The sequence below is a fragment of the Euleptes europaea genome, chromosome 6 (assembly GCF_029931775.1).
Source record: "Euleptes europaea isolate rEulEur1 chromosome 6, rEulEur1.hap1, whole genome shotgun sequence".
Classification (NCBI taxonomy): Eukaryota; Metazoa; Chordata; class Lepidosauria; order Squamata; family Sphaerodactylidae; genus Euleptes; species Euleptes europaea.
In genome coordinates, this window is record NC_079317.1 from 11,549,912 (window position 1) to 11,653,847 (window position 103,936).

The 103,936-nt window shown below is 47.1% G+C and overlaps 1 protein-coding gene across 1 annotated transcript; it reads right to left on the reverse strand.

Moving 5' to 3' along the window:
• Positions 1–10,039: 10,039 nt before the first annotated feature.
• Positions 10,040–70,019, reverse strand: RHOJ (ras homolog family member J). The gene is made up of 5 exons (XM_056850877.1): positions 69,806–70,019; positions 15,578–15,636; positions 13,740–13,904; positions 11,052–11,147; positions 10,040–10,187 (listed from the first exon to the last, which is right to left on the reverse strand). The coding sequence occupies exons 1-5, from the start codon at positions 70,017–70,019 to the stop codon at positions 10,041–10,043; spliced, it is 681 nt and encodes a 226-aa protein (XP_056706855.1). The 3' UTR covers position 10,040.
• Positions 70,020–103,936: the final 33,917 nt, after the last annotated feature.

Consider the following 103,936-nt stretch of genomic DNA (forward strand, 5'->3'; position numbering starts at 1 on the left):
ATGGACTGAGCAATGCCAAGCCGCCTTTCTGGCCCTCAAACGCCTCTTCACTTCGGAGCCGGTGCTACAGCACCCAGACCCAAATCAAATGTTCATTGTGCAAGTCGATGCTTCCGATGTAGCCATGGGAGGGGCTCTCCTCCAGCAAGGACCAGATGGTCTTCTTCACCCTTGCGCTTACTTTTCAAAAAAATTTGCGCACGCTCAATTAAACTGGCCCATCTGGGAGAAAGAGGCCTCAGCAGTTCATCATGCACTGACTCTATGGCGACAATTCTTGGAAGGGTCTAAAGTCCCCTTTGAGGTTTGGACCGATCACAAAAATCTAGCTGCCCTCACGGGGTCCCATAAGCTATCGGCGAAACAACAACGGTGGGCGGAGTTCTTCGCTCAGTTCCGTTTCACCCTGAAGCACGTCCCTGGGAAGCAGAACGTTCTCGCGGATGCCCTCTCCCGTTTACCACAATATCCGGTAAAACTCGAAAGACCCACCAACTCTCTGTTCACCCCTATGCAACGTGGGGCCCTACCTATGCTGGCTGTGCAAACTCGATCCCAGCAGCAGCACACCTTACCCAACTTACAAGCTCCGCCAGCCCAACCGGCTGCCCAGCCGCCACCGCAACAAACCGGAGTTCCCGCCCTTCCTACCCCTCCGACCGCCCAGCCGCCTGCAGTCTGCGCACCGCCGCACGTAAGTACTAGCCCCATAACTGTTTCTAAGATCTCCATGGCCGACGGGGGGCCCCCCTCCAAAATCCCCATCTCCGAGTCCTTTTTAACTGTCCTTCGGGACCAGTGCCTTTTAGAACGTTCCGCTCATACCCTACCTCCTGGTGTTTTGGAACAAGGAGGGTCCTGGTACAAGGACTCGAAATTGTATGTACCCAAAGCTCTCCGGAAGGACGTTTTACATTTAGCTCATGGAGCCAAAACAGCTGGGCACTTTGGGTTTCTGAAAACCCTTCACTTATTGCGCAGACAGTTCTGGTGGGGGGGAATGCGTTCCGACATTGACTCCTTCATCCGCAGCTGTCCCGTTTGTGCCGCTGCGAAACGATCGCAGGGCAAACCCCCGGGACTGCTACAACCTCTTGAAACGCCCAGCAAACCTTGGGAAGTGATTGCTATGGACTTCATGACTGATCTCCCTCTCAGTGGGGGTAAAACTGTGTTGTGGGTTGTTACTGATTTGTTTTCTAAGCAAATACATTTGATTCCATGCGCAGGGATCCCCTCTGCTCAGAAACTGGCCCGCCTCTTCGTGACGCATATCTTTCGTTTACATTCGTTTCCGCGTAAGATAATTTGTGACCGCGGAAGTGGTTTCGTTTCTAAGTTTTGGAAAGCTTTCCTCAAGTTGGTGGGAGTGGAACAAGGGTTGTCTAGTGCATACCATCCTCAAACTGATGGTCAAACTGAACGTGTCAATGCTGTACTTGAATGTTATTTACGCTGTTATGTTAACTACCACCAGGATAACTGGGTGGAACTATTACCTTTAGCAGAATATGCCTACAATAATGCCATGCATCAATCCACAGGTTTTAGCCCATTTTTTGCTGTGTATGGACAAGATTTCAGTCCCATCGCTCCTGCAGATGATGTAGAGGGGGAGGGGAACCCCGACATTGCCTCCTGGGCACACGCCCTCCGTACCACTTGGCCCTGGCTCGTTAGCAACCTCGACCGGGCCAAACGTAAATACAAAGCGCAAGCTGACAAACATCGCTCCCCCGGGGGTGATCTGCAAGTGGGTGCTTTGGTTTACCTTTCCACCAAAAATCTCCGTTCCACCCAACCGTGCCATAAGCTCAGTGCTAAATTCATTGGCCCTTTCCCCATCACCCGGGTCATAAACCCTGTCACGGTGGAACTGGCTCTCCCCAAATCCTTGAGGCGTGTGCATCCTGTTTTCCACATTAGCCTCCTCAAACCCCATGTTGCTTCTCCACAGTGGCATCCGGACCCACCTCCTGCGCAACCCATCATGGTGGGGGGGGAGGAACACTTCGAAGTCTCCAAGATCCTTGACTCCCGTGTTCACCATGGCAACCTGCAATATTTAGTCCGTTGGAAACATTTCCCCCCTGCCTATGACGAATGGGTGCGCGCTCGGGATGTCTCCGCCCCCGACCTCGTCGACGCCTTTCACATTACTTACCCGGATAGGCCAGCCCCCTTGCGAACTGGGAGGGGGCCTTGAGGGGAGCAGAATGTCAGGCTGCTATCTCGGTTTCGTTATTGCCTCTGTCTCTGCGCTGTATTGTCTGCCCCCCAAGGTCGCATACCTAGGCCTGGGAACTCAGCTCCTGGGAAACTGTATTCAGCCTATGCGTGTAATCTCCCGCCTTTCCTGCCTTATAATATCTCCCAGCTAGTGAGTCTCTCATAGCTGTCATTTTATTCGTTTGCACTGTATGCCTATTTGACCAGTAAAAGCCATCTGTTTGGACTCTATATGACTTTGTGGTGATTTCTGGTTCTGTGGGCCAAGGGCTGACACCTTGGAGACTTCTAAGCAGAGGCTAGATGGCCATCTGTCAGCAATGCTGATTCTGTGAGTTTAGGCAGATGATGAAAGGGAGAGCAGGAAAAGTTGCGTCAGCGTTTGATTCTCGTGGCCCTTTCATGCATGCCGAGGGTAGTACCGATCACCTCTTTGGGGTCAGGAAGCAATTTCCCTCCAGGCCAGATTGGCCAGAGATCCTGGAGGTTTTTTTTGGGGGGGGGCATCTTCTGGGCATGGAGTAGGGGGTCACTGGGTGGGTGTGGGGGGAAGGCAGTTATGAATTTCCTGCATTGTGCAGGGGGTTGGACTAGATGTAACCTGGTGGTCCCTTCGAACTCTATGATTCTATGATGTATAATTTTGAGACTGTCCCTGTTAGGGAACTGGTAATTTGGAGACTTCTCCTCAGATCACATGACCGTAGTTTGTTCTAGAACAAGGTTTAGAAGACCACAGTGCGAGATGTTTTAGTTGCTGTTCATGTTAACGTTGTTTTGTTTATTCAGTTCATTTATACTTCGCCTTTCTCCCCAATAGATACTCAAGGTGGCATATATCGTTCTCCTCTCCTCAGGAGTGCAAACTACAGGTTTAGAAATTTCTAGATATTTGGGGTTGAAAATTTGTGGAGGCAGAGTTTGGGGTAGGGTTGCCAGGTCTCTCTTCACCCCTTGCGGGAGACTTTTGGGGTGGAGCCTGAGGAGGGCGGGGTTTGGGGAGGGGAAGGACTTCAATGCCATACAGTCCAATGGCCAAAGTGGTCATTTTCTCCAGGTGAACTGATCTCTATTGGCTGGAGATCAGTTGTAATAGCAGGAGATCCCCAGCTAGTACCTGGAGGTTGGCAACCCTAGTTTGGAGAGGGGAGGGACCCCAGTGGATATGTCATTGAATCCACCCTCCAAAGCAGCCATTTTCTCCAGGGGAACGGTCCTCTGTCCTCTGCAGATTAGGTGTAATTCTGGGAGAAATTCAGTGCCCGCCTGGAGGATGGTAAGCCTACCTCTCCTCCAAAATATTGTCGAAGGCTTTCACGGTCAGAGTTAATTGGTTCTCGTAGGTTATACAAGACCACGTAGGTTATCCTCGTAGGTTATCCAAGACCTCGTAGGTTATCCAAGACCACGGTTACACAGCCCGGATAACCTACGAGAACCAACTACCTCTCCTCCGTTTTATCCTCATAACAAGCCTGCAAGGTAGGCTAGGTTGAGAGTGTATGATTGACCTGAGGTCAACCATCAAATGTTTGTGGGAGGGTGGGAATTCGAACCTGAGTCTCCCAGATCATCGGATACTCTTTCTAATTACTGTGCTATCCTGGCTAATGGTTTTAAGCCATTCCTCATTCTGTTGGTCTCTTTGTGGACACCAAATATCACATAGAGCTCAGTCCACCTGGAGAAAATGGCCGCTTTGGCAATTGGAATCTATGGCATTGAAGTCCCTCCCCTCCCCAAACCCCACCCTCTTCAGGCTTTGCCCCAAAAAACTCCCGTCGGTGGTGAAGAGGGACCTCACAACCCTTAGGTGGGGCCTGGAGATCTCCCAGATTTACAATGAATCTCCATACTATAAAGATCAGTTATCCATCCTCCACGTGGGCTGAGAGTTCGGAGAGAACTGTGAGTAGGCCAAGGTCACCCAGCAGGCTTCATGTGGAGGAGTGAGGAATCGAACCCGGTTCTCCAGGTTAGAGTCCGCCACTCTTAACCACTACATCACGCTGAATCTCATGCTGAGTAACTCCAGTCCAAATCGATCGACTTCAACACACTCTGAGTAACTCTGCCTCGGATTGCCCTGTTAATTCATCAAAACCTTTTAAATCCATTAGTCCAACCAATTTGTCAACTAATTGTTGCAGACCCAGTCACGGTAGGTGCGCAAGCACCAAGATCTGCTGTCTATGAGCAAAATATACACACAGGAGTGTTTCTGGCCAAGTCCCACGGTGTGCCAAGGTCTATTTTAGCTGAAACAGCAAGGCGAGTCAGGTCCTTTGCCAGATGCTACTGCAGCTTTCCTGAGCAAAGAGAAAAAATAAGACTTGTGACTGACTCTTACTGGGAGTGACATCAGTGAGTACATCGGAGAAATGCAAGGCAGCAGTCCTATCATACCCTTGACAGAACCCGTGACTGATGGGTGATGGAAAATACCAGTACGTCTTTCTGATTTTGTAAAAGCATCCTTGAAATCAGGGTCCTCCGCAAAGGTCTTGGGGGTCAGGTGGGATGGAAGAATCCACTACCAAGCCAAAGGCCACTGTGAGCACACTCATAGAATCAAAAAGTTGGAAGGGACCACCAGGGTCATCTACTCCTACCCCCTGCACAATGCAGGAAATTCACAGCTACCTTTCCACCACACACCCCCAGTGACCCCTACTCCATGCCCAGAAGGTGGCCAAGATGCCCTCCCTCTCATCATTTGCCTAAGGTCATAGAATCAGCCTTGCTGTCAGATGGCCATCTAACCTCTGCTTAAAACCCCCAGGAAAGGAGAGCTCACCACTTCCCAAGGAAGCCTGTTCCACTGAGGAACCGCTTTGACTGTTCGAAATTTCTTCCTAATGTCTAGAGGGAAACTATTTTGATTTACTTTCAACCCATGGGTTCTGTTCTTGCTGATATCCCCACACTTACAGTACATCTTTTCATAGTCTGTTTTAACATCCACATACTTCACTCACCCTTTGTGCAGGGGGGGAGATCTTTATAGTGGGCTGTAAGCGCTCATCAGACGAGATGATGACCATACCCTTTGATCGGTCCATGAAATATAAATGGTAGGCTCCAGCAGCCTCAGTTTGCCTTGGGTCTATGCAGCAAAAGGGAGAGGGCTAACCCTTCAAGCTTCACACGGGGCACTTTCACACATCCTGAATAAATGCACTTTCAGTCCCCTTTGAATGCACTTTAACAATAGTTTGCAAGTGGAGTTTCCTGTTTCACAGTAAAATCCAGCTGCAAAGGGGATTGAAAGTGCATTATTCAAGATGTGTGAAAGCGCCCTCAGTCTCAGTATTTGAAACTCGATTCCCTGCTTGTTATTGTCATTGTAAATGGGAAAATGCCTTTCTAAAGGACATCTATTTTATTTTGTATTTGTATCCCATCCTCAATCTCCAGCCAAAGGGTATTTTTCTCCTTTAAAATGCAAATCCCTCTGGAAGCCTGGTTCCCTGAAGGTATTAACCCCCCTCTCCCCTGCACACTCCCGAGGCATTTTGAGGCTGCATAAGCCCGTCATTTGCCTTTTATGGATGGAATGACACGTGACCATCTTGTCTGGGCAGCAGTTGGGGTTGAATAAGGAATTCGATTTTTCTCACAAATAAACAGACGAAGATAAAAATAAACGATATTCAGCTTCCTAGTCTTCACCGCTTTGTTATCTTCCCTTCCTTGCACCCTTCCTCTTAGTTGGAAAAACATTCACTGTGCTTGTGGGAGGCATTGCATAAGTTACTTGCACGTTGGAGGGGGAAGGAAGGTTAGAATAAGCCCTGAAGCTTTTCGTGGAGAATTTCCAGACTAGTAACCTTCAGTTTTAGCAAAAGGAAGCCTCAGTGATTTAAAAATAAAGTAACCCATTCAAATGGCTGCTCTTTTTTTATTATTTTTTATGACAGAGTGGGTAGAAAACACTTGTCAATAAGGCACCTGCAGTAGTATAAAGCGATCGGGTTGGAGTACAAAGCTAGTGGATCCTTCCTCGTCGGGTCGAGAACTGGAATGAAAGGCAGCAGTTTCCGTCTGTAACAGTGAGGACCATGTTGCATGTCATGCCTCAACATCTGGCTGGCCTCGATGGACGAAGGACGTACTTCATCCCATGGCCCTTTGCAAGGTGGTTTTGTGTGCCTTCGCTAAAACGTCGTCGCTGACTTCCCTAAGGCTAACCAGTGAGTTCCAGACAAGTAGCCTTCGGTTTAGTAAAAGAAAGCCCACAGTTGTTTAAAAATAAAGTAAGCCATTCTTCCCTAAGGCTAACCAGTGAGTTTCTGGCATATGAGTGACAAACCAGGAGACCACCTGAGCCATCCTTTTAGCCCTTCGGCTACCTGAGGTGAGCTTGCAAAAGCCCTCTGCACATAGGGGGTTACCGCATTATGTATTCCCAGCGATGTATTAAGAGTTTGAAAATGTTAAAAAAAACATCGCTTTAAAAGGGTTTTTGGATACCACGGCTAAACAATGGTTGGAAGACGTCTTCACAGCTAAAGGGGCCAAACAAAGTGCGAACGGTATTTTTTATAACATTTTCAAACTCTTAATACATCTTAATCACTCCGGTGGCCTGGCCAGGTGGAGAGTTCCAGCCGTTCGTTACCTGTCAGCACGAGCTGTCCCTACACAAGGGGTGCCTACACAAGGGGGTCCTGAAGGCCCTGCACGCCTGCCACCCGGGGATCGTGCGAATGAGGCGCTAGCCAGGAGCTACGTCTGGTGGCCAGGCATCGATCCTGCAGTTGAGGAGTGGGTCAGCCAGTGCCGACCCTGCCAGGAGCCCTGACCGGAAATGCCACAGGCCCTGACTCAACGCTGGGAATCAACCCGCACCCCCTGGTCCCGCATACATATTGATTTCGCGGGCCCCTTTCAGGGTAAGACTTTCTTGGTCGTGGTCGACTCCTACTCCAAATGGTTGGAGGTAGTCACCGTCCCATCCATGACGGCGCGCGGGGTCGTTCGGGAGCTGTGCCGCCTTTTCCCAACCCACAGCCTGCCGGACACGGTGATCTCGGACAACTGGGCACAATTCACGTCAGCCGAATTCCAGGACTTTATGGCAAGGAACTTGATTCACCACGTAACCTTGGCGCCTTTCCACCCATTCACCAACTGCCAGGCTGAGCTGATGGTCCGGACAACAAAAGAAGCCCTGCGGCGACTAACCCACGGAGACTGGGACGCAGACCTGGTGGACTTCTTACTAGCCCAGCAAGTCACCCCAAGCTCCGTGACCGGGAAGAGCCCTGCCGAGCTCATGATGGGTCGCCGGCCTAAGACGCTGCTCGACCGCCTACACCCAGACCTCGCACCCGATAAAACTGGCCGAGAGGCACCTACAGCCACCCTGAAGGTCGTTGAGCAGGAATACCCCATCTATGCCCGGAACTACGGGGCAGGTCCGGCATGGATCCCGGCCATGGTCCAGGAAGCAACTGGCCCGGTATCATACCAGGTCACCACCCCGGAAGGCCGAGTTTTGAGGCGGCACATTGACCAACTGTGCCGCTGCCCGGCCGACCTCAACCCCGCCACGGTGACTCCAGAGCTCCCCAGCATCGCGGACCCGGAGATCGCCGGAGCGGCAGGACCTGAGCTGATAGGTGAGTCACCAACAGTCTCACGGATGGAATTCCCCGAAGCTCGGGCGGCGGAAGCACCCGCCACCTCGGGCACGAGCAGCGCCGTGATCCCGGATCTACGGATGCCCCAAGCTCCAGCAACTCCTGTTCCCGCTCCCCGCCGGTTGCAACGGGCCCGAACAAGACCGGCCTATCTTGAGGACTTTGTATGCTCGAGCATTGTCGGGACTTAGGGGGGAGGGGTGTTATGTATGTGTTAGAAGGTAAGCAGGGGGAAATCCTAGGAGCTTGAGACCTGGGCAAAGGCTCCTAGCCCTGCTCGCCCCATTGGCCAAAACCGGGCCGCGCTATTGGCCCTAAGCCAGCGTGCGCCATTGAGCATAGGGAGGTTGTTCCCCCCTATCACAGATCAGGGGGGGAGCGGCCACAGGCGGCCAGGGGGGCATATAAGCAGGACCATTCCCAATGTATCCCCAGTTCTGTTCTACCCTACAATAAACGTTGGTTGCATTGAACTCCGTCTCCGACCTCTTGAATCCTGCCCACGCAGACTTAACAGTCAGGATGAATCTCTTGATCAAGGCCTTGATACAAAAATAAGAGAATGTAAGGAGGAAGAAGAAGAATTTGGCTGTTTGAATAATTGGAAAAATTTCGGGTTTATTAAACCCAAACCTGAAAATACACGGATCACAGCTGAGTGCTGGGCGCCATGGAGCCCGGCGTTCAGTTCTACGCCGCTGGGGTGTAAAGATCCCCGCTGCTTGCCAACTCTCCGGCAGGCAGCACAAATCTGATCCCCTTGGGCCTCGGCGAAGTTTGTGGACTTTGCAGAGGCCAGGCGCTGGCGATCTGACTCAGCCAGCAGGTAAGTAAGGGGGGAAGGGAAGAGGGGAAGGATGGGGGGGGGAAATAATGGCGGGGAGGGAAGAGAGAAGGGGAGGGAGGGGAAAAATGGTAGCAGGGCCAAAGCAGCTCCAAATAATGCTGGAAAATTTGGCATTATTTGGGATCCACTTTTTTTGCTCCCTTTTATTGCCGCCATTTTTAAACCGGTAACCCAACCCTCCTGGAAAATAGCGAAAAGGTATTTTTTGGGATTTCCCCCGGTTCGGCTTTAGCCAAATGCATACCCTTATTGGCAACCCTAGTGTGCAGGCAGTGTGCGTGACTGTGACTCGAGGTGATAGGAACGCTTGTAAATGGGTAGAGAAAAGAAGCACAGCCAGGTGGGTTGGCAAGAAGAGTGGCCGAGTAGTGGGCAGAGGGGAGGCCATGGCCCCTCAAAACCTGGCACCAGCCCAGCATCCCAGATAATTTTACAGAACTGGTTTTGATAGCATTTGACTCAGGTGATGATTCCACACGTCCCAGCATCAATACAAATAACATTGCGTGGCTTCTGTTTGGATTTTGCTGACTACACAAAAAGAAGACGAGTTCTGATTCTGCTATTCTGATTCTGCTATTCTGATTCTGTGTTAAACAAATCATTTGAAAATGGAGATCCTCTGAAGTCAAACAATTCTCCTACGTTTCACCTGGATCTTAACATTGTCAGCTCCAAAAGGAACATGTGCTAGTTGCATTCACATTCAGGACTTATTGCATGCTTTTGCTGGTGCGGACGGGTTCCATTTTTCCCGAAGGCCGCAAATAAGAAACCCAGTGTCTCTTGGTTATGTCATAGGATCTTTGAATTGTTTTCCTTCCATTGTATCATGTCACAGGCTAGGGTTGCCAGGCCCCTCTTCGACACTGGTGGGAGGTTTTGGGGGTGCAGCCTGAGGAGGGCTGGGTTTGGGGAGGGGAGGGACTTCAATGCCCTAGAGTCCAATTGCCAAAGCGGCTATTTTCTCCAGGTGAACTGATCTCTATCAGCTGGAGATCAGTTGTAATAGCAGGAGATCTCCAGCTAGTACCTGGAGGTTGGCAAACCTATCTCAGGTGCATCTAGGTAAAAAAAGAAGAAGCTTTTTCTGTATCGGCTGCCTTGAGCAGGGGAAACTATGGTGTTAATGGGCTTGGCAGCCTTGTAAATACAGCTCTGCAGTGGTTAGAAAAGCAAATAGATGTGAGAAGACTGAAGAGGCTGCAGGACTGAGGAGTCGCAGACTGGGAGAGGCCTCCAGAGGTCAAGTCCCTCATGGCCCTGGGAATGCTTTGGTTGGATGCTAGCATGGGCGGGGCCTTCGTTTCCAGGCAGTATCATAGGACCCTACAGGAGCTGCAGCATTCGGCACAGTGTGGCTTCTTTTTCTTGGGGCTGAAGATCGTGAGGATCGCTTCATCAAAGACAGCCTTCAGGCCCTTCTGCGTCAAAGCTGAACACTCCAAGTAGCACTGGGCCCCGATCTTGAAAGAGAGGGAGAAAACCAGGCATTAATGGGGCTGAGCACTGTACAACATTTCTATGTTTAGTTCTCTGGGTTGGAAAATACCTGGGGACTTTGGAGGTGAAGCCTGGGGAGGGCGGGGTTTGGGCAGGGTATAATGCTATAGAGTTAGGGATGCCAGACTTCAGGTGGGATCTGGGTAGGGTTGCCAGCTCCAGGTTGGGAAATACCTGGAGATTTTGGGGGTGGATCTCAGAGTGCACCGTCATTCCACTCTGGGGGCTGTCATTTCAGTCCCAGAGCGCAGATTCTGTTCCCTGGAACCATTATTCCACTCTGGGGGCTGTCAATCCAGTGCCGGAGTAGTCTGTCCGGGCCAAATGACCTTAATGGAAAACCCATTCTGCATTTTCTTTGCAACTGTTTTTGTGCTGTAATGTATTTCAATAGAGCCCATGCAAGTGCAGCTAAGTTGGTTCCTGATTATGCAAACACTCTCTTCCTCCCCGCCCCGCACTTTGGCTGGATGAGGAGGGGGAAACCTGGATTGCCTTATGCACACAAGTAGCTGCAATTTGAACCAAGTTGATCTCAGAGCAGACTTTAAATCCGTGGCAAAACAGCATTGGGAAAACCCGAGAAAAGTGTGGAGTGGGCGTGAGGTCAACTACGAGAGATAGAAAACTCATGCATAACTCCAAGGAACAACCTAGTCAGTCCAGTGGTGAATGTGAGTCAAAGTACCCATGCATAAAGGACCTAGCTCAACATGCAAGAATACTTTGCATTTTCTGTTCTGATCCAGATAATGGCAGGTAAGCAGGTTTCTGTGTATGTAATGATGGTAATTAAAAAGGAAGAGATAGGAAGAAAACCACTATACCTCTTTTGCCAGTTTGATGCCATGTTCGTAAGTCAGGGGTTTCTCCTTCATGTAGAATAATCGGGTCAAGGTTTTGGGATCGTCTCGTAGGTCAATCTAAAAAGTTAACAGATATACAAATCTCTGGTCACAATATCTGAGCAGGAAACTTTGGGATTTATTTCAAACTTCTCATCCCTGCAGTTTCAACCCCATCAAATTTTTGTTCTCATTTCATTTCTCCTTCATGTGAATTATCCCACGGTTCCTTATTTCTGCACTATTCTTTTTCCTCGTGCTGAATTTTTCCTACAAAATTGATTTTTCAATGTGATTTGTGCATCCATATATTATGTAAAATAAGTCATGATGGGTAGCTGTGTTTGTCTGTAGAAGTAGAAAAGAGCAAGAGTCCAGTAGCACCTTAAAGACTAACAAAATTTCTGGCAGGGTATGAGCTTTCGTGAGTCACAGGTCACTTCTTCAGATAACTGGTATCTGAAGAAGTGAGTTGTGACTCACGAAAGCTCATACCCTGCCAGAAATTTTGTTAAGTCTTTAAGGTGCTATTGGACTCTTGCTCTTTCCTAGGTATTATGGGTCATGCATATAAATGATGCAGTTTATTCATATAAACACCATATAACTTGTGCATTAAAGCATTCCTCAATGCTCCACACTATGTTGACTCTCTTCCTGTTGTGGTGCTGTTAGTCAGAGAAGCACTCCCCCCCAGAAGTTGGCAACAATCCTAATTCGACACACTTGTGTTCACCCATGTTTCCAATATTTGTATTCTTTGTTTAAAGGATTACCATGGCTACCTTTATTTCATTATTATCAAGTCTGATTTCCCCACATCCCTTCGACCAATCTTTGTTTTGACATATTCCCCTCAAAAACATAGCTACAAATAAAAAAAAACAAAATGACAAATTGGATAAAAGTTCAGAGTGAATGTCAATTAAAAATAGATTGCACTGAGTCAGACCCTCAGTCCATCAAGGTTAGTCTTGTCTACACTGACTGGCAGCAGCTCGCCAGGGTCTCAGGGCGAGGTCTTTCACGTCATCTACTACCGGATCTTTTTAACGGGCGATGTCGGGGATTGAACCTGGGACCTTCTGCATGCCAAGCAGACGCTCCACCACCGAGCCACAGCCCTCAAACAGGCTCTTTGCAGCTCGTTCGTATGGTGGTATTAGAATCTGGCCATAAGATTATGTGTTAATTCCAACACCCCTATGAAGGAACCTATTGTCTGAACCAACTCTGCAGAGGGTTGGGGACCCCTTGTATACAAAAGGGAGGACAGGACCAGGGAGGGGAAGCAGCAGTGCGGAGTGGATCATGAGGGGAATCTCTTGCCTCGTCCCCAGGCAAAGAGTTGTCTTTCCAAAGAGGGAGAATAAGGTTGCCAGGTGTCCCCCCCACCCGGCCACTGGCGGAGGATGGGGGCCCATGGTGTTGCTAGCTCCAGGTTGGGAAACTCCTGGAGATTTGGGGGTGGAGTCTGGGGAGGAGAGGGACTTCAGAGCCAGCACGGCATAATCTTTAAGAACAGCAGACTCTAATCTGGAGAACCGGGTCCAATACAGACCTCTTGTGAGGCAGGCGGGGCTGAGAGAGTTCTGAGACAACTGTGATTAGTAGGGTCCCTCTTTGCCACCAGCGGGAGGTTTGTGGGGCTGAGGCTGAGGAGGGCAGGGTTCGGGGCGGGACTTCAGTGCCTTAGAGTCCAATTGCCAAAGTGGTCATTTTCTCCAGGTGAACTGATCTCTATTGGATGGAGATCAGTTGTAATAGCAGGAGATCTCCAGCTAGTACCTGGAGGTTAGCAACCCTAGTGACTAGCCCAAGGTCACCCAGCAGGCTTCGTGTGGAGAAGTGGGGAATCAAACACCAGATTAGAGTCCGCCGCTCTTAACCACTACACCATGCCGGCTCTCACGGGCAAATTTTGGCAGAAACTGCCTGCTTAAGATCTATCTGGGGTTCTTTCTACCTCCTGCACCTGGGAGCTGAGGCTGTCGGAGGAGCAGTATTGGTTATTGTCTTGAGCTTTTTCCAGATGGAGCATCTCACCTTGCCTGAAGCCGTATCTCGCACCTGACCTGTTTTCTGAGTGTGCTTTGGGGTCGTGGCCCGGAGCCTGTTGGAGAGCGTCTTTCGGACTGCGTTGGTGAGATATTTGTTCTGAGCTTCTGAATGGGGGTTGTCTGCTGCTGCTCCTTAAGCTGTTTTTCCTACCACTTCCTCTTCCTCTAAAACCTCTGCCTGTACAAGGGCCTGCTGAAAAACCCTAATCTTGGGCAAATGGACATTTTAGAGCAGGGGTGTCAAACATACGGCCCGCGGGCCGAATCCGGCCCCTTGAGAGCTCGTATCTGGCCTGCAAGCCAGCGGAGGCAGCCACCCCATGTCCCGATCAGGGCTGGAGAGTGCGCTGTGGGTTCGCCAGCTGAGGCAGCCACGCCTCCATCCCGATCTGGGCTGGCGAGGCATGGCCCGGCCTGACCAAGTGACATTTATGTCCTATCCGGTCCTCGTAACAAATGAGTTCAACACCCCTGTTTTAGAGTAAGAGCACTATCTAGCGTGCATGCATAGGAGCCAAGGCCCTGTTGTTAAAGGCAGACTAGGGGGCTGTGTTCTGCAAACTCCTGCGGTCCCCGGTGGCTTGTCTACTGCCCCCTTTCTGCCATTCACCTGCGTTCCTATCAGGACGTAAGGCACATGCGGCATGCAGACTTTCAGTTCCGGCACCCATTCTTCCTGGACGTTGTGGTACGAGGCGGAGTTTACAACAGAGAAGCAGATTAAGAACACGTCCGTGTTGGCGTAGGAGAGGGGTCGTAGCTGATTGTAGTCCTCCTGCCAAGTAAGGGAAAGAATACAAGTTAGGGCATCGCGACAGCAGTGAAATATGAAGAAAACTGAAGTCATTGATTTTCTCCGAAATAGGGAAGGGGGGCATTGATTCCTAAGGGTCTGATCCAGCATGGCTTTTCTTATGTAAGTTCCCTTTCTCTTTCCTCCTTTCCACGTCTCTTTATTGCCAAGGAGATCTCTTAGCACAACCACAAGATGGCAGCAGATATTTGGATTATTGGAACCCCTTTGGCAGTCCTCCCTCCCTCAAATATCCAAGACTTTCCTGGTCTGAAAGGTGAAGCTCAGGGCACTGTTAAGAATTTATATTTAGAAATATAAAGCAGTAATTAAGTACGATAAGGAATATAATACTTTTTATCTGTTTTGCTTCATAACTCGTTTTAAAACGCTGTTTAATATAAATATTGCGTTTATTAAGTACCAAACAAAGTATCTTCTGGTTTATGATAAAAATATTAGGATAGATCACGATGGGTAGCCGTGTTAGTCTGTCAATAGTAGTAGAAAAGAGCAAGAGTCCAGCAGCACCTTAAAGACTAACAAAATTTCTGGCAGGGTATCTGAAGAAGTGAGCTGTGGCTCACGAAAGCTCATACCCTGCCAGAAATTTTGTTAGACTTTAAGATGCTACTTGACTTTTGCTCTTTTCTACTAATATTAGGATAATTATTGTTTAATGGTTATTATTACTTTATTATATATTGCTTATAATTTCCATTGTCCTTTATTACATATTGCTCGTTATATCATCGTTATATTTTTTCTTTTTGCTTTGGTGTAATTAGTTTAATTGTAAATGCGGTCGTGATATGGCTTTGTTTCTTCTTTCTTTCACGTTTTGTTTATATTAAAAAAAATTAAAAATCTTAAAAAGAAAGAATGTCAGGACCAATGTGGAAATGTGGACTACGAAGTCAACATATTACTTTGAGGCAGCCCCTTGGATTTGTGTGATGCTTGTGTATGCTAGGGGTACACATCCTTGCGAAAACACACGTGAGCACAGTTGCCAGGTCCCTCTTCGCCACCGAGGGAGGTTTTGGGGGCAGATCCTGAGGAGGGCAGGGTTTGGGGAGGGGAGGGACTTCAACGCCATAGAGTCCAATTGCCAAAGCAGCCATTTTCTCCAGGGGAACTGATCTCTATTGGCTGGAGATCAGTTGTAATAGTGAGAGATCTCCAGCTACTACCTGGAGGTTGACAACCCTAGAGCACAAGAAACTGCCATAGTGAGAAAAGGTAAAGGTAAAGGTCCCCTGTGCAAGCACCGGGTCATTCCTGACCCATGGGGTGATGTCACATTCCTGACACATGGGCCGACATTTCCTAGGCAGACTTTGTTTATGGCCTTCCCCAGTCATCTTCCCTTTACCCCCAGCAAGCTGGGTCCTCATTTTACCGACCTCGGAAGGATGTCAGGCTGAGTCAACCTTGAGCCAGCTACCTGAAACTAACTTCCGTTGAGATCGAACTCAGGTCGTGAGCAGAGCTTGGACTGCAGTACTGCAGCTGACCACTCTGCTCCACGGGACTCCTAGTGAGAAAAGGAACGGGACTTAATTTTGAAGGCCAGAGACTAAACGGTGGTATGCAAAACGGTCCCAAGGGCCACCAAGCAAAGGTTAAATACGAATCAGTTGAAAATATATTACCTGCCCAGCAGTGTCGTACAGTCCCAGCAAGTGTTGCTTGCCTCCGACCGTCACAGTTACTGTAAAAAGAAAATCGGAAAAGGCGTAAGGAAGGGGAGGGGGAGAACAGAAGAATATATACAGTGACACCTTGGATGTCTCTCCCTTCTCCTCCCACTCCCACGCTGCCATTATTACTGCAAGAACTGGTGATGTTGGAGCCACAGGAGGACATGGAATCATAGAAACGTAGTTAGAAGGGATCCCCAGGGTCGTCTAGTCCAACCCCTGCACAATGCAGGAAATTCACAACTACCCCCCTCCCACACACAGACCCAGTTACTCCTGCTCCATGCCCCGGAGATGGCAAATAATGCTCCAAGATCCCTGGCCAATCTGGCCTGGAGGAGAATTGCTTCCTGACACTGAAGTGGCAATCGGTATGACCCTGCACATGTAAGAAAGGGTCACGAGAGCCAAGCACTGACGCAACCCTTCCTGCCCTCCCATTCATGATCTGCCTAAGTTCTCAGAACCAACAGTGCTGCCAGATGGCCCATCTAGTTTCAAAACCTCCGAAGAAGGAGAGCCCACCACCTCCCGAGGACATGTTTTGGACCAAATTTGACATCAGTTTTTGCCTTTGTAAACTGCTGCAAGACCAGTTATTGCCGTCTCTTGGCTGCACTGTGAGGTAGGTGAGGTTGAGAGAGACCGAGGAAGTGACTGGCCCAAGACCAGTCATTAGGATTCATGGCCAAGTGGAGGAACTGAACATACATCTCATCTAGGCTTACCAGGTCCTGTCGGTCGATCGGCGGGAGGTTTTCTGGGGCGCGCGGTGTGGGCGAGTGCCTGGCTCAATGTGCCCATGCGCCTACACGCCTACATCACTTCCGGTTTACTCGGAAGTGATGGGGATGCTCTCTCAATCTTGGCCGAAGCTCTATGGAAACCATAGAGTTTCGGCTGAATTTGCCGCTTCAGGGTAAAGCCTGAATTGATGTAGGCGCGTCACACGTGTGTGCATGCACGGGGTGCCCACCAGTGTTATTTGGGAATACCCCCAGACACTTTGACTGCTGGAATATACCCAGACAATTGAATTATTGAGGATTATTGGAATATATGTCCTTTGGGTGGCTGAAGAAGATTGGAAACAGGCAAAAGTAACGGGCATCCTGTTCTACCCTTAATCAACAAGGACATTCAAAGAGAAATTATCTCTACACCAAAGAAGACAACAAGGCAACTAATTAAGGACTTTGCTGTTGAAAAGTTATTCTTTATTTAAGTTATTGTATAAGAGAAGAACTTAGGCACTCTGTTGCATCTTAATTTTATTTTCCAAAAGGCATTACAACTATTACATTATGAATCAATAATGTAATATTAATGCTATATGAGTTATAATATATGAAGTAAATATATTCTTATCAACTATAACAAGCCTACAACTGTGTTATTTGAATACCACCTGGAGGCTGGCAACCCTATTACTGGGCCGGAGAACAGGCCCTGTAGTGTTTTAACAATATTACCCCATACATGTCCTTGGCTCTTTACAGGATTACATAAAAGCTCTCCCTGCCTAATTAGATATATCCTTAGAGAAAGTCTGACATTTAAAGATAGAGAGCAAAGGGTGGGGTGATGCAGGGGTCTACGTGGTTGGCTCCGGTGCTAATGAATTAAAGGGAGGGCAGTTACGTCTGCTTAGGGCTAGCTGTTGACTTTTTCATCCTTTCATGACAGTTCTCTTCCATGGAGAGGGCCACCCCCTCCCCATGCCCCAAACGGAGACAACCTCCAGTCCCCATAGCCGATCCTTTGTTATTCTGCAGATGCTGAGTTGAACTTCCCAGATGGCTGGTTGTGTCTGGGCGTCTGGAGATCTAAGGCAGCTCATCAGGCTCAGGAAGGGAACCCCAGAGGGCGCATCCTTGCCTTGAGACCCCCAGAAGCCGCTGCCCAGATCTTCCCTGCTGTGAGTGTTTGGGTTATGTCTGGCTTTCATACACCCTGCATTCATTCCCCCCTTCCTCCTTCTTTATTCCTTCCAAATGGCGGCTCTTTGTAAAGTCTCGGGTCTTGCGTCAGAAGCTGCTGTCTTGGCGAGATTCTGGAAATGCTGGAGGTTTACTTGGGATCAAGCAAGACGGCCGTCGGGTCTGTTTATGTCTTTTGTCTCTCATTCTTTAATTTTTTATTTGTTTTATTGAGTTGTGTCTTTTCTCCTAGGGCCCAGATAAAAGGAGTTTCAGGAAGTGCTGTCCAGTATTGGGCCTGCTTAATTTTATCAGTGGATACTTACACGGATTTATATTACCTTATTCCATTAACTCAGGGGTCCCCAACACGATGCCCTTAGGGACTATGGCCCCAGGCAACAGCTTACCTGGTGCTGGGGTTGCCAACTCTGGGTTGGGAAATTCCTGGAGATTTGGGGAGGACCTGGGGAGGGTGGGGTTTTAGGAGGGGATGGAGCTCAGCAGAGGCTGGAAGCTGGAACTGACCCCCGAGCTAATGAAAAACCCTTAATTAATTTATGACTCCAAGATAGGGTTGCCAACCTCCAGGTGGTGGCTGGAGATCTCCCGCTATTACAGCTGATCTCCAGGCAATAGAGGTTAGTTCACCTGGAGAAAATGGCTGCTTTGGAAGGTGGACTCTATGGCATTATATCCTATTGAAGTCCCTCTCCTCCTCATATTCTGCCCTCCTAAGGCTCCATCCCCCAAATCTCCAGGTATTTCCCAACCTGAAGCTGGCATCCTTAGTTGGGAGGGACCATACAGGTCATCTAGTCCATCCCCTGCTCAATGCAGGATCAGTTGTAATCCCAGGAGATCTCCAGCCTGGAGTAGGGTTGCCAGCTCCAGGTTGGGAAATACCTGGAGATTTTAGGGCAGAGCCTGAGGAGGGTGGGGTTTGGGAAGGGGAGGGACTTCAATGCCAGAGAGTCCAATTGCCAAAGCAGCCATTTTCTCCAGGTGAACCTACCTCTGTCGCCTGGAGATCAGTTGTAATAGCGGGAGATCTCCAGCCACCACCTGGACGTTGGCAACCCTAACCTGGAGGTTGGCAAACCCTACTCTGCATACCAGTTCCAGGGGCAACATCGGGTGAAAGCCTCGGCCTCGATGCCTTTTGTTGGCCCTTCGGAGTAACTGTTTGACTAGTGTGTGAGACAAGATGCTGGACTAGATGAACCACAGCTCTGCTCCAGCAGGGCTTTTCTTATTGTCTTATGTTCCGCACGCAGAGGCAGTAAGCCTCTGTGCTAGGAGGCAACATCAGGGGAAGGCTTTGGCCTCTAGGTCCTCTTGTTGGCCCTCCAGAGGAACTGGTTGCCCCCTGCGTGAGACAGGATGCTGGACTAGATGGACCACTGGTCTGACCCAGCAGGGCTCTTCTGATGTTCTAATGAAGGCCTTGGCCTCTGTGCCCTGTGGCGGGCCCTCCAGGGGAACTGGTTGGCCCCTGCGTGAGACGGGATGCTGGACTAGATGGGCCACTGGTCTGATCCAGTGGGGCTCTTCTTGTATGGGTGTCTCGCTCCATAATGCAGCCTCTGCATGGTTGGACAGAAATCAGGCTGCATAGCTTATTGGACTCAGAGTAAGGACTAGGGTTGCCAGCCTCCAGGTAGTAGCTGGAGATCTCCTGCTGTTTCAACTGATCTCCAGCCGATAGAGATCAGTTCCCCTGGAGAAAATGGCCGCTTTGGCAATTGGCCTCTATGGCATTGAAGTCCCTCCCCTCCCCAAAACCCTCCCCGAGCTCCGCCCCCAAAACCTCCTGCCAGTGGCGAAGAGGGACCTGGTAACCCTAGTAAGGACTGAAACCGCAGGTGTGGTGGAGAAGTAGAGGGAGAGGCAGCCTGCGAGCAGGCTGATGTAACAACAAGGCAACACAAGGAAGGGATTGATCGGCCCTGTCACCTCCTCAAAAATGGCTTCCTGGTAAATCTAGTTGCTGACAACGGATCTACACTATTTATTAAATCAATGGCCAATACCAGCCAGTCCCAATAAAGATACACAAAGCCCTGCGAGAGACAGCTAATGAACAACCCTGCCCGAGGGGAAAGATTCTGTCTAACTCTTATCGGCTGGAGGTTGACAGGCTGGTAATAGGAATTCAATGCACAACAAATCTGTTCTTTAAACAGGGAAGGAAAGCGTAGTCAGGAAGATAAATAGGACAACAGCCCTCTCACAGCCTCCTGAGCGAGGCAGGAGCCAAATCTCGATTTGTTAAATGCTCGGGATGTTGCTGCTGATTGACAAGAGTTAGATTTGGGTTCCCACGTCTGTCGCAGAATGCTGTCTTTGACTGGGTTTGAAGAGCCGTTTCATCACTTCGGCAGGCAGCTGCTTATGGAGTCCTCGCAGAAGAGGGAACTGTTTATCGGGATCTTTCAACTTCACTGCTTGCATCTGGGTGGGTTCCCTTCCCCTCCTCGAGCATCCCAGAATGAGAACATTGTGCTTTAAGGAGAAAGATGTGTGCGTGAGTGGAAAAGGCAGAGCAGCTGGGAGGAAGGGGAAGGGGGTCACGGGGTTTATTGTCATCAAAAATTACCTCCAGATGGAGAGAATAAGCGAATTTCGCTTGCCCAAATGAAATTTTCCCATCTAGTTCAAGCGCAAGGTTACCGGCACACACAGGATATGCTTACAGTACTGTTTAGGGTTGCTATCTCTGGGTGGGGAAATGCCTGGAAATTTTTTTGGGGGGTGGAGCCTGGGGAGGGCAGGGTTTGGGGAGGAGAGGGACCTGAGCCATACAGTCCCCCTCCAAAGCAGCATTTTCTCTAGGGGAACTAGGGTTGCCAGGTCTCTCTTCGCCACCAGCGGGGTTTTTCCCCTCTATCAGCTTATGGTTGCCAACCTCCAGGTAGTAGCTGGAGATCTGCTATTACAACTGGTCTCCAGATGACAGAGATCAGTTCCCCTAGAGAAAATGGCTGCTTTTGCAATTGGACTCTATGGCATTGAAGTCCCTCCCCTCTCCAAACCCAGCCCTCCTCAGGCTCCGCCCCCCCAATCCCCAGGTATTTCCCAACGTGGAGCTGGCAACCCTACTGTGGAATAATTATTATGGATCTGAAATGTTCCTATCAGAAATGTATAAAATGAATTAGGAGAGTTATTTTTAAGCTCACATGAGCTCCCCTTCTTATAACCACCACCACCTTTGAACAAACAAGTTCCTAAAGATATCCCTTAACTCTTTAAGCACCTTGCAGTATAATTGTTATTATGCATCTGAAATGTTCCCATCAGAAATGTATAAAATGAATTAGGAGTTATTTTTAAGCTCACACGAGTTCCCCTTCTTATAACTAACACCTTCTTTAAATAAACAATATCCTGAAGACATCCCTTAAATCTTTAAGCACCTTGCATTATTATTATACATCTGAAACGTTCCCATCAGAAATGTATAAAATTGGTTAAGGAGAGTTATTTTTAAGCTCACATGAGTTCTTCTTATAACTAACACCTTCTTTAAATAAACAAGTTTCCAAAGATATCCCTTAACTCTTTAAGCTCCTTGCAGTACTCAGACATGGTAATTAAAGTTAAATTAAACCCCTTGAGGCAGCGTCTGAACAAGCAGCATAAAAAAAAAAAAGTACAAAAACTAGTAATGTCTTGAGACCAAGAGTAAAGTCTTTCTACCTTAGCTGACACATTTTTATCATGCCTTTCCTTTAGGGAGCTCAGAGTACCATGCAAGATTCCCGTTTTAGTCTCACAACGACCCTGTGAGGCTGGTTAGGCTGCACAAGTGTGGCTGGGCCTAGGTTAGCTAGGGTTGCCAGGTCCCTCTTTGCCACCGGCGGGAGGTTTTGGGGATGGAGCTTGAGGGGGGCAGAGTTTGGGAAGGGGAGGGACTTCAATTACGGTTGCCAACTGCCAGGTAGTAGCAGGAGATCTCCTGCTAATACAACTGATCTCCAGCTGATAGAGATCAGATCACCTGGAGAAAAATGGCCGCTTTGGCAACTGGACTCTATGGCATTGAAGTCCCTCCCCTCCCCAAGCCCCGCCCTCCTCAGGCTTCGCCCTAAAAATCTCCCGCCGGTGGTGAAGAGGGACCTGGCAACCCTAACTTCAATGCCATAGTGTCCAATTGCCAAGGTGGCTATTTTCTCCAGGGGAACTGATGTATATCGGCTGGAGATCAGTTGTAAAAGCGGGAGATCTCCAGCTACTTCTGAAGTGCCCTGGTTGTCTTATAGAGTCCAATGAAGACAACTAGGAGGAGGATAAAAAGAGCAACAGTTCTCTATTTAGCTCAGTGGTTCCCAAACTTTTTTTGACCAGGGACCACTAGGACTTTTTTGTTCGGTGCAGGGGCCCCAAGGTTCAAAATAAAAATTCTGAGAATTTGAAAATAAACTTTAATCATAACTGTTAGTTAAACATTAAACTTAGAACAATATTTGAATATATATTTTTATAATAGATAACTTTTTAATTGAAAATATTAATTTATTATGGGTTTATAACTTTGTTTCGCGGACCTTAATTTAGTTCCCGGGGACCCCTGGGGGTCCACGGACCCCTGGTTGGGAACCAGTGATTTAGCTAAACACAGACCTGGGGGTAAAATGTAGTGCCTGTGATCATTATTATTATTTGAATGTATGCTTTTGTATTTAGTTTGCATAATTGCTCTTGTGGAAATGCCAGGCCTAAAGTATAAGAGCTGGTTTGGAATACTGTGTATTCATGCGCGCACCCATGGAAGCTTTGGGAGGTTGGCATCCGGGAGCCATGAACCAACAAATCATGGCCTCTGTGTCTGGCACCGCCTCGCACCAGCAGAGAGCTCTGAGTTACGTTCATCTTCAGGAATGTGGTCTCTGCTTACCAAGCTCACAAGATCAGGCACTGACTAAGTGACGCCTTCAGCCAATATCTATAGGTTGTGCTGGTTGGAGTGGGGTGGACACTTAATGTGCTTTTGTGTATCAATCTGCTTGTCAGATTGGGTCTGCCCCATGCGAATGCATAAATAATACTGACTTTCCTTTGTTTCTCTGGTGAGTAACTCTGCATCTTATTTGTGGGTTATTTCACCCCAGGGTCTTTACTTAGCTAAATAAAGAACTGGTCCGTTAACCTCCTCCTAGTTGTCTTCATTGGACTCTATGAGACCACTAGGCATTTCAGAAATAACCCACAAATAAAATGCAGAGTTACTCACCCGAGAAACAAAGGAAAGTCAGTATCATTTATGCATTCGCATGGGGCAGACCCATGGCTGCTGACAAGCAGATTGATACACAAAAGCACCAATGCACATTAAGTGTCTACTTCACTCTAATTGGCATAACCTATAGATCTTGGCCGAAGGCGTCACTTAGTGAGTGCCTGACCTTGTGAGTTCGGTAACCAGAAACCACATTCCTGAAGATGAACATAATTCAGAGCTCTCTACTGGTGAGAGGCCGTACCAGGCACAGAGAGCATGATTTGTTGGTTCATGGCTCCCGGATGCCAACTTCCCAAAGCTTCCATGTGTGTGCGTATGAATACATAGTGTTCTAAACCAGCCCTTATATCTGGGCATTACACTACCTGGACATTGGCAACCCTACGGTCAGCCAGCAAGCTCCATGGCAGAGCCAGGTTGGAAAATACCTGATTTTGGGGGTGGGGCCTGGGGAGGGCAGGTTTTGGGGAGGGGAGGGACTTCAGCGGGGTATAATCCCATACAGTCCACCCTCTAAAGCAGCCATTTTATCCAGGGGAACTGATCTGAGTCGTCTGTGGATATCAGTTGTAATATCGGGAAACTGGCAACCCTAGGTATGTGGCTGAGTACTGTGAAGAGTAGCTTTCATTCAGAATACGTTTTGTACACCCTGTGGAGATCACGAACATAAAACAAAATTCCCTTTTCAGAGAAAATCAGCGCCGGTGGAAATTTTATCCGCTCGATACACATTGGATCAGCCACCAGCTTCAGCTATCACATTTTTATCCCCTCTTCCATTCCTACGAGAAACTCTGAAGGCAAATGTGGCTTTCTCCTCCTCTGTTGTATCTTCATAACATGCCTTTGAGGTAGGTTAGATGGAGACGCCCAAGGTTACCAGTGAATTTCTTCACTGAATGAAGATTTGAACCTGGGCTGTAATTAAGGACTTCTTCTAGCCAGCGTGGTGTAGTGGTTAAGAGCGGTGGTTTGGAGCGGTGGACCAGGTTTGATTCCCCACCCCTCCACATGAGCGGCGGAGGCTAATCTGGTGAACCAGGTTGGCTTCCCCACTCTTCCACGTGAAGTCAGCTGGGCGACCTTGGGCTAGTCACACTCTCCCAGCCCCACCCACCTCACAGGGTGTCTGTTGTGGGGAGGGGAAGGGAAGGTGATTGTAAGCCGGTTTGAGTCTCCCTTAAGTGGTAGAGGAAGTCGGCATATAAAAACAAGCTCTTCTTCTAGAAAAAAGACGACAGAGGTCAAGGACTTCCTGGAGAGGAAATAGTCTGGGATCAGGGGCATCCATTATCTTTGATGGAGATGTTGTGCTCTGAAACCTCAAATGTGATTGATTCCCTTAAAATAAGAGATAATTTGCCATCCTACTTGAAAAGCCAGCCGGGACAGAAATTCTCATTTTAGCCCTTGTCATTCTTCTCTCATGTCCAAGAGAACTGAAATGACAGGTGATCAGCCCCAAACAAGATTCATAATTAATATGGGTATTAATATGGGTATGTTTAGCCTGGAGAGGAGACGACTAAGAGGGGATATGATAACCATCTTCAAGTACTTGAAGGGCTGTCATATGGAGGAGGGTGCCGAGTTGTTTTCTGTTGCCCCAGAAGGTCGGACCAGAACCAACGGGTTGAAATTAAATCCAAAGAGTTTCCATCTAGACATTAGAAGAATTTTCTATCAGTTAGAGTGGTTCCTCAGTGGAACAGGCTTCCTCAGGAGGTGGTAAGCTCTCCTTCCCTGAAGGTTTTAAAGCAGAGGCTAGATGGCCATCTGTCAGCAATGCTTTTTTGGGCAGATGATGAGAGGGAAGGCATCTTGGCCATCTTCTGGGCAATGGAGGTGTGTGGGGGGGAGATAGTTGTGGTTTTCCTGCATTGTGCAGGGGGTTGGACTCGATGACCCTGGTGGTCCCTTCCAACTCTATGATTCTATGATTGAATTCATTTCACAAAATTAATCTGAACTAGGGTTACCAGTCCCTGCCTGGCAACCAGGCAGGGAATGAGGGGGTGGGGACATGGGGGAGGATAGCACTTGGTGATGGCATGATGTTATGCCTCTCTAGGAATTGACAGAATCTCCATGGTAAAACCATAGAGTTTTCAGCAATTCCATCAGAGGACTGATGCTACTTCCAGGGAAAGCTGGTCATCCAAACTGGTCTTTGTGGTTTATTATGATTTTTAACTGTTTGAATAGGATGTGATTATACAGATTATGTTTATAGCGTAAGCCACTGATGAAGGCTGTTGGTTGAAACGCACGTGGCTCTTTGTTTTGTCTCATTGTTTGTGGATGTTTGCATTCTGTTCTTAAGTTACTATAGTAAATTATTTATGTAGTGCTTTGTACCCACAATTGTATTGGTCATTATTTGTATATTGCAATATACACTGATCTTTTATTTGCTTGACCTTTTGGTTTGCTGTAAGATAAAACCATAGAGTTTTCAGCAGTTCCAAGAGACGACTGATATAACTTCTGGGGAAAACCAGAAGTGACGCCAGCCTCCTCTAGGAATCGCCAGAAATGCTATGGTTTTACCATAGAGTTCCAAGTGATTCCTAGAGAGGACTGAGCTGGGGTCCCTTCTGGGTTTTTCTCCGAAGTGATGTCACAATGTTGGCCCAAAGGCCATTATTAAAAATTTTCTCCCATCACTGCTCAGAGTGTAATGTTCTGCTGTCTTATTGTATTAATATTCAATCACAATAAAACAGTTGGAAGCTGAAGAATCAAAGCAGGTTATTTTATTGGCCAATATAACAAAATGCTGGTGAAAATTGCTTAAAGCGCAGAGCAATTTCCACCCCCATCAAAGGATTGCAAGCATGGATATAGACTTTGATAATGGGTGGTTACAGAAACGTAATACACACGTAACGCTGAACTGTTCAATAAACTTTTTGGACGTATAAGCAATTATTTGCATATCCAATAGAAAATGCTCTTCAAGGCGTTGCCTAATGGTTAATGAGGAGGCACAGCTTTACATTCCAAGATGACATGTCTTGTCTTAAATCAAAGCTCCAGGCTTAATTAAGAAACTTGCCTGTACCAAGAGGGAATGACCTCACCTAGTCAGCTGCCTGCAAACTGCTTGCTGGGTCACTGTGACCCAGGCTTTTCAGCAATGAATGTAGCTTGACCAAAGTACATGTTACCCATAATGCAAAGTGATTCTAGACTTGTACATAAGAATCTATATATGTGTGTGTATTATGTTATGTGAATATGCATATATGTGACAGCATATATGTTTTCTCTATAAACTAAGTTAATTAGGGCACTACAAGAGCAGCAGTGGGAAAGAGGAGCTGGGGGCTGGCAACCCTAGTTTGAACTGTAAATTAGGCTTCTGACCTCAGCTAGCCCTTCTCAGCGGTGGACTCTGATCTGAAGAAACAGGTTCGATTCCCTGCTCCTCCACATGAGCAGCGGAGGCTAATCTGGTGAACCGGGTTGGTTTTCCCACTCCTCCACATGAAGCCAGCTGGGTGACCTTGAGCCAGTCACAGTTCTCTTTGAGCTCTCTCAGCCCCACCTACCTCACAGCCCCACCTATCTCCCCTGTGGGGAGGGGAGGGGAAGGTGATTGTAAGCTAGTTTGATTCTCCCTTCAGTGGTAGAGAAAGTTGGCATATAAAAACCAACTCTTCTTCTTCTTCTTCTTCTTCTTCTTCTTCAGTGGAAAGGAGCCTGTTCCACTTTCCCTTAGGTCTAGCCAGGTAGGGGAAGCAAAAATGAATGTCTTGCTTCCTTATTTCCAGAATCTGATTCTTCTGACCTTGTCTTAGCTGAGGGTCTGCAATAGCTATTGGTAGCTTCATCCACGTTTTCTTTTTCTTGGGCTTTAATTGACCTTTAAAAAGTACATAATTGTAAGGAAAATTATCTCTTGTCTCCTCAATTCCCCAAAAGACAATGGTATTGTAATAACATTTTTTCCTCTTTATAAAGATAAAAGGGCAGTGTTTATATATTCTTTCCTCAGCTCTATCAGAAAGATTAAGATAAGCAGGGAGGGAAAGTGATCTTTATATTTTCATAATGGGGAAATAATATTTAAGCGTGCCCTCGCTGCTAAAAAAAGGAGCCAAATTAGTGGCATTACCTAGTGAATAGAGGAGATGTGATTATTTTGGCATTTGTGTTTGGAAGCTGTGGAGATGGAAGAGAACTGGGTTTATCTAAAAATCTACAAAAATGTGACTGGCTTGTAATTATTTTCCTTTCACGCAGCTCAATTTCAGACTTGAGGGGCCAGGATTCATTAACTCTCTGAATGCTCACAAAAAATGTCGAGGTCTGACTAATCTTTCCGCATAGTAGGACTCTTTTTCCTTCTAACTGTATATGTAATATTCAACAGATGGTACATTATTTCCTGTATGCTGACTTTTCAGCATATGGTTTGACTGGGTACGCATACAAAAGCTTTTCTGGGTTTTTCCAAACTTGGGGTGGAGCTGCAGACAGAACCAGCTGTCGGCCAGGAGTTTGCCGTGAGAGCGCTTCTGGAGGGATTATGGGCTGATCTTGAGTCTCGTAGTCGGTTTTTTTAAAAAAATTGTCGGTGCAGAGAAACTCTTAGATAGAGAAACCTTTAGACAATGTTGTTGTGTGCTGTTGGGAAGTAGTTGAGATGGTTAAGGCTGCAAAATTATGCACACTTGTTGGATGGTAGTTCTATTTAAGTGATTTGTGTGTGCGTAAAGTGCCGTCAAGTCGCAGCCGACTTATGGCGACCCCTTTTTGGGGTTTTCATGGCAAGAGACTAACAGAGGTGGTTTGCCAGCGCCTTCCTCTGCATAACAACCCTAGTATTTCTCAGTGGTCTCCCATCCAAATACTAACCAGGGCTGACCCTGCTTAGCTTCTGAGATCTGACGAGATCAGGCTAGCCTGGGCCATCCAGGTCAGGGCATTTAAGTGATTTACTTCCGAGTAAATTAGAAACCCGGACCTGGCAACCCTAGTCATGGGTGTGATATCTATATATGCCATTAAAGGTTTTGAATTTGAATTTGATGTTGGGTGTGATATCACTTCCGAGAAAACCCAGAAGTGACAGCAGGTAGCTCTAGGAATCCCTGGAAACTCTATGGTAAGAGCTAACCCCCGTCAATTCTGGGTTTTCACCAGATGTGATGTCATCATGCCCGTGCTGCCACAGATTATTTCCTATTTCCCCTCCAACTGCCCCTTAGAGCAGCAGTAGGTAACAGGGGCAGGGGAGCCCCCTTCCTGACTAGGTGAATGGAATTCCTATTCTCATTCCTGAAATCTGCAATGGTTAGGGTTGCCAACCTCCAGGTACTAGCTGGAGATCGCCTGCTATTTCAACTGATCTCCAGCCAATAGAGATCTGTTCACTTGGAGAAAATGGCCGCTTTGGCAATTGGACTCTATGGCATTGAAGTCCCTTCCCTCCCCAAACCCCACCCTCCTCAGTCTCCACCCCAAAAATTTCCCATCAGAGGCGAAGAGGGACCTGGCAACCCTAGCAGTGGTACTACTGGAAAATTATTACAGTAGTTCATAATGAAATAAAATCTGAAACAACAAGTTCAAAAACGTGAACTGTGAATTGATCGCACCATTTAAATGAAATTTGGTAAATTTAACCCAAAATTATAATTAGCAGCAGCATGCAAAACCCATCACCAGGAGGGGGGCCTCTTAGCCCTTGATAAAAAAATTGACCTGACTCATTAACCTACAAGGAAGAGAAACAAAATGAATTATGCAGCATCCTTGCTATGAGCTCGGAATGCTTTGAGCAAGGTTCTGCCGCCTCTCTTTAGCGCCTCATTTCACACTTACCTGCACCAGCTAGGGTTGCCAATGGTGGGTTCCGAAATTCTTAGAGATTTGGGGGTGGAGTCTGGGGCTGTTTTTACACCTTTGCAGTGGTGGTGGTGGTGGTGGTGGTGGGGAAGTACTCAAGTTGCAGCCGACTTATGGAGATCCCTCAATGGGTTTTCAAGGCAAGAAACATTCAGAGGAGGTTGGCCATTGCCTGCCTCTGCGTAGCAACCCTGGACTTCCTTGGTGGTCTCCCATCCAAGGACTAAGCAGGGCTTAGCCTGCTTAGCTTCCGAGATCTAATGAGATCGAGGTAGCCTGGGCCATCCTGGTCAGGGCTATACTTGGGAAGTGTGGTGGTGGAAAATGCTGTCAAATCTCAAACGACTTATGGTGACCCCCCATAGGGTTGCCAGCCTCCAGGTGGTGGCTGGAGAACTCCTGCTGTTACAACTGATCTCCAGCCATTTGTACTATATGGCAGTGAAGTAGGGTTGCCAGGTCCCTCTTTGCCACCAGCGGGAGGTTTTTGGGGCAGAGCCTGAGGAGGGCGGGGTTTGGGGAGGGGAGGGACTCCAATGCCATAGAGTCCAATTGCCAAAGTGGCCATTTCCTCCAGGTGAACTGATCTCTATTGGCTGGAGATCAGTTGTAATAGCAGGAGATCTCCAGCTAGTACCTGGAGGTTGGCAACCCTACATTGAAGTCCCTCCCCTCCCCAAACCCCGCCCTCAGGGCACCTTTGCAGTAGGCAAAATCAGTTCTCCTCTAGAGTCTTGGATAGTTGGGTAAGGTAATTAAATTTTTTTTTCAGGTGTGGAAACTATGATTCTCTGACCTGCTGTCTGAAGTGGTACTTTTGAAATCCAGATTTACTATCTCATCTGTTTGCAATATACTGGGTCCAATATACTGGGTCCAACAGCTTTGGTGATAAAAGGTTAAACCAGACAGTGGACTTTTCCACATTCTCATTTTCCTTGCTTGTAAGTTTCTGTTTCTTCAGGATTTGTCCCCCTGTTCTGCATCTGTTTTGCTCCCTGTAGTGGTCGATTCGATATCACACAGGTTTATGTGTGGCATAAAAATCTGCAGTTTAAACCTGTGTGATATAAAATTGACAACTAGAGGGACAAAAACACGCATGGAACTGACACCCCCCCCCCCCCGAAGAAACAGGAATTTACAAGCTAGAGAAAATGAGAATGCGGAAAAGACCACTATCAGACTCTTAGTTCCTGAGCTAAATGTTGCATGTCACCTTTACATTTTAGCTTGAAACTGGAGGAAGAAGAAGAGTTGGTTTTTATATGTTGAATTTCTCTCCAACTTAAGGAAGAATCAAACCGGCTTACAATCACCTTCCCTTCCCCACAACAGACACCCTGTGAGGTAGGTGGGGCCGAAAGAGCTCGAAGACTAGCCCAAGGTCACCCAGCTGGCTTCATATGGCGGAGTGGGGAAACAAATCCAGTTCACCAGATTAGCCGCCGCTCATGTGGAGGAGGGGGGGAATCGAACCCGGTTCTCAAGATCAGAGTCCACCGCTCCAAACCACCACTCTTAACCACTACACCAAGCCGGCTCTCTCAATCATCCTGTTTTCGCAGTGCCACGAATGCATTGGGGGTTTTGAGTTTGACAAGCCTGGCGTAGAAAGACAGAGAGATAATCAGCTCTCCTTCTTATTTTCAGAGCTACAGAGGTGATCTGTCTGGCTGCCTTCTTACTACGGGCGAATCTCCAGACAGCTTTGTTAGTGAGAAAACCTGCTGAGATCACAATCTGTCCGCCTCCCTCTAGCTATATTGATAAAGCCTGAGAGGGAGATGGATGGGACCCAAGACGCAGTCCCTGTTACGCAGCCGTAATTGAGGTGGTGCGTATTCTGCACTGAAGGGGCACACGTTCTGGGCCAAGAAAAGCTGGCGCTTAGAAGTCACATAAATTAAGCAAAATTAAGCACATTTGTATGGAGGTCACACAGAGTTCTGACATTTTCTTTCCCTGACTACTGGAAACCATGCTGAGCCCACCTTTGGCTCTGGAAAAGTACTGCCCATTTCTTTTTAAACATCCTTTGTCAACAGTGAGGACTAGAGGCTTGTTTTTTTGGTTTTTGTTTAATTAATTTGTTTTGGGCTCCACAATTTAAGAAGGATGCTGACAAGTTGGAGCGTGTCCAGAGGAGGGCGACCAGAATGGTCAAAGGTCTGGAATCCATGCCCTATGAGGAGAGACTTAGGGAGTTGGGTTTGTTTAGTTTGGAGAAGAGAAGGTTGAGGGGAGACATGATAGCCATGTAGGACACAGAGTAATGGATTTAAACTAATAGAAAAGTGATTCCACCTAAACATTAGGAAGAACTTTCTGACAGTGAGGGCTGTTCGACGGTGGAATGTGCTGCCTGGGAGGGTGGTGGAGTCCCCGTCTTTGGAAGTCTTTAAGCAGAGGCTAGATGGCCATCTGTTGGGAGTGCTTTGATTGTGGGATCCTGCATGGCAGGGGGAGGGTTGGGGACACTGGGGATGTGGAGGGAGGTAGTTGTTAATTTCCTGCATTGTGAAGGGGGTTGGACTAGATGACCCTGGTGGTCCCTTCCAACTCTGTAATTCTATGATTCTATAAAACGAAAGATGCAAGAAGCAAGGATAAAGCAGTGCTATTTCCTCAAGAGAGAGCTCTGTTAGCCTGTTGCAACCCATACAGCAAAGACGCTTCTGGCCCCTCGAAGAATAGTCAAATCCTTGTGGCCCCATTTATGCCACAATAAATGTGTTAGTTTTTGAAGAGCCAGAGTGGTTGTAGTGGTTAAGAGCGGCGGACTCTAAACTGGAGAATCGGGTTCAATTCCCCACTCCTCCAAATGATGCCTGCTGGGTGACCTTGGGCCAGTCACGGTTCTCTCCGAACTCTCTCAGCCCATGCAGAGGCAGGCAATGTCAAAACCACCTCCGAACGTCTCTTGCCTGGAAAACCTTACGGGGTTGCCATAAGTCAGCTATGACTTGACAGTACACAAACACACACACACACACACACACACAATAATCGTTGTTGTTAGATAAAAATTGCACACTAAAGAAGAAGAAAAAGAGTTGGTTTTTATATGCTGACTTTCTCAACCATTTAAGGGAGACTCAAACGAGCTTACAATCACCTTCCCTTCCCCTCCCCACAACAGACACCCTGTGAGGTGGGTGGGGCTGAGAGTGTGTGACTAGCCCAAGGTCACCCAGCTGGCTTCACGTATAGGAGTGGGGAAACCAACCCAGTTCACCAGATTAGCCTCCGCCGCTCATGTGGAGGAGTGGGGAATCAAATATAGAGCATTATATAAACATAGATCTGAAATGTTATTTCTGCATCAGTTGCATATAGCATCTGAGAATTGGAAAGGGCCTTCTAGGACGACTACTACTACTACTTCTTCTTCTTCTTCTTCTAAATAGGAACACTTTCAGGTTTGTAGGGACATCAATGGACATCATCATTGTCACCAGTATCCCTTTTTTGTAGTTCATGCTTGATGGGAATGTATAAAAAAAATGCACATGTATGCTGGATTTCGGCCATGTACTCCTGAGAACCTTAAATTCCATTAGCTGGACAGCAAAGTGCAAATCAAAAGTCCACTACGGCAAGCCAAAATATTAGCATCGATTTCACAGTGCTATTGATAGATGTTGCAGTTTCACAAATAAACAACAAGTCCAGTCAGAAGATTCTTTTAAGCAGTAAAACCTTTACTTAAATTTGAAGCACATAGAGCAGATGAAGCATTCTGAAGCACGCAGAACAGTGCAAACCTTTCTCCTGGTGTGCAGCTAGGCTTGAAGGTACCCCGACTAAAAGCTGTATTTATCGTTGAGTTTTTGCCAATATGCCAGAGCGTCCCCACATCGCCAGCAACGTGATGATGTCACTTCGCCAGAAGTGATGTCAATGCGTCGACACTGGCGACAGAAGCCTAGGCCTCGGAAAGAGACAGCATAGTGTCGTGGCTAAGAGCGGCAGACTCTAATCTGGAGAACAGGGTTTAATTCTCTGCTTCTTCTTATGAAGCCTACTGGGTGACCTTGGGCTAGTCACAGATCTCTCAGAACTCTCTCAGCCTTACCTACCTCACAAGGTGCCTGTTGTTGTTGTTGGGGGGAGGCAATTGTATGCCCCTTTGAGTCTCCTTACGATAGAGAAAAGCAGGATATAAAAATCAACTCTTCTTCAGTTTTCTGCTGGTAAGTCCTCCTGCTGGCTGGCTGAGTGGTGCCGGGTGGGGGGAGGGCCCCCCAAAGTGGGGATCTCCCACCTAGAGTTGCCAGCTCTGTGTTGGGAATTACCTGGAGATTTGGGGGGGGGGTGGAGTCTGAGGAGGGTGGGGTTTGGAGAGGGGAGGGACTTCAATGCCATAGAGTCCAATTGCCAAAGCGGCCATTTTCTCCAGGGGAACTGATCTCTGTTGCCTGGAGATCAGTTGTAATAGCGAGAGATCTCCAGCCACCACCTGGAGGAGGTTGGCAACCTTACTCCCACCATGGGAGGGGTCTTGCAACCCTATGTGCAGCAGATCCAGCAAGCACCAAAAGGAAGGAAGAAGCAAAAAAGAAACTAGAAGAGTAGCTTCTGGGTCACCTTTAGTTACTAGGTGATATCAGCTCCGCCTCTATCTATTGAATAACTTAGTAGGTAAACTAATCCTCAAATTACCTCTCCATATCTGCAGAGTGTGATGCATTGCTATTGCTATCCCAACAGTTATAACCCAAAGGACTATAGCACTTTCTTGCTCTAGGCAATGAACCATAAATCTATATTGCAATGTGCTAAGGGGTTTTGCGGTTGCAGTGAGGTCTCTGGCAGGGGTTGCCCGAAGCTTCATAGAACACTTGCCGCTTCCCTGAATCTTAAAATGCTGTTGGGTGGGGCAATCCTGCCAAGATGAACTGGCTCATTTAATGCAGGAATAGGGTTGCCCTGCAGCATTTAAGCAATATCCCCAGAACGCTTTGGCAATCGGTTATGGCACTGAAGTCCCGCCCCTCCCCAAACCCCGCCCTCTTCAGACTCCACCCCAAAACCTCCCGCCAGTGGCGAAGAGGGATCTGGCAACCCAATGGAGATCTCCTGCTATTACAACGGATCTCCAGCTGATAGAGATCAGTTCACCTGGAGAAAATGGTCACTTTGGCAATTGGGCTGTATGGCATTGAAGTTCTTCCCCTCCCCTCCCCAAACCCCTCCTCCTCAGACTCCGTCCCAGAAATCTCCAGGTATTTTCCTACCCAGAGCTGGCAACCCTGCCTGTTTAGTTTGTGTAACAGTAAGTATTATTCACTTGCCAAGGACCCTGCTGGCTGCAGTTCACGAAGAGGTATTCCCAATCTATATGTACGGGTGAGAAAGATGGACATTGAAGAAGGCTGACTGGAAATTTTTGCTGTAGACCACCACGAAGACAAATCAGTGAGTTCTAGATCAAATCAAGCCTGAATTCTCGCTAGAAGTTCAAATGACTAAACTGAGGCTGTCGTGCTTTGTTCACATTATGAAGAAGAAGAAGGGTTGGTTTTTATATGCTGACTGTTTCGACCACTTAAGGAAGAACCAAACTGGCTTACAATCACCTTCCCTTCCCCTCCCCACAACAGACACCCTGTGAGGTAGGTGGGGCTGAGAGAGCTCTAAGAGAGCAGTGACTAGCCCAAGGTCACCCAGCTGGCTTCATGTGCAGGAGTGGGGAAACCAACCCAGTTCACCAGATTAGCGTCCACTGCTGATGTAGAGGAGTGGGGAATCAAATCAAAGAGTCACTGGAAAAGACAATCATGCTAGGAAAAGGTGAAGGCTGCAGGAAAAGAGGAAGACCCAACATGAGATAGACCGACTCAATAAAGAAAGCCACAGTCCTTAGTTTGCAAGACCTGAACCAGAAGAGCCACCCTACGTGGTGCAATGGCAAACACATGAACACATGGACACATGAAGCTGCCTTCTACTGAATCAGACCCTTGGTCCGTCAGTCAGTATTGTCTACTCAGACTGGCAACGCCTCTCCAGGGTCTCCAGTAGAGGCCTTTCACATCACCCACTTGCCTAGTCCCTTTAACTGGAGATGCCAGGGATTGAACCTGGGACCTTCTGCCTGCCAAGCAGATGCTCTACCACTGAGCCATGACCCCTCTCCAAACAGATGGCTGATCGAAGACTGTAGCTGATGCACAGGGGCATATGGAAGGCAACAGTCCTTTCCTGGCATTTTCACAAAAAATGTGGGCCTTCTTCTGCAAGATGGCTAATTCTGTTCCCATAACTTTCCTGTGATGTCTCCCATGGGGCATTAGTTAAGCTGTTTGATTATCAATGGGTGTGGAAGAGATGGAGTATTGTTATACGCTGGGGTGGGCGTTTATCTCCTTGAAATGTTTTGTCAGGAGGCTAAAATATTATCTTTTCAAAAAGGCTGCATATTTTCTCCTTTGAAGTACATTAACGAGCCAGGAAGATAAACATTTTTGAAGGTGAAGATAAGACACCCAGTGTAAGATGGATAGGTGTCACAGGAGGACCAGAATAGATGAGATATGTCCTGTATTTATATATGGATTTGTCCCAGCTGGTGAAAACAGGGTGGTAAGGCAGGGCCCATTCTAAAAGTAAGCGGGGTGCAGAGGTGAAGAGTGTAATATCCTCCCTCCTTCCTCTTGCTAACCTTCTGAGCAGAGCACATTACGAGCCGAGCACTGGCGTAGTGGTTAAGAGGGCCGACGGACTCTGATCTGGAGAACCCGGTTTGATTCCCCACTCCTCCGCAGGAAGCCTGCTGGGTGACCTTGGGTAGTCACAGTTCTCAGAACTGTCTCAGCCCCACCCACCTCACAAGGTGTCCGTTGTGGAGAAAGGAAGGTGATTGTAAGCCGCTTTGAGACTCCTTAAAGGTAGAGAAAAGTGGGGTACGAAAACCAACGCTTCTCTCTGTTGTCAGCCAGAGGGGAAACCTTTTGCGCTCCTTATCTCTTTTGATGTTAAAGACACAACTCCTTGCACTTTCTCCATGAATGAGGCCGATCTGTGCTTAAAAATACAGCTCTGCTGTTGTCATAATGACTTTGCCTTCCGGTCTGGTCTTTTTCGACAAATTCACTAACAGCATTGAGTGTGATGATAGGGTTGCCAGCTCTGGGTTAGGAAATACCTGGTGATTTTGGGTGTGTGTGTGGAGCCTGAGGAGGGTGGGTTTTGGGGAGAGGAGAGACTTCAATGGGGTATAATGCCATAGAGTCCACCTTCCAAAGCGGCCATTTTCTCCATATGAACTGATCTCTGTCGCCTGGAGATAGGGTTGCCAACTGCCAGGTAGTAGCAGGAGATCTCCGCCTAATTCAACAGATCTCCAGCCGATAGAGATCAGATCACCTGGAGAAAAATGGCAGCTTTGGCAATTGGACTCTATGGCATTGAAGTCCCTCCCCTCCCCAAACCCTGCCCTCCCCAGGCTCTGCCCCAAAAATCTCCCGCCGATGGCGAAGAGGGACCTGGCAACCCTACCTGGAGATCAGTTGTAATCCCAGGTGATCTCCAGCCACCACCTGGAGCTTTGCAACCCTATTCCATTTACCATCTTTCCCCGTAGGGTTGCCAACCTCCAGGAAGTAGCTGGAGATCTCCTGCTATTACATTGATCTCCAGGCAGCAGAGATCAGTTCACCTGGAGAAAATGGCTGCTTTGGCCATTGGCCTCTATGGCATTGAAGTCCCTCCCCTCCCCAAACCCCACCCTCCTCAGGCTCCGCCCCCAAACCTCCCACCGGTGGTGAAGAGGGACCTGGCAACCCTACTTGCAAGAGAAGTTACGGGAAAAGAGTGAGGTTCCTATCTTACTTTCCTCTTCCAGGGTTAATAATATACTCTGGATCCACTGGCAAAACTATTGGGGGCGGAGGCGGAGGGTTAAATGTCTTGATCCTTTTGGCTGTTAGCTGTCTTGAAGCAAATGCCACAGCATTTTTCCTATTAAGAACTGTCGAATGCTGAAGAGCACGCGTGTCAGCGATGTGATACTGAAACATTACAACATACTAACCATCCATTATTGTCAGATAAAAATAACTGGATGCATTAAATGCTAAAGCGTTTTGAATGTCAACTGTCAGATCCTACTGCATACATAAGCTGTCAAATACTGACATCCAACAACTATCACATCTACTGTAGCTAAATGGTTCAGGAAGGATTGTGAAGTAAAAGGTTAAGAACTATAGACTACACTTTATATAGTTCGTGCTATCGATTGCAGTAAGTAGGATCCTACCATGTGGTTTTTGCATCGTTTAATGTGTGGTGTTAATACTTTGCTTCCCCATTGTTTCTGATCTCTGGTTGGTTCCAGATTTCTACAAGTCAGATCCCACTACACTGTCTAATGCATGTCCCACTCTGTTGACCGTATTGACCAGCGAGAACGGTGGACCACAAAGAGCATAAATAAATGAATAAATAAATGATAAACTCCAGGCAGCAAATCTTTGGTGAACATTCGGCAAAGATTTGTTTATCCTGGGAACAGCTGGAGAATATTTGATGTCAGTGTTTGCAGTGGAGAGAATGGAGAATTTTAGAGAACATTCACCCCAATTCTAATCCTAATAACCTGTTATAACACTGCTGTTGAAAGTCTTAGCATGGAAGACAAGGGGATTTCTCTCCCAACAGGCCCACTGCCAGCTACGGTTGTCAATAGGGTTGCCAACCTCCAGGTAGTAGCTGGAGATCTCCTGCTATTACAACTGATCTCCAGCTGATAGAGATCAGTTCACCTGGAGAAAATGGCCGCTTTGGCAATTGGACTCTATGGCATTGAAGTCCCTCCCCTCCCCAAGCCCCCACTCTCCTCAGGCTCTGCCCCAAAAAGCTCCCGGTGGCAAAGAGGGACCTGGCAACCCTACTGCCAGCACTTGACAACTGAGCTACAGTCTGTCCCCAACAGCTCAGGGCCACCTTCTGAACAGTTTGCTTTGCCAAGTGCAGCAAGCCACACAGGATAATTCCCCCAAGGCCTGTGGAACTGCTGTATACAGTTGCATGGGGCTACGCCACCATGTTTGCTGGCCTAAGTGCACGGCGGCAAAAGGGGGCATTCCCAGGGCGAAAAGGCCCTGGGAATGCCCCCTTTGGCACCAGTGTGAGCCCCTGCGCCAGAGGAATGCCGCTGCCATGGCTGCGCTGGCGCCCATTCGTGGCACTGTTGCGCTGCGCCCTGTGCCAGCGTACGTGCCCATATGGACAGCAGCACAAGTGGCACTTACACTGGCATGGGTGTCACTCCACCTCCAAACCCCTTTCTGTCCCCCCTTAGGATTAGTTTGTTGCCCTCTTCCACCAGTGGGTAAAGACTTCTTTGTTTTGTCTGCCATTCTCTTAGTGATTCCTCCTTCTTGGTTTATTTTTAATTATTAATTTTTAATCATGTGAATTAAATTGTATTGTATGCGTATTTTAACTTGGTTTTAATTGTTTGAAAGATGCATTTTTGTTTGGTTTAAATTGTTTTCAGTGTGCTTTTATTATGTATGGTTTTAATCTGTTAGCCACTTTGGTGGCCCTGAAGAGAGCAGAAAAGAGGGGGTATACATTCTGTAAACAAACAAACAAACAAACAAACAAATGTCTCTGGAGTCTTTGAAATGTAGCTTTCCCCTTGATTCTGGCCTGGAAATCTCCCCAAAAGTTTAGGTCAGACCATGCGTTTTCACCCCATGACACCTGTCAACTATACCTGTTCATATTCCAGTTCTTCCTGATCTCATCAGATCTTGGAAACTAAGGTCAGTACTTGGAGACCTCCAAGGAAGACTTTGCAGAGGAAGGTGACCATGCGTTTTCACCCCATGACACCTGTCAACTATACCTGTTCATATTCCAGTTCTTCCTGATCTCATCAGATCTTGGAAAGTAAGGTCAGTACTTGGAGACCTCCAAGGAAGACTTTGCAGAGGAAGGTGACAGCAAACCACCTCTGCTTAATCGCCGGACTTGAAAACCCCACCAGGGGTTACTATACGTTGGCTGCGACTTGAGGGAACTTTATACACACGCACATTCCAGTTCGTAGGAAACCACTGGAGAAAGTGGCTGTGCATTCCCACTGCAAGTAGGATGGATTTCTTGCAAAACAGAGAAGGTTGTCATACCAGAGGATATTGCAGAGTTTGAGAAGGTGCAGAAAAGAGCAAGCACAATGACCAGGGGGTTACAGTAACTGCCTATGAGGAGCAGTTGAAATGCTTAGGGCTGTTTAGCTTGGAAAGAAGGCGGTTAAGGGGAGACATGATAGAAGTCGATAAAATTATGCATGGTATGGACAGAGTGGACAGGGAGACACTTTTCTCCCTCTCTCATAATACTAGAATGTGGGATCATCTACTGAAGCTGGAGGGTGAGAGATTCAAAACAGATAAAAGGGAAATATGTCTTCACACAACACATAGTTAAATTGTGGAACTCCCTGCCCCAGGATGTGGTGATGGCTGCCAACTTGGAAGGCTTTAAGAGGGGAGTGGACATGTTCATGAAGGAGGGGGTATTCATGGCTACTAGTTAAAATGGATACTAGTCATGATGCACACCTATTCTCTCCAGGATCACAGGAGCATGCCTATTATATTAGGTGCTGTGAAACACAGGCAGGATGGTGCTGCTGCACTCGTCTTGTTAGTGGCTTCCTAGAGGCACCTGGTTGGCCGCCGTGTGAACAGACTACTGGACTTGATGGACCTTGGTCTGATCCAGCATGGCTTTTCTTATGTTCCTAACAGCCCATTCCTGAGCTGAGATATATGGGGACGACGGGGAAAAGGCATAGCGGCACCTCTTCCTAAGCCTTTTCCCCAACGCCGACAAGCAAAAAAAAAAAAAAAACATTTCGCGGCTTTTTTTTGTTTAACTGGGGCTTTTCGCCCCATTGAAAACAGCGAGGCTGCGCCTGCTAAATAGCAGGCTCAGCAATGCTGTTCTTGTGGCCGAAAGGAGACAGGGAACCACCTAACTGGCGGCTCCTCCCCCTGGCCCGCCCCCGGAACGACGCCCTGCGCCGGCGTGGCCTCTCCACGCCGGCGCCACAGAGAGGCCGCGCCGGTGATTACACGCATTTACGCCTGCGGCCAGGTCACGCCGCCTCCAAAGAACTTTCAGACCCATTCTCAGGAATGGGCTGTATGTTCTTAAGGTAGCATGGGGATTTGAACCTTGGTCTCCCAGGTCCTAGTCCCACCCTGTAGCCGCTACACTAAGCTGGCGCTGACCAGAGGATACATGACCCAAGGGTGTGGCATTGTTAGATTCCCTGTATGGCAGTTTCATTTGTTCAGGAGTCAGCTGTTAAAACAAACTAGCATTCAGAGGAACTCATTGTTCTGTATTTTCCACATTCTTCCACCCTTAATCATAACTCTCTTTCATTATTATAGTATTGTGGAAAACTTAATTTCATTCCCCTCCCGTCCACTTCTTCCACACGGCTTTTCCTATCTGCCTCCACAGTCTGTTTCCTTTGTTGTCTCTCCTGGCAAGAGGAAAGTACCAAAATCTCACTTTTAGGAGGGCTCGGTGACAGCGGACAGCGCCGAATGACATCCTGGTTCAAAGTGACTGTTTATCTGAAGCATGAGCAAAAACAGACAATTCTGCAACCGCCCACAGGTCAGATCTCTTTGTTTTGCTCAAAGGTTAGCAAGGCGGTCAGTCAGGGCTGGCTCCAAATATCTGTAACTGTCTAGGTACGACGCCTCTCAACATAAGAAGAAAAGCCCTGCTGGATCAGACCAAGGCCCATCAAGTTCAGAGCAGTCTGTTCACACAGTGGCCAACTAGGTGCCTCTAGGAAGCCCACAAACAAGACAACCGCAGCAGCATTATCCTGCCGGTGTTCCACAGTAACTAATATAATGGGCATGCTCCTCTGATCCTGGAGATAATAGGTATGCATCATGACTAGTATCCATTTTGACAAGTAGCCATTAATAGCCCCATCCTCCATAAGAACATAAGGAAAGCCCTGCTGGATCAGACCAAGGTCCATCAAGTCCAGCAGTCTGTTCACCCAGTGGCCAACCAGGTGCCTCTAGGAAGCCCACAAATAAGACGACTGCAGCAGCACCATCCTGCCTGTGTTCCACAATACCTAATATAATAGGCATGCTCCTCTGATCCTAGAAAAATATACATGCATCATGACTGTTATCCAGATAGATGACTGGTATCCAGCTAGCCCTCTCCTCCATGAACATGTCCACTCATAAGAACATAAGCAAAATCATGCTGGATCAGACCAAGGCCCATCAAGTCCAGAGCAGTCTGTTCACACAGTGGCCAACCAGGTGCCTCTAGGAAGCCCACAGACTGTGTTGCACGGCACCTAATATAATAGGCATGCTCCTCTGATCCTGGAGAGAATAAGTTTGCATCATAATCTTGGGCGAATCACTTTCTCTTAACCTAACCTACCTCCCAGGGTTGTTGTGATCCTACTTGCCTTTTTTTTTTTTTGACTGTGAGAACAGGCCTCCTGACAACAAGCCTGCACATCCCTTTTTGAACTCTCAAGCACAGAAACAATTTATGGCCACTCTGTACAAGGTGTTCACTCCAATTTCCCTTTCTCGCCATAGGAAGAATATTTGGTGTGGAATCCAACAGACACGTAAGCCATTCTCCCCCGAATCTGCAGGAGGTTTATGACCCAAGACAGAACTTTGGACAGCAAAGCGGGCCTCGTTTTGAAAGGGTTCCAGTACCCTGTTGGGTCATTGCTAGAGCCCGGAAAGTATAAACAGCATCTTCAAAACAGGAATGGCTGCAAAAATCATGGGAGCTAATTCTTCGTGTCAAATTAACATTTTGCAGAAGATGAATGGCTAGATTTAGAGTAATAATCTGGAGTGTTTATGCTCGATATTCTATGTTTAGAAATACTAAGCGTAATGATGTTTTCTCTCTGTAAATTGGTTGTTCCAACTACTTTGTCATGAGTGCAACCATACATATATATAAACCATCCATATAAATAACTTCATAAAAAACAAGCTAGTCTGAAACTTCTGCCTCGACACAGATTGTACTGCCTTCTATGATTGAATAGAATTTTTTCCAATCCAATTTTCTTTCAATCCATTTGAAGAAGAAGAAGAGTTGGTTTTTATATCCCGATTTTCTCTACCTTTAAGGAGTCTCAATGTGGCTTAGAATTGCCTTCACTTCTCCCTCCCACAACAGGCACCCTGTGAGGTAGGTGGGGCTGAGAGAGTTTGGAGAGAACTGTGACTAGCTCAAGGTCACCCAGCAGACTTCATGTGGAGGAGTGGGGAAACCAGATTTGAGTCCGCTGCTCATGTGGAGGAGTGGGGAATCAAACCCGGTTCTCCAGATTAGAGTCCACGGTCTTTTTCACTCATGGTCACCCCTTCGATGACTTCAACTCTTTGTTTGGATTATGCCCAAGTCATTGGAGGGGTGACTGCAAAGGCGGTTTAGTTTGGAAAGAAGGGGGAGACATGACAGAGGTCTAAAAAATTATGCATGATATGGAGAGAGTGGACAGGCAGAAGCTTTCCCCCCTCTCTCATAATAATAGAACGCGGAGTCATCTGCTGAAGCTGGAGGGTGAGAGATTCAAAACAGATAAAAGGAAGTATTTCTTCATACAACGTATAGTTAAATTGTGGAACTCCCTGCCCCAGGATGTGGTGAAGGCTGCCAACTTGGAAGGCTTTAAGAGGGGAGTGGACATGTTCATGGAGGAGAGGGCTATTCATGGCTGCTAGTAAAAATGGATACTAGTCTTGATGCATACCTATTCTCTCCAAGATCAGAGGAGCATGCCCATTTATATTAGGTGTTGTGGATCCTAATATATGTGTTCTTAAGTTCATGCATAAAAGGCCCACCGCTCTTAACCACTACACCACGCCAGCCCTCCAAACCATTAGGGTGGCCAACCTCCAGGTACTAACTGGAGATCTCCTGCTATTACAACTGATCTCCAGCCCATAGAGATCAGTTCCCCTGGAGGAAATGGTCGCTTTGGCAATTGGACTCTATGGCATTGGAGTCCCTCTCTTCCCCAAACCCCGCCCTCCTCAGGCTCTGCCCCCAAAACCTCCTGCCAGTGGCAAAAAGGGACCTGACAACCCTAATTGGGCTGTTAATGACACGTGTGGCAACTATATTGCTCTGAGCCCAGCCTTGGTCGGGAAAGAGAGCCGGGTATAAATTCAATAAAATAAAATACCCCCCCACACACACAAAGTCCAGCCTTTCCTCCAGATCTTCTCTCCTCATATAGGGGCTTGGAGGCTCTGGTTTGCCGCTAGGATCAGCTAGGATTTTTCTCTGGCATTTAGGTAGGATTTTACTTAGGATTTGGGTTGACTTATGGGAAAAAGCTTATTTTTAGGTGATAAATAAGCACTATGGTAAAAGCCAGAAGCATCAAATCTACCTGGGCAGTCTCTGACAGCCAGGGACTGTGAGGCGAAAGGGCAAACCTACATCTTAGAGTGAAGTGTAAGGATGTGTCACTGGCCACCAAGATTAGGTTAATTCATGCCATCGTATTCCCTATTACTGTGTAAGGGTGTGAAAACTGGACAATGAAGAAAGCGGACAGGAAGAAAGTAGACTCCTTTGAAATGTGGTGTTGGAGGAGAGTGTTACGGATACTGTGGACAGCCCAAAAAAACAAACCCAAACCAGTGGGTCATAGATCAAATCAAGCCTGAACTGACCCCAGAAGCTAAAATGACTAAACTGAGGCTGTCGTATTTTAGTCACATTATGAGAAGGCAAGAGTCACTGGAGAAGACAATCATGCTAGGAAAAGTTGAGGGCAGCAGGAAAAGAGGAAGACCCAACTAGAGATGGATGGACTCCATCAAGGAAGCCACAGCCCTCAATTTGCAAGACCTAAGCAAGGCTGTGAAAGATAGGACATTTTGGAGGACTTTCATTCATAGGATCGCCATGAGTCGGAAGCGACTTGACGGCACTTAACACACACACACATCTTAGAGGGAACCTGCATTTTGGGTAGCCAGGTCCAGCAAAGCATCTAACTCAAGATTAACTGTCTGAGGAAAGGAAACAAGAATCTTTACTCAGTGTTTACTTACTGCAGTTGGGCCCAGTTACAAAACATTCAATCTCATGGGAGAAAGGTCATAATTGCCGACTCGCAGAGAAGAGTCACTTTATCCTTATAAAACTGAAACATCCGAAACCTAACACTTACTCGGTTGAATAACTTTTTGTCCCCCCCCCTCCCTGTTAAATAAAACGTGTTGTTTTGCCTTCAACTGTGTTTTATCTGTCCAGTTGTATATATAGGAAAAGGGGAACAGAATTTACCTCATAAAAAGCATCCAATTTTGTTATAACGGTGTCTGAATGACAGACCTGCGGAGGCGTGCAGCTTACACGCTACCAAGACTTCAACATAAATTCGTCCCCCGTTCTTATGATTGAGGGATGATTCAAAAATAAAGAGAGGCTAGTGTGAGGAAGGGGCTGTTTTAGAAAGGTCCTGGGCAACTACAGAGGACCCTGAGGTGTTTCAATACAACGCAATAGAGTCTTGAGCCCAGTTGCCTCAGACTTCTCATAAGAACGTAAGAAAGGCCCTGCTGGATCAGACCAAGGCCCATCAGGTCCAGCAGTCTCTTCCCACAGTGGCCAACCAGGTGCCTCCAGGAAGCCCCCAAACAAGACGGCCGCAGCAGCACCATCCTGCCTGTGATCTGCAGCACCTCATATAACAGGCACGCTCCTCTGATCCTGGAGAAAACAGCTATGCATCATCACTAGTATCTATTTTGACTACTAGCCATGGATAGTCCCGTCCTCCATAAGAACATAATGAAAGCCATGCTGGATCAGACCAAGGTCCATCAAGTCCAGCAGTCTGCTCACACAGTGGCCAACCAGGTGCTTCTAGGAAGCCCACAAGCAAGATGACTGCAGCAACATTATCCTGCCTGCGTTCCACAGCACTTAATATAATAGGCATGCTCCTCTGATCCTGGAGAGAATAGGTATGCATTGTGACTAGTATTCATTTTGACTAGTAGCCATGGATAGTCTTATCCTCCATGAACATGTCTACTCCCCCCAGCTGCTGGCGAAACGTCAGGAAAGAAAATACCAAGACCACGGTTACACAGCCCGGATAACCTACGAGAACCAATGAACTCTGACCGTGAAAGCCTTCAACAATATTCCCCTCTTAAAGCTTTCGAAGTTTGCAGCCATCGCCACATCCTGGGGCAGGGAGTTCCACAATTTAACCATGCGTTGTGTGAAGAAAGACTTCGTTTTATCCTCCTGTAACTGCCACATCATGTTCACACATGCAAGTTGGCAACTGTTAGGAAGGTAGTCCTGTACTTGCTGGACGTCTTGAAAGATGGCCCACACATGAGTGAACACACAGAAAAATTACATCTTAGTCTTAATCCCTCCACTTCTGCCCACCTTCCCCCCAATGGGTCACACACATTCTTTGAGCACATAAAGAGTTGTGTGGTGTGCTGTTTTTGAAGCATGGGTGGTTGTTTTTGTTTGCGGCATGGATACCAGAACCACAAATGGCACAGAGAGAAGGAATTTGTGGCATCTCTAGAAGACACAAGGGGACCCGAAGGCCTATCTAATAGCACCAGAGTCCGTCCCTCACTCCTGAATGCCTCTCCGGTCTTCTGCTTGCTCTCTAGATCGGTGGATGTGAAACTATGTAAGTGTAGCCACACTGAGATCCAGCGTGGTGTAGTGGTTAAGAGCGGTGGTTGGGAGCGGTGGACTCTGATCTGGAGAACCGGCTTTGATTCCCCACTCCTCCACATGAGCGGCGGAGGCTGATCTGGTGAACTGGATTTGTTTCCCCACTCCTACACATGAAGCCAGCTGGGTGACCTTGGGCTAGTCACAGCTCTCTTAGAGCTCTCTCAGCCCCACCTACCTTGCAAGGTGTCCGTTGTGGGGAGGGGAAGGAAAGGTAAATGTAAGCTGGTTTGAGTCTTTTTTATGTGGCAGAGAAAGTCGGCATATAAAAACCAACTCTTCTTCTTCTTCTTCTTCTTCAGAAAGATAAGAATGCAAGGAGAGTGACAGGGTTGCCAACTCTGGGTTGGCAAATTCCTGGAGATTTGGGGGAGGAGCCTGGGAAGGGTGGAACTTGAGGAAGGGAGGAACCTCAGTGGGGTATAATGTCTTAGAGTCCACCCTCTAGAGTAGCCATTTCCTCCAGGAGAACTGATCTCTGTCTTCTGGAGACCAGTTATAAGTCCAGGAGATCTCCAGGACCTACCTGGAGGTTGGAAACCTTAGTGGTACATTTGGTTCAGCTTGCTGTTTATTAAGACCTTGGTGTACCAGCATGTATGGCTACCAGTTTTTGAACAGTTCCCTGTAGCAGTCCCTTGGACATGTTTATCTCCATGCTGTAAATAGCCACACCTGCTCTTATACCTATATTAAAGAACTACCTTCTCCTGTATGATCCTACCTAGCAACTGAAATCTTCATCAGAGGCCTCCTGTTTTTGGAGACTAAACAGATTAATGGAAGATGTATAACAGCAGCCGTGGTACCTAAATGGAACCTCCATGCTCAGAGGCAGTATTGCTGAAAGCCAGTTGCTGGAGGGGGTCAGGAGTGGATGAAGCTTGTTGCCTTCATGTCCTGCTTATGGGTTTTCCAGGAGCATCTGGTTGGCCACTAGGGGAAACAGGATGCTAGACTAAATGGAACATGGGGTTAGATTCAGCAGGCCTGTTATGTTATTATGGGGTTAGATGAGTGACTATCACAAAAAGGGTCTTTTCTGTGGTGGCTCCCTGGTTCCAGAACTCCCTCTAGAGGCATGTTTGCCTGGCAACTTCCTTATTATCTTCTCTGTTGTGGTTGTTTTAATCCATTAAGATTTAGCAGTGACTGCTCCTTATCCTTTTCATAAGCTGCCTTGCAGTCTTCGATGATGGAAAGGTGGAATTAAAGCAACGCCAGCATCAAATAAATAAAGGCTTCGGAGCAGGCCAGGTTGACTTTTCCTGGCTAGTTGTGTGTGTCAAGAGCTGTCAAGCTGCATCTGACCTAAGATGACCCCTCATGGAGTTTTCAAGGCAAGAGACGTTCAAAAGTGGTTTGCCATTTCCTGCCTCTGCGTAGTAACCCTGGACTTCATTGGTGGTCTCTCATCCAAGTACTAACCACTGCTGACCCTGCTTTAGCATTTGAGATCCGATGAGATCAGTCTAGCTTGGACCATCCAGGTCAAGGCTCCGGCTAGTTAGCAACCTTACCAGCTGCATTTGATGAGGCAGAGAAATCGTGCTTTCAAGTTCTGTGAGTTCATCTTAACCGGATGGATTTTTTTGGGGGGGCTTTATAACTTTAATTTCTTACTCGCCCTGTTCCTAATGAAGAATCCCTTGTGTAGACAGCCGGCTGCCTTCCCTATCACTGGCAACGGCCACAGACTCCTGGGCTCATGGGACAAAAACATATTATTTCCTTCTTGTTCTAGCCGGGCAGTGTGTATTGCCAAAAATCCCAGGGGCACCTACTGAGTGTATGTCTGCAAAGAATCAAGTTGTTTGGGACAAAGTAGATAGCTTCAGAGAGCCAGCGAGGTGTAGTGGTTAAGAGCGGTGGTTTGGAGCGGTGGACTCTGATCTGGAGAACTGGGTTTGATTCCCCACTCCTCCACATGAAGCCGGCTGGGTGACCTTGGGCCAGTCACAGTTCTATTAAGAGCTCTCTCAGCCCCACCTACCTCACAGGGTGTCTGTTGTGGGGAGGGGAAGGTGATTGTAAGCCTTAAGTGGTAGAGGGAAAAAAAACTTCCTTAAGTGGTAGAGAAAGTCAGCATATAAAAACCAACTCTTCTTCTTCAAATGGTGGTGAGTGTGCACATCCATATGACGAATCCCCCCCCCCCGAAAAATACCTTTTTGGGATGGGGGGGTTTACTGGAAAAATATGGCAGCAATAAATGGGGGGTTATCTGCACTTAGCTTCAGTTCAGCAGCAGAGCTCAGCTGCTGTGGTGAAGGACTAGAGGCAGGATTGGCTGGGAGCTCCCAGCAAGGCTCTACCCAATTTCCTTTGGCCTCCTTCGGCTTGAGCTCTGCCACCATGCCGAAGCAATCTGAAGACGGTGCTGGACGCAGAACTGACGGCTGGGCTTGCTCCAAGCCCAGCCTTCAGTTCTGCTCCATATTTTTCAGGTTCGGGTTTATTAACCTGAATTTTTCACCAAAAAAAAAAATAATAATCTGGAAAAAGCCAAATCAAGTATTCTGCTTTTTCTGTATTTTTCAAAAATTTCCTGGTTTAATAAACCTGAACCCGAAAAATGCTGAAAAAATTGGCACACACCCCTAGTGGTGAGTCCCCATTATGTATACGAGGACACCATCATGTCCAGTTGATCCGTGATTCCACTCCTGCCTAGTAAACACAACTTGAATTGGGGAGAGGCCATGGCTCAGTGGAATATCACATAGGACATCGAACAAATAATGCAATAGGACTAGGAATGCAGAATTAAATGACAAGGTCAACAGCAAATTGCCCAACAGCAAATTGCCCAAGCCGGCATAGTTCAATCAATGAAGAATGTGGGATTACAAAGGTACAGAGGTAGGGATGTGGCTCAGTGGTAGAGCATCTGCTTGGCATGCAGAAGGTCCCAGGTTCAATCCCTGGAATCTCCAGTTAAAGGGACTAGGCAGGTAGGTGCTATGAAAGACCCCTGCCTGAGACCCTGGAGAGCCGCTGCTGGTCTGAGTAGACAATACTGACTTTGATGGTCCAAGGGTTTGATTCAGTAGAAGGCAGCTTCATGTGTTCAATTCCATTTCTTGGTCATTCCGTTGGTCACGTTAAAGCATAAAAAAGATACAGTTCAAGAACCAGCTTCTGTATGAAAGCCAACTTGCTCCTGTGTGGATTTCAGCTGTAGAGTCACAGGCAATTTATTTTCTTTCGGTCAACCAAACCGACAGCTTTCTTTCCTGCTAATGCTCTTACATAACAATGCGCCTATTCTCTGCAATTAGCAACCACATCATGTGCTGGCAATGGCTTGTGGCTATCCAGAGCGGAAACGGGAAGAAGCCACCGCACACCACAAAGCATTTCCTCCTGAGAACCCAAATGCAGGTTTAAAAAGGGAACGTTGGATTGTTTCCCCTTTGATGAGTTATATTCTTAACTTTTGGAGCGCTAACTTATTGGTCATGGTTTTCGCCTGGTCAAATTACTGAAACACACAGGCCATTTATGCTTGGTAATTAGCAGTGCGTTCCAGGCTGAAGTGCCTCACATTTTTTTTTTTGAGTTTTTCATGCTGAACCATCATTCAGGAAGTGACTGCAAAGCCAACATTTCTTAAGAGCCCCTTTAACGTGACCTTTTGTGTTTGCACTGCCTTGAAGAATCCTCTCAAGGAAGCATGCAAAATTACAGCCGCATGTTAGCTATGCAAACGGAGATTGCTAATGGCCATGGAAACGAAGGAACGAAGCAGCAGGCAAATGGGGTGTGGGAATTTCTCCTTTTGCATTGGGACCATGAATAGGCATTTTAAAGGTAGCATTTAAAAAAAGAGCTTTGAGCGAGCATCAAAATTGACCCTGCATAAACGGCCACAGTATCCAGGGTTGTATCCTGCAGATGTATTCCTCTAATGGGATGTTTTCCTACGGTGAAAACAGCCTTCTGTTGAGCATCTTTGGACAGGTAAGACTCACTAAATTATATCCAGCATCCCATGGCAGTCATTTTGTGGTTTCACCCTCTCAGAAGTAGGGTTGCCAGGTCCCTCTTTGCCACCGGCGGGAGGTTTTTTTGGGCGGAAGCTGAGGAGGGCAAGATTTGGGGAGAGGAGGGACTTCAATGCCATAGAGTCCAATTGCCAAAGCGGCCATTTTCTCCAGGGGTACTGATCTCTATCAGCTGGAGATCAGTTGTAATAGCAGGAGATCTCCAGCTGTTACCTGGAGGTTGGCAACCCTACTCAGAAGCCACAGTAGCGATATCCACTCCCAGACCTCAAAATTCCAAAAGCTCCCCCAGATTAATAGGATTGGGGACCCCTAACACTATACCACACTATTCCACATAGGTTTTCAAGTTGGAACGTGGGACATAAACATTAAATATAGGGAACAACACCCATCCCAGTAGGGTTGCCAACCTCTAGGTGAGACCTGGAGATCTCCCAGAATTACAATTGATATCCAAGCCACAGAAATCAGTTCCTCTGGAGAAAATGGCTGGTTTGGAGGGTGTAGTCGATGACATTATATGGCCTAGCCAGTGTCTCACAAGTCTAGTTCTAGTAAATAATACCCATATTCCCAACTCTCATGATGGCTGCAGTCTTCGTTACCTTATATGTTAGGTATTTTGCTGAATCGCACATGTCTTCCCCTCTTTGACATTTGACAATCCATTGTTTTCTTTACTGAAAGGCCAGTGGCAAGAACCTGACAACATTTAAGCCACAGAAATGCCACAGAAGGAACCGCTTGCATTTTATCGACTTTTCCCCTCACTATTTATTTATTTAGTGCACAGTTTATCCCACTCTTCCTCAGAATCTGAGGACGACATACTTGGACGTCTCTTCCATTTTATCTTCAGAACAACCCTGTGAGGTAGGTTAGGTTGAGGCAGAATTACTGGCTCAAGGCTACCCAGTAAATTTTGTTGGAAGTAGTGATCTGCAACAGGGTCTCTCTAATCCAGCGCTCACTAGACCACACTGGCTGTCTTACAACGCCTACCACTATTCTTTACTCAATGCAAGCTTGTCTTTGACGTAGGGTTGCCAACCTCCAGGTACTAGCTGGAGATCTCCTGCTATTACAACTGATCTCCAGCCGATAGAGATCGGTTCCCCTGGAGAAAATGGCCGCTTTGGCAATGGGACTCTATGGCATTGAAGTCCTTCCCCTCCCCAAACCCCACCCTCCTCAGGCTCTGCCCCAAAAACCTTCCGCCGGTAGCAAAGAGGGACCTGGCAGCCCTACTTTGAGGGGAAAAGGAAACTAGGAAAGCGCTGGGAGGTATTTCGTGCCAAGGGCTTGATAATAAAATCTTGCTTGGTAAGCGTCTGCCCAGAGAACCCGCAATTGTCAGTTTGCTTCCAGTTCAATACAGGAGCATATGCTCAGGCCTCCAAAGGCATTTCTCCCCAAGAGCAAGTCGGAACGCTGCCCTCCCTCACTCAGGCCACGTTGCTATAAATACCTCTGAGATTGTGATGTGGTCTGACACTGTGTTAAAACCGACCCTGTTCTCGACTTGCGATAGATAATTTCCCTGTCCACAAGCAAGGCTGACCGAGTACAGGCTGCTGATGTTCCCGTTAATAGATTTCTCCTTGCCTGTCAGGTTCTGTAAAGGATGTGCTGTCTCCGCTGGTTCTAAACTCAGCATGCCTGGGAGTGAGGCTGCTAGGTTGCCGAGTTATGCAACACTGTGAATCCAGAGCTGGAAGTGAATCAAACCAGAGGTCCTCTTTGGTCTTTAACGCGTGGCTGTTTGGCTCGCCGTCACCCCTCCGACGACTTCAGGTCTTTGTTTGGATTATGCACGCCGTTTCCCACCATCAGAGGTCACCTCGCTCTCCCACTGCGTTTCCCCGAGTTTTGCCCGTGTTTTCAAATTTGAGATAAAACAGGTCCCTGAAAACGCAGGCAATGTGGGGCAACGCAGGAAGAGAGGGCGACCTCTGATGGTCGGAAATGGCGTGCATAATCCAAGCAAAGACTTGAAGTCATTGGAGGGATGATGGCGAGTGAAACAGCCATGCATAAAAGACCTTTATATGCTTTCTGCTTCTGGAGACTTTCAAAATAGTGTAGAGATGGGGGGGTGGATACTTCCTGTGGGGGTAGGAGGCACTGATCATTGCTGCTATGTGATGATGTTACTTCCGGCATGACCTGGAAGTGCCGGCATTGCACTGGGGTGATGTTCAAGCACTCGCCCCAAAACTCTATGGAGTGCCCCGGTGCGATGCTGGTTCTTCTGTGTCACGCGGGAAGTGACATCATTGTGCTGTGACGAAGATCTCTGACCCCCTCTTTTGCCAGCCTACTCTCGCCCACAGACCAGATGAGCATCAATGGGCATCTACAACAATTACCAGGAGTTTTCCCACCATTCGTATGTGTCTGATAAGCCTACTTATGTAGCACATAGGGTTGCCAGGCCCCCCTTCTCCTCTGGCAGGGGATTTTTTGAGGGCGGGAATCGCACGCATGTGGCTGCGAGCAATACAATCCCGTCTCTTTCGGTTTACTTCTGGAAGCGCCACAGCACAACGGGACATTTTACCACTCAAACCCCCTATTTAAGTGGTGAATTGACCTGTCACACTATGGCGCTTCTGGAAGTAAACGGGAAGTGACTGGATTGCATTGCTTGCGGCGGCACGCATGCACGATCCTTGCGGTGAGCTTGGCCGATGGATTGGCGGGCAATTGCCTGTCATTCCAAGTCACCTGGCAACCCTAGTAGCGTAGCAAACTAGACATAAAAGTAGGAGATCTGGATTGGGGTTGCAGTGTGTGAGGAACAAGGATTTCACACTTTATCTAAATAATATTTCCCAGCTCAAAGAAACTCCTAGAGATGCTGAAGGACCACCTCTCCTGGTCTGAACCCTTTCAACAGCTGAAATCATCCCAGCAGAACTGACAATCTAATCTCTTAAGTTTTGAGGTATGAGAAATTGAGTCCCCCCCATGCCTCCTTAGGTTATCCTAGCCAATCAGGGATCACATACTGAGCATGATTACATCGTCAAGTTTATGGCTTGTCAGATCTAGTATGATGTAACATTACAAAGAACAAACAAAACCTAGTTGCTCTACAGGGAAGGCCTTTTGGTTTACTACATATGGTGATCATAGTCAGTCAGGGATCACATACTGAACAAGATAACATCAAGTTTCATAGCTTATTGGAACTGATATGCTGTAACATTGCAAAGACCAAATGAAACCTAAATGCACTTCAGGGAAGGCCTTTTTGTGTACTACATAAGGAGATCCTAGCCAATCAGGGATGTTAATGAAATGGGCCCTTCCTTTCAAGTCAGCTCTACTGCAGTGTTCGCTGGTATGAGAATTGAACTAGGCACTGCCCAGCTCATACTGTTAGGTCCTACATCATGTCAGCACAACCGGTGGCTTCAGTTTTTCAATTGGCTGTACTCTGTGAGGGCATTTCTGTTTTAAGAAATTGACAGTTGTCCTCTGCCTTTTTTTCTATGCCAACTGCCCCGTCTCCTATGACAATTAGGTGTTTGCTTCCTAATGACAATCTTGCCTGCTTAAATTCGTTCCCCAGAATTATGTAAAAGCTCACTGTCACTCTCTAATTATTTCAGTATCAACCTGCTCCACAGGCCAGTGAGTCACGGCGATAGTTTGGCTTTCTCAATGAACTCAAGTGTGTCTTCCCCGCATTATGAAGAGGACACCTGCCATCAACCTCAACGAAGCATAGATTCTTGGGATTTAATCAACTTTGAGAAGGGAGGGGGCATAACATCCAAATCGCAAAATGTCACAGTTCCGCTGTACACTGCATTGGTCGGGCCGCACCTGAAGTATTGTGTGCAGTCCTGGAGGCCTCACTTCAAAAAGGATGTGGACAGAATCGAGCGGGTGCAGAGGAGAGCCTTCCAATTTAGCAGCCATTACCACATACTGGGGCAGGGAGTTCCACAGTTTAACTCTGCGTGGTGTGAAGAAATACTTCCTTTAATCAGTTTTGAATCTCTCGCCTTCCAGCTTCAGCAGATGACCCCGAGTTCTAGTACTGTGAGAGAGGGAAAAAAGCTTCTCCCTGTCCACTCTCTCCCTACCATGCATAATTTTATAGACCTTTACCATGTCTCCCCTTAACCGCCTTCTTTCCAAGCCAAACAGCCCTAAGGTACCTTCAGTCATTGTGCTGTTGTCAAAAATAATATTTGGACGTGGCCTAGTTACTGAAAGTTGGAGGTAATTTCTGTCAGAATATAGTTGTCAGAAGGAGAATATAGTTGTCAGAAGCAGATTGAGACTGGGAAGGGCAGCCATGAAGGAGCTAGAAAAGATTTTGAAGTGTAGGGATGTGTCACTGGCCACCAGGACTAAGTTAATTCATGCTATCGTATTCCCTATTACTATGTATGGGTGTGAAAGCTGGACAGTGAAGAAAGCTGATAGGAAGAAAGTAGATTCCTTTGAAATGTGGTGTTGGAGGAGAGTGTGACGGATTCCGTGGACTGCCAAAAAAACAAATCAGTGGGTTATAGATCAAATCAAGCCTGAACTGACCCTAGAAGCTAAAATGACTAAACTGAGGCTATCGTGTTTTGGTCACGTCATGAGACGACAAGAGTCACTGGAAAAGACAGTCATGCTAGGAAAAGTTGAGGGCAGCAGGAAAAGAGGAAGACCCAACAAGAGATGGATAGACTCAATAAAGGAAGCCACAGCCTTTAATTTGCAAGATCTGAGCAAGGCTGTCAAAGATAGGACATTTTGGAGGACTTTCATTCATAGGGTCGCCATGAGTCGGAAGCGACTTGACGGCACTTAACACACACACATAGTTGTCTTTCCCCATTAAGCAAATGGGGAGTTTTGGATTGGACTTTAGTTCTGAATGCGCATCCTTATTAGAAACTCAGACATGTCTGTCTATGCATTTGTTGACTAAGCATGACTGAGAAATAGTGTTGCAACCTTTAATCTGTGATTCTCTTCCTCCCGTCTCCTCTGCCCCTGCCAGTGCACTTTGAGATCATTGGCCTGTGTTATCTCATTCTTTCCTGAGCCACTCCCAGCTGGCGGGAAATTTTCAGCACGTGACTCAGACTTATCTCAGAAGTCCGGCCAGCCTGAGTGAGGTGGAATCATTTCTGGGCATCAACCCTAGCTTTCTACTGTGTGTCAAAACACTGCCAGGAAGGCCTCTTAAAACAGAAACAAAAAGACTGAGCGCGTTTCAAGATTCCACAGAAGTCTTTTTTAAATCAACGGTTCCCAAATTTTTAATCAGTAGAGATGCCAGGTCCCTCTTTGCAACTGGCAGGAGGTTTTCGGGGTGGAGCCTGAGAAGGGCGGGGTTTGGAGAGGGGAGGGACTTCAATGCCATAGAGTCCAATTGCTAAAACAGCCATTTTCTCCAGGGGAACTGATCTCTATTGGCTGGATATCAGTTGTAATAGCAGGAGATCTCCAGCCAGTACTTGAAGGTTGGCAACCCTATTAATCAGGGAATTAAAGATCTCTCTTTTGGTCACCACCTGCTTTCTGTCCTAACCTAGACCTAAGCGGAAACAAAGAAATCATTTTTCCACAGAACTTAGGGTTGCCAGCCTCCAGATACTTGCTGGAGATCTGCTATTACAACTGATCTTCAGCTGATGGAGATCAGTTCAGTTCACCTGGAGACAATGGCCGCTTTGGCAATTGGACTCTATGGCATTGAAGTCCCTCTCCTCCCCAAACCATGCCCTCCTCTGACTCCGCCCACCAAACCTCCCGCCAGCCATTTTCTCCAGGTGAACTGATCTCCATCGGCTGGAGATCAGTTGTAATAGCAGGAGATCTCCAGCCACCACCTGGAGGTTGGCAACCCTACAGATGGACCATTCATCTGTAGAGCAGGGTGTTTAAATCAGGATAAAGGAGAATGAATATAACCGTTTTTTTTTAAAAAAAGCACTACATATTTTAAAATCTCTTTTTAAAAAAGAAACAGCTTCATCCCCACCCCCATTCCAAATTCTGGATGTTTTGCCAGTAGTTGCCAGTAGTTGCTCATTAGAAAATCCTTGTCTCCACTTGTTTTTGCAACCTTAAGGACTAGGAAGTTAGGAGTAAAAAAAAAATTCTTAGGAAGATGTGGCCAGTGCCCCAACACTGTGGCTTTTCTGTGCTCCTATGGAAACGTTGCACCCTTACTGGCCTGGACATCTTTGGATTCTTGTCAGTTGGCACAACTTTGGACAGAGTGACTGAGATTAGCAATAAACTGTGGGTCCCCCCACCCCCGTAGTCATTTAGATAAGCTCAGTGAAGAGCTAAGGTTGGACTGTGTCCAAGTTTTTTTTTTAAGAGCACGATAGGAAGCCGCAGGCTTACGTTAGGGCTGAACTTTACAGAATGTTCCCTTTGGTGAAGCCACAGCAGTGTCTCGGTTTAGTGAATGGGCCCTCAAAAAATGGCTCTCTGACGTCTTTGTCTCTCGCTCCCGATAGGCTCAAACCCCGGTATTGTTTTTGCCGTGCAAAGTCTTTAGGAATATGAAGAGTCGCAGTGTGCATGAGGGATTCACATGGCTGTCTGACGCCCAAATGACGTCTCCTGAATAAAGGCTACTTTATAGACATTAGATTGCTATTGAGTGTAGGCCTGATTCAAAGAAAGTCAGGCATACCCTAATAAGGTTGCCAACCTCCAGGTGGTAGCATGCAATTCGAGCATGCACTAACCTCCAGGTGGTGGCAGAAGGTCTCCTGCTATTACAACTGATCTCCAGCCGATAGAGATCAGTTCACCTGGAGAAAATGGCCACTTTGGCAATTGGACTCTATGGCATCGAAGCCCTTCCCCTCCCCAAACCCCGCCCTCCTTCAGGCTCCACCTCAAAAACCTCTTGCTGGTGGCAAAGAGGGACCTGGCAACCCTATACCCTAAACCTGCTTGAATTAAAGATGAAATGAATTTGGTGAAAAAAGAGTCCTTCAACACCCTACTGTGAGCTTGAATTCACCTGCAAAACTCAAAACGGAATTGTTCATAGTGATCTGACCTATGAATACTATTGGGTTGCAGGATTGTTGGGGGGAAACCTTCTGGCTGTTATCCCTAGGGTTGCCAGGTCCCTCTTTGCCACTGGCAGGAGGTTTTTGGGGCAGAATCTGAGGAACGCAGGGTTTGGGGTGGGAAAGGACTTCAATGCCATAGAGTCCAATTGCCAAAGTGGCCATTTTCTCAAGGTGAACTGATCTCTATTCGGCTGGAGTTCAGTTGTAATAGCAGGAGATCTCCAGCTAGTACCAGGAGGTTGACAACCCTAGTTACACCCCCCCCCCGCATGTAGCTTTACCTCCTAAGGCAGGGGTGTCAAACATGCAGCCAGCGGGCCGGATCCAGCCCCCAGAGGGCTTTTATCCGGCCCGCGGAGCCAAGGAACCTAGTCCCCCTTTCCCCCCTCCGCCGACCTTTTCTGGGCTTCCTGGGGCCCGTGCCTGGCCGGGGAGGGAGTGGGGAAGGCTTCTGCTTGGTCACGCCGAGGCCCTCCCGTGGTCGTGCTGGGCCACGGGACTGCTGGCGCGCCCGGGGGATGGGGTGGAGGCTTTCCCATGGTTGCGCAGGGCTAAGGGGCCGCTGGTGTGCCCAGGGGGTGGGGTGGAGGCCCTTTCGCGGTCGTTCAGGACCGCAGGGCTGCTGGAGTGCCCGGGGGTGGGGTGGAGGCCCTCCTGTGGTCGCGCAGGGCTGCAGGGCCGCTGGCACGCTCAGAGGGTGGGGTGGAGGCCTTCCTGCAGTCGCGCTGGGCCACTGGCGCATCCGAGTGTGTGGGGGGGAAGGCTTTTCTCTTTTCTTCCTCTTTTTCTGTCCCTCTATCCCCTTTTCTTTCTTTCTTTCTTTCTTTCTTTCTTTCTTTCTTTCTTTCTTTCTTTCTTTCTTTCTTTCTTTCTTTCTTTCTTTCTTTCTTTCTTTCTTTCTTTCTTTCTTTCTTTCTTTCCCTCCCTCCCTCCCTCCCTCCCTCCCTCATTTATTTATTTATTTATTTATTTATTTATTTATTTATGTGCGCATGGCCGGGCCCGACCAAGTGACATTTATGTCATATCCGCCCCTGCCCCCCAACAAATGAGTTCGACACCCCTTTCCTAAGGAGTAGTACTGGTGAACTCATCTAACCAATAACTGTTTATACTAGTGATCCCCAGTATGGTTCCCATAATGGTTGACAGGCCTCCCATTATGGTGGGAGGTGTCCTACCAATTGCTGCTGTTGCCCACAGTTGCTCTGAACGGTGGTGAGAGAAAAACAAAAACAAAACTGCCACCAGCCTCTAGTTTTACCATAGAGTTTCCATCAATTCCTAGAACTACCCACTGCCGTTTCTGAGTTGCATCTGGAAGTGATGCTGATGCCACACTCATCCTCATGTCCCCATTTCAACCCTCCTGTTTGTTGCCAGGGAAAACTGTAGAGTTTCTGGCGATTCCTAGAGCTACCCACAGTCACTTTCAGATTGTTCCTGGAAGCGCCATAGGGTCGTTGGCAATGTCACCGACGTGGTGGCTAGAGATCTTCTGGGATTTGAACATATCTCCAGGCAACAGAGATCAGTTCACCTGGAGAAAATAGCCACTTTGGAAGGTGGGCTTTCCCCAAACCCTGCCCTCCTCAGGCTCCACCTCCCAGATCTCCAGGTATTTCCCAACCTGGAACTGGCAACCCTACCATGTCACACACCCATCCCTGCCCTCCACTGATGGCAACTCTACGCATCACACAAATTGTGTCATTTGGCCCTCACCTATCGCCAAACATGTAAAGCTCTTCAGTATATTACATAATTATCTAATGACTTCATTATTTTGGGCACCCTGTCTGAACGCTGGATCTACCTCCAGCCTCCGAGACCGAGCATTAAATGAGCGGAAGCATGACTCCAAACCAACCTGCCCTTTCTGTAGTGCAATTTGTCTGAAACATATGGCCTTCGGTTCGCTGCGCATCTCCATGAAGCTGGCTGTCAATTGGGCTTTTCATCCCCGGCTTTTATAACATCATTCATCAGAGCGAGCGATGGCTTCAGACAAATAAATTAAAACACACACACACACATCTGGAAGGCAGCCACTGAGCGGCTTTGCAGGGTTGTGTTTCAATAAGCCATTAGTCTCTAGTGTTTGAAGAAATGATTAGTTGGTGTGCTGCTCTTCAGGAATCGCCAAGCCCTAGCAATGTGTGTGTGTGTTTGTGTGTGTGTGTTTTGGGGGGGAATACAGCTAGTACTGGATGGGGACTCTCTGGATTGCTTGTCCAAGAGAATTTTTAAATAGTATGAGGAGGCTGTGGCTTAGTGGTAGAGAATCTGCTTTGTATGCAGGAGGTTGCAGGTTCAATCTCTGGCATCTCTAGTTTAAAAGAACAGGTAGCAGGTGATGGGAAAGACCTCACCTGAGACGCTGAAAAGCTGCTGTTAGTCTGAATACACAAGGCTGTTGTCTGAGTCGGAATATCATAGAAGGGACCACCAGGTTGGAAGGGACCACCAGGGTCATCTAGTCCAACCCCCTGCACAATGCAGGAAATTCACAACTGCCTTCCCCCACACACACCCAGTGACCCCTACTCCATGGCCAGAAGATGGCCAAGATGCCCTCTCTCTCAGCAGTCTGTTCACACAGCGTCCAGCCAGGTGCCTCTAGGAAGCCCACAAACAAGATGGTTGCTGCAGCACCATCCTGCCTACGTTCCACAGCACCTAATATAATAGGCATGCTCCTCTGATCCTGGAGAGGGTGGACTCTCTGGCATTATACCCCACTGAGGTCCCTGTCCTCCCCAGGCTCCATCCCCAAATCTCCAGGAGTTTCCCCAACCAGGATCTGGCAACCCTACCTCCCCATCCCCTGCCGGTGGCCAGGGGGACCTGGCTACCCTAGCTGACCCTGTTTAGCTTCTGAGATCTGATGAGATCAGGCTAGCCTGAGCCATCCAGGTCAGGGCAACATGGATCTTAAGAACACTTTTTACCATATAAATCAACGGCATCCCTTGACTCTTACAGAAACAAAGTAAATTGCTGAATCGTGAACAGAACTACGATGGGAACAAAACCAATTCCTTGTCCCTGATCTTAAGCCCGAGCCCATGGTGTGCAGTGTTTCTCTATGTATGTACCCTTCTTGGTCATATCTCTAAAATATGTCGACTCTTGCCCCGCATGCCCTTAATATTTTTCACAACGATGGGTCTTTCACTCAGATTCAGATTTTATTTATTAATATGGCAAAGCCATTAAAATATTCATATCGATTACAAGGTAGAATTAAAAGATACAGTATCTAAAACTATAGGATATATAATTCTTAAACCGATAAGTAAATTAGCTAAAAACCTCAGATTAAAACAACATTCTCCATTTTAGGTTGGATTGCCTAAGGAAATTAGCCAAAATCTTGCTTCCTCATAAAAAGAGCATCTGAAGAAAACGTGCGCATGGGTCTTTCACTCAGAGGCTGGAGACGTTTCATGCGCAAGCCCCAAGAAGGCATCTGCAGACCCAGGAGCATGAACCCTGCGCACGCCTCTCATGCCTTTCCAATGCGGCGTGCTCATAAGACGCCCCAATGGATTTTTGCTCTAAAGACTTAACAGTTTCCCAAAGGGACTGCATTAAGCGCCACCTTCGCGCATAACCCGAGGAAGAAAATGACTCTGCATCAGTATAATGAACGCTGATGAGTCGTGAAGGCGGCCTTGTTCGGCTTGTGCTGCAACAACTCGGTCTGAGGCACAGCGCTGAAATAAATGTTAGGACATGGAGCACTTTGAACATCCTGCAGGGAGGGACCCTCTGGAGGATAAAGCACCGAGGATCCATTTATCCTTCCAGCTTATGATTACAAGATAATTTGAACATGCTGTTTTCTCCCCCATACAGCAGTAAATTTGGGAATAAGTACAGCCGCGCCTCCTACCTAAGAGAGACGTGACTCTTCCTTGTGCAGTTTTGACGCTGGTGTTTTTAAAAACAAGTACCTCTTTTTCTACTTTGTGTTTGCCAGTGATTTCTTTGCTGAGCAACTGTGGGCCGAAGCAGGGACTAGGGTTGCGAGGACCCTCTTTGTCACCAGCGAGAGGTTTATGGGGCAGAGCCTGAGGAGGACGGGGTTTGAGGAGTGGAGGAACTTCAATGCCATAGAGTCCAATTGCCAAAGTGGCCATTTTCTCCAGGTGAACTGATCTCTATTGGCTGGAGATCAGTTGTAAAAGCAGGCGCTCTCCAGCTAGTACCTGGAGGTTGGCAACCCTAGAAACTGGAAGACCCTCATTTGCAGGGGATAAGTGGCAGGCAGGAAGAAGGGTGCTGCTTAACCCCAACACCAGGTCTCTTCTGCAACGGCTCCCAAGACACTTTCACCCAATAAAGAACGTATCCAGAGGAGGGCAACAAAGATGGTGAGGGGTCTGGACTGGAGACCAAGTCCTATGAGGAAAGGTTGAAGGAGCTGGGTAAGTTTAGCCTGAAGAGGAGAAGACTGAGGGGGGATATGATAACCATCTTCAAATACTCGAAGGGCTGTCACATGGAGGATGGTGCCAAGTTGTTTTCTGTTGCCCCAGAAGGTCGGACCAGAAACAACGGGTTGAAATTAAATCAAGAGTTTCCATCTAGACATTAGGGAGAATTTTCTAACAGTTAGAGCGGTTCCTCAGTGGAACAGGCTTCCTCGGGCGCAATTTGGGGAGGGGAGGGACTTCAATGCCATAGTCCAATTGCCAGAGCGGCCATTTTCTCCAGGTGAACTGATCTCTATCGGCTGGAGATCAGTTGTAAAAGCAGGCGATTGCCAGCTAGTACCTGGAGGTTGGCAACCCCAAGACGAAGACAATGGCAAACCACCTCTGACTTGAAAACCCCAGGGGTGGCCATAAATCAGCTGTGACTTGACATTTTATAAAAGCACGCTGAATTTGGTGGGGCTTACAAGAGCGGAGATTTAAATTATTTTGTCGCTGAATGATCCTTTGCCTTGACAAAAAACAAATTGCTTGGCAATTAATATTCCGAATTTGCGCTGCTTCGCTTTCAGGCTGGAGAGCCCGGACTTCTTCCTCCTGACAAATTAACTGTTGTGCTTCATAAATCTCATTGCTCCAGTTTTCTGACGAGGTTAGCAGCACTGTGCAGAGAAACACATTAAGGAAATGATCTACTCCTGCGTTCGTCTAGTCAGCTTTTAATTGTGATGAAGCTATTGCCGGTGCTTCAAGGATTTCTTGTTTTTTTAAATGGCGTTTACTGATCCCACATGAGGGCTGGGTCTGATTGACAGCATCACAGGGCTTTTGTTTAATTGCCTTGCAGGTCAGGTAGTAGGGTTAGCAACCTCCAGGTACTAGCTGGAGATCTCCTGCCATTACAACTGATCTCCAGCTGGTAGAGATCAGTTCCCCTGGAGAAAATGGCTGCTTTGGCCATTGGACTCTATGGCATTGAAGTCCCTCCCCTCCCCAAACCCCACCCTCCTCAGGTTCCGCCCCAAAAACCTCCAGACGGTGAAGAGGGACCTGGCAATCGTAGGGGAAGGCCTCGGACTCTATGACCTGGTGTTGGACCTCCAGAGGAACTGCTTGACCATTGTGTGAGAAAGAATGGTGGACTAGATGGACCATTGATCTGATCCAGCAGGGCTCTTCTTATGTTCTTATGACCCTGGAGAGCTGCTGCCAGTCAGAGTAGACCAGACTGACCATGACAGACCAATGGTCTGACTCAGTACAAGCAGCATCACACTACGGGAGAACTTAGGGTTGCCAATTCTGGGTTGGGAAATTCCCGGAGATTTGGGGGTGCGGTTTGGGAAGGGAGGGGTTTGGGGAGGGGAGGTATAATGCCATAGAGTCCACCCTCCAAAGCAGTCATTTTCTCCAGAGGAACGGATCTCTATCATCTGGAGATCAGTTGTAATTCCGGGAGATCTCCAGATGTCACCTGGAGGTTGGCAACCCTAGTTGTGTATCCCACTCTGAGCTACTAGAGGAATGTTAAGATAAAAATACGATTGACAGACAGTAATCAAGCCTCTCCGAAGATCTTCCGTGACTTCTTAAGTCATGGACTTGACTTTGGTCGAAGCATTCCTATCATTCTTTCAAAGACAGTGTCTGAATTCGTGGCCCGGAGTTGATTTCTTTCTTTTGTTAAAAAAAAAAAGTTTTGTGAAAGAGTCGACTTTTTATAGATATGCGAAAGACAGATATGTTGTAAACAAGAGCTCCAACGCTGGTTCAAACATTTCCCAATCACTGGGCTTTTTTCAGAGTGGGGAATGTGTGGCTGAGTAGAACCAGGGGGAAGGTGGGGCTGACCTTTTATCTCCATGTTGAAAAGCTGTGACCGGCGCTCGCCTCTAACATGGCATTTCCCTCTCAGATGCCCCAACTCCCAAGAAAACCATTTTGGACAATGGAGGACAGTTTTATAATCTCAAAAAAGCACATTTTCAGTCCCTGGGAGACCCTGTATTTTCAGGCATATATGTTATGCCCAGGCACATAAATAGTAAGGGCAATGCTGGTGTCAACAGACTGTTTTATTGTAGTATTTTTGTCACATTCCCCAAAGGACAAACATTTTCCTGTGGCTTTATTAATATCTACAGTGTCTCTGCTTGGCGATACAGCTGCTGCTTTCCAAGGAAGCAAATCCAGCCTTTGAAAGAGCTTATTTCTGCTTTTGCTCAATGGCTTTGCCAGGGACGTTAATCGAAAACGCGGCCTTTCCTTCTTTTAAATCGCGGGCGTTTGGAAGGGGCCTGAAATTAAGTCATCTCGCACCCATTTCCCCCTCGCCCTTGGTTTTGGCAGAAGTGAGAAATCCAGTCATGCCTCACGAATCAGTGTTAACCCTTCCCATCCTACTAACCTACTGCTAACTAGCTACCTGCCGTCCCTCACAAACATTGAATTCTCATGTGCGTTTGGGGTAGGCTTGTAGGGTTGCCAGGTCCCTCTTTGCCACCGGTGGGAGGTTTTTGGGGTGGAGCCTGAGGAGGGTGTGGTTTGGGAAGGGGAGGGATTTCAATGCCATAGAGTCCAAATGCCAAAGCGGCCATTTTCTCAAGGTGAACTGATCTCTATTGGTTGGAGATCAGTTGTAATAGCAGGAGATCTCCTGCTAGTACCTGGAGGTTAGCAACCCTATTGCCAAGCTTGACCTGGTAAACCCAGTTGGATCTCATTAATCCAACTTTGCAACTGAATACAGACCACTGGCTCACCAGCCGCCAGTCTTGCCCCTCCTATCAAATTCTAGGTGGACACGATTGTATTAAAATATTTTAAAGACGTCATCTTTATCCGTTTAGTGATTCATTTGGCACCCTTTCGAGTACCAAAAAGCAATTTTAAAAATTGCAGACACCTGTTCAATGGGAGATGTAGTTCTTTATGATGTTACGGGAACTAGCAGCTTCTGCTGTAAGCTTGCAGGATATTTTTTTAAACGCTCAGCCTTTGAGATAAATAGTACCTTTGATATGAATGTGACATGGCCATTCCCAACCTGGCCTCAGCACCCCAAACATGTCAATCTGCCTTCTCCCTGTAACCATTTGCTGTTCAAGGAAGTGCAAGAAAATATTTCTTTTAATTTTTCTTCCCCAAACTCTTTGGGGGAATAAAAGAGCATGCATCACACTTTCAAAAGACTCCCAACTGCTTTCTGCAGTGCCCTGGGCTTTCTTTGTATCAGTTTTTTCCTGTGTTGCTTTGGGGAAATAACTAGGAAATGGATTGTTTAAGCTCTGCAAACACATTTGCATTGTTTGTACCTGATGGGTACGTGGGTAAGATTTATGACACCTTCCTCCTCTTTGGCTCTAGACCTGTCGGTGGCAAATAAATAGGAGTTAAATGAGTTTAAAGCCATTTGGACTAATGGGTTTAAAATAACTCTGTGCAGGATTGCGGCCACAGGATGCAAATTGGTGCTCTTGTAATGTGAGTGAATTCAGAGCATGTTGAGTGAATTCAGAGCATTTCAAAGCATGTTGGCCACAGGTGAAGCCTTACCCCACTGAGTACCAACCAGGTAGGGAGTCACATTCATATAATCTGTCTTCTGGATCACCACTGTGAATGCCTGCAAAGTAGGGATGCCAACCTCCAGGCTGTGGCCAGAGATCTCCCACTATTACAACGGCTCTCCAGGCGACAGAGATCAGCTCCCCTGGAGAAAATGGCCACTTTGGCAATTGGACTCTATGGCATTGAAGTTCCTTCCCTCTCCAAACCCTGACCTCCTTAGACTCCACCCCCCAAATTTCCAGGTTTTCCCCAACCTGGAGCTGGCCACCCTACTGCAAAGGTAGAGGCTGGTTCACATAACGTCCCAGCATGTATGTGTTAAGTGCCATCAAGTTGCTTCCAATTTATGGTGACCCTATGAATTAATCTTGGGCAAGAAGAAGAAGAGTTGGTTTTTCTATTCTGATTTTCTCTATCTTTTAAGGAGACTCAAACTGGCTTACAATCTGCTTCCCTTCCTCTCCCCACAACAGGCACCTTGTGAGGTAGGTGGGGCTGAGAGAGATTCGGAGAGAGCTGTGACTGGCCCAAGGTCACCCAACTGAACTCTATCGGCTGGAGATCAGTTGTAATAGCAGGAGATCCCCAGCTAGTACCTGGAGGTTGGCGACCCTACCTGTCCCTCAATTCTCTCTTATGTCAGTCAAATCCAGCTGAAGAGAAGGTGAAAATATTTACTTCTCTGTCCCTAAGATGATTGATCATACCTATTGCTCAACAGCTCCGTGTGCTGAGATGCGGGGGTGCTCTAGCGCAAGCGGGAATCCAAATGTGTCATTTGCCACCAGTCTCTTTGGAGACAGGATTATACTAATCGGGGAGAGAAAAAAATTAACCAACTGCGCAAGTTACCCAGCTAAGCAGAGTTTTACTAAAAACACATGCCTTTTTATTTGCTTAAAGAAGTACATTTTATAATCCCCTCTTATGTCTGATTAACATTGCTTCTGAATTCTAACCACAGAAGAATGTATTTCTTTATTTTTTTAAAATGTAAAACTTCTGAGTGCTTCAGACTTATATTCCAGTCCATCAACAAAACTTCAGCAAATGCCATTAAAATAGGGCTGGCCCAGGCATCTCTGGTTTTCTCCCCAAATCTCTGTTCCGAGGAAAGGTCTGACTCTTGCAGCGCATGAATCAGTGACCACAAGGGAGTGAGGAAATACAAGTTTGACATGAAGTGTGCGTGTGTTTTAGATTTAAGAGACCTGGCGGTTCAAAACCGAAAGGGTTGTGGGAAGCAAAATCCTGGCTTGGGGTGAGCTCTGCTTTCTGACTTGGGCCTTGAATTTCAATCTCTCGAGCCAAAGGGAACACGACAGGGGAGAGAAATGGAGCATCGTCGGATAGTTTTTATTTCCTTGGAATTCTGGGGTGGCTCTGAGGAGCTGTTTAGTTCGGTATTGTCTCCGTTGGTGGCGAAGAGGGACCTGGCAACCTGACAAACTGGGATCTGTGAGACCCAGGTTCGAATCTCCCCTCTACCATGGAAGCTTGCTGGGTGATCGTGGGCCAGTCACGTACTCTTGACTGAAGCTACCGCATAGGGTTGTTGTGCGGATAAAACAGAAGAGAGGAGAATGATGTCTTAAGCCACTTTGGGAATCCATAGGAAAGAAAAGTGGGGTATAATTTTTTATTTATTTATTTAAGCTTCAGTTTATACCCCGCCTTCAATCCCTGGCAAAGGGGATTATCATATGTAAATATGATCTGTGTTTTTAATGCAGGGCTGAGCTTTTAATGCTGGATTTCAATTAATATCTTTTAATGTTTTGTTATTTTCATTTTGTAAGCTGCCTTGAGCAGGTTCCTGGAAAGGCAGCATATTTTTTTAAAAATAAATAAAATAAAAATAAAGGCGGCTTAATTCTTTCATTGCAGCCTGCAGGTTGATTTCCTATCAAAATTGCCTCCCCTCTTTTCTCTCTAACTAGGAAAAAATAAATGGTCCATATATTATTATCATGGGGAGGGAAAAACAACAGTTATGGGTCTTCATGCTAGTCTCATTCATGTTAATCCTTTGAGGGAGGGGATATGGCTCAGTGGTAGATTATCTGTTTTGCAAGCAGAAGGTCCTAGGTTCAATGCCCGGCATCTCCAGTTAAAAGGATCAAGTAGCAGGGGATGCAAAAGACCTCTACCTGAGGCTTTTGAAAACCCCTACCAGTCACTGGGGAGAGAGACCCAGAGTTTTGGTGCCACAGCTTAGAAGGCCCTGTCCTGGATTGCTGCTAGGGTTGCCAGGTCCCTCTTCGCCACCAGCGGGAGGTTTTTGGGGCGGAGCCTGAGGAGGGCGGGGTTTGGGAAGGGGAGGGACTTCGATGCCATAGAGTCCAATTACCAAAGCAGCCATTTTTTCCAGGTGAACTGATCTCTATCGGCTGGAGATCAGTTGCAATAGCGGGAGATCTCCAGCTAATACGTGGAGGTTTAGAAAAACAGTACAGGAAACTGTATGTACACAAAGTGCAAATATTTATAAGCTACTGAGGTGAAACATAGACCATATACGTGACATATATACAACACAATTATATACAATATGTACAGTTCACACAAAAAATGTAGAGAAATTTCCAAAGGTCTCAACTGAGTACCAAAAATATATAGAGGAAGTTCCAAAGGTCTCAACTGAGTACCAAATGAATGCTAATATTGTAATCCTTGTGTAAAGTTCATATAGAGCCACAATCATCGATGGATACGGCCGTTTCAGATCCACAGCAGTGGAAATCTTTCTTAGCTGCACTATGTGATGTACTTTACTGACGTCTGATTGTAATTGCTTATACTTACCCTGTGTGGGAAGGAATGATGAATATGTAACAGCACTTTTGTATTAAGGACTGAAGAAAGATTTCCACTGCTGTGGATCTGAAACGGCCGTATCCATCGATGATTGTGGCTCTATATGAACTTTACACAAGGATTACAATATTAGCATTCATTTGGTACTCAGTTGAGACCTTTGGAACTTCCTCTATATATTTTTGGTACTCAGTTGAGACCTTTGGAAATTTCTCTACATTTTTTGTGTGAACTGTACATATTTTATATAATTGTGTTGTATATATGTCACGTATATGGTCTATGTTTCACCTCAGTAGCTTATAAATATTTGCACTTTGTGTATATACAGTTTCCTGTACTGTTTTTCTAAACCTTTTGGTACGAGTACAGAGGTGCTGGAGGTTGGCAACACTAATTGCTGCCAGCCTAATTTAGGAGGCAGGGAGAACATAAGAACATAAGGAAAGCCATGCTGGATCAGACCAAGGTCCACCAAGCCCAGCAGTTTGTTCACACAGGAGCCAACCAGGTGCCTCTAGGAAGTGCCACAAACAAGGCGACTGCAGCAGCATTATCCTGCCTGGATTCCACAGCACCTGATATAATAGGCATGCTCCTCGGATACTGGAGAGAATAGGGATGCATCATGACTAGTATCCATTTTGACTAGTAGCCATGAATAGCCCTCTTCTCCATGAACATGTTCACTCCCCTCTTAAAGCCTTCCAAGTTGGCAGTCATCACCACATCCTGGGGCAGGGAGTTCCACAATTTAACCATGCGTTGTGTGAAGAAACCAAACCAAGGGTGTCAAACATAAGGCCTGGGGGCTGGATCCGGCACCTTGAGGGCTCTTATCTGGCCCACAAGCCAGTCGAGGCAGACACCAGCACCCCGTCCTGATATGGGCTGGGCTCCCAAGGTGTCAATTATCAATAGGGTTGCCAGCTCTGGGTTTGGAAATACCTGGAGATTTTGGGGGCAGAGCCTGAGGAGGGCAGGGTTTGGAGATGGAAGGGACTTCAATGCCATAGAGTCCAATTGCCAAAGTGGCCATCTTCTCCAGGTAAACTGATCTCTGTCAGCTGGAGATCAGTTGTAATTAGGCAACCCTCCTGCTATTACAACTGCTATTACAACTGATCTCCAGCTGATAGAGCTCAGTTCCCCTGGAGAAAATGGCCGCTTTGGCCATTGGACTCTATGGCATTGAAGTCCCTCCCCTCCCCAAAACCCGCCCTCCTCAGGCTCCACCCCCAAAACCTTCCACTGGTGCCGAAGAGGGACCTGGCAACCCTATCAAAGACTGTTAAATAAAAGAAGATACTGTAAGAGTGTTGTAGTTTTAAGCATGTTTGTATTTTAAGTAAAAAATAAAGTCAGAATGATAGAATTAATTGGCTTTGCCTGTGTCCTCTATAAAGCTTGTATCTCCAGTACTTGGCATTAAATTATAGGGTGCATATTGGCCGCCCTGACCAAGTGACATTTATGTCATATCCGGCCCTCATAACAAATGAGTTCAACACCCCTGAACTAAACAATAGACGGGCCCAGATGACGGCATGCCGTTTGTACAACCTCTTGTATTGGGAAGGAACTAGTGTGGGTCACTGACCCACTCCAAATGCACTCTCTGTCCCTGGTCCAATCCAAACACCCATGGGCCCAGAGCCCAATCCAAACAGGCTAGGCTAGGGAAGGGCTTTCGTCATCCCTGGCAACCGTCCGCCATAGACGGGGCTGCCTTAACCTTGAAGAGCCACTGGGCCGAGGTTTTCTCGATTGCAAGGCGATATTCATTAATGCATTTTGTGGAGGCCGTTGTGCGGCAGGCATTCCAACCGTAAACTACAGAAACCAACAGAAATGGAGAATAATTACATCCAGGGTGAGGGGGAGGAATTACAGAATGCATAGGAAACAGTAGCAAAGTGTCTGCCAGAGGAGTCAGATTTTTGAATTCGTCGACATTCTGCACAAATGGTAGGGTTTTGGATTCTACTGCTTCAAACTGCAGGTGTGGGGCTCTGTTTCAGAATGTTCCCCCCTGCAAAAAACAAAATACATCCACGCATGTGGCAAACTAGCATCTCAAGGGGGAAAAGTTTAGCGCAGCCTTCTCCCTCAACTGCTACTTTTCTGCATGGAGAAAGAGGGGTTTATTTTTTTTGGCCTGGGAGGAAGATTAAGAACATAAGAACATAAGAAAGGCCCTGCTGGATCAGACCAAGGCCCATCAAGTCCAGCAGTCTGTTCACACAGTGGCCAACCAGGTGCCTCTAGGAAGCCCACAAGCAAGACGACTGCAGCAGCACCATCCTGCAATATTTTCCTGCAGCACGAAGTGGAACAATCTACAATCTGCATCTCCTACCTTGTACTGTGAAATACGCAGAACAGCCAAGAGACATCGATTCCACAGGGTGGGAGGGTGGGGGAGGATCCGAGTTGCATGCAAAATTGATAATATCCTCGGCAAGCGCACGGCAGTCTTACCTGCATAGTGGTCAAAAACGGTGGGCACGTACTCTTCCGGGAAAGCATCGTTGGCGTAACTCATGAGCAAACACGTCTTGCCCACGGCGCCGTCCCCGACCACGACGCATTTCAGCATCTTCTTGGTACCGCTGGAGTCACTGTCTTCTTCTGCGCTGCTGCTCATCCCGGTTCCTTCTGTTTTGCTTTTTGAGCCACACTTCTTGGTGCCCATGAAAACCGCACAGGACCAGAACACAAAGGAGGAGTGAAGTTCCTACAGGGCTCGTCCCGAGTCAACGTTTTGTCTGTTTATCCAGCGGTGGGATTTCACGAAATCATAACTTTGTTTGCTGGGCCGTCTGAGCCTCCGTGTTCCGAACCATGTGGGTGAAGCGGCCGAGAATCCACATGCGTGCCCCGTTCCCTCGAGTCAGGAAATCTTCATCTTGGACACAGAGACTTTGGTATTTCGCACAGCTTAAAAATAGCAGCCGGCCGAGGAGTTGTGTGCCTCAGCTCCAGTTTGGCTCGAAAACGTACGAATTCGTGTTAAATCCACTCCATTTTCCATTTCATTTCCAAACAGAGAAGGGGAGCTGGAGGGATTTAATGGATTCGGTCTCTCGCTCGCTTTTTCCACGCAACTCCTTTATTTTCTGCAGCTTGCCGTCTGTCAGGAAATCATGGGTTTCCTGCTGAATTCCATATTAGGATCAGAGGGGCTCGTGAAGGGCTGCGAACAATACCCGCTCTGTGTGTGTTTGTACTTCACAGGAACGCTGCCAGGACGTAGAGGAAGGGAGAGAGAAAAAACACAAGAGGTCTCACTGCAGGCTGAAGTTCATAGGTTTCCTGCTCCGCTTATCCGGGCCAAATGCCGACACTTTGGAGGTGGTGCCGGAGAGCAAGTCCAGTCACTTGCAGTTTCCGTGGCTTGGGCCGCTCTCTATTCGACGCCCCTCCCCAGGAGCCAGCAGCGGCATGCAAATTTGAAAAAGATCATCTGGGATATATATATATATATATATATATATATATATATATATATATATATATATATATATATATATATATATATATATATATATATATAAGATGCAATAGGAGTTACCCTTGGATTGACCCTTGCAAGGAGTGATTGGTAACATCTGGGAGAAGTTAAGAGTCGCCATGGCCCTTTCTGGAGACCGCTGCCGAAACGCCAAGTTCTTTTCGCTCGGATAGGTCTCAAAAACTGCTGTGCGATTCCCATCCGAAACAAAAAACAAAATCCTTGCCGGGTGCTGCTATCCAGTTGTTATCTACCGGCCAAAGTTGAACCTCCACATCCAGAGGCAGTCAACCTCTGAATACCAGTGCCAGGAGGGAACATAAAGGGAGACCTCGGCCTCTATGCCCTGTTTATTTGGGCTTCCAGAGTAAATGATTGGCCACTGTGTGAGACAGGATGCAGGACTAGATGGACCACTGGTCTGATCCAGGCAGGGCTCCTCTTATTTTCTTAGGTTCTTATGTGCCTGCTTTTCTTCTCCCTTATTTGATAGACGGCAGATGCAGGGCTCAAAGAAAAGGCCATCCTGCCTGGCTTTCTGCCCTTACTAAGCCTCTTAACAAGCAGCTATCTAGCACTTCTCTCATAATAATGTTTGATTATTCCATGCAGAAAGAGAAAGAGTGCATGCTTGAACATACATAGCAGGATTTTGCTTTGGACCAGCGGAGTTACTTTCCACCTTCGTCAAACTGAGAAATAATTTAAATGTGTCACTCCGCTGCAGTTTCAGTGTTGTTAACACCAGGGCTGACGCTTAAAATGTGGGAAGGAAAATACCTCTAAGAATGCGCAGCATATCTTTCCCTCACCACTGAACAAAATGTAGTCTCCAGCTTTGCCTCTCACTTAGAATTCAGAAGCAAATTGCCTCTGAGACCGGGCTTAGGCCAAATATAAACTCTGAGCCTATAATCGCAGTCTTCTGTCTTCTCACAAATATCCACAATCCACTCTTGTATTTTCCCTCCTTTTTCTCGCTGCAACCCCAATATATAAAACAAAGCTATTAAAAAACAATCCTATCACACAGAGGAAAAGAAACTTTACAGAAGAAGAAGAGTTGGTTTTTATATGCTGACTTTCTCTACCACTTAAGGGAGACTGAAACGGCTTACAATCACCTTCCCTTCCCCTCCCCACAACAGACACCCTGTGAGGTAGGAGGGGCTGAAAGAGCTCTAACAGAGCTGTGACTTGCCCAAGGTCACCCAGTTGGCTTCGTGTGGAGGAGTGGGGAAACCAACCCGGTTCACCAGATAAGCCTCCGCCGCTCATGTGGAGGTGTGGGGACTCAAACAGTTCTCCAGATCAGAGTCCACCGCTCCAAACCTCCGCTCTTAACCACTACACCCTGCTGGCCAGAAGAACGTGGCTATCCTCTGGAACTATCTTGGTGGCCACTAGGCAATCCATTGGGGGGAACACATGGATCTAACTTACTCCTGTCCCAGTAGAAAAGAGCAAGAGTCCAGTAGCACCTTAAAGACTAAGAACATTTCTGGCAGGGTATGAGCTTTTGTGAGTCACAGCTCACTTCTTCAGATACAGCTAGAATGTGAGTCCATCTATCCTTATGTAGAGAAGAGTGAATTCAGACACCCAATGGCAATAGCATGTAAATGTCAACAGCAAGTAACTGACATTAGCAGGCATGTTTGGATTAGGCGTGACATGTAGAGGGGTAGTAGGCGTGGAGAAATCAGCATTGGTAATGCGACATGAATCCCAGGTCTCTATTCAGTCCAGGAGAATGCAAAGGCAGCCCTTCCCGTACCATTTGTATCATGGTCACAAGAAAATAGACCCCGAGTCCTTGTTGCCTCACCCATAATAGCTGTGGATTAGTAACCCCATTTAACTGGAGATGGTGGGGATTGAACCCGGGACCTTCTGCATGCCAAACAGATGTTCTACCACTGAGCCACAGCCCTCCCTCTTCACTGTTTGACCATAGGCAGTCAAGACAAAGCCAAATTTGAATACCTGTGGGATCAGGGCCTAGGGTGGCTAGGGAGACTTGCATATTGCATATGACTTATTTGCATATGACTCATTTATAAAACAGAAATGGCAGGCTCGTGCAGCCTCAGTTTGCCTTGGGTAATGTAGGGGAGAGGTAGTTTTAACCCTTCAACCTCCACTTGCTTTTGCTCTTCAGAACTGAGCTTGCTTCTTTATTCTTAGCCTTTTAGGTGAAAGGGCATATTTTTGAAAGACACTTTCCCCCCCTCCTTTAAAGTGCTAATAGTGGAGAGGGGGAACTAGTTTGGAAAAATGAAGCTAAGGTCTAAAGGCTAACCCCCCCCCTCTCCCTTTCTTACAGACCCCGGAGGCCACATGGAAAGTTGCATGCAACTGCAATTTGCATTTTATACACAGATGTGTGACATTTTAATCTTTGCTTTTGTCATCAGAAGGTGTTGGTTTTAGATTCAAGGTATGTTGAAGGGGGTTGTATACTCAGGCCCTGTAAACACATTACGGTGAACCCCTGGAAAAGCAGTGTGCAGAGTACACTTGAATTGTATCTGTATTTGCATTAATTCTTAAGTTATTCAATGGATCGTTTAAACTTCAGTTACCTGAGTACTAGTCTCCATTTTTTATTTCTAAAGCGAATAAGCATTCGCTGTTTCTTACAAATAAATGTATAGGGTTGCCGACCTCCAGGTAGTAGATGGAGCTCTCCCACTATTACAACTGATCTCCAGGCGACAGAGATCAATTCACCTGGAGAAAATAGCCACTTTGGAAGGCGGGCTCCATGGCATCATACCCCATTGAAGTTCCTGCCCTCCTCAGGCTCTGCCCCCCAAATTTCCAGGTATTTCCCTACCCGGAGCTGGCAACCTTAATGGACATGCGCATGCAAGATTACACATCTTCACTGTAATGTGTGTACATACAGTTACCATTTGCTTGCTACCAGTGGGGGATTCGCTGCCGCTGTTCTTGCTGTTCCGCTGCCAGGGCTGTTAGTGGTGGGAGAAAATAAAAGTGTGGGGGGATGGCAACTGACCCAGAAGTGATATTCCTTTTGGGTTATGCTCTATGACATCACAGAGATTTTTTTCTGGGGGGGGGGGTTTCATAGAGTGTTGTATGGAAGTGATGTCACTTCTGCGTCAGACATGACCTATTTTATCCTCACAGCAACCCTGTGAGATAGATTAGCAAGAGAGAGAAAGAGAGATTGGCCCAGGGTCAAGGTACTTAGTGTGCAAAACAAACAGTATAAATAGGGTTGCCAGGTCCCTCTTTGCCACCGGTGGGAGGTTTTTGGGGCAGAGCCTGATAGGGTTGCCAACCTCCAGATACCAGCTGGAGATCTCCTGCTATTACATTTGATCTCCAGCAGATAGAGATCAGTTGACCTGGTGAAAATGGCTGCTTTGGCTATTGAATTCTATGGCATTGAAGTCCCTCCCCGGCCCAAACCCCGCCCTCCTCAGGTTCCACCCCAAAAACCTCCTGCTGGTGGTTAAGAGGGACCTGGCAACCCTAGAGACTAAGGAGGGCAGGGTTTGGGGAGGGGAGGGACTTCAATGCCATAAGAGTCCTATTGCCAAGCCGGCCATTTTCTCCAGGTGGACTGATCTCTGTCGGCTGAGATCAGTTGTAATAGCAGGTGATCTCCAGCTAGTACCTGGAGGGTTGGCAACCCTAAGTACAAAACACTTAAACTTAATTTGTAGAGCTGGCACCTTTGTGTTGGCTGTTGCTTTTTATATAATCAAGGGATGCTTACATTTCCATCAGGGCCCGTTCAACCAGAGGCGCCCATGAGTAATTGTGGTATGCTTGGTACTATGAAACTAATTGAACATCATGAGATTGGGTAATACCAAGCCCAAGCAAATTTGTTTTCATTTGTTTATTTATGGCATGAATAAATATAGATGTAGAGCATGTGAAGTTGTCATCTTCTAGGACAAAGATAAATCACGCATGCAAATCAGGCATCTGAGCTATGAAGACTGGCTACGAATGCAGTTCTCTTAAGAAAAAAAAACCCCAAGCTATTCAAAAGCTGAATAAATAAAAAAGGAAGGGGATTCTTGCCTGGGGTGCCACTTTGTTTAGGGTCAGCCCACCTCATCAGCCAGTAGGGTTGCCAATCTCCAGGTACTAGCTGGGGATCTCCTGCTATTACAACTGATCTCCACCCGATAGAGATCAGTTCCCCTGGAGAAAAATGGTCACTTTGGCAATCAGACTCTATGGCATTGAAGTCCCTCCCCAAACCCCGCCCTCCTCAGGCTCCACCCCAAAAACCTCCCACTGGTTGCGAAGAGGGACCTGGCAACCCTAATAAAACCAGACGCGTTACGGCTTTTTCAGTTTCACCTGGGGGACCTGGGCAACCCTATCAGCCAGGCAGGTCAGCAAATTCCAGACACAAGAGTTCTCTAGTTAGTCAGCCTAAAAGTTCAGTTTCAAATGAAGGGGAGTCAGGTTTGGCCTGAGCTCGGCAGAACTTGGGAGCTAAACAGGGTTGGCCCTGGTCAGTACTTGGATGGGAGACCAGCCAAAGAAGTCCAGGGTCACTATTAGGCTTACCAGGTCCCTTTGCTCCATCGGCGGGAGCTCTTCAGCAGTGCTCAAAGCGCACGACTCCGGGTTTACGGGGAAGCGACACGGACGCTGTATCAATCTCTGCCGAAACTCTATGGTTTCCATAGAGTTTCAGCGGAGGTTGCTAGAGCATCTGCGGGTAAAACCGGAAGTGACGTGGGCGCGTTGCGCGGGCGCGTTTGTATGCTTTGCCCGTTGGCCCTCAGGTTGTCAGCGGGCAGCCCGGTGGATTGGCGGGATTTTACCCGCCACCACCGGGCACTTGGCAACCCTAGTCACTATGCAAGGGAAAGCAATGGCAAACCATCTCTGTGCATCTCTTGCCTTGAACACCCCACGGTTGGGGTTGCCATGATCTGATTGCGACTCGACGGCCCATTTTTCTTGTAGAGCCCCAATAGCCCAGACTACTTTGATATCGTCAGAGCTTGGATGCTATGCAGAGGAAGGCGACGGCAAGCTACCTCTGCTCATCTCTTGCCTTAAAACCCCCGTGAGGTGGAACAAAAAATATTGGTTCCGCAGCAGCTGCCAACCGCTCAAGGATCTTCCCTGTGACTAAAGGCAAGCTGGGGCAGCCAATGTGTGACTGGCTCTGCCTCCTACAGTAGACATTTTGTGGCACACATTTTGTGGCTGCTCCTACCACTCTATGACAGAATTCCAAAGATGCCCACAGGCTCTGCCCCACCTACCTCACAGGGTGTCTGATGTGGGGAGGGGAAAGGAAGGTGACTATAAGTCAGTTTGATTCTTCCTTAAGTGGTAGAGAAAGTCAACATATAAAAACCAACTCTTCTTCTTCCGCATGGGTCACATGTTAAACCCAGCTCGTGTTTAACATAGGCCTTTTACGCATGGCTGCTTCCCTCGCAGTCACCGTGGTCAAAATGCGCGGAAACCACTGGGGAAAGCAAGGCGACCTCTGACGGTCGGAAACGGCATGCCTAACCCAAACAAAGACCAGAAGTCCTTGGAGGGGTGACCGTGAGGGAAACAGCCATGCATAAAAGGCCATATAATCAGCCCCTTAGTCTTAAATTGGGTTCCATCATTGCTTATCAAGACTTCCATCGTCTACAGAGGAATGAGAAAGAACTTATTAATTCATTCCACTCCTCAGAAACAATGCTCCCTAGTCACCAGGAATCTCCAGGGTCATCTGAATCAGGGCTCTTGTACTGGGATAACTCGCCCACACGTGATCCGGGGAGCACTTTCCAGACAAGCCTGAATTCTCTCGCTATGTGCCACGGAATGGCTTCCTTCACAGAAGAAGAAGAGTTGGTTTTTAGATGCCGACTTTCTCTACGACTTAAGGACATCTCAAACCAGCTTACAATCACCTTCCCTTCCCTTCCCACATCAGACACCCTGTGAGATAGGTGGGGCAGAGAGAGCTCTTAATAGGACTGTGACTTGCCCAAGGTCACCCAGCTGGCTTCACTTGTTGGAATGAGGAAACCAACCCGGTTCGCCAGATTAGCGACCACCGCTCGTGTGGAGGAGTGGGGAATCGAACCTGGTTCTTCTGCTCCAAACCACTGCTTTTTACCACTACACCACGCTGGCCCATCTCAGTGTGTGAAAGTGAAATTGATTTGAAGTTTGGTTATTGTAGTGAGGTCCAACATCCAAGGCTATTTTCTCTGGTTGGCTAATGGGGGACATTGGGGGTACCTTAAGATTGAACAAGGCATTCCTTACGCAATTGACTGAAGTGGACATGCTTCTCAGAATTGTAATCCCTTACCGTGATGCGAAAATTCAACGGGAAGGCGGAACTTTTGTTTAATTGACCTCTGTACTTACGCCAGGCCTTACACAAAAGATATGAGCTCGTGCCACCAGAAGTGCAGACTTCTTGACTATGCCTCCCCGCTAGGGTGTGATTGGTTCGATTTGTGTGAACTAGGGTGGCCAACCTCCAGGTAGTGAGGGAAAAAATAGACACCTCTGTACGTATATCAAAAGGATGAGAAAATCAGTACAGGAAAATAGCTGTTTACATTGCCAAATATATTGTAGCTATGCAATTCACAGTATGTGGTAAAAAATCCACCAATCACCCTATATATTGCAAAGAAAGGATGTACAATTTTTAATAATCCTAACAGGTAAGTCTAAATACATCCCTCTAACAGGTAAGTAGTAGTTCAAAGTTCATAGTAAAAATTCATTGGGTGCAATTCCTCATTATATCAGCTGCAAGAAGTTCAAGGAGAATACGATCGTTTCGGAGCATGGTACTAACCTCCAGGTAGTAGCTGGAGATCTCCTGCTATTCAGCTGATCTCCAGGCAACATATCGGAATGGGGATTCGGCATTTCCAGATTTTCTGAAAATTTTCAGGACTATTAAACCCAAATCTGAAAAATACCAAAAGAATTGGTGCACACCCCTACTGGTAAGCCTAACTATCCTGAAATTCCTTCACGCAATGTGGTCCTCCTTCCTTTGCATCATATGAAGCTACCTTACACCATGCCTAAGTATTGGCTACCCCAGCTCAGCACTGCCTACTCTGACAGGCAGCAGCTCTCCAGGGTCCCAGGCAAAGAAAGGATCTTTCCACTACCTGCCACTGAATATCCTTCAGAACTGGGGATTGAACTTGGGACGTCCTGCGTGCAAAGCAGATGCTCTTCCACTCAGCCACGCCCCTCCTCCTCTAAACACTAGCCAACCGATGCTAGGCTTTTGATCAACCTAGCAGTTACTACAGGCTTGATGATACCACAGACCTCGCCTTGAAAAGGTGAACGCAATGAAACAATGATCCGAAAAAGGGGGAGTGGGAGAATGACTTGGAGACCCTCCAGAGAACGGCCAGATGACATCAGTTCCTGGCTCTCCTCTCCTCTCATCTGTAAACTATGCTGTCTTTCCCAAAGGCAAACATTGCATAATGTGAATTGCAAAATGATTACTTACTGATTTGAGCTTGGGGGATGGGGCCGAGTCAGTGGGGAGGACCATGGAGCAGGGCTTATTAGCGTACAGTTATTTCTGAATCCTACTGACCATGAAGAGTGTCGGGTTACTCGCCCACAAAATACAGCTGTTGCCCCTTGAGCGGAGCCTGGCCTTCCAGCTGCTTTGTTTATAGCTTCACAGTTTTAATTTTAGTTTTCCATGGCAGATGTGATGACACATCGGGATTTTCTGAGTTCATGCACTAGTTGTGGGAATGTCCGCATTCACGATTCCCATCAGGGGTCTCTGGTTTCCCTTGGGCCCTGCTCGGGCTGTTCTGTTCTTTTTGTTTTCTTGCCTTCTCGAATGCATTTCTTCTCCTTCATTTTTTTCTTCTGATTATACTTGGATATCATCTGTAAGTATCTTTAGGTGGGGTGTGGGACTCCAGAGATAACTCTTGTTGAAAAACCAATAAATCAGAAGTCCAGCGACACTGAAGAGCCAGCGTGGTGTAGTGGTTAAGAGCGGAGGTTTGGGGCAGTGGAGTCTGATCTGGAGAACTGGTGGAGGCTAATCTGGTGGATTGGTTTCCCCAGTCCTCCACATGAGGCCAGCTGGGTGACCTTGGGCTAGTCACAGCTCTCTCGATCCCATCTACCTCACAGGGCGTCTGTTGTGGGAAGGGGAAGGGAAGGTGATTGTAAGCCAGTTTGAGACTTCCTTAAGTGGTGGAGAAAGTCTGCATATAAAAACCAACTCTTCTTCTACTACTACTTTAAAGGCTAACAATATTTAAGAACATAAGCGCCTTTAAGGAGTTTCTCTATATTTAAAGAGACTCAAACCTCCTTCCTTTCCCCTCCCTATGACAGACATGTTGTGAGGTAGGTGGGGCTCAGGGAGTTTGGAGAGAACTGTGACTAGCCCAAGGTCACCCAGCAGGCTTCATGTGGAGGAGTGGGGAAACCAACCCGGTTCTCCAGATTAGAGTCCACCGCTCTTAACCACAACACCATGCTGGCTCTCAGTAGTTCTAAGATTTGTAGTTTTAGTTTGCTTATAGTTATGTGGCTGATTGCTAGTGCATAAAGACTTCATTTAGTTCTAATAAGCTGATCTCTATTACCCTTTCTTGGAATATTGCTCTGTAGTAAAACCTTCATATGCACAGACAAAAGATCCCTTGTTTGTCCGCCTAGAAACCCTTTAAAGTAATCCCCCCTGCCCCAGGTCCTGTTCGGGTAACAGGCTGGATGAAGGTGAACAAGCTGAAACTTAATCCTGAAAAGACAGAGGTGCTCTGAGTTAGTAGAAAGGCAGACCAGGGACTCCAGTTGAGCCTGGTCTCCCTCACAGGTTTGTTGTTGTGAGAAAATAGAGGAGGGGAGAATGATAATCTAAGAACATAAAATAAGCCCTGCTGGATCAGGCCAAGGCCCATCAAGTCCAGCTGTCCATTCACACAGTGGCCAACCAGGTGCCTCTAGGAAGCCCACAAACTGCAGCAGCATTATCCTGCCTGTGTTCCATGGCACCCAATATAATAAGCACGCTCGTCGCTCCTCTGATCCTGGAGAGAATAGGTATGCATCCATTTTGACTAGTAGCCATGGATAGCGCTATCCTCCATGAAGATGTCCACTCCCCTCTTCAAGCCTTCCAAGTTGGCAGCCATCACCACATCCTGGGGCAGGGAGTTCCACAATTTAGCCTAAGCCGCTTTGAGTCCCAACTGGGGAGGAAGGTGGGATATAAATAAATAAGTGCAAATGCAGAACGCATGCTTAAAACTGGCCTCTAAAGTCGGTCTCATGGGTAACGCATATTATTTTGCCGGCTACCACTGCATAGCTTTCTCTATCCCGTTCTCTTCTTTTGGAGTCAAAATTGGCAAGCTTTTTTTTTTAATGGCGGAAACATATGCATGCAGCTGACTGATAAATCATTCATGGAGGGTTTTTTTTTTTTAAAGCAAAAAATTGCATACTTGGGAATACAGAAGAGCAGCCCCCCTTCCAGGATAACAAAGTGCCTTTGTGTTTCACGGGGACTTCTAACCTCCGCCTACAAATGAACATGATGGCTCTTGTGGATTCCAGGAAGGGGCAGCTGAATGAAGCTGCCGACCAAAATGGGGGAGGGGTTTTCCAAGGGTTGCCAATCCCAGGATGAGAAATTACTGGAGATCTGGGGGTGGAGCCTCGGGAGCATGAGGTTTGGGGAGGGGAGTGACCTCAGCAGGGTATAATGCCATAGAGTCCAACCTCCAAAGCAGCCTGTGATCAACTAAGGGTTGATGTCTGTCAGTGACCGTAAGTGGGCGGTGCTTAGGGTTGCCAACCTCCAGATACTGAACAATAACAACGTATGCTGAATAACGTAAGTTGAGAAAACCAAGCAGCACCAAGCTCAATTGTTAATTATAAAAAGACTTTAGAGTTAAACAAAAACACCAAATACTATCATGCAGACATGAACATATATTAATCACCATATATGCTATAAAGATTTACAATCCAAAATCTCCAGTAAGATACTGAAATTATACAATAACTAATAAATGTATTACTTCAACTTTCAATAGAAAATAGTCACAGAGTATGTTCCATCACACAATTTCTAAAAAAATCCCTTCAAAATATAAGTCTCATAGGATTGCTCCACAGTATCGGTGCAAGTTCCAAACGTAGGTATGAAGAAATTCAAACTAAGGCAAATCCAAAGGAAAAGTCCAAAGAAGTCCAAAACGACACCTCCGGGTTTAGTGTTCGTTTCGCGGTTGCTTCATCAGTTGTCGTCTCCTTATCAATTCATGTCGGGTTAATAAACCTCTAAAAATATTTTTAATAGCCCAAAGATCACAGTTAACCATTCAGTCTAATATAACCATTCATAAATTAATTACTACATTTTAATCAAGCATGCAACAGCTTACCATCATTTGACCAGCGTCCCGTAGGGTTTCTATCTATCTCTGATTATCTCTGTCGTTTTGGACTTCTTTGACCCCCCCCCCATCCCTCTTGAGGGTGTTGACCCACATGGCCACTGCTTTAGAGGAAAGGCAAAGAGTACCATATGCTGGATGGAAACGCTGAAGTGGGCAAATAGGAATCTTGCTTGCAAAATTAGGAAGGAGGGAAGAATGCAGAGCTGGATGTTTAAAGCTGCCACCAAAGATTAGCGAACAAAATGTGTTCCACTATTTTTAGTTCTGTATTATCATCATTATTGGGATACAAGATATATTAAAAAGGCTTGGTCCTGGCTGACTCGCAGGGAGACAAAAAAGTTTGTTACGGTACTCACACATGACCCAGAAACCCAAAATGTGGGTCATCATGAATTGCTCCAGTTATTAATTTTGAAAACAACAGTGGTCTCCCCTTTCAAAAAGTTTGAAATAGTTGTGGCAATTCCACATCAATTAAAAGCTTACACTTATTACACATATAGTTTAAAACACCCTGATTTCTACTTCTCGTCATCACAGTGGGTGACATGAAATGTAACCCCCAGTTACTTCCAGGCAGTATAGCTTGAATAGTCCAGACAAACTGGTGTTTGCCAGAGCTTGGAAGCTAAGCAGAATCAGCCATAGGTCATTACTTGGATGGGAAGTCCAGGATTGCTATGCAGAGGAAGGCAATGGCAAATAGGATTGCCAGGTCCCTCTTTGCAACCAGTGGGAGGTTTTTGGGGCAGAGCCTAAGGAGAGTAAGGTTTGGGGGAGGAGAGGGACTTCAATGCCACAGAGTCCAATTGCCAAAGCGGCCATTTTCTCCAGGTGAACTGATCTCTATTGGCTGGAGATCAATTGTAATAGTGGGAGATCTCCAGCCAGTACCTGGAGGTTGGCAACCCTAGGGACCAGGCACTTCCTCTTCACGCTTTTGGCAACCCTATACACCAGATCGCCCTGATCTACATGGCCTAGGCTAGCCCGATCTCATCAGATCTCAGAAGTTAAATAGGGTCAGCCATCACCACATCCTGGGGCAGGGAGTTCCACAATTTAACTTTGCATTGTGTGAAGAAATACTCCCTTTTGTCTGTTTTGAATCCCTCACCCTCCAGCTTCAGCAGATGGCCCCGCATTCTAGCATTATGAGAGAGGGAGAAAAGCTTCTCCCTGTCCACTCTCTCCATACCGTGCATAATTTTATAGACCTCTGTAACATTCAGCGCTTGCTCACTGCAGTGCATCTTCACTCAGTAAAGTCTTTGGGCCCCAGGTGGTTCCAGTTTGGTTCCGCATGACAGAATATCAAAAGAAAGGATCTTCCAGCAGTGCTCCAGGAAAGCGGTTCAATTAAACATCAGCAACCTGATAATCGCACCATTTAAGTGAGATTTTATGAAGCCGGTCCCACAGGGGAAGCGTCGAGTGATGGCACGCCTGTTCTGCCACAGCCTTGGTTATTTGTGCTTAGGGAGTTTTTAAGCCATCCACTTACATGTTTGGCTCGAAGACAGTGGGGCTGAATCTGAGCAATGAAAGCTTGGCTCATCACTTTGGGAGTGCTTGGTGTCAATATGAGAGCCAGCGTGGTGTAGAGGTCAAGAGTGGTGGTTTGGAGCAGTGGACTCTAATCTGGAGAACCGGTTCGATTCCCCACTACTCCACATGAGCGGCGGAGGCTAATCTGGTGAACCGGGTTGGTTTTTCCACTCCTCCACATGAAGCCAGCTGGGTGGCCTTGGACTGGTAACAGCTCTCTTCAAGCTCTCTGAGCCCCACCTACCACACAGGGTGTCTGTTGTAGGGAGGGGAAGGGGATTGTAAGCTGGTTTGAGTCTCCCTTAAATGGTAGAGAAAGTCGGCAAATAAGAACCAACCCTTCTCCTTCTCCTTCTCCTTCTCCTTCTCTTCTCCTTCTCCTTCTCCTTCTTCTTCTTCTTCTTCTTCTTCTTCTTCTTCTTCTTCTTCTTCTTCTTCTTCTTCTTCTTCTTCTTCTTCTTCTTCTTCTTCGTGTCATACAGCCTGAACATTGCTGAACTGTGGTATTTTTGCTGTGGGCATCTTTGGTGGTGCGACGGAAACAAGTTTGTCGCTCTCTCTCCCCCCCTGGTGGTGAGCCAGTGCACAAACAGAAGAGAAGTAAGCCACACACGCCTATCGGATTAAATGCAGCCTCTAATTTAAAGGCACGCTTTCCAAACAAGCAAGCTGAACTAACCAAGCGCCGGTTCTTCCTGCTTGTACTGCATTATCCCTGGTGTATAATACTACTAATAAAATTATCATGCCGCTGATGAACTGTCTTGCAAGCTAAGCAGTCTGAGATGCATGGCTGAAAAAGGATGATGCAAACGCAGCTTCGTCCTACTCGAAATCATCTGCCCTGGCAAACACAGCAACTTTTATTGCTGATGCTAGAGCCTGTTCACACAATTAAAAAAAAAAAACCTGTGGACTTTAAATGGCTAGGATAAGAGGCATTATGAAAGTGATATGAATGGGATGCTGCATTTATTATATCTTTAAATGCATGGACCCGCAACGAATTTACGGGCATCATTCTTCATGCCTTTGCTTCCTCCCCTCTCCCCTACTCCTTCTCTTGGTCTCTCTCTCTTCCTCTTTCCCCTCTGCCTACTGTCACCTCCCACTCTCTCCCCCATGCCCCCTGTCACTCCTGCTCTCTCTCTCTTTCTCCTTCCCCCATGCTTACTGTCACCCTTTCTCTCTCTTTCTCTCTCATTCTCCCTTCCCCATTCCTAGGGTTGCCAACCTCCAGGTACTAGCTAGAGATCTCCTGCTATTACAACTGATCTCCAGCCGATAGAGATCAGTTCACCCAATGGAGTGGTAGACTCTGATCTGGAGAACCGGGTTTGTTTCCCCACTCCTACACACGAAGCCAGCTGGGTGACCTTGGACAAGTTACATCTCTATTAGAGCTCTCTCAGCCCCACCTGGCTCACAGGGTGTCTGTTGTGGGGAGGGGAAGGTGATTGTAAGCCGGTTTGAGTCTCCCTTAAGTGGTAGAGAAAGTCAGCATATAAAAACCAACTCCTCCTCCTCCTCCTCCTCCTCCTCCTCCTCCTCCTCCTCTTCTTCTTCTTCTTCTTCTTCTTCTTCTTCTTCTTCTTCTTCTTCTTCTTCTTCTTCTTCTTCTTCTTCTTCTTCTTCTTCTTCTTCCCACCCCTGAACATCCCACTGGTTGCCAGGCATGGCCTGGCAGCCCTAAACATGGCTGTAGTCGCTATCAGTAGGTTTGCCAGGTCCCTCTTCAACACCGGTGGGAGGTTTTTGGAGCAGAGCCTAAGAAGGACGGGGTTTGGAGAGGGGAGGGACTTCAATACCACAGAGTCTACCTTCCAAAGTGGCCATTTTCTCCAGGTGAACTGATCTCTATCGGGTGGAGATCTGTTGTAATAGCAGGAGATCTCCTGCCACCACCTGGAGGTTATTATTACAAAATTATCAGCACATATGACCTAAAACAAGTGCTTTTCAATGTAGTTATATTCGGTAAGCATATAACAAAAAAACGTGCAATCTACAATTGCTCTTTTCTGCTACGCAGGATGAAGCTACGCAGCCATCCGCAAAGCAACAGACTTTCTGCTGGGGCAGCACAGGCACACTCCTCGTGAAGCAGGAAAGAGCACCTATTCAACTGACATAATGAATGTCCAAGATTGATGAAGCAGCAAAGCGAAATGGGACAATTCTGGAAGCCCATCTCTGTCTAAACCAGGGGTGGGGAACCTTTTTCCTGCCAAGGGCCATTTGCACATTTATGACATCATTCAGGGGCCATACCAGGTGTAGATCTCCCGGTGGGGGGGAGAGGCTAGGGTTGCCAGGTCTCCAGCCACCACCTGGAGGTTGGCAACCCCAGGGGAGGCCACACAGAGAAGAACTGCAGGGGGTGCCCGCTCCCCCCTCCCAGGCTGGAGGGAGCCAGTGGTGGGCCCGAGCAAACGAGGCACCGGGGGGCACAGCCCACAGTCGATCGGCAAGGGAGGAAGGAAACAGAGAAAGAGGAAAAGGGAGGGAGAAAGAGAGAGAAAGAAAGAAAGAAATGGAGAGAGGGGGAGAAGGAAAGAAAATGACTTAGGGAAAGAAAGAAAGAAAGAAAGAAAGAAAGAAAGAAAGAAAGAAAGAAAGAAAGAAAGAAAGAAAGAAAGAAAGAAAGAAAGAAAGAAAGAAAAGGACGGAGACAAAGAAAGACAGAAAAAGAGGGAGAGAAAGGAGAAAGAGTGACAGAAAAAGAGGAAGAAAAGAGAGAAAAGCCTTCCCCCCCCCCACACACACACGCCGACCCCATACGACCAGGCCCCAGTCTCCCCGCCCCCCCACACACACGGCGGCGCACGGAGCCCCGTGCGACTAGGCCCCAGTCTCCATACCCTCTCCCCCCAGAGTCCACAAAAGCCCCCCCCCCGAAGCCCGATCGGCTCCCGCATGCATGCTCTGCTGCTGGGAGCCGCCGGCCTTCCCCCCCTCCGCTGCTCAACAGCCAACAGGCAGCGAGAAGGGCTTACAATGTGCCGCGGCATTCCTGCACACCGTGGCTGTAGGGGGCAGCCTTGGGGGAAGCATCCCTCCCCCTCCCCTCTCACCAACCAACAGCTGACAGTCGGCGAGAAGAGATCCAAAGGGCACCATAGCGCCCCTGTAAGCCGCATCCCCAGGAACACCCTCGGGGAGGGCCGCCCTGCTCCCAGCCTCCGCGGCAGGGCCCCGGAGCTCCCAAGGGCCACAAAAAATGTCCTCGGGGGCCATATGCGGCCCCCAGGCCTGAGGTTCCCCATCCCTGGTCTAAACCTTGGATTCCATTGTCATTGTGACCGCTACCGTCAAAATCAAATGGTGCGATATCTGTTTTGATGGAATATCAAATATCATGTATGCAAAACATCGTATGTTTGATAACTGTGCATGAGCAACTGACATCACAGAATGCATGAGCAATTGTAGATTGTAAGTTTGTATGTTATATGCAATCTACAATGTGAATATAACTACATTGAAAAGCACCTGTTTTTGGTCAAATGTGTCGATAATTTTGTAACACTGTCCATTGGCAGCACAAGTTTTCTCATTTTGATTACCACCTGGAGATTGGCAGCCCTAGCTATCAGCCATTCAAATCTCTTTATGAACCAGTCTCTCATTTTGTCTTTCAGACTTTGCTTGAGATAACCTACTTGTGTGTGTGTTAAGTGCCATCAAGTTGCTTCCGACTCATGGCGACCCTATGAATCAAAGTCCTCCAAATCGTCCTATCCTTAACAGCCTTGCTCAGGTCTTGCAAACTGAAGGCTGTGGCTTCCTTGATTGAGTCAATCCATCTCTTGTTGGGTCTTCCTCTTTTCCAGCTGCCTTCAGCTTTTTGTAGCATTCTTGTCTTTTCCTGTGCCTCTTGTCTTCTCATACCGACCCAAGCACAATAGCTTCAGTTTGGTCATTTTAGCTTCGAGAGAGAATCCAAGCTTTTAAAAAATAATAATTTTATTAACAGATATGGATACAATCACAGTTCACAAACACAGGAATACATAAATACATAAAGCAAACAGAACAAAACAAAGGAAAAAATCGAAAAAACAGCTAAACTGTAATTATAGCACTATTGGTAGAGGGCTTAGTATTTGTTGCAAATTCTTATAAATAAATACACACACACACATATACACACATATACACATGTAAACTTTTTTCATTTCCTTTTGATTACAGGTGTAAAAGGAGTACAATAAAGAGAATTCAAGCTTGATTTGATCAAGAACCCTCTGATTTGTCTTTCTGGCAGTCCACGGTCTCTGTAAAACTCTCCAACTCCAACTGGGGTGGCCAGCTCTGGGTTAGGAAATACCTTGAGATTTTGGGGGTGGAACCTGAGGAAGGCGGGGTTTGGGGAGTGGAGGGAAGTTCAACGGGACATAGTGCCATAGTGTCCACCTTCTAAAGCGGCCCTTTTCTCCAGGGGAACTGATCTGTGTTGCTCGGAGTTGAGTTTTAACAGCAGGAAATCTCCAGCCACCACCTGGAGAAAAATTGCCTCTGATAGACTTTTGGACTTGCTATTAGGCTTTTTGATAACTTATTGTAAATAATTGTATATATTTGCACTTTTTGTGGTTGTTATTTTCACTGTTATTAGTTGTTAATGAATTGTTTAATATATTGAGTTGTGCTGGTTTCTTTTTCCTCAGCCTTTGGTTACCAGTATTGTGAGTAATTTTTATATTAACCACCTGGAGGCTGGCAACCCTAACTCCAACTTGCTCGGGCTTCTCTGAAGCTAGGCCCGTCCTCTCCTTTCTGCTATAGAGAAAGTGCCCCACCATCATGGATAACTAGACAGCAATGCCCCCGTCTGGGTTATCTTCGTTTCAGCCAGAGATGGGAGTAATTGGTTCGCGAGGACCAGATCCCTGCCTCACGGAGACTGATCAGAAGTGACTGGCGTGAGCGTCGAGCAGCAAGTCCTCCAACTCGAGTAGCGGATGTGGACACAGCAGAGACACCGAGGCGCTTTGGCTCTGATGGAACAAGACATTTCTAAAGCATCCAGAGGGCCATTTGATGGGTGGCTGTCCAGACGATTGCCTCCCGCTCTTCCAGAGTCTTTAAGGAGCTAACAAGGCCATGGGAAAACAACGGCAGGATGGGAAGGAGCAGTTAATTAAAGTGACACCAAGGCCCCAGGGGGGAAACACCGTGCATCTCTCTTGCACAGAGCTCCAGCGTGAGTGGCGGGTGAGAAGCAGGAGCAGCTCCCCACCCCCACAAGGCACAGGGTGCAGTCAGCAATACACTCATTTCTCTTTTTTGGGGGGAGGGGGTCAGCTTTTCTAGCCAGCATGGTGTAGTGGTTAAGAGCGGTGGTTTGGAGCAGCGAACTCTAATCTGGTGAGCTGGAGTTGTTTCCCCACTCCTACACACAAAGGCAACTGGGTGTCCTTGGGCTAGTTGCATGCTCTCAACCCCACCTGCCTCACAGGGTGTCTGTTGCGGGGAGGGGAAGGGAAGGTGATTGTAAGGCGATTTGATTCTTCCTTAAGTGGTAGAGAAAGTTGGCTTGTAAAAACCAACTCTTCTTCTTCTTCTTCCCGCCAAGCCAACCTGCTTCGACAAGTGGAGAAAGCACCTTGGCTTGGCGGTAGAAGGCTGGTTCCAGCAGCGCTTTTCCCTAATGAGGTCTTTGAAGCCAAAGACACTCTCTTTTTTCTAGAGTTGCTGTATTAAAAAAAACTCTACCCAATCTCATTCCAGCATTGCAATCAAGTCCAGTTTCTCAAATGCTTGAACGTGTTCCTCCCCTATCAGAACTTAGCTTACCTTCTCTCTCTCTCTGTGTAAAGTACTGTCATGTTGCAGCTGGCTTACGGTGACCCTAAAGGGTTTTCAAAGCAAGTGACATTCAGAGGTACTTTGCCCTTGCCTGCCCCTGCATAACAATCCTGGACTTCTTTTGTGGTCTCCCATCCCAGTACTAACCAGGGCCGACCCTGCTTAGCTTCCAAGATTTGACAAAACTGAGCTAGCCTGAGCCATCTGAGTCAAGGCATGCTGCCTTCTGCTCCCACCACCACCATGGCCAGATTTAGGTTTGATGAGGCCCTAAGCTATTGAAGGTAATGGGGCCCTTTATATGTCCAGCTGTCCTTTGTCAACAACAAATTTTCGCTGTTTTTTGTGTTGAATATATGCTATATGGTAATTTATGGACCTAATAGGTATCTAAAGCCATTTGCACATAACAAAATATGTATTTTATCAAAGTAATTGTTGAACTGAAATGCAATTAAGAAGAAGTATATTAATAGTGAAATAATTATTAAGCTCTAACTTAAAATGATTTTTTACTCATAACAAAATAATGCAAACACATTGGCATTTGGCAAAAACAAAAGTTCCTTTAGAAACACAATTTACAAAGACTCATAATTTAGTCTCTAGAAACTTGCTATAACTTGAAATAATAATAGGTGTAAATATATGATGCAAACTACCAATAATTATAAATAGCTTTATTAATATGAAATTAAGTAGTCCACACTGTTCATTGGGACAGCAGACCTTTGTACCCTGTTACACTTAGTGAGTGTAAAAGACGGCATTGATGATCTAAATTACAATACTTTTCTGCTTGCCTTTGCCAAAGCAAAGTCACTGATGATATCATCATATGATGAAATGTACATCCAGCTTTTTCCCCCTTTTTTGGGGGGGGCAAGAGAGTGGGGCCCTAAGCTACCCCAACTCACCTCAGTCATCTGGCCTGCTGGTGAAAGTGCAGCCATCCTGGTAGACTATAAACCTTTCACCAGATATCCACTTTCCTACTTACCTCAAAAATCATGTCGAACACACACACACACACGCACACACACACACGCACACACACATGAACACACGAAACTGCCTTCCACTGAACCAGACCCTTGGTCCATCAAAGTCAGTATCCTGGTGTTCCCCTTTCTGATAGATTTTGCCCTTGTTCAAATGAAGAGGTTGAAACTATCCAACATGTTTTTTCCCCCCGGTGCCCCTTTGATCAAACGTTATGTTTAAAATTCTTAAATTCTATCTTAACTCAGATTGAGGAATTTCCTAATTATTTAATGGTTCTCACTCTTCTTAATAATCAGGACCCTAATATTATAGAAACTGTGGCTAACTTTCTTGTTGGTATGATTGCAATCTGTTCTGCCTTACAATAGCTTTCTATGTGTTTTACTGTATTCTGCCAAATGGACCCAAATCTAGCTATCCTGCTGCGGAACAACCTGACCGCCCTCTGAAATTCTTCTACATGCACCTGGTTGTCAACTTCCTGGTGGGATCTGGATATCTCCAGGAACTGGGATTCCTAAAGAGCTCTTGGAAGCTTACAATATTAATAAAATACATAAAAACATAAAAAAATATAAACCAAAATTTAAAATTTAATGTCTAGACAGTAGGAAGAAATTTCTAACAGATAGAGCGGTTCCTCAGTGGAATAGGCTTCCTCGGGAGGTGGTAAGGGCTCCTTTCCTGGTTTTTAAGTAGAGATTAGATGGCCATCTGTCAGCAATGCTGATTCTATGACCTTAGGCAGATCATGAGAGGGAGGGCACCCTGGCCATCTTCTGGGCACGGAGTAGGGGTCACTGGATGTGTGTGTGTGTGTGTGTGTGTGTGGGGAGGTAGTTGTGAATTTCCTGCATTGTGCAGGGGGTTGGACTAGATGACCCTGGTGGTCCCTTCCAACTCTATGATTCTATGATTCTATGACTGCATTAATGAAACACAGTCCTAAATAAAACAGTCTTTCTTTCTTTCTTTCTTTCTTTCTTTCTTTCTTTCTTTCTTTCTTTCTTTCTTTCTTTCTTTCTTTCTTTCTTTCTTTCTTTCTTTCTTTCTTCCTTCCTTCCTTCCTTCCTTCCTTCCTTCCTTCCTTCCTTCCTTCCTTCCTTTCTTTCTTTCTTTCTTTCTTTCTTTCTTTCTTTCTTTCTTTCTTTCTTTCTTTCTTTCTTCCTTCCTTCCTTCCTTCCTTCCTTCCTTCCTTCCTTCCTTCCTTCCTTCCTTCCTTCCTTCATGTGGGGTGCCAGCGTGGTGTAGTGGTCAAGAGCAGTGGTTTGGAGCAGTGGACTCTAGTCTGGAGAACCGAGTTCGATTTCCCCCTCCTCCACATGAGCGGCAGAGGCTAATCTGATGAACCGGGTTGGTTTCCCCACTTTCTACACATGAGGCCAGCTGGGTGACCTTGGGCTAGTCACAGCTCTCTTCAAGCTCTCTCAGCCCCACCCACCTCACAGGGTGTCTGTTGTGGGGAGGGGAAGGGAAGGTGATTGTAAGCCAGTTTGATTCTTCCTTAAGTGATAGAGACCACCAACTCTTCTTCTTCTTCTTCTTCTTCTTCTTCTTCTTCTTCTTCTTCTTCTTCTTCTTCTTCTTCTTCTTCTTCTTCTTCTTCTTCTTCCTCCTCCTCCTCCTCCTCCTCCTCCTCCTCCTCCTCCTCCTCCTCCTCCTCCTCCTCCTTCCATCCATCTCTTATCTGGACCTTTGTCTAAAAGGCTCAAGGTGGTGTTCCATGGAGCTACCGCCCTTCATCAACCAGAGCTTGTGAAGACTTTTTAAAACCTGGGTCGCTCAAGCAGTTTCATGTCCTTCCTTTCCTTCTCTCTCTGGATATTCTCCAAATGTCTTTGCGGTTTGCGCATCATTAGCTTTATTACACTCGCTTTATTGTCTATGGTCTTCTTGTGTTAATATTTGGGTTGATTTGTATTTTTTAAATTTATCTAAAATATTTATGCCCCGTCTCTCGGCAACGCACAGCATATTAAAATGGGAATAATGGCTCGAAATCGTTAAAACGCCAGCTCCTAAAAACAATTCTACAGCCAAACGCATATCACATGAATTTTAAGACTGAAACAGAGGAGCTGTTCGACAATGAATCACATCAGACTAAAACACACCTGACTGAAAGGCAGTGTAGCGTAGTGGCTGGACTAGGAACTGGGAGACCCGGGTTCAAATCCCCACTCAGCCATGGAAGTCACTCTCTCTCAGCCCGACCTACCCTGCTGCTTTGTCGTTACTGTGAGGAAAAAAATGGAGGAAACTCTGACAGTCAGGAAGAGTGTTTTAAGTGGCTTTGAATCCTCATTGGGAAGAGAAAGTGGAATATCATAGGGTTGCCAACCTCCAGGTGGTAGCTTGAAATCTCCTGCTGTTACAACTGATCTCCAGGCGACAGAGATCAGTTCCCCTGGAGAAAAAGCTCACTTTGGCAAATGGACTCTATGGCATTGAAGTCCCTCCCCTCTCCAAACCCTGCCTTCCTCAGACTACACCCCAAAAATCTCCAGGTATTTCCCAACCTGGAGTTGGCAACCCTACAATATCAAAATTAACTGAATTGCCAGAATTAAAATCTACCTCTCTGTTTTGCATTTTTATCTTGCTGGTGCTGCAAGGAGCTACTAGGGTTCTTTTGCCTCCCTCCATTTGGCCATCACAACAATCCTGTGATGTAGGTTAGACTGACTTGGTCAACATCATCACCTAGCAAGAAGCTGAGCAGAGCGGCTCCTAGTCCGACACTCTAACTGCTACACCACACGGCCTCTACAAAACCCAAAGAAGGGGCATAATAAACCAGGTAGGGTAGCCAACCAACTGTAGGGGATCTAAAAATTATTGTGTTAATTGCCTCGTGTGAGGTTTCTGGTTAAAAAAATGCCAGAGAGCAATATTTCCCAATCGATCCATGGATAATAGATAAGTAAATACGTCCTTATCGGCAGCTGGCGTCTTCTGTCAATCAGAAATCTGCTTTGCGCATCTGGTCCCCTCTTCTCCCCTTCCTATCTGGCTGTACAGAGGAGTTCGCCATGGCTTTGTGGCGCATCATGAGTTTTTAAAGCTTTCGTTAAATTGGATTCCTTCCCTTCTCCCTTGCGGCCAGTCTCGCGGGCAGATTTGCGGGAAGCCTGTTGAGATATGATGTTGCATTATAGTAAAAGCTCCCCTGCTCTTATCTCTGCGACCGATGGGGTCACCACACTTGACACACGAGGATTAACATCATCGGCACAGGCCCTGAGCAATTTAGAAAGACAGACTGGATTTTAAAAAAATAATAATACCCCCCCTTTTAACGTATAATCCAGATCCGCCTCCCTGTTTCTCTCCCTCTTCCCCCGCTCCACTCTTCCTGACTGTCAAAGTTTCCCAAATGTTTTTGAGGAATGTGTAGAGTTGCCAACCTCCAGGTACTAGTTGGAGATCAAAGAATTAAAAGTTTAGCTAAACTTCATACAAAACGTTATTATAATTTATTATAGCGTGTACACACACTAAAAGCACTAGGCCTGAAATATATAGGCTTCAAATTAAAATTGATAAATATCCAACCATGCTGATGATCTGTAATTAATGCAAATGACCAATAGAAAACCTAGGGTTGCCAACCTCCTGGTACTAGCTGGAGATCTCCCGCTATTACAACTGACCTCCAGCGGAAAGAGATCAGTTCCCCTGGAGAAAATGGCTGCTTTGGCAATTGGACTCTATGGCATTGAAGTCCCTCCCCTCCCCAAACCCTGCCTTCCTCAGGCTCTGCCCCAAAAACCTCCTGCTGGTTGCGAAGAGGGACCTGGCAACCCTAATAAAACCAGACGCGTTATGGCCTTTTCGGCCTTCCTCAGTGGTCAAATGTACATTCATACACAATTTTCATAAACACATCCAAAAATACATAAAAGGTATGCTGAAATGTAACCACTTTAGACGTTATGTGGCCCGTTGATAATTGTTGCAAAAGATGTAATTTTCACCATTGAAAATTGGCACACACACAAAGGTTCTTATAGTATGTCCTGTGGATGTGTAAATCATCAAAAAGTGGTTCAACGTATTGGCCAACCCTAGGAATGCAAGAGGAAACTTTCAAGGGTTGAAGCCACTGTTCTCATGCTAAGGATGCCAGCCTCCAGGGGGGACCTGGGCATCCCCTGGAATGCCAGCTCAACTCCAGACTACAGAGATCAGCTCCCCTGGAGAAAATGGATGCTTTGGAGGGTGATCTTTGTGGCATTGTGCCCCACTGAGGTCCCTGTCCTCCCCAGGCTCCATCCCCAGACCTCCAGGGGTATCCCAACCTAGATCTGGCAACTCTACCTCACCCCACCCCCTGCCGGTGGCCAGGGAGGAACTGGCAACCCTATCTCACATAAATGCCAGCGTACTGGAAAGATTAGAGCTGGACTCATAACTGGGAGAGCCAGCGTGGTGTAGTGGATGAGAGCGGTGGCTTGGAGTGATGGACTCTGATCTGGAGAACCAGGTTTGATTCCCCACTACTCCACATGAGTGGTGGAGGCTAATCTGGTGAACTGGATTTGTTTCCCCACTCCTACACATGAAGCCAGCTGGGTAACCTTGGGCAAGTCACGTTCTCTCAGCCTTACAGGTGTCTGTTGTGGGGAGGGGAAGGGAAGGCGATTGTAAGCCGCTTGATTCTCCCTTAAGTGGCAGAGAAAGTCGCATATAAAAACCAACTCGTCGTCGTCGTCTTCTTCTTCTTCTTCTTCTTCTTCTTCTTCTTCTTCTTCTTCTTCTTCTTCTTCTTCTTCTTCTTCCTCCTCCTCCTCCTCCTCCTCCTCCTCCTCCTCCTCCTCCTCCACTGAACTGGCTGGTGGGGGCAGGGGGAGGTCTTCATATTGTACCCTGGGTCGTATTTGTGTCAGCAGGGGCTGTGGCTCAGTGGTAGAGCATCTGCTTGGCACGCAGAAGGTTCCAGGGTCAATCCCTGGCATCTCCAGTTAAAGGGGCGAGTAGGTGATGTGAAAGACCCCTGCCTGAGATCCTGGAGAGCCGCTGCCAGTCTGAGTAGAAAATACTGACTTGGATGGACCGAGGGTCTGATTCAGTATAAAGCAGCTTCGTGTGTTCATGTGTTCAGAATTGCCATTCAAAAGCCCAAATTTTATCCACTGGCCATGAAAGGTCAATGGTTTCATGTTCGCAGTTGTGAGGTGTTGGTAGTGGAAAGTGCTGCTGTCAAGTCACAACCGACTTAAGCCATAGGGTTTTCAAGGCAACAGAGGAACAGAGGTGGTTTGCCATTGCCTGCCTCTGTGTAGCGACCCTGGCCTTCCTGGAAATTCCTGGAGATTTGGGGGTGGGGTTTGGGGAGGGCAGGGTTTGGGAAGGGGAGGGGCCTCAGTGGGACCTAATACCACAGAGTCTTCCTTCCAAAGCAGCCATTTGTTCCAGGGGAACTGATCCGTGCAGTCTACAGATAATCTGTAATTCCAGGAGATCTCCAGGCCCCACCTGGAGGTTGGCAACCCTACTGTATTGGGTTATTTCTCTTTCCCCTCCCCACAAACAGTGGTGATCAGATTGTGCCTAGAAGTTTGTTTGCAAATTTCAGTGTATATCATTTAAAACCTTGGCTATTTTGCAAAGGCGTAGTTCTTTCGGCGTATTCATTACAGTCCAAATGGCAACATTAATCTTTTATTTTTTATTTTGTTTGTAAAGAGAAAGACAGTTAATTTCCTCCAGCGTGTAGGAGGAGGAATCCGGCAGGCATTTCAGATGCTATGCTTGTTCCAGACCACCGTTTCCATTGTAAGCCATTACGTTATTTAAGAATCCAGTGGAACAGCAAATTAGGAACACTTTCCATGTTAATTAATTAGTCATGTTGTACTCCGCTGCAGTTTAAAGATGCGGCATCGCAATGAGGAGATCGTATATCGAGAGATCCTGTGTCTATCTTGTATTTAATCCATAAGTGTGAAGCAATTAAAAAAGGAGGAGGATACGGCAAGTCAGGAATGGGTGACGGATGGGATCGTGGCATTACAGAAACACCAGGCATTTGGGAATCTTAGAGTTTTGGGACACAGTATCATAGAATCAGAGCATTGGAAGGGACCACCAGGGTCATCGAGTCCAACCCCCTGCACGACGCAGGAAATTCACAACTTCCCCCCCCACACACACCCAGTGACCCCCCCACTCCGTGCCCAGAAGATGGCAAAAAAAGAAGAACAGAGTTCTAGAAAATGTCCAGAGTTGTGTAAGACCACTGTTAGCCGAATAGCTCCTTATATGGGGAAATTAGCTGAGCAATCGGTAACTATGTATTTTTACAGCGGGGTCGCACTTTCTAGCCTCTACTCTCTAACGAGCTGGCCTAGTGCTGGCCGCGGGCTGGTGGTCCGAAACTGGCCCGGCTGGCGGCTGGACTTAGGGCTGAAGGAATGAAAGAGGAAAAGCCAACCCACAAGATAGCGCTCTCTAGAGCCACACACTCTCACACACACACGGTCTTTTTCGTGACAATTGAGATTTTGGTGACTGTTTTAGTCAAAATTCTAAAAAGCCTCAGAAAACTTTTTCCTACGTCTACACCCAAAACACAAGCGTGTCGACTCGCATGCATTCAGACGTGTAGGAGTGCCCGCATTCTCCACCAGTAATCTGTTAGCCGAATTGCTCCTTATATGGGGAAATTAGCTGAGCAATTGGTAACTATGTATTTTTATAGCAGGGTCGCACTCAACTATACCAGAATCCGTTTAATGAGACTTTGAATAAAGACAGACAATGGATTCCAAATTAAATAATGTTTATGTCTTTTGTCATTCAATTCAGTGAGTCACACAAACATACAGAGAGTCTAGGAATATCAAGAGAGTAGTACAAGCACAGTTGCCAACGTGGCAGGAGGTCGTTGGTTGGGTATATTTACCGTATCTAGATGAGGTGTTGTCTAAATTCACGTAGACTAAGACAGATTGAAAAGTAAAAGCCGAGATGGGGGCAGGGGGTCCCATAGACTTGACCAGCAAGACGGGAGGGAGCGTGGCTAGGCTGCGCAAACCAAACCAACAGAGTAACGGCAAAGGTGCCAGAAAAGACCTAAGATTGGGATCCAAGAGAGCGATATGGACTGGGGGCACCCCAGATATACAGTTTTTCTGGGGGCGGGGAGAGGGGTTTCACCTCTCCTAGGTTCCCAGGTGGTAAAAAGGTGATAAAGGATTAAGCTGTGGCTACGGGGGTGGAGTAGTGAGAATTTGGAGTAGTGAGAATTTGGAAATCTATTCTAATTCCAATGGCTTTTGCAACCCGTGATGAACTGGAACTTCTCTGCTGATGAGATTAACATACTGGAACAATGAGTGTGATCTGTGCAACCGTCTGGAGATTGCTGCTGCGGAGCTGGAGGAACGGCTCATCTTGATATCTGGATTGCTGCTGACGGCCCATTAAGCGGTGGATGTTGCAAGAGGGGGTGTGTGCTTGACACTGACTACGTGACATTCTGCTTCTCCTGACATGGCTGCGGCTGGAACAGAGTCTGTACAGGAACACGGCTTCCCTCAGGTTCACTGGAGGCTGCCCCTGCATCTGCTTCCTGGCTGCTAGCTGCATGGCGCTCGCAGGAGCGGCCGAGTCCGTTACAATGGAGCACGCCGCGACCGTCCCTTAGCGTTTGGGGCGGGCGCGCGGCCAGCACAGTAGTCAAGTGCCTGCATAGCGGGTTGCCAGGTCCCTTCCGGGAGGTTTAGGCAGGCCCGTATGCTATCAGGTTCTTCCTTATCAACGGTCTTGCCGAGAATCTTCTTGGTTCTGCCGAGAATCCAGAGCGCTAACCCAACTCTGCATAAAAAGGGCTGATGAAGCTGCGGTCCGATGAAAACGTGGAACCTAATCCAGAAGGCACGTTTCCTGCTGTGTTGTCAGTCTGAAGAAAGACTTGGGCGGGCTGTTCGTGAAGTCTCTGGACATTTTCTAGAACTCTTTTTTTTGTACAGCTGGGAGTTGGATCGACTTTGGCTCATCTGTGTAGGCTTTATTTAGTAGCAATTATAGCCATTTGTGATAATGACATGTATATTCATTTTGTATAGTTGATTGTGTAATTTGTATTGTTTTTCACATTGGGTAACATCAAATAAGAGTTTATACCTTTTGAGCTTATGTGCTGTTCTTACATTTAGTAATGCTTTTTACAGCATAGGTCTTTATTATAGCATTAGGTTACCACCTGGAGGTTGGCAACCCTGCACCTGGAGGCTGGCATCCCTAGTATATCTTCACCTGTAATACTGGCTACACTCACCTGCATAGCCAGACAGGGTATCATTAATATTCATGGACTTTTTAATTCATGGGGGAACCTTTTAAAAGTGCCTGTTCAACAAATTATGTGTGTGCGTATTTGTGTGTTTGCAGAATGGGTATGATACTGTCGTCACCATAAAAAAGAAGAAGAATTGAACTTCATAAGTACCAAACTCACACTGACACAGCATTTGTTAATCTCCGTATATGAAAGGGATAAATCATACACGCGAACCATCCATCAAAGTCATACAAACATCCTACAAATGCAATATTCAAAACTCAGCAACGTTGGGGGAGGGGGCTCACTGAGAGCTCTGTTTCCATCCTATCTGTTTCTTTTTTATGTCCCTCTTCTTCCGAGCAGCTTGGAGTGACGTATATAGTTCTCCCTTCCCCCATTTATTCTTCACAATGACCCTGGAACAAGAATATTTCTTCACTCAACGAGCAATTAAAAAAGGTGGAATTCGCTGCCAGAGGATGCAATGATGGCCGTGGCTTTAAAAAGAAGAGTAGACAGATTCATGGGGGATAAGTCTATCGGCGGCTACTAGTCATGGTGTCTAAAGGAAACCTCCACATTCAGAGGCAGTATACCTCTGAATACCAGTGCCAGAAGACAACATCAGGAGAAGGCCTCGGCCTCTATGCCCTGTTGTTGGACCTCCAGAGGAACTGGTTGGCCACCGTGTGAGACAGGATGCTGGACTAGATGGACTGCTGGTCTGATCCAGCAGGGCTCTTCTTATGTTCTGAGAGAGAGAGAGAGAGAGAGAGAGAGAGAGAGAGAGAGAGAGAGAGAGAGAGCCTAGGGTTGCCAACCTCCAGGTACTATTGGAAATTACAGGCACTTATAACTGCCTGTAATTTCCAATAGCCACATTTGGGGCACTTGTCTTTGCTTTGATTGCTTAACCTCCAGGTACTAGCTGGAGATCTCCCACTATTACAACCGATCTCCTGGAGAAAATGGCCGCTTTGGCCATTGGACTCTATGGCACTGAAGTCCCTCCCCTCCCCAAACCTCACCCTCTTCAGACTCTGTCCCAAAAACCTCCTGCTGGTGGAGAAGAGGGACCCGGCCACCCTAAGACTGCCCCGTGGTTAATCAGCCTGAGTTTGATGGCTGGTTTCAACCTGGCTGTCTCATTCCTAGACTTGAGCTGTGACCACTATACTGCACTGCCTCACCGTTTTACTCTGTGAGAGAAAGAGGGTGGCAGAAGGGGAAGATAAAGCCGTCTTCTTCCCTTTGCATACAAGAGTTATGAGAAAAACCTGAGAACGGGGACGAGGACGCCAAATTGAGATCTGGGCAGGAACATGGAATGGTGACGGCCGTAAGGAGAAGGGGCCACCGGCCAAGAACCACAGAAGTGAGACAAGCCAAAATGTGCATTCATTTGAAAGAATCAGCCAAACCTTTGGCTGGGAGTCTGTCTGTCTGTCTGTCTGTCTGTCTGTCTGTCTGTCTGTCTCTCTCTCTCTCTCTCTCTCTCTCTCTCTCTCTCTCTCAAAAAATAAATAAATAAAAAGTATCCAAAGTCACACTCTGCAGAATGCAATGAGTTCCCCTCCCGGCTGTCTTTTAACAGGATCCGATTCCTTGCCGCTGCCAACCGCTCCATTTCCAATCCTCCATGTGGCAGAGATCTGCATCAGCGGGAGAGGCGGTGACCCACTTTTTTTTGGGGGGGGGGGTGCCCTGGCAATGTAAAGCAGCAAAGATTCCTTCCTTCCCCACACCAGGCTGGCTATCCTGGACTCTTTTTCCCCACGCCCTTGCGGGGCTCACTTCAGAAGCTGTCCAAACTATATAGATAGTGGAGGCAGGCCTGGTTGGTGGTCGGCTGAAAGGGACGCAGCCAGGAATGTAGGGCAGCTCCCAGCGTTTCTGCCTGCCTCTCGCTTACACAGCGAGGCAGAGATGGAAATATTTTTATAGTTACGTGGGTGGCTCTTGCCTGGTACCTAGGCAGACAGAGCCACGCAAGCATTTGACACTTTGGGAGTCCGGGAACATGACATGCTCTGGGAGCCGAAAAGCCGGTTCCAGGTAGAGAATGAAAAATGCAGGCGCCTCTGACCATCTGTTATGAGTTATCTAAGACATGGGTCATACACGAAAAGAGTAGGAGTCCAGTAGCACCTTAAAGGCTAACAAAATTCCTGGCAGGGTATGAGCTTTTGTGAGCCACAGCTCACTTCTTCAGATGCAGCTAGAATGTATCAGAGGAGCATGCCTATTATTTTGGGTGCGGTGGAACACAGGCAGGATAGTGCTGGTGCAGTCGTCTTGTTTGTGGCTTCCTAGAGGCCCCTGGATGGCCACTGTGTGAACAGACCTGGACTTGATGGGCCTTGGCCTGATCCAGCAGGGCCTTTCTTATGTTCTTATGTTAATGTTAAAAATACACTGGGAAGGAGGAGCCAGTGAGAAAATGAAACCAACATGGTATTGGCAGCTGTCTCTGAAATGCTAGAAGGGGTTCTTGGCTGGAAGGAGAGGAAAGTAGCAAAGTGGCGAGATTTATCTTTCTTAATCCAAGGTGGTATCAGTCAAGCCCCTCCCCCAATCACTAGGTACGCCAGGTCCCTCTACGCCACCGGCAGAAGATTTTGGGGGAGGAGCCTGAGGAAAGTAGGGTTTGGGGAGGGGAGGGGAGGGACTTCAATGCCATAGAGTCCAATTGCCAAAGCTGCCATTTTCTCCAGGTGAACTGATCTCTATCGGCTGGAGATCAGTTGTAATAGCAGGAGCTCTCCAGCTAGTACCTGGAGGTTGGCAACCCTAGAAACTGGAAGAACCTCATTTGCAGGGGATAAGTGGCAGGTAGGAAGAAGGGTGCTGCTTAACCCCAACGGCTCCCAAGACACTTTCACCCAATAAAGAATGTGTCCAGAGGAGGGCAACAAAGATGGTGAGGGGTCTGGCGACCAAGTCCTATGAGGAAAGGTTGAAGGAGCTGGGTAAGTTTAGCCTGAAGAGGAGAAGACTGAGGAGGGATATGATAACCATCTTCAAGTACTTGAAGGGCTGTCACATGGAGGATGGTGCCAAGTTGTTTTCTGTTGCCCCAGAAGGTCGGACCAGAAACAATGGGTTGAAATTAAATCAAGAGTTTCCATCTAGATATTAGGAAGAATTTTCTAACAGTTAGAGCGGTTCAAAATATTGTCGAAGGCTTTCACGGTCAGAGTTCATTGGTTCTTGTAGGTTATCCGGGCTGTGTAACCGTGGTCTTGGTATTTTCTTTCCTGACGTTTTGCCAGCAGCTGTGGCAGGCATCTTCAGAGGAGTAACATGTTACTTCTCTGAAGATGCCTGCCACAGCTGCTGGCAAAACGTCAGGAAAGAAAATACCAAGACCACGGTTACACAGCCCGGATAACCTACAAGAACCAGTTAGAGTGGTTCCTCAGTGGAACAGGCTTTCTTGGGAGGTGGTAAGCGTTCCTTCCCTGGAGGTTTTTAAGAATAGGTTTGATGGCCATTTGTCAGCAATGCTGATTCTGTGACCTTAGGCAGATGATGAGAGGGAGGGCATCTTGGCCATCTTCTGGTCACTGAGGTTGTTTGTGTGTATGTGGGGGAGGTAGTTGTGAATTTCCTGCATTGTTCAGGGGGTTGGACTAGATGACCCTGGTGGTCCCTTCCAACTCTATGATTCTATGATTTCTCCTGTTTTGCAAATCGTTCTTCTTTGGCAACAGGTTTCAGGAAGCGAGATGGCCGCAGATATACTTCCCTAAGCCTTCAGTGCTGGGCTGGAACTTCCTAGTATTCAGAGAAATGCCGAGGTTATCCTGTTGGCGTTGCAAAACCCCTTGCTAAATATAGGGAAAACCCCACATGGCTTAATTGGACTGACAATTGATGCAGGAAATGCAGTGCTTTCGTGCGAAACAGTACAACCCAGCTGTGCTGCGCAATACGAATGACGCAGATTTTTCATACATCTTTGGTGGAGATGTACTTGTATCAGAACAGTTTGAGAAAACGTGATTCAGGTAATAAAGCTCCGTTCCCACTCAACAGTTCATGCCCTGGGGAGAAATCGGGAGCCGACTGGCAGTTGCTTAATTGTGATTGGCCTGAAAATGAAAACAAAATAAACAACCACTGAGACATGGTGGGGCTGTGGCTCAGTGGTAAAACTTATCAGAAAGTCTTGGGTTCAGCCGTTAGCGTTTTCAGTTATGGGATGATGAAGAAGAAGAGTTGGTTTTTATCTGCCGGCTTTCTCTACCACTTAAGGAAGAATCAGACCACTTTACAATCACCTTCCCTTCCCCTCTCCACAACCGACACCATGTGAGGTAGGTGGGGCTGGGAGAGTTGTGACTAGCCCAAGGTCACCCAGCTAGCTTCATGTGTTGGAGTGGGGAAAGAAATCCAGTTCACCAGATTAGCCTCCGCCGTTCATGTGGAGGAGTGGGGAATCAAACCCGGTTCTCCAGGTCAGAGTCCACTGCGCCAAACCACCGCTCTTATCCACTACCCCACGCTGACTCTCAGTGAAAGACCACTACCTGAAAACTGAGTAGACAGTGCTGACTTTAATGGATCAAGAGTCTGGTTCAGTGTAAGGCAGTTTCATGTGCGTTCATAGCTAATTCCAGCAGCAGGTGGGGATGTGATCCTTAGCTAAGTTTCAGTTCAGTCCTTCAATTCATCCTTCTTTCCCAAAAGGATCAGGTCAGGGGAAGCAAGGGACCCTACAATGTCTTCGATGGCTCTTATTCTGTAAAAATTTCCCATCAAAACATTCAGCAGCAGCAGGAACGTATTTTACAGCTCACTGAAAAGGTCCTCTAATGAAACCAGGGGAGCTCTTAAACAGAAAACAGCCTCTCCTATAAAAACATAATAAAGTAAAAGGATGGGTTAATTTTACATGAGGGGGGTGGGAGCCATTTGGGGGCCGCTTCCCTTCTGAAAGCGGTGCATGATAGACTGAAAAACCCGGGGATATGTTTTGCTTCCCATAATCATAAATCAAGATGTGGAGGCACATTTTCCACCATTCTCACTGGGCCTTTTGCAAGTGATAATGATAGGAAGTGGTTACTCCACTAGAAAAACATGCTCATACTTACCGAGTGTGTTTTACCGCATAAAAGGATTGGTTGCCTCGTTCCTGCACATGAAGCCAGCTGGGTGACCTTGGGCTAGTCACAGCTCTCAGCCCCACCTACCTCACAGGATGTCTGCCGTGGGGAGGGGATGGAAAGGTAATTGAAAGCCAGTTGGCAGATAAAAAATCAACTCTTCTTCTTCTTCTTCTTCTTCACATCAACTGATCATTTTAGCTGGAGATGCCGGGGATTGAACCTGGGACCTTCTGCATGCCAAGCAGATGTACTACCATTGAACCACAGCCTCTTTCCTTGTGGAACCAAGTTACAAGGCAATGAAATACCCATTCCCCACCCCCCCCTATGAAGGTGCCCTTCTGGACTCTTCTATCCCACTAGATTTCTAATTCCAGTACAAGAACGCCCCTCCTGAACATTTCTGCTTTGCACCTTCTGCAGAATGAGAGAGATGCGGGAGACTTCCTGACCTCCTCAGGCAGGCAGTTCCACACGGCCGGAGGCACTGCAGAAAATGTACATGAACAGACAGTTGCCGATTTTACCAGTTTCAGGGGTGGGGGGACTTTCAGAAGATTTTGCTCAGGTGACCAAAACTGCCATGGCAGAGCATAGTAGGAGAGGCCAATCATCCATCCATCCATCCGTCCGTCCGTTTGTTCGTTCGTTTGTTCATTCGTTTGTTCATTCATTTGTTCATTCGTTTGTTCATTCATTCGTTCATTCGTTTGTTCATTCATTCATTCGTTTGTTCATTCATTCGTTTGTTCGTTCATTCGTTTGTTCATTCACTCACTCACTTATTATTAAGGTAGCATTAGCAATGCACATGGGGCACTTTGCAGGGTAAATGAAGACAGGTGCCTACTATTGGGTATATTTGGTTAATATGGCAGA

Coding starts and splice junctions, on each gene's coding strand:
- RHOJ (XM_056850877.1), bottom strand. CDS start 70,019: ATGGGCACCAAGAAGTGTGGCTCAAAAAGCAAAACAGAAGGAACCGGG. Junction 13,905..15,577: donor TGTACGACACTGCTGGGCAG/GTAATATATTTT, acceptor CTTACTTGGCAG/GAGGACTACAATCAGCTACG. Junction 11,148..13,739: donor ACGTCCTGATAGGAACGCAG/GTGAATGGCAGA, acceptor TTAACTTTTTAG/ATTGACCTACGAGACGATCC.